This window comes from Zalophus californianus, chromosome 7 (genome assembly GCF_009762305.2).
Source record: "Zalophus californianus isolate mZalCal1 chromosome 7, mZalCal1.pri.v2, whole genome shotgun sequence".
Classification (NCBI taxonomy): domain Eukaryota; kingdom Metazoa; phylum Chordata; class Mammalia; order Carnivora; family Otariidae; genus Zalophus; species Zalophus californianus.
Genome location: NC_045601.1, coordinates 140561290 through 140705468, shown reverse-complemented (window position 1 = coordinate 140705468; position 144179 = coordinate 140561290). Strand labels below are relative to the sequence as shown.

Sequence of the window (144179 nt, the reverse complement as noted above, 5' to 3'; positions counted from 1 at the left end):
AAATGGTTTATATTCCTCGAAATATTCAAATGATCAATGGTTGGCCAGAAATCAAAAAGAGAAACCATGATAAAACGGATTATTGTTCTCTAGACTAAAACTAATTCAGTTAAATTGAAAAGAGATAAATAAAGTAGTTCACATTAAGTGTATAGTTTAATGACCAAAGAAAGAACTTGCCTGCTTGGATTTTCCCTAATCTGTCATGTTTATTACCTCAGCATTTTCACTGTGTACTTTATAAAATGCACAAGCCAGCCCATGTTAAAATAGCCTTCACAGGAGCGCCTGGGTGGTTCAGCCAGTTAAGTGGCCTACTCTTGATCTCAGAGTCATGAGTTCAAGCCCCACACTGGACTCCAACACTGGGCCCAGAGCCTACTTCAAAAACAAACAGCCTTCTCAGAGAAAACAAGAGAACCAAGTTATTAGGGAAATTATGAGTTATTTTTCCATCTATTGCTTTGTGGCAATTTGCCCGAGCTGGTTTTGTTTTGAGAAGGCTTAGATGATCCCTGAATCCTTTCAACATTTTGTTACGACTTTCCTCATTCTGAAGCCCCTTGTCAGACCAGTCATGCAGCTCATTTTGGCCAGTTCCTCTCCTTTGTCCCCACTCTCCTTTCGTTTCCAACCATATACTAAAACTGGGTTCCTGAAGAAGCTTGCTGGACGAAATCCACATTGTGCCCTGCCCGAAACCACCACAGCTGGGTGACATTTGAGTTAGCTCATCTAAAACACCTTAAATATGTACATTGAAAATAAATTTGTATAAATTACAAATTAATTCCTTAATGAGGCAATGGGAAATGGTTTATATTCCCTACGGGGCGCCTGGGTGCCTCAGTCCCTAAGCGTCTGCCTTCAGCTCAGGTCCTAATCCCGGGGTCCTGGGATCGAGTCCCGCGTCAGGCTCCCTGCTCAGGCGAGAGTCTGCTTCTCCCTCGCTCTCTTTCTCCCTCTACCCCTCCTCCCTGCTCATTCTCTCTCTCAAATAAATAAATAAATAAAATCTTAAAAGAAGAAAGCAAACAAAATTGCTTTTTCTCTTTCTCAGTTATCATTAAGTCAAAAGGAAAGGAATTGTTTGAAGTCAGCTTTCTTGCTCAGAAAAGCTCCTTAACTGATTCATCTGGACCACTAAAAGCCTAATGCTCCTGCACTCGTGCAATCCTATCCCAAACCCCCATGGGCTAAGATCTGAACAAGCATGAAGAGGAGGGTGGCACAGTCACATGACCTCATTCTCCATTCATTTACAAACTTGACTGATTTCTGCGTTTTTCCGGCTGGTCAGGATTTTGCAAATTGGGTCTCATAGGGTGGAACCTCAGAGTCCTTTTTGAAATCCAGAAGTTAATTCCAGAGTTGAAGGACACCAGGGACGCCCAATGGGCCTCTCTGTGCAGGTACCTGTGTAAGCTGTCTTAGTGGTCCTTCTAGGGGCAGGGACGGGCCTGGCCTTGCACTGAAAGATCCTGTTGATGGAGCATCAGCAAGAGACAGGACTGCTGACTCCCGGGTGATCCTCGGCAGGAACTTAAATCAAAGACTCCCATCCAGGGATCTTAAGGCAAAACCCTTAAAGCCCTCAACTGCATGCCCAAACGAAATCTTAAGGTACAGAGAAAGAAAAGATAAGGCAGCTTTGAGAAATGAGAGAAGTAAAAAGCTACCTGGGGCTATGAACTTGCTGCCATTCACCAGGAACAAATTAGAGGTAGACAGTAGGGTTTGGGGGAGAGAGGACCGTCTATCACAGACATTGTCTTCTGGGGACCAGAAATCAACTAAGATAAAAAAAAAAAAAAGTCTAGTCATGCCTTAGAGAAAGCAAATTGAAGCTAAATAATTGAATCAGCATTGTGTTTAAGCACACCACACTTGTCTTAACTGACTATACATATTCATGGTCTGTCTAAATATTTAGGACTGTTAGAAATCCACAGCTTTGCAACATGGGAGTACAACAGCATCTTCATAAGGCTGCAACAAAATATCATATTTAGGGGCTGAAACCTGGCTGGCAAAATAATTACACCACCCCCAAACACCTGAAAACATTTTTCCCCACCCCCTCCACACCCGCCAAAAACATTTTCAGTGAGTGCTATGCAATCCCTCACGCAGAGAGATAGGGCCTGTGAAAGCTCAGCTTACCCCAATAAGGGCTTCAGGAAAGGGCTCCAGCTGTTTCCAGAACAATAAACCATACAGGAGCAAATGAGAGAAGAGGGAAATACATACGAGGAAAAGATTAGAAGGGAAATAATTATTTTTTTAAAAGTCTAACGTCTGTGTCTTAGGATCACACAGGTCAGCATAACCTGGAGTGATTCCATTCTGCTGACCCTGTCCTTTCCCCAGGGCTCAGAGAATGTTCCTTTAGATCAGGCAGGACCTCAGGAGCTGGCAGGGACTGCGGGGCCCAGAGCTGACTCAGTGCGAGTAGGAAGGGTGAGGTTGCCGTGGCTTTCTGACCTAAGCACAATGACTCTGCGAGGGACTGTGCAGGTGGACTGCTCCCACCTGCCCTCGCCTTACTCCACGGAGAGGAGCTGCCCTTCGGGTGTACAAGTGGGAAAACATAAACCTTGAAACCAATGGAGCTACCTTCATTTTTTACATATACTACTGCATGAGGCCCACTAAATCTTAATAGACTGCAGTCTTCAGGTGAAATTCAAGACTGCTATATCAGGGTCACTGTTTTTTTTTTTTCTTTTTTAAGATTTATTTATTTATTTAAGAGAGAAAGAGAGAGCATGGTGGGGAGGGGCAGAGAGCAGAGCGAGAGGGAGAAGCAGACTTTCCGGGGAGCACGGAGCCCCACAGGGGTTCCATCCCAGGACCCTGAGACCATGACCTGAGCTGAAACCAAGAGTCAGACACTTAACTGACTGAACCACCCAGGAGCCCCTAAATCAGGGTCACTTTTAATAAAGTTCTCCAATACAGATACCCATGGGAATGCTAATATACTTAAAATTCTGCCTGTCCTTACAAGACAGCCATAGCCTTTAGACACCAGTTGGCACTCCTCTCCATTCGTCAAGAGCTAATTAAAAAAAATAATCTGAAATTGTTAAATAATTTAATAGGATTAAATCCACCCCAAACCCTGATTTTATTGGCCTGTCCATACTTTGTGTAGTAACAGGAGTTGCTCTAAATGAGATTGAAAGCTCTTTCTTTCCAACTGCAACCTGAAAAATACCACAACCTGCTTATTGCCCTCAAAGCTGTGTTTGTTTATTTAGTTGCTTTTAGAGAAGTTCTCACTTCATATGTGTAATTTTCGATGCCAAAGGATGCCAATGTCATCTGGAATAAGAGCCACTCTCTGGCTTTCAGAATCCTTTAGAATGACAGATTCCACAAGTCTCTAACACCACTGGTGTATAACTGATGACAACTCACCAGCTTCAGCAGACCAAAGCTGTGATTTCCTGTACAAAACATATTGAAACAGAGCCCTCTGTCATCACCTGCTATCCCTGGGACAGATCCTCACCCAGTGTACCTCCATGGGGATTCTCATTGTGCTGAACTCTGTAAGAAAATTCAGAAAATTCACCACCTCATTTTCAAGGTGTGAATATATCCTATCATTATCCATTAGTTATTGAGCACTAGCAGGGCACCTGGCACCTATTATGACAGAGGGCATTTTTATAGAAATTCTGGACATAACTAGAGCCACACACACCCCAAGGGAAAGAAAAGACTACAGGTGTCAACATGTGTTGAAAAAGTTATTAGAATTCTGCCTACAACCCATCACTTACCTACAGATAGGAAACAACCTCTCTAGGGCTACAAATGAGTTTTGCAGAAAAGAAAATTTCACTTAAAAAAAAAGATTGATTTATTTATTTGAGAGAGAGAGAAAGAGAGAAAGCACAAGTGGGGGGAGGGGCAGAGGGACAAGCAAACTCCCTGCTAAGCAGGGAGGCTGACCAGGGCTCCATCACAGGACCTTGAGATCATGACCTGAGCTGAAATCAAGAACTGGTCACAACCGACTGAGCCATCCAGGTGCCCCCAAAATTTCACTTTTATCCATAAAAAAGACTAAGAATCTTCTTTCTGCAAATTTGTACCTCCTATGAAATTAAGAGAACTACACTTAGAATGAAATCAGTAAAATGTGGGTAATATAACCCAATATACATAAGACATTTAATATCATGTTGTTTCTCCTAATTTTCAGATCAGTCAACAAAGGATGACTAGTAACAGCCAACTTCAGGATTTAGGGAGGATTTCGTGAGGACAAACGACCATTCTGACACCACCATACATTGAATACAACCCATTGCTTTCTTAATATCTCATTTTGCCATATTTCCTGACCCCAGCTCTTGATTAGATGCTTAGAAGAATTTTACAAATCTTTAAGCATTCTTACCTTTTGAAAGAAGTTTAATCCAATTAAACTTACTGGTAGATAAAAAAATGAATATACCTTCAAAATATAATCTGCACTGACATATCAATGTCAAAATATTTAACTAGTCTGTAATCAGTGTACACTATTGGTAAAATGGAATGGCATTCTTTTATCTATATTTCCATATAAGTATTGTATAAATGCATTAGAACACTGCAAGCCTCGTTAGTCAGAGACACCACAAGATTCACTGGAAAGAAGATGACAGATTCATATGTATTGGTATGTGTGTTGGCATACACCTTCTGAGAACACTCATTTTATTTATTTTTCTTTAAGTAAGCTCTAAGCCCAATGTGGGGCTCAAATCATGACTCTGAAGTCAAGAGTCATGTGATTTACTAACCAAGCCAGCATGGTGCCCCTGAGAATGTTCACTTTAAATTGTTTTTCTCTTTAAAAAAAAAAATTCTCTTTAAATTACTTGCTGCCATTTTCTCCATGGCTCACCTAAAAGTTAATTGAAGGGAAAATAGTGAGATATCAAAATAATACATAAAATAAGAGAGAGAGAACTATTCATAAATATTGATGAAATTCAAAGAAGCATATAAAACTAGTTTTCTGAATTCTACCCCAACAAAAAAAAATTGACAACATGGATGAAATATAAATTTTCCTAAATATAAAATTTACTCTATAAGTAATAAAATAGCCAACAGGGATGCCAGGGTGGCTCAGTCAGTTAGGTATCTGCCTTCAGCTCAGGTCATGATCTCAGGGTCTGAGGATGGAGCCCCACGTTGGGCTCCCTGCTTAGCGGGAAACCTGCTTCTCCCTCTTCCTGCCGCTCCCCCTGCTTGTGCTCTCTATCTCTCTCTTTCTGACAAGTAAATAAACAAATAAGTAAATAAAAATTAAATACATAAATTTATTTATTATAAAAATAAAAATAAAAATTAATTAATTAATTAATTAAAATAATAATAAAACAGCCAATAGTTCAAATGCAAATAAAGGAGGAATTGATCAAAGACCTAGTTTCTCCTCTTACAAAAGGCACCAGATCCAGACGGTATCACAGGGGAATTTTACAAACTCCTAAAAGCAGTTGAGTCTACTGCTACATGGCTTGTTCCATAGCACAAAAAAGGAAGAAAACATATTTATAACAAAAACATATATATAACAATATGACACATGTAAAAACATATATATGTGACATAAAAACATATATATAACAATCTTTATTGAAACCCAATAAAGATTACACAGAAAGGACTTTTCAGACCAGTCGTAATTGTGAACACAAGTCCTGAGTGAATGAGGGTACTAATTTCAGAGAGGCAAAGCAGATTTTAGGGGAATGTGTGATCTAGTTGGAAGGCAAGCCTCAAAAGAATGCCCAGAAGCTACAGTGAAAGTGTCCTCCTAAAATAAGAGTATCTCAAGTTCATTAATTACTAATAGATTGAATCTTCTGAGCAAGGACAAAGCAGCAGGAATTTCAAGAACTGTTTTTTCAAAATGCAGGTTGTAGATCACCTGCACAGCCTATAGATGGAGATTCAGGAAACTGACCCCAGACTTGCTGAATGAGAATCATTCAGTGTTGAAGCTCAGGAACTTGACTTTTAACAACTTTCTTTTAAAAAAAAAAAAAAAAAAGATTTTATTTATTTGTCAGAGAGAGAGAGCTTACACAAGCAGGGTGAGCAGAAGGCAGAGGGAGAAGCAGGCTCCCTGCTGAGCAAGGAGCCCAATGTGGGGCTCGATCCCAGGACCCTAGGATCATGACCTGAGCTGAAAGCAGACACTTAACGGACTGAGCCACCCAGGAGTCCCAGACTTTAAACAACTTTCAACTGATTCTTCTGACCACTAAATTTAACTACTTTAGTGTCCAAATAGTGGCTTTACTCATGCTTCCTACCATATTGAATAACATTATTTGCAACATTGACTTTATCAACTGAGGCATTAAAATTACCAATTAACCAAGAAACATTATTTTCCTTTGGCCAGGAATTGTTGGCCTATTTATCATTATGAATCCCTTCTAGTTATTTTGCAATGGTTACTTTTTTTTTTCATTTGTAAGTAATCTCCACATGCAATGTGGGCTCAAACTCAAAAACTCCTACAGTAATTACTTTTTAAGCAGAAGTTTGTATATATGAACTAAAATTGCTATTTTAACATGGTTATTTAGGAGAAACCACTTTCACTAGCCTCTTTCCTATTGATTCATCTTCAGTATGATATCATACCAACTAACTATTCATTCACTCATTCATTCAATAACAAGTATTTCTATACTGCCTATTATCTAATTTACCAAAACTAGGTGCTGTTTAAAATAATGCATTATTTTTCTGTGTACTTACACAAGGCCACTACTTTCAAGAACAGCATTTGTAGCCAACCTACCAACACACAGCAACAAACACAGGGAGTCAGACACAATGAGGGCACAGAGAAATATGTTCCAAACAAAAGAACAAGACAAAACCTGAGAAAAAGAATTAAATGAAATGGAGAAAATCAGTCTATCAGTCTATGTGATAAAGAGTTTAAAGCAATGGTTATAAAGACTCTCACCAGAATTAAGAGAAGAGTGAGTGAACTCAGTGAGAACCTCAACAAAGAGATAGAAAATATAAAAAGGAACGAATTAGAAGAATACAGTAACTGAAATGAAAAATATGCTACAGGAATCAACAGAAGCATCAAGGAACAACATGGAAATATCAAGTGTACTAATATTCACATTATTGAAGAAATAATAGTTGAAAGCTTCACTAACCTGGGGAAGGAAACATCTAAGTCCAAGAAGCTAGGAGAACCCCCAACCAGATGAACCCAAGGAGGTCCACACCAAGACACATAATTAAAATATCAAACATTAAAGAGAATATCTTAAAAGCAAAAGAGAAAGAAATGGTTATTTACAGAGGAAACCACATAAGGTTATCAGCTGGTGTTTTAGCAGAAACTTTGTAGGCCAGAAAGGAGTGGCATGATATATTCAAAGTGATGAAAAGGAAAAAAAAACTACAACCAAAAAATACTCTACCCAGCATGGTTATCATTCAGAAATGAAGGAAAGGTAAAGAGTTTCCCAGATAAAAGTTAAAGGAGTTCATCACCACCAAGCCAGCCTTACAAGGAAAGTAACAAGGATCAGTAACTTGTAAATCTAGTATGAAGGTTTAAAGGCAAAAGTAGTAAAATCAGTTGTATCCACAAAAATTGGTTAAGGAATACACAAGATAAAAAGATAAAAAATATGACATCATATAGGTAAATGTGGAGGGGTGAATAAAAACATAGTGCTTTTAGAATGTGTTTGAATGTAAGTGATCATCAACTTAATATAGACTGTTATTTACATAGGATGCTATTTATGAACCTCATGGTAACCACAAACCAAACACCTATAATAGACACACAAAAAATAAAGAAAAAAGAATCCAAGCATAACAGTAAAGAAAGTCATCAACCACAAGGGCAGAGAGAAGAAAAAGAAAGGAAGAGAGAAGCACTGCAAAACAACCAGAAAACAATTATCAAAAAAAGCCACAACAATAAACAATATGGAAATAAGCACATACTTATTAATAATTACTTTAAATGTAAGTAGACTAAATGCTCTAATCAAAAGACACAGGATGAATGCATTAACAATAACAACAACAAAACAACTAGGTCTGTCTCTCTGCTGCCTACAAGAGCCTCACTGCAGACCTAAAGCCATATAAACTGAAAGTGAAGTGATGGAAAAAAGATAATCCATGCAAATGGAAGAAAAATAATAGGGTAGCAATATTATATCAGACAAAAGAGACTTTAAAAAAAGACTGCAACAAAGAAGGGCACTACATAATGCTAAAAGGACCAATCCAATAAGAGGACATAACAACTATAAATATCTCCATCACTGAGAGAGGAGTATCTAAATATATAAAGCAAATGTTAACAGACCAAAGGAAAAAAATTGACAGTGATACAATAGTAAGGACTTGCCACTTACAACATGCCACTTTACATCAACAGATAGATCATCCAGACAGAAAATCAATAAGGAAACAGTGGCTTTGAATGACATATTGGACCAGATGGACTTAACAGATATACATAGAACATTCCACCTCAAACAGCAGAACATTTTTTTTCAAGTGCACATGGAACATTCTACAGGATAGTTCACATGTTAGGCCACAAAAAAAAAAAAACGTGTCAGTAAATTTAAGAAGACTGAAATTATAGCAAGCATCTTTTCTGACCACCATAGAATAAAACCAGAAATCAATTATAAGGGAAAAAATTGGAAAAAGAACACAAAAACATGGCAGCTAAACAACATGCTACTAAAAACCTCGGGTCAGTGAAGAAACAAAGCAGAAATTTAAAAAACAAAAACAAAAACCTGAAGACAAATGAAAACGGAAACACAATGGATCCAAATCTTTGGGAATGGCAAAAGCAGTTCTAAGAGGAAAGTTTATAGTAACACAGGCCTACCTCAAGAAACAAGAAAAATCTCAAATAAACTATCTAACTTCACACATAAGAAACTAGAAAAAGAACAAACAATGGCCAAAGTTAGTAAAATGAAGGAGAGGATAAAGATTGGAGCAGAAATAAATGAAATAGACTGAAAAGATCAATGAAACTAAGAGCTAATTCTTTGAAAGGATAAACAAAGTTAATATCTATCCTTCTCAAACTACTCCAAAAAATAGAAGGAATGCTTCCAAATTCATTCTACAAGGCCAGCATTACTGATACCAAAACCAAAGACAGCGCAAAAAAGAAAATTATAAAACAATATCCCTGATGAATACTGATGCAAAACTCCTCAATAAAATATTAACAAACCAAATTCAACAATACATTAGGAGCATCATTCAGCATAATCAAGTGGGATTTATTTTGGAGATTCAAGAATGGTTCAATATCCACAAATCAACCAATGTGATACAACACACTAATAAAATGAAGGATAAAAATCATATTATCATCTCAGGAGATACAGAAAAAGCATTTGATGAAATTCTACATCCATTCCTGATAAAAACTCAACAAAGTGGGTTTAGAGGGATAATACCTCAACATAATAAAGGCCATATATGACAAATGCACAGCTAACATCACACTCAATGGTGAAAACCTGAGAGCTTTCTCCCTAAGATCAGGAACAAGACAAGGATGTCCATTCTCACCATTGTTATTCAAGACAGTATTGGAAGCCCTAGCCACAACAATCAGATGAGAAGAAATAAAGGGCATCCAAACTGGAATAGAAGACGTTAAAACTGTCACTATTCACAGATGACCTGAGATTCTAAACAGAAAACCCTAAAAACCCCACCAGAAAACTATTAGAATAAATGAATTAGTAAGGTTGTAGGGTGTAAAATTCATATACAGAAATCTGCTGCATTTCTATACATTAATAGCAAAGTAGCAGGAAGAGAAATTAAGAAAACAACCACATTTATAAGTGCACCAGAAAGAATAATTTTGGGAATAAATTTCACCAAGGAGGTGAAAGGCCTATACTCTGAAAACCATAAGACACTGATGAAAGAAATTGAAGGCAACAGAAACAAATATACATCATGTGCATGGATTGGAAAAATATTAAGATGTCCATACTACCCAAAAGTAATGTACAGATTTAATGCAATCTCTATCAAAATACCAATAGTATTTTTCACAGAACTAGAATAATTCTAATATTTATACTGAACCACAAAAGACCCCAACAGTCAAAGCAAACTTGAGGAAGAATAAAGCTGGAGGTATCACAACCCCAAATTTCAAATTATACTATAACGTTATAGTCATCAAAACAGTATGGTACTGGCATAAAAATAGACACATAAATCAATAAAACAGAACAGAGAGTCCAGAAATAAACCCATGCTTACATGGTCAGTTAATCCATGACAAAAAAGTCAAGAATATGCAACAGGGAAAAGAAAATTTTTACAATGAATGATGTCAGAAAAACCATATAGCTACACACAGAGAAATGAAACTGGACCACTTTCTTAAACTGTATCCAAAAAATAAACTCAAAATGGATTAGGACCTGAATATAAGACCTGAAACCATAAAACTCTTGAAAGTAAACATAGGTGTAAACTGTCAGACATCTGCTTAGCAATATTTTTCTGGATCTCTCTCCTTAGGCAAGAGAAACAAAAGCAAAAATAAACTATTGGTACTACATCAAACTAAAAGCTTCTGCAAAATGAAGGAAACCATCAACAAAACAAAAAGTTTATCTACTGAATAGGAGAAGATATTTGTAGATAACATATCCAATACGGGTTAATATTCAAAATATATAAAGAATTCCTACAACTGAACACACACACACACACACACACATGCACACACACACACACACACAAATCTGATTAAAAAGTGAGCAGACAACCTGAATAAAAATTCTTCCGAAGAAGACATACAGTTGACCAACGGACATGTGAAAAGATGCTCAATGTCACTAATCATCAGGGAGATGCAAATGAAAACCACAATGAGATTATCAGTTCACACATGTCAGAACGACCAAAATCAAAAAGACAAGAAATAACAAGTGTTGGCAAGGATGTGGAGAAAAAGGAACCCTCATACACTGTTGTTTTGAAATGTTCATTGTTGCAGCCACTATGGAAAATAGTATGGAGGCTTCTCAATAAATTAGGATACACACACACACACACACGCACACGATGTAATATTACTCAGCCATAAAAACAAAATCTTTCCATTTGCAACGACATGGATGGACCTAGAGGGTAGTATTCTAAGTGAAATAAGTCACAGAAAGACAAATACCATATGCTTTAAGAAACAAAGGTCAACAAACAAAACAGACTCAGAAACATGGAGTACAAACTGGTGATTGCTAGAGGGGGAGGGGACATGGGGGAGGACGCGCAAAACAGGTGAAGGGAATTAAGAGGTACAAACTTCCAGTTAGAAAATAAATAAGTCCCTGGATAAAAAGTACAGCAGAGGGAATATAGTCAATAATATTGTAATAACTCTGTATGGTGGCAGATGTTAGCTACACTTATCAGGGTGTGTATTTTATAATGTATATAATTGCTGAATCGTTATGTTGTACACCTGAAACTAATATTCTATTGTATGTTGACTATACTTCAATTTCAAATTAAAAAAAAACTTCTGTACTGACCTCAGCGTGAATTATGGATGTTCTTTAAGGGTGTCTTTTGTTATTTCCTCACTCACAAACTTCCAAAATCGCCACCCGGTCATTTGATGTAGGACCAATATATCATAACTGTCACTAAATCATTCTGTTGGATTATTTAGAACACTAGCAGATTTTAATGACACAGTTAAGAGAGCATTTTTAAAAACAATACCTGGCTCTCAATTTCCTCCTATCTCTTGAATGCATTACCATTTCAAATGCAAAACTTTGTGCCATCAAACCGAATAAAAAATATTTACCTAAGTTAGAAAAAAAATAACACATATACAAACCAGATGTCCTCTGATTATGTTATCCTCATTCTTATCATGGAGTTATTGACAAGGACCTTGTTAATACTAAGTCTATCCATTCTTCAAGCTCCTGATAAAGCTTCGATGACTGCATGAAGGTTTCCCCATTAACTCAACATCCCCATATGCAATTTTACCCTGATTCGCTTTAACACTTCATTTAATTAATTTTTTATATTGTTTTCTCAGTGTTAAGAATTATCAAAAGCATCTTACAAAAGTACTATATATAGTAACACATACAGAATATTATAAAATATCATATGTATTATCTATTATATATGAATTTATACACCAATGTAAAATGTTCCAAATGGATTTGCACATTAATAATTGGGATGATACCCATCAAATGTCAACAGTGGTATATCTGAATCGTGTGATTCAAGGTATGTATGTGTTTTCTACATTTCTAATGTCCTAGAATAAATGTCTTTTTCTTATTGAAAGCAGCAGAATGTACTATTATTCTTTAAGTAGCTTCCACACCCAGCATGGAGCCCAATGCAGGGTTTGAACTCATGACCCTAAGATCAAGACCTGAGCTACTGAGATCAAGAGTCAGCTGCTTAATCAGCTGAACCACCCAAGTGCCCCCAGGATGTATTTTTTTTATTGAACATTGAATAATATATCTCTGATAATGTAATCTCCTGCTTGTGGGGAGGGTGCATATTATATATCCCCCCACAGTTCTGCAAATGCATGGATATGAACACAGAGGATACAAATAGGAGGAACATTGAATTGTATGTATTGGAACAGAACAGAAACAAATCATATTATTGTTGTCTACATTGATATAGGCCAAATAGTAACCTGATCAGGAAATCTACCATCTTAAGACATCAGGCCTGTGGTTTTCATCTGGGAGAACTGTCTGCTTTATCAGGGAGAGTTGTGAAATGTTTTAGGTCATGTTTTTATCGTCCAATGGTGGAGGCAAGGCATACATGACGTTTCATGGGTGCTAGTCAGGGATGTTAAAGACTGTGATTTTTAGCACACGTGCACACAAAGAATTGTCTCACTCAAAATGCCAGGAGTCCACTGTTAGGAAAGTTGGTCAGATTAAACATTTGTTTACTTACTACTTATAAAAAAATGAGGTGAATGAAAACTCAAGGCATTATGATTTCATATTAGATCATATGCCCCAGAGTGTGAAGCCTCAGTTCCTTGACACTCTTCCTACTGAGAGAGGTGTCCCTTGTGACAGCTCTGGCCAATGGAGTATGACAGAAGTGATGTGAGGCCAGTTTCTGGACTTAACCTTTAAGAAAACGGGTACTTCTGCCCTGCATTTTTAGAACCCAGCTACTAGGTGAGAAGACTACTATGAGACCATCTTGCCGGGAGGAGCCCAAACCACAGGGAGCAGCCTTAGAAAATGAGACGCCACATGGAGAAATAGAGACTGAGGAACATGAAGATGGCAGGCATGTGCATGAAGGCATCATGGAAGTAGATTCACCAACTCCAGGTGACCCCCTGTGCATGACAGATGACGAGCCCGGCTGAGTCCTGCTGAAACTTCTGACCCACACACAACTGTGCGCAAAATGAAATGATTGAAGCCACTAAAATGTCTCCTTAATTTATCTTGAATCCATCTCCTTTGCCTCCTGGAAATTCAAAATGGAGGATGTAATGCATTTTAATGTGTTTTTAGAGAACACGTAAACCATTCTCTCTGCAATAAACAAGTAGACCTCAAATCTCTAAATAGAATTCTGGCAACAACTTAAAGCATCGTTTTCAATTTTGCAAATGATCCTATTTTTGATGCAGCCAACAGTTATAATTATCTACCAAACTGTAGCTAGCTAAAATGGACATAAATCAGTCATTGTGCTGACTGGGACTCCATTATGACATTAGTTAATTTAATGAAACTTTATGACATAGAGTTAGTCATATACATGTGTTCACTACTGAACTGAAAACTCCTCAGGACAGGAACAATGTCTGCTGCATTTCTTTCTTTTTTTTTTTTTTTAAGATTTTATTTATTTATTTATTTGAGAAAGCAAGAATGAGAGAGAGAGAGAGAGAGAGAGAGCACATGAGAGGGGGGAGGGTCAGAGGGAGAAGCAGACTCCCCGCTGAGCAGGGAGCCCGATGCGGGACTTGATCCCAGGACTCCAGGATTATGACCTGAGCCGAAGGCAGTTGCTGAACCAACTGAGCCACCCAGGTGCCCTCTGCTGCATTTCTTGTATTCCACCAAAATACACCCTGCCCTGCATATGGGATGTGTTCAGCAAATGCTTGTGCATGATTATAATACAACCTACCATTAGAAATTAATTATTTTGGTTAAATTCAGCATCACCTCCCTTCAGTCTTCTATTTGGAAGCCCTAAAGTTCTTGACTTAATTTCTGGCTTGCCACAGAATCCTCACTCTTGAAAGATTTCCAGTGTGATCCAGTCAAACAACATTATTTCACAGATGAGGAAATTCACCAAGAGGTAAGTGACTTGCTCAAATTCATGCAGTTATTTAGTATATAATAAGGCCATTATAAACTTAAAATTACTTCTTTTAACAGATTGCTGGTGGAAGGACCAGGACAGCTGTAGGGTTTTGGAGCTCCTGAGATGTGGAAGGACTGAAGTGTAGGGAGCTGATGAAACAGGTAGTTGCAGAGATTTAGGAGAATCCAGTTACATCATAATTCATCTGGAACATGAACCAAGGTGAGCCAATATCACTCACAAACCCGAAGGGGGGAAAAATGCTAAAAGTCAGAAATGTGAAGGGGCTGCATGGTTATAAGAGGCAATAAAGATTTCTATTTTTAATTAGTTGTGTAGAGTAAAATCATAAAACCAGATACCTCTGCACTGAGACTCTTCATTAACAGCTGTTTCTTGTACTGTGAATTATTGCAAGATAATGTATGCAAGATGCTGGCTTGATATTTGCGCTTCCACTTCTCGAATGAACTTGACTGTCAGAAATGGAGAGAAAATCAGGATGGCAAAAGCTGTCAGCAGAGGAGGGAGAGCCAAGTCTCAAGCCATCTCATATTTCCATTGTGTGTTTTGTAGGAAAACAGATTAGGATCGTCTAAAAACTAACCAATGGAAAGTCCAGGTGTAGACGGTGGGTATGCTTACTTGAAAATTCTAAGAAAATCCAGCTTAGGTTTTATCTCCATGATGTCATAACCCCAGGATGAGAGGATACTTGAAGCCTCTTTCCCTCCATGCAGAATCCAAAATGGACTCAAAGAGCTGTCTATAAAAACACTGAACTATAGGGCTTAAGTACAACGAAGGGAAGTGTTATTTATTAATCTGTACTCCATGCTAATAAAAAAAAAAAAAACACAAAAAGAAACAGCTTGGCTCTACATGGAGCCTTAGGAAAGGTAAACTCTTCATGTCCTTAATCAAGGTATAAGCCCAAGGGCTTGGAGATCCCACTATGTAGAGTAAGTCCCAATGAATCTGCTTGTCAACTCACGGTATCCATCAACTTTTCTGAGCATATAACATGTACCAGACAGTGCAGAGCATGTGCATTCCCCTAATTCCCACCACAGCCCCCCAAGGCAGGTATTGCTACTACTTTAAACAGAAAGAATTTCATGCTTACAAAAGTCAAGTGTCTCTCTTGAGGTCACATAGCTTATTAGCGGCGAAGCCAAAATCCAGCGAGGTTTATTATGAATCGAGCATATGCCAATACTGCCCCCCATCAGTTCTATAAAGTGGATATTGTTATCCTTATTGTAACTATGAAGTAACCGAGACTCAGAAAGTAGATTACAAAACTCAAATGGACAGAGACAAGGGTAGCAGATTGCGGATCTTATCCAGGGCTAATGTTTTCCACCGCGGCCTCTTGTCCTCAATAGGTAGCTTATTCTCACTATTTTATCCTTTGCTTGAATGTGACTTGCACACTAATAATAATTTAAGAGCTGACCATTCAAACAATCTAGGATCCCCAGCTCCAGACGGTGTTTACTGACCACATTATCACGAGTGATAAAACACAAGGCGCTCCCAGGGGACTAGAAAGCGCTTCTACAGCATCCCTTCAGGATCAGTCAGACTAGGCTGGCTTGTGCCGCATAAACAACAACCATGGAGTCTTGGTAGTTTAACAGAACATGTGCAAGGCCTGGCAATGGGCCTAGGCCAACCTCCATGGCAGGTGTCCTCCATGCAATGACACAGGGATCCAAGCGGCTTTGATCTTGAGGCTCTTTGGTCTCAATGGGAGGTATTCACATTCTCCATGGCAGGGGAAGAAACTGACCCAAGACTCCCAAGGGCTTTCACTCTCTCCACCTGGATCAATGTGTATTCCTTCTTTTCACATGTCATTGACCAGAATCCATCATCTGCTATCCCCTCACGCAGAAAAATCTGGGAAGTGTCATTTGCTGTGTACCCAAGGAAGAGGGAAATAAAATGAAACTTGGCGAACACATAGCAGCCTCTCTGCCACATCAACCTGAAGAAGTGTGTCCAGAAGACACCAAAAAAAAAAAAAAAAAAAAAAGATAGCAAAAGGTTAGGAATTAGCAAGCAAGGCCATAGATTCAGAATTGAAATAAATTTTTCTGGATGGAGAGACATAAATCCTCACTCTATTTTATTAATTCAACTAAGAGGAGGAGGCAAGAGTTAGAAACTAGAGATACCAGAAAAAAGAAAAAAAACTGTTTGCATATGGTGATTAAATAAAAGAAAACTTACACATAAAAATGCAAAGTGTATTTTATTTAAATGGCAAAAGCAAAAGAAAGGTTTAGGACTGTCTTGCTCAAGGGCAAGCGTTTATGCATCATTTCTTTCACCGTACAATCCAATTTCCCAAATTCTATTCAGTGTCTCCTTTTTCGTAGCACTGAACAAGGTCCTACAGCAAGGCTGAAGAAATCCAGAGACAGTTCCACCCCTCTCAAAGAGGACGTTGTGACAGATGAGAAAAGCAGGCATGTCTGAAATAGGAGGACAAGGTCATTTGTGATGGACTCTTGAAGAGCACCACAAAAACATCAGGCCTTGAAAGCATCACTGGGGTCTCCCCAAAGAAATATACCACCTTTCTGGTGGTTTGTGTAGCTTCCAACACAAGATAGGTTTCTCCCAGCTGCCTGATGCCGTGGTCACTCATCCTTTCATGCTGGCTTGGAAGCCCACGTGCAATACTCCAGACAGAGCCGAATCATCCAGAATGAAGAAAGGCTTGTGGCTTGTCAGCCCCATTCATCCCGTCTGTCAGTTCTAGCAACCCACAGAACCTTGAAGATGAGCTGCTTTCGGCCTGTGTTAGCCCACCTTGCAAGTAAAAGTCCCAAGACTTGCCAGCGCCTGTCAGGGAAACTGTCTCTTCCTCACTTGGTCCTCACAAACATTCTTCCATGTAAAACATAAAGACGGTGTAAGACAGAAATGTACTGATTAATTTCAATAAGCCTTTCAGAAGTCATAGTCTGCTGAGCAAAGTGATTTTCAGCTGACTTTATCTTATTAGTGAGGACTCTGGGGAAATTTTGTGGGGTAAATCCTTTTCTGCATTACCCTGCAGAGGAAACAGTTTTCATCTTTAAAGCCCTGCAAACACACACACTTTTTTTTTTCCCCCAAAGCCTAAACCTGGCCTCAGAGGAAGTTCTACTTAGAGAAATCTCATTAATGCCAGTGGTCTGATTTGTCCAATTTTGTGATTCATTTATTTCTGCTAGTTTCTTCCTTAATGTTAAAAAAAAAGTAAAAAGAAAAAAGGGGGAAAATCCTATTTCCCACTTTCCCCCAAAATCAACATTTTCAGGACAAAAATAAAGTCTATTCTCCTGTGATTAATTACGGATCAAACCATGATGTTGTATTTTCTTTTTCATGAAACAGGAAGATACGAAAGTATAGGAAGATTTCTCCCTAAAGAAGTTGTTGAATCAGGGGCTTGGTAAATTAATTTTATCATTTTGGGGGAATTCTTGGTTACTAAAAGGTCCCATTTCTAAGTAATTTAGAAGTGGAACTTTTGGACTATTTTTTGTCCTTTGTTTTACTGGGGTGAAAGAAATGTAGGGGAGAAAGAGTCAAGTAGGCATTTTCTATGCACCCGATTTTGTACTTTTTCCTCCTTTCTGATGACAACCCAAATTCATCTAACTTTCAGGCCTTTGTGGTTAAAGAAAGAATACAGCTGGGAAGTCTGAGTACCATTGGCCCTTGAGCAACACAGGGGTTGGAGTGCCAACCCATGAAGTCAAAAAAACCACATTAACTTTTGACTCACCAAAAACAGAATAGCGTAGTGTTGACCAGAAGCCTTACTGATAACAAAGTTGGTTAGTGCATACTTTGCATACGTATTATACACTGCATTCTTACAATAAAGTAAGCTAGAGAAAAGAAATTATTTTTTTAATTTTTTATTTTTTAATTTTATTTTACTATGTTATGTTAGTCACTATACATTACATCATTAGTTTTTGATGTAGCGTTCCATGATTCATTGTTTGCTCCATGCAGTACGTGCCCTCCTTAATAGCCATCACCAGGCTAACCCATCCCCCCACCCCCCTCCCCTCTAGAACCCTCAGTTTGTCCATAGTTTCTCATGGTTCGCCTCCCCCTCCGATTCCCTCCCCCTTCATGAGAAAAGAAATTATTAAGTAAATCATAAGAAACAGAAAATACATTTACAATATACTGTACTGTATTTAGCCAAAAAAAAAAAAAAATTCTGCATATCCCTGCAGTTCAATCCCCTGTTAGACTCTATAATGCCTTTAGGTACTTTATTATATTCCTTATTAAATTCAAAAGAGAAACTTCCTCCAAAAAGTTTTGTAATCTTTACCATCTCTTCCTTATTATCTCAATTATCACTGTATGTTAGAGAGATTTTTAACAATGCCTAATTATATGATGACTGCATTAAAAAACATCATGCTTACCTCCAATTAACTCAGTTGGTGTTACATTCCCCCTGACGTCACTGCCATCAGGCCTTGTTTCAGATTTTCTGAATTAATACAGTGATATGATTATCCTTATACTTTCATCTATTTGTAATTCTCCACCTACCTAGACTTCAGAAAGAAAAAAGAGAAACTAATATATTGCTTGATTTTGTTGTTTAATAGTGACATGCCCATAGAAGGTATTACAATCATTGATCGCAAGGATCATTCTGGACTTTCCTTCTTTTAAACATATAAAGAAAAACCTCAGAGCGCCTGGGTGGCTCAGTGGATTAAGCATCCAACTCTTGACTCTTGATTTCAGCTCAGGTCACGATCTCAGGTCATGATCGAGCCCCCCTCAGGCTCCGCACTGGGCATGGAGCCTGCTTAAGATTCTCCCTCTCCCTCCTCACCCCTTCCACTTGCACTCTAAAAAAATAAAAAATAAAAAATAACTCACTCAAGATTCTTATCGCCACCCCTGGAGTTGTTTGGGCATGACTTTGTGTGGCTCTAGGACAAAATTTACATCTCAGTGCTGGCCCCAATTGGCTGCCCCAGTCAGGCTCCCACTCTTTGTGTCTACGTAACTTATAAGTGCAATTGCCTTGCCTTGAGTGTAACTAAGCCGGGGTTCTAGACCAAAGTCTATGCCTTGGGGCTTCAAAACACTTTTCTCCCACCCAGCCCCACCATGTCCTTTCCCATAGGAGCCCCAGTGCCTTTGACTGCACCAAGCAATCCCTGACAGAGACTAATAGTAGTCTACTGTCTCTGGCTGCAAACAGAAGGTTTGAGAAAGGCCCCTCTTAGGTCTGCATGGATACAGAAAGGGTTCTGAGGTTTCTCAGTTACACTTAGGTGTCATGTTCAGCTCAGCTGCCATGTTCCAAGTGTCAAGCTAAGATACGACAAAACATAGAGTCTTGACTCGATGCTATGTATGATCCAGTAAGGGCAAAATACATTTTCCAAGTAATCTCAGCACTGATGAAGTGTTGTGATAGAGGGGAAACCCTGGTGCTATGAGAATGAACACCTAATGAATGGGAAGGTACCTGGGGGTCCTTCCTGCAGATGATAAGGGAGACAAGTCTGGAAGGACAAGCGGGGGTTACATATACGGACTGCTGGAGAGAGTGCTCCAGGCAGAGGGGACAACAGTGCCTGAAGTAAGATGTGAAGTATGAAAGATACTGGTGCACATAACGTCATTCTATATTGCCAGTCTTTAGGGTAGGCAAAGTCAAGAGAGGAAAATTTTGCATGGTCTGCAAATATTTCATACTTACTCTTTATTCAGTAGGAATCCATGGAAGAATTTTGACAGAAGAATGAAATAATCAAGAAGAATCAACTGAGTTTGGTGTTGGAGAGATTGATTCAGCAACCAATTTTTAGAAGCCTACTATGTGTCAGGCACTCTAGGTATATATATATATAAACACGAGCTAGATCTGTTCATGCCTTTGCATCACTTCCAGTCTGACCACCATGAGCAAAAGGATGATGGAAAGAAGGAGCCGGAAATGAACACAAAGTTTCTGGCTTGGGCAGCTGGGTGAATAGTGGTGCTATTTACAGAAATTGGGCATAGAGGGAAGAAGGTAAAAATGAGTTGAGTTTGGAACATCTTTTCTTTAAAGTGCCTGCTGAGTGGCTAAGGATAAATGTACGACAGGGAGCTGGAGCTCAGACTGGAATGATCAACGTGGGCATCATCACTATCTAGGTATTTGATTAACCAAGGAATCGGCAAACCACAGCCAGGGGACCAAAGCCAGATCAGATCACAGCCTATTTTTGTATGGCCCTCAGCACTACTCCCTTGTGCTAACACTGTGAACCACAGAGGCTAAGGGGGCCCCTCTCAGTCCCAGTTCCTCCTGCTTACAGTGCCTGCCCCTTGACCAATGGCCACCCATCCCCCTCTGGCCACATCCCGTGTGTCCCGCACACTACTGCTGGCTCACCAGGTCCGGAGAAAGTCCCTAGCTGAAGGCAGGAACCCCAAATGCAAAGGGCAAACAGGACCACAGAGGGGCAAGTGTTGCCTCTTTTGTCACAAAACCTAAATCATTCACTATTTGGCCCTCAAAAAAAAAAAAAAAAAGTTTGCCAATCCCATGTTTAAACTGAACTGTCAACAAACATAATCTCAGCTGATTCAGAAGTTTTATTTTTTTTTTAAGATTTTATTTATTTACTTGAGGGAGAGAGAGAGGGAAGACACAATCAGGGGGAGTGTCAGAGGGAGAGGGAGAAGCAGGCTCCCGGCCGAGCAGGGAGCCCGATGCAGGGCTCGATCCCAGGACCCTGGGATCCTGACCTGAGCCAAAGGCAGACACTTAACTGACTGAGCCACCCAGGCGCCCCTATTCAGAAGTTTTAAACTGGAAATACTGACAACTGAACACATGCATTACATTCCACAGAAGTTCTTGACTCCCTCCTCTCCCTTTTAGTCTGGAGAAAGAAAAATAAAAGCTAATTTCTCAGCATGACCGAATCCCTTGAAGATACTGTAAGATAACCTGCTTTCAATTTCTCATACTTTGGGTTGAACTTCCCTTAGAAATTCATCAAGTGCTCATTGCTTTCCATTCAAGTGAGTTTTTAAATCCCCATGAACCTATCAATTCACTTGTGAAAGAAAGAAATTGAGGCACTGTGCCTTTGGCAACGAAACGACAATTTTAAAAAGTTAAAAACCAATTGGTTACGTCTCTGGTTATTTGGTTTCTACGATTCCAGACACCCAGTACAGCCAGTAAACTGTTTTGGACATCAGAAGAGCTAAGTCACAAAGACCAAGAAGTGAAAGAGTCTGAGAAGCTTGTGGGAGGGAATTAAATGCTATTAGAAGCAAACGGAACCTAATTTGACCATATAGGCAAGTGCGGTGGGGTCTTTTGAAAACATTTCCAAATACAGGAATCAAATTTGATCCTTAAGTCCTCCTTCTCTTTAGGATGCATGTTTATTCAAAGCACAGATGGGGAGGAAAATCAGAAAAAGACTTTGGTCGACCCACATAAAACAGCATATTTGAGTGTGGGCATGAAGAGAGAGGAGTTTGGGAAAGATTCTCATTTGTTTGATGTGTGAGATAGACTTGGGAAGTGGCAAGGCACTGGCTTTATGTAATCTCTCCTAAGGAGGGGTTTGGAAGGCTATTAGAAAAAGAGATCTCCCTTAGTAAGCACATACTTCTCTGCTCTCACATCTTTGGTATTTTCCGGTATAATAAAAGTGGGGGACTTCCAGGACCGGCGTTCCTGGGTTACTATGGACGGGAAGAACAGTTACAAATGCACATAAACTGCCATCGACAGGTGGAGCTTTTTTAGGGTTTGAACATTTTCAATACATTTTCTTTGGATGAGGTCATGCCCGTGTGTGTCTTATACACACTTCCAGGTGGTAAAGACCAAAATGGAAATCAGCAGAGCACACTGCATGGAGAACAGGTTTCTTGCTGACGGCACTGTGACCTCCCTACCTAATCCCAGAGGTCTCCCCAGTCTCACAAGAAAATGGTTTCTCAGGAGATGCCCGCGCATTGTCACTGCATGTCAGGAAAACCTGGCTATAAACAAGTACTTAAATCCGAGTGTAAGCTTTGATGGCTACTTAAAGTAAATTGAGATTTTGAACCCGATGAGGTGTGCCCCTTTGAAATGTTGGCATCAATCTGGAGCCCAACACAAATAAGAAACAACAGGGGGGAAGACTCTGGATGGGGAATCATAATGGAAAGGAACTGCCCGCTGGTTGGTAACATTTCCATATGGACACAAGCAGCAAGACCACAAAAGATCAAAGAGCAACCTGAAGAAGAAGGGAGTGTTCGGCCTCCTAACTGTGCATGTGTGTGAACACACGGCCTTCTGTAAGGATAATGGCAGAAATATGTTTTTGCAAGTGGGGTTCGGATATGCCAACTAATGGGGGTGCCTGGCTGAGCCTCAATATGCAAAAATCTACTCTTCTTTTGTAAAAGATGCTACTGATAGATCGTATCGCAAATTTGTAGTAACACCTAACAGATGTTGTTTTTAAAAACATTGTGAAATTTAATGGATTTCATTCTATTATTTATTTATTTATTTATTTGTCAGAAAGAGAAAGCACAAGCAGGAGCATGGGCAGGCAGAGGGAGAGGGAGAACCAGGCTGAGCAGGGAGCCTGATTCAGGACTCGATCCAAGGACCCTGGGATCAGGACCTGAGCCAAAGGCAGACATTTAACCAACTGTGCCACCCAAGGATCCCAATGGCTTTCATTCTAAAGCACAGAAAAGTGAATTAAGAAAACAGATTTTTTAAGGGAGACTGTGAAAAATGACCACTAAAAGTAGAACCAACATCCATGTTCACAAGAGGGACCTTCGCAGAGTTTCACAGGGGTGCAGATAAAACTTGAAGGGTGAACATCAAGTGCGAACAAGAATAGCCAGTGCTTGAGTTTCAATGTCTTTGCATCTAAATTTCACAAGATTCTCAGGAGAGAATTTCTTTCTGGTCAAGCCCTATCAACCCATCTTGTGGCCAAAGCTCAAGACAAAAGAATTTCGCCCACCCTCACACTGAGTCCAAGCAGAGGTGGGAATGAACTTATCATTATCCCAACCTTTAAGTATTAGTGCCAGATACAAGATTTGGTTTGTTTGTTTGTATTTTTTACTACTGTCTTTCACACGGAACAACTTTGTTCTTTAATAACTAGAGAATAGCTTTCTTTAGGCATTGTTAATTCGGGAAATCACTCATTTTCCTGTTCAAAGAGATTAGTGAGCCCCCTTTCAAGAACAGCCAGCCTCACTCTACCTTACTACATACACGCTGTCAGAATTGAAAAGTTCTTTTTTAAAAAAAAAAAAAAGATTTTATTTATTTATTTGTCAGAGAGAGAGAGAGAGAGCACAAGCAGGGGGTGCAAGAGAGGGAGAAGCAGACTGCCTGCTGAGCAGGGAGCCTGATATGGGACTTAATCCCAGGACCCTGAGCTCACGACCTGAGCTGAAGGCAGATGCCTAACCGACTGAGCCATCCAGGCATCCCTAGAATTGAAAAGTTCTAAACAAATGTCATATTTGGCAAGAACGAGGTGTTGTTAACCATTATTAACACATAAGAGAAAAGGTAACACGAGGAATAGGTGAAATTAGAAAATGCAGAAGCAGCATGGGTATATCCCCAAATATGTCACTGTTCATTATGGTCGTCCAAATCCCCATGTTTTCCGGTCATTCAATGACCTCCTTGGGAAAATAAATAGAACGAGCTTGGAAGGAGTCCTTTCTTGCATTTAGAAAACAAAATGACCAAGACACAACCTTCAACACCTTAATTACGCTATTAGATTTAATGTTGGCAATTACCTGGCGTTTGATAGTCTCAAGGTGCTTCGCCGCCTTCCATCAATCCATCTCCACAGTGCGGCTCCATTTCCAGATGAGCGCACTGAGGCACCTGGGTTGTGATTTGCCCTCCCACAGCCAAACCAGAAGTCCAGTCCAGAAAAGCCAAGTAAGTTCCAAAGCAGAACCACTGCTTGGGCCCTGGGCTCGGGATTTGTCCTTCATTCTACAGCTGGGCTCACTGGATTGGATTGTTTTTTAATGTGAGAGCACACAACACTGTATCACCAGATAAAGGCATTTTTCATAAATCACCTATTCATTATATTTTCCTTCTTGCTCTAACCACAAGCCAAACGTAAGTAAACACTTTCCCCTTTGCTATATTCCCTATCTTCCTGTTTTCCTGCCCCACTTGCCCTCATTTGGGGACTCAGTATTTGCTTTAAGAATAATCTTTCCTGGGGCACCTGGGTGGCTCATTCAGTTAAGCGTCTGCCTTTGGCTCAGGTCATGATCTCAGGGTCCTGGGATCAAGTCGCACGTTGGGCTCCCTGCTCAATGGGGAGCCTGCTTCTCCCTCTGCCCCTGTCCCCTCCCCCCTCTGGTCATGCTCTCCCTCTCTTTGAAATAAATAAATAAATAAAATCTTAAAAAAAAAAAGAATAATCTTTCCTTAGGGTTTGTAGACTGAATTTGGTTAAGAGTGTGGCTGTGTGGAGGGGGCAGGCAAGTGTGGTTAAGAATAGTATTAAATTCAAGAACTCCAGTTTAAGCAATTTTATACACCTTAAAAATGTCATTTAAATCACCAGTTCCATAGGAAGTTTTAAGAAAGAGAGAGAGGAATTGTGGGCTTTTCCACAGGCTTTTTTTCTGGCTCATCTTCCAGCTGCTATGCCGGGGAATCAAGGTGGGTGAGCTGCTTACACCAGGCCCTGGGCTGCTGCATCCAAGCTGCCAATATCCTCCTAGGGTCAGTGAGCAGACACAGAGCTCATTCCATTTGTAACCATGAGAAACAGCGGCCCCCGGGGGGAAATACGCACTCTCCAGATGCTCAGCCCTGTGTGGTGGTCTAGGTGAACCACAGTCGGGGACAGAGAAGGAAAGGGATGTGTCTTGACACTTTATGTCCTCAGAGATACGGGGATGTCATTTCCAGGCATAGTGCAAGGTCTTAAAACGGACCACTAATCTGATCCAGCCAGGGAGGTGGGATGCTTTTAAGAGCTTTCCATTAAGAGCATCTGAATTCTATTGCTAGGGCTTCCACAAAACTATCAAAAAAAAAAAAAAAGAAAAAGAAAAAGAAATGCTTTGATGTGTATCCCTTCCAAGTGCCATAGGAAATTCAGGGAACCCTCACCCAGCTCGTACCCCACCCCTCCTTCCTTGCTCGGTCCTCTGTCCGTGCTGGACGCCTTCCTGCCCATATGAACCACAGTTGCTGAAAAAGGGAAGCCAGAAGAAACAGCCAATAAAAGCAGAAACAGCTGTAACAATTTTGCACAGCATGATCTTGATTTCCTTGAGTTTTGTACTTTTGCCTCTTTTTGCTTGCTCCTTCTCTCTTTCTCTCTGCAGCTCCATTTTTCATAATGCAACACCTTCAGGGTTGGGGCCTGAAATGGAGCAAGAAATACTTTCTCTTTCTGCAAACCCCTGTATCGCGGAAATGAGGCCGGAGTCCATTTTGAATAACCAGCTCCCAAACACGCAGAGCCGAGGGGAGGCCGAAACAAGGGGAAGGCGTCGAGAATCGCCACCAAAGACAGATGCAGAGATATTTTTTTCCCCCCAAAAAACAGAAGTAATAGACCCAGCTCTCAAATTTGCTCCTCCTCAGGCTGCTGTTGTCAGCGGGTATCCCCGCTGTTAGTGGAGATCCCCCCCCACCCCCGGTTCCATTTCAGCTCTCTCTGTTTGTACTTGCCTCTCCAAATGAAAACATGTGCGGAAGTCTTCCCTGGACGGGTATTTACAGTAGCCGGATTTTACATCCATTTTCTCCAATGCAGCCGTGCAAAGGTAGCTTGTAAATGCACAGAGCTACTGGAGGAATGATATTAGTGGTTTCAGAAAAGAAAAAAAAAGGGGGGGACAGAACAACTCAGAGCACTGCGCAAATAGGAAAGGAAAGACTCCTAGCAGATTGTGATCAGTGACTTCTCGCCTGTCTGTGCAAGCCCATGAACCCTGGGAATGTTTTCCTTCCTCAGAATGCATGCACAATCAAAGACACGCTCCTTTGGTCCTCGCCCCAGCAGGTGCTGCACCCCAAACCCACGTTCCGGCGGAAATGCTTGTAGTGGGTGGCACTGACCTCTAAGGGTTATAAAAACCTCCTTTTTACTTTATTTTTGTAAGGGATTGGGTGGTATATGTTGTTTTGTTTCCTTCCAGCTGCGTCCTTTCTTTATCCAGGTTCTGGAACAAGCCCCAGTCTGAAGCTGGATCTGGGCTAAGCCGAATGGCGAACTGGTTGGAATAAGGGTCCTTTCATGGTGGCACGGCCCTGTTTTTCAGATGGTGTGAGGCCGATCTGTAGCTTGTTATTAATAATAGCACATGCGTGACACCACATCTTCAAAGGGCTGTGCAAACATTAATTCTTTTGTGATGTGAAAAAAGCAGACGGCAGTGTCTTTCTCAAGTGAATATCCCAGTCTTCTGGAGAGGGGAGAAAAAACATAGTTCCCGCTCGAGATGAATGAATCAAACCCTGGAGGTCTGGGATCTGGGTCCAATTGAGAAGCGCTTTGAAAAACAAAACAAAACAAAAAATCCGGAGTTTTATCTGAACTCGAGCATGTTCCAAATTCTACCCTCTTTCACACTCACATGGAAGTCTTTCGAAGACAAGCTGTGGTATCTTTGTTCCGGGAATAAACTAAACAGAATAAAAGGGAGAAAAACAGAGCAGGAGAAATGTGCGCTTTCCACAATGTTGAAATGTGATCTGAGGTCTCTACAAGAAAGAATTATTCTCACCAGTTTGGCAAAGCTTGTCCTTCAAGTTCACTTAATAAGTGATTTCTTGGTCAAAGTCACAATCTTCTGTTAAAAAGCGACAGTTAATATCCCATTTTGCAGAAACACAGAAAGAGAATCCAGAGGTCTCACCTTCTACTGTACTTCCCAAAAAGCTTTTTCCCACAGTATTCTAAAAATATAGCATTTGGGAAAAAACATATATATATATATATAGCATTTGGTACTTACAAAAGGATAAACATATATGTATATGTCACAAGTCACAAGGCATAATTATGAAGTGAAAAATAATAGAACCGCTACCTCATTTAGATACTAGAACATCACCAATGGCGGCTGAGTGTTTCTTCTTTCTACCCCTTGCCTTCCTGACAGTGCCATCAGGGTCCTGAATTCTGTGATGAGTGTCCCTGTGGCAGACTGACTGCATTAATACCCCCCCATTAATGTCCTCCTATGGCCTTGCCTTATAGCATCATCATCCCCTCCCATTTTAATGCTAGGCTTGGTAACATGACTTGTGTTTGCCAATAGGATGTAAGCAACGCATGTGCATATTCCTGTTTGCCCTTTGCAGGACTGTGTTTGCTTATTCTTCCCCTCTGGGCCTTGTCAAGAGAACGTCCAGACTAGCCAGCTGGATGGTGACCGACATGCAAAGCAGAGCTATGTCACACTAGGTCATGGCCATCCTAGAGCAGTCAATAGCCAAGCCAAGGGCACGTGCCAGCCCAGATTACCAGGACCACCAGCCAACCGCAGCTCCCACGGAAGCATAAGGAAGCCCAGCTAAGATCAGCCGAGCACTGGCAAGATCAGATGAGTGCAGCCAACGGCACGCTACATAAATATTACGTGTCTCTTTAAGTCACCGAGTTGTGTGGTGGTTGTGTGCAGTATTTTTTTTGGCAATAGATGATTTATACAATTCCCTTCCTCTTTTTAAAAAGCCACAGGTGCATACAGTGCTGAAAAGTATATTGCTCAGCCCTGTCATTTTATCTTTTTCGGTTTTTTACAATTTTACCACAACATATATTTTCCTTTGTGACTTGTGTTTTTTACATATCATTATGTTTCTTACTTTCATTTATGGAGTTTCATGGATAGTGATTTGTTCTCACATTGTTATTTAATTTTTGTGAACATAAATTGTCTTCTCCATTCTTCTGCGGATGGACACTGGATTTCCTATCGAAAGGCATTTAGATTGTTCTCAGTTTGGGTTATTATAAACAATAAACTCACTCATATATGTCTCCTAAAAGCTCATTTACGAGTTTCTCTAGGGCAAATATACCTAGGAGTACAATGGCAGGACTATGGGATATGAGAAGGTTCAAATTTTGAAGCTAATGTCAAATTATTTTCCAGACTGGTAGTAAGAACTTGTACCTCCAACAATATATATCTTCCAAGGTCCCCCACCCATCTGCATCAAACCAGGAGAAGCAGAAGAAACATACAGGAGCGCTTATGGGATGTTTTAATGACTGAGTCCTAGCAGTGACACATATCACCTCTGGTCACATGTCATTGGCTCAAACTCAAATGCATGACTATTTCAATGCAAGTGTCTCTAGGAAATGTAGTCCAGGAAGAGGAGGCAATGCGCTGACCACCTCGTCAGTCCCTGATATAGCTTCTAATCCTTCGAATACTAAAATATCTTTTATTAGGTAAGCACCCCACAGTCTATACAGCACATTCGTGTAAAGTTTCTTACTTTTATATGCTCACCAACTCTCTTGGGAAATTAGATCAATTATCATTACCCTCATTTTGTAAGTGAGGAAAGTAGGGCTCAAAGTGGTTAAATGACTTGCCCAAGGTCACAAAGTTAGTAATTTGCTAGAGACAGAGTATAATATCAACTCTTTTTCCCCAAAGTCTTGTCCCATTTCTAGTATAATTAACCTTTCTTTTCCCAAATATTCATTCATCCAACAACTGAAATTAATTTTTGTATAACTACTACATCACTACTGCACTCTGCGTCCTTCCAAAAATACAAAGAATGAACATCACAGGGATCCTGCCACTAAAATCCTACATTTTTGAGTTTTCTGGCTGTTACCAGCTGCTACCTACCTGCTGTCTCCATTTACTCACTTTTTACTCACAGCTCAGTCTCCTCACACTAAGCTCACCAATAATTTCCAGCTCATATGGTGGCTATAGTTCAGGCCTCATCTTATTTGAATTCTGTGAAACCATTCCAAATTGTGACCCTTCCCTCTTTGTACTGCTGTCTTCCTTTAATTCCCATGATCCCACATTGTCCTGATTTTCTTCCTGCCTCTCTGTTTAATAATTTAATGTTCTCTTATCCTCCGCTAATTGGTCTTCGCATATAGAGAATACCCTAACCCTGCCTGCCACAACCAGATCTTTCTTTAATGACCCAAATGAAACATCATCTTCTTGGTGGATTTGTACCTAATTCCCCAGGCAAACAGAAGTATCTACGATGTTCTGCAAAACTTGATTCTGAGCTCTTTCACAGCACTGACCACGTTCCACCTTATATTAATCGTCTAGTCGACTTGAGATATCAAGTTGTGCCAGTTGAACTGAATTCCTTTGAGGCTCAATCCTGGCGTATCTTATCTTCTCCTTCTATATTCTCATTTTTGGCCGAAGGGCTTTGTAAATGCTGTGCCCTCTACCTAGAAGACTTTCTCTTTTACCTGGTTAATTCCCAAATATCTTTCTCAGCAAAAGTCACTTCTTCCATGAAGCCTCCCCTGACCCTGACATGAGTTCAGGTCCCCTTGTTATGTATGTACTTTTCCCTTTTGGCACTTGTCACAATTGCAGTGTGACATTTAACTGTGAAATTCCTTTCATTTCTGTTTATTCTATTAAAGTCCCGAGATCACAATGTCCAGGTGTGTGTTCTTTACTGATGTACGTTCTTTACATACAATAGCCCATCCATAGATGTTTGTTGAGTGAAGTAATTTTATTCCTGCAGAGTAAAATCGCAATGAGTTTTTAGATGCTCTCTCACACATGACTCACAGTTGACTAAAATCAAGGTGTTCTTTCTTTCCCCACCCAAACTCTAGTGCCTTATTATTTGGTGGATCTCATGACAGGACTGTAAATACATCTGCTTTTAAACATCATCTTACAAGATTCAACCCACTGGATTTGCATTCTGTTATTCCGTGTACACCATCCTTCCCACTTTCTGTCCCCTATGTGATAATCAAGTTATTGACAAGGGCTGAATAGGACAAACTAGAGCCGAGGCTCTAAAATCTGCCTCTTGAAACTACTTCTTGGTAGACGACTGTGATACTTTACCAGAGAAGTTCAACTTGCCAGCCGTATTATCCTGACCATGGCTAATTTTTGAAGGAGGGTCTGTATATCAAATACCCTTACACTGCATATGAAAATCTAATCTTCTAAGGTCCAAAAGAAAGGGACTGCCTTGATAAATTTTTACCTAATTTCTCTAAACAAAAATACTCTCTTCTCCCTCTATGTATCCCAAATTTGTTCTTGCCATTTTAATTTCACTGACCATATTCTGACGTGTATTATTGCTAGTTGTTTGGACAGCGCTAAATCTATTTACATTCAGTTCCTTCAAGGCAACAAGTTTGCTGCATTGAAGTGACTATTTATTGAATAGCTCCACCATGCCAGACACTGGTATTTTAAATGCACCAACTTATTTCTCTTTGAGGTAAATATTAACGACGAGCACTTCAGAGATGAGGAAACTGAATCTCAGAGAAGTTGGTTTACTTTATATTCCTCATCTAGCTCAGGTCCTGGCTCACAGCATATATTAAATGAGTGATTGTCAAATTAAAGTATACAATGGATGTTGATGGCAATTGATATGGGGATTCCACCCTCCCAGAGACTATGATATTAATATCTTGCATGAGATGCCGACTGGACTACCTCTGAGCTGCTCTTCCAGATGAAATTTCCCTGATGCATTATTAATTCTTTCTTTCAAAGAGAGTATGCATTCTATATTGCTTCAGGCAAACAGAGACAGGACAGATGTGTTATTTGGAAAACCACTATTGCAGGAAACAAAAGTATGCAAATTATGCCTCCTCTGTACACTTCAAGACCCATTTTTAAACTGGTAAACTTCTTCAAGGTGACATACTGACACTTTGAAATAATTTCTCTCATTAGACTACACTGACTACAATTCAGGCTTTTTAATGGAAGACCGAGGAGATGAAAACCGTCTTCCCTAAGCGTAGAGTGATTGCCTCCACAGAGGGTTTTTTTTTTTTCTCAAACGAATCTAGACAAATACACAGTGAGATAGAGCAGATAATGAGAAGCGTGAGTGATTCCAACAGGGAACTTGCACAACAAATCTATATTTTTCTTTTTCAGAAAGCCACAAAAACTCAGCTTGGGGTCATGTTTTATATAGAGGTTTGCACAATCTTTGCAAAAGTACAGGATTTTTTTTTTAAAGATTTATTTATTTTAGAGAGAGAGAGAGAACACGAGCATAGGGAGCGGCAGAGAGGGAGGGAGAGCAAGTCTTAAGTGGACTCTGTGCTGAGTGCAGAGCCAGACGTGGGGCTTGATCTCACGACCCAGAGATCATGACCTGAGCCAAAATCAAGAGGCAGCTGCTTAACCAATTGAGCCAACCAGATGCCCTAAAAGTATAGGATTTTCTAATCGAATTTCCTTTTATAGGTAAGAAAATTTAGGTCTAGTGAAGATGAGTTTCCCAGATCAAAGGGCAGTTACCTTAGAACTCAGATTAGAGCCCAGTGTCTGGCCTTGGAGTCATGTTGCTGCATTTCTGCCACCCCATCCTGTTCTTGCAAATGGGTCCCCATGATACATAACTTACATGTAGGATTCCTGGGATGTGACCACCCAGACTTCTAGTGGCAGCTTATGCCCTCACTGGCCTGTGTGGAGTTTTTCTCTAGCCTAGCAATCTCCGTTCACTTGTCAAGACAAAGTTCCTTCCATGTAGTGGGCCCTAGTTTTACTGTCTGTGCATCCCATAGGGCTGGGCCAATACATTCTTCCCTCCGGTGAGTCTTGACTAGAAAGAATCTGTAACACAGCAGGCACAGGACACAGTAGGCAGGGCCTAACATGGACTTTATTTATTTTTTATTATGTTCAGTTAGCCAACATATAGTACCTCCTGAGTTTTGAGGTAGTGTTCAACGATCCATTAGTTGCACATAACACCCAGTGCTCATAACCACCCGTGCCCTCCTTAATACCCATCATCCCATCCCCCCACCCCCTCCCTTCTGTAACCCTCAGTTTGTTTCCCGGAGTCCAGAGTCTCTCATGGTTTGTCTCCCTCTCTGATTTCTTCCCATTCAGTTTTCCCTCCCTTCCCCTGTGGTCCTCCACGCTATTCCTTATGTTCAAGAATAAGTGAAACTTTCTCTGCTTGACTAATTTCACTTAGCATAATCCCCTCCAGTTCCATCCACGTCAATGCAAATGGTGAGTATTCATCCTTTCTGATGGCTGAGTAATATTCCATCGTATATACGAACCACATCTTCTTTATCCATTCATCTGTTGAAGGACATCTCGGCTCCTTCCACAGTTTCGCCATTGTGGACATTAGCATGGACTTTAGAATCTGATAGCATGGCTGTCAGTCCTACGTCCACTCATACTATCTACCTAAGTGCCACCTTTCTGAAGTCTTCTGAACTTCAGCTTCCTCATCTTTACAATGAGAGACATCATAGCTACTGTACATTGTTGGGATTGGGGACCAAGTGAGATAATGCATGAATTGTATTTATCACATGGAAGATGATGAGTAATTCATAGCAGTTTGCTAGTGCTGTCCTTAAACTGTGGCCACAAGTTTGCACTAGATTTTCTGAGTTGTCATTCTCATTGGCTGCTGTTATGAGAATATATCTTTCCCAGGGGCACCTGGGTGGCTCAGTTGGTTGGGCATCTGACTTTGATTTTGGCTCAGGGCATGATCTCGGTCGGGCTCGTGGAATCAAGCCCCGTGTCAGGCTCCATGCTCAGCATGGAGTTTGCTTGTCCCTCTCCCTCTGCCCCTACCCTCAGCTTGCACACACACTCTCTCTCAAATAAATAAAATCTTTAAAAAAGAGAGAGAGAGAATACGTCCTTTCCAGAACATGAAAAAAACAATCTACTGGGAGCATATTGGGAATAATATATTCCTGATAAATCATCTTCACACAAGCAGAATGACTGGAATAGACAAAGGATGTTAAGGGAAATAGAAAAGCATTCTTTCTATATGTTGTTTCTACCCCAGACATTCTGTTTTTCTTTTTTCTTTCACTCTACTAGTTCAGTAGGCTAGATCCAGCTCACTGTCAACAATAACCCTGAGATGATGCTTAGGAGTCTACACTCCTGTATTAGTCAGGGTCCTCCAAAGAAACAGAAGTCATAAGAGACTGACTTGTCCTAAGTAACCCAGTTCCTCATCCATACTGAGCACCCTATGGTGCTGATTGCAAGCCAAGGTGCAAGACAGCGGCATAATGACCAACAGCCACAGGCTGAGGTTGAGACTGATGGACTTCACAACAAGGCAGGAGGATTTGCAGGTTCTTTCTTGGTGATCAGTCAGACTAAGTAATTCTTCTCCCTATGTGTCCCTATTTGGAAAATAAGAATTAATTACTGAGGTCCAAAACAAATTATCACAGAATCCAAGTTAACTGACACAAAAACATCAAGCCTATGGGTACAAAGAAAATGTCCTTCCACAGGTGCAAAATTTAGAGGGAGGAGTCCACAAGACTCCACCCACTTTTTATTTTATTGAAGAGTGGATATACAATACTGTATTAGATTCAGGTGTACAACACAGAGATTCGATATTTATATACATGATGAAATGAACAAGACCACGCCCACTTCTGACCACTGCTGGGTTCCATCATTACCTAGAAGGCCTTCAGTTACACTTTGGCCTCAGTCTAACACTGAAAACTGTTATACTGATTGTTAGGATTATCACAGTTGAGAGATAGAGATTAAGATCAGCCAAGGGAAAGGGGATAGAGAGCAGAGTCGAGGAAAGTATGAAATGTGGAGCTTCTGGCTGTCCTCTCCCCAGGGAGTCAGGATCCACTTTACTTTCCCAGCACTGACGTGTGACAATATGCATAGAGTGTTTCCAAGCAGCAGAGCTCACTCCAGCCTCAGTGTCCAGAGATTTCACTGGGGCTCCATCACCTGGCATGACTGACTGCCCAGACAGTTGATCTCAGTCTCCAGCCCCTCCGGCTCATGCATGATGCAAATCCCACTGTAAATCACATTGTTGGTGTGGCCCAAAGCTTTCACTCCAAACTGCATTGTTACCATCTGGCTGGCCAAAGGCCTCCAGGTAAACAGAAGTGCTTTTCTCAATGTCAACTTTTAGACAACTTTTCTAAGACAACACATTCTAAGGGCTTAGAGATTACCTCTCAGGAAACAAGGTCAGAGGCCAAACTTCTCTCTGGGGAAGGCTGAGTTCTTTACTCCTTGGCTGGATAGCTGGTTTTGCCCGAGGAAGCTCCCCTGTTGTAACTTCACAAAAAGAAAATCTGTAAGTGTGCTTATCCATGAAACAAACGTTTCTTCAGCATTAACTTTGTCCTGGTCTTCTCTGAAATGCTTTCCCAACACTGTCTCCACTAATCCCCATTGCAGATCTCTGCGGTAGGGCACTATTTTAATGGCACTTTGGAGATGAAGGAACTGAGGGGTTGCCTCAAATTGCAGAGCTGGTGAGTGACGATGATGTAATAAACAGGAGGCCTGTGAGTCTAGAGGTATAATGAAGAGACTATAAGAGTTCACGCTAATCTTCACCATACTGCAAATATACCAACTTTTCCATGGGAAGTAGATCTCCACAGGCACATGCACAGCCAAGGAAGGTGAGGTCACTGAATGAAAACTGTCCAGAACTGCCATTCTATTCCACAACATATATGAATTCAGACTGCCACAAGAAGCGACTCCTCTTGCTATACATTTAACAGAAATAAATACAAGACAGAAGGACATGAAGACTTACCACGTGCTCATGGTGCCTTAATCAAAGGAGGCTTCGTTGACAACAGCGTTTTGAGTGTCTTTTTGTCTGGATCCCAGAGATCTGTAGACCCTGGGGCACTGCACAATGATAAGATTCTGGGTGAATGAAAGGCAGGCCTTTCTTCATAAAACAGGATAAGGGCAATTCTGAAAAGGGGAGGTGGGAAGCCCGGTGTTTGAGTCTTCCAATATACATGCCTTGTCAGAGAGAAAAGTGCTTTTTTCAAATTTGAGGCAACCCTCAGTTCCCTCATGCCTTCTCTTTTTAGAAAAGAGAACACAGGGATTTTGGGAGTCTGAAAATGTTTTCCCTTAAAACACTCCACATGAGCATGCCCCGTTCGAATCGTCACATACCCCAGGATGCCTTGGTTTGGTACCAATTCATCTGGATGATCCCATTTCATTAATTTTAAATTGGGGGGGTAAAGCTTCCATTAACTTACTGTGTCACCAATAGTGTCGATATTTCATAAATGAATTGGGAGTCCATACAGACTGAACGTACAAGGAATTTCATGTGAAATCCAGCTGGAGAGAGCCTGACCAGACACGGGGAGAGGGGAGTCTTCATTTTTCTGAGGAATGGTGATTGAAGGGATGTGGTCCCAATGGTGTGAGAAAGAGGTCCCGCCCCAACCCAGGACAGGGCAAACGGTGCAGTCCATCATTAGGTAGCATGATGGAGGAGTATTTCTAACCCACGGCCATCCTTCCATGACAGAGTGAGATCTCCAGGGTGGCCAGTGGTTCCCGAAAGATGGTGCCCATGACAGCAACTCAGATGGCACAGCTGTGGAGGAGGAATGCAGGCCAGTTCTAAGCAGCAAAAGGTGCTCTTGGTGGAAAAACATGGGTTAGCCCCCTCTTAGACCTGTTTCTGTCTGAGTGGAAAATTCCCAAAGAAGGAGGAAAGGAGCTCGAGCTCCTTCCGGAGAGCAAAATGGTGAGCATGAGCATTGGAAGGACTATGTGGGTCTGGAGCCAATTTGGGGACCGTTTTGTACCTCCACGTCCCTCCGGTGGGTGGTCTTGGAAACATCAGTTACAATGCTGATTTTAAAGAAATATGAAATACAGATGTTCTCCCATTTTACTGCCTGTAAATTTTATAAACAGGTAATTGTGAAATTTAATATGTAAGACTGCTTCACTCTGAGGATTATTTTATAATGATTAGAAACTAAATGATCTTTAAAGAACTTTGGCCAAAAATACTGTCAGTGACTCCTTGAACCTACACTCTACAAATACTCCAGCTTTCTGTTTTTAATAGAATTAGAAAGGCATCCAATCCACACCAGTATATTGAGTTGAAAAGTGAAAAGTTTAGTTAAGTACCCAGTCCTATAAAAACAAAGAAAAATATTCTAGGTTTGGGGGGCATTGGCTTTGGTTTCAGGCTGCCTTAGCCCACAAGACTGACAAAGCTCTTTGACTATTCGGTTTTGTGCCCCTATTGTCCCTACCACTTCATAGATCATAGTCCTTCGAATTTGGGACTTGTATGGTCCAATATGACAGGGAACCCCAGCATCAGCGGCTACCGCTCAAATAAAGTGGGAAAGAAAACCAAAAAGAGGGTTGACTCTCAACGCTTTCCTCAAAGGGAGAGGTGTATGTTTGGCTTTCTTGTTACTGGCACCTCTATTTAATACTTGGGCAAAGCACATTTCTAGTAACAATGGAAGGGCGCGGTGGAGGACGGTGGGAGCACAGACCTCGAGGTCACAGGTCAAGGCACTGGGAAGGGAGGGTAGATATGTTTCAGACTCTACTTGGGAGAATTTGTCTTTGTTTCCAATTCATGGCCTCCTTCAGTAATGACATAGCATAAATAGAAGACGGCGCTTTAAAAAAAATAAAGAAGTCAGGATGGTTTTGTTTCTGCAAATGCCTTGAACAAAGCATGTGTTTCTGTTTAATACTGGATAAGCTCCAATTGATGTCTAGATCCTTGTCAAAATGTTTACTTTTCTGTGGGATTTTTTTTTCCAGTGGGGCCTTATGAAGACATGGCTATAGCGCTGGGCTTCAAAGTTGCGGCCAGCCGCCCTTGAAAAACCATTGCTGTACCCACTTGCCCCAGCCCCGTTCAAATTAAATCTTACTTTAAAAAAAAAATCATTTTGGGCCTGAAAAAGATCAATCTCAGTACAAAATCAGAAGAAACTGATGAAGAGTTGAAGGAAATTCACCAAAGCAACTCCTGAGACAACAAATACTGAAAACATAAATGTTTGTTTTCACTGGGATACTCTGTGTGATTTTTTGGTGTCATGTAAAACAACAAAAATAGCTTGTTTTATTTTTAAGCAGTTGTGAACTACTGACTTGAGTATGCACAACCCCTACAGAGGGACGTTTGAGAATAAAAAATGTTACCCTATGCTCCCTTGGTTATTTTATTCAACGCCACAGGCCTGTAGAAGGTAAAATACATATGCCCTGAATTATAAATATGTCAAGACAATAAATGAATAAACCTGAACAGTTTTATCTTACATTTTCCCTAGAAAACCTAACCCTTAATAAAAGCCACATACTATGATGCAAATAGGAAACACACACACACACACACACACACACACACACACACACACACAAAGAGTCTGTAGATAACAGCTCTTTAGTTACAAAGATAAAAGAATTTTGTAAAAATAAGCAAAAACTAAAGCCTCTAAGAGTCACTGTAAAGGATCCAATTTCTCCCTTTCCAATCTTTAAAATCCTTTAGATCAATTTCTCTCAACTTCTGGGTAAAAGACCCACTTTTCCATTCCCCGGTGGAGTGCTGAAATTGGATCCCCAAGTTCGGGGCTTTGGTCTTGCCCCTCTCCTTCCTTTTGACTGGAGGTTTGTGAGTTAGTGTTTGATGTTTTAAAAACCATCCCCAAAGGTGGTGGCTTAAGACAACAATTGATTATTAATTCACGATGCTGAGGGTTGTCTGGCTGGTTCTACCCCCTTGGCTGTCTTGCCGGAGCTGGTGGAGCTGGGCTGACCTCATCCACACGTCTGAGGCCTCAGCCTCGCCTGGAGGAGGCCCACCCAGGCTGCACCTGGTGTCACAAAGATTCCCAGCAGGAAGAAAGGGAAAGAGCATTGCACAAGCACCCATCAAGCCTCTGTGCATACCCCGTTTGCTACTGTTCCACTGGCCAAAAACAATATGAGTCAGTGTGGTTAGAGCGGGTGTAGACGACATAAGGGAATAGAGATACAGGGACGTGTGAACAATGTCAGGAGCGTTACTATAACAATCTGTCACTCTAAGCTAGTCAATTCACCTGCCTGGGACTCATTTTCTTCACCCCTAACTGGAAAATGTAATAATTTGCATGACTTTGAAAGACTGTTTGGAAAAAATAAATAAATAAATAACTGTTTGGAGAATTAAATGAGAAAATATATATGGAAACGTTTGAAAAATGAAGAGAACCCTATAATTCAAAATATTATTTTGACAGAGAAATCTGTATTGTTCTAGGTAGTCCCTCTCACCCCACTAAGCATGTTTCTTAAGTTTTTACGTATGTCCCAACCACTTTTAAATAAATTCATCCCAATAAAGAATAACTTAAACTTTTTTTGTATTTTAAAACCAAATCAGTTCAACTTCTTTTTAAGATTTTATTTTTAAGTAATCTCTATACCCAATGTGGGGCTCAAACTCACAATGCCAAGATCAAGAGTCGCACGCTCTACTGAGTCAGTGAGGCTCCCCCAAAATCATTACTTTTTTTAACGTAATTTTTAAAACGTGGAATTCAGTCACCAGAGTTATCTTCAGCAGAAAAAAATCTGTCATCTAATTTAATGTTTACAAAACTAAGACTTTGTCTACACAATGCCAAAATATCTGGTCAATTTAACAAAGTTGGTTTTTATAAGGCAACTGGATGTTTCATCTACCTAACTCTAACGATTATGAATCTCTACTGCTCAACTGGACTGTTTTACTTCATTTTGGTTTTTTTTTTTTTAATACGGTGCTACAGCTGCCTGCATAAGAGCTTTCATTATTCTAGAATATGCCCTAAGATTAAAATGCCTTTTGCTGAGAAAAGAGACTTTTATCTGCCACACCCAGTGAATCTCTTCTACATTTAATCCCTCTAGCAAAATAAATGAATGATCCTTAGAACAAACAGTATTTTGAGTTACAACTGCCATAGAAAGGTGGGGTGTTTTCTCCTCCCTATCCCCTCCTATGTTTAAAGAATGTGAAATGAGAGCTTCCTGAATGAAGCATCGTAGTAGCATTCCATTAGCATCGTCACCTTAAATTAATGAGAAAGGAGCTGAACAGCAATGTTGATTACTCCCAAGTACAGTTTAGAACTCCAATTTCATAATTTGGTCCTCAAGTTCAAGGGAGAAATAAGAGGTTTGGCATGATCTTTATATATGTCATGAAATTTTAAGTTATTAATGCCCACTGTCTCCAGAAAGTTGACGCTTTATAGAAAAAGCTTTGTGTGGGGCACCTGGGTGGCTCAATAGGTTAAGCATCTGTCTTTGGCTCAGGTTATGATCTCAGGGTCCTGGGATTGAGCCCCACATCAGGCTCCCTGCTCAGCGGGGAGTCTGCTTCTCCTTCTACCTCTGCCCCTTCCCCTGGCTCATGCTCTCCCTCTCTCTCTCTAATAAATAAATAAAATTTTTAATAATAATAATAATAATAATATGACTGTTCATTAAGGGACAACTGGACCCCTTCTCACTTTAGCACCCAACACTAGCCAGTGCAGACAACTTCTTATCCCTTTTTGTTCTCTCTTCTTTTTTCCTTGGTCCCTGCTTGACCCATTTCTCTTCATCTTTTTTTTTTCCTATTTTATTTCCCGATGGTGTCATTCGCTGCCACAGGATTTCTTAGCAAACACATTGGTTTATCGTAAATTCGAGTCATGTTCTATGATGAAGAGTACATTGATATATGTACAGTGTTATGTTAGTTTCAGGTATTAATGCGGTGCTCATCACAACAGGTGCCCTCCTTAATCCCCATCACCTATTTCACCCGTCCCCCCACCCACCTCCCTTCTGGTGACTGTCAGAGTCTCTTTCTTGGTTTGTCTCTCTCTCTTCCCCCCCCCCTTTACTGGTTTGTTTCTTAAATTCCACACGTGAATGCAACCATATGGTATTTTTCTTTCTCTGACTGGCCTATTTAAAAGAAAACACTCTTGAAATATGATTATCCTATGGCTAGATAGCTCTTCACCTACAACTTTCTACCTTGATGGAAAGTTTTAGCTAGGAATTCGTTGAGCCTCACTTGTGGGTACGAAGTTTAATATTTAGGAAACATAAACACTCTTATGTCACATATATGGACTGAGTCAGTACATAGGAGTTATAATAAAGGTAAGCCCAGCACAGCGCAGTTACAAGGCCCCACATAACACCATACTTTAATTCGTTGATATTACCAGTATTTAATAGGTTATGCTTATATTTTTGAATCACCACAAGATTAGAAGTGCTAGCAACAATCAAATTTGGAGAGAAAAAAAAAGATTTAATTCTAATACAACTTTCGGCTTAAGTATAGTTCCTGGCATTCGAATTCTTTGAAAATGAGTAACACAGCTAATCAATAATTCATTCACAACCACATTATAAACTGAGAAGTATAATTCTTCTGGTTTAACTTTTTGATCCTACACAGTAAAATTAGATTACACTAGTTATAGTAAGAGACAGTGACCATTATATTTTTAAATCACAATCTCCTTCTAATCCCTAAGCTCGGCTTCATCTTCCATATCCAACCACCTCCAAGCAACCTATTTATGAGCCATAAGGACCTTGGGCTCCATCCTCAGACATGGCAATGGGGGTCTCTGCCCCAGACATAGCTGTAGAAAGCCCTGCACTGGCTCTCTTCCCCAGGACGAAAGAAATGTTCTTCCCCAGGTCCTTATGCCTTCATCCTTCAAGACCTGGAACCCTGGAATTTCCTGCATTGAGGGTCCTATACCCTCTTCCAAGGCCAGGGTAAGGAAGTTTGTCTTTAGGGCAGATGGGCAGCAGAGTGTTCAACCCTAGGCTCAAGGATTCACACATCTTCCCAGAAGGCCACCTGTAGGGGGAATAAACTTAAAGATAGGAAGATAGAAGGTGTGGGCCACAGGCTAGGCCTCCACTATTGCTTTCACCTGCCCCCTCCCCCCAAGAACATGGAGTGAACCTACAGAATTTATCACTTTTCCCAAACCTGCAATGCCCTTTTGGGATTGACATCTTTGCATATGCTCTTCTCCAAAATCTGGATTTCTCTCCCCTTGTCACTCCTGGAAAGGTCTCCAAAAGATCCAATTCTACTTCCTTTTTGATAATTCTTATAATTTCTCTGGACCAATTGGTTGTCTTCTCCTTTGGGTCACTATAGCCCGTTTTACTAATATTTAACATAGAAATTAACACATCTGACTACAATTATTTATTCACATATTTGCCTCCTCATGAAAAATTTGAGGCCAGCAAGACTTACATTCAAATGGTGATGTTTCACAAATATCTAATAAATATGTGTTGAATTAAATGCACTAAACACATCTTCTATTTATACGCTGGTTATCAAGCTCTTCTCATGCTAAAATTCTTCAGGCTATGTCTTAGTATCATATTACATTTTTATTAATGTAAAGGAATAGAATGGTAAATTGAAAAACAGTTATTTTCCAAATGTGGGTAATTCCAAAAATTCCATCTATAGAAACAAATGTTTGGTATATAACATAGTCCTCAATAAACACCGTTGCTTAGGAGCACCTCGGTGCTCAGTCAGTTAAGGGTCTGACTCTCGACTTCAGCTCAGGTCATGATCTCAGGGTCATGAGATTGAGCCCCACATCGACTCCGCCCTGGGCATGGAGCCTGCTTCAGATTCTCTCTCTCTCCCTCTCCCTCTGCCCCTTCCTTCCCACCCTCTCTCAAAAAAAAAAAAAAAAAAATTGTCGCTATACTTAGCATGGCTTCAAATGGAGAGAGAAGCCCACAATCAAAAATATAACCAAGGAAATGTATCCTATTCATATGTTGGATGCATCCATCAAATCAGCTGTTACTAAGTGCATTCGGGTCAAACTAGAATGTCCCATCCTAGACAAATAAATGCAAGTTGATATAGTTACTGTAACCTTCTCCTCTGCCATGCACAGAAATGGGAAACATTATCAGAGGAATCTCACAAGGATCAAGATAGTCGAGAAACTTGTCCAAGGTCACTAGGGGATTGAACCTATGACAGTCTTGGAGGCAGAAAGATTAAAATTTGGGAGTCATTGAAATATGCAGGTAGATGGGCAACTGGAGCCATAGGGGAAATGCTGGTGAGGAGCAGCTGCTCAGTTAGAAGGGCAGAATAACACTGAAGGGGCTGGACAAACAGAGGAGCTGGTGCAGGACATGAAGAAGGTGGCATCAGAAAAGTTGCAGAAGAAACAAGGGCAGGAATGTTCCAGAAACCAAAAGAGGGGAGAACTGCATGAAGGCAGCTCAACATTACCAGACCTTACACACACATCACACAGTTGACCACAAGGAGGTCCTGATGTGCACTTCGAAGGTCTCTCTCAAAAGTTCACCTCCAGACTAAAGCCATATTTGGCGAGCTGGTGAATGAATGGAACGTGATGATGAAGGATTAAAAGAAAGGAATCTTTCAGAAGGCACTGAAAGGAAAGGCAAACACAAGGCAGAAATTTGAAAGATAAGGAAGGTCCAAAGTTGTTCTTAACGGTGCATATTTTCACTGTCATGGAAGCAGAAAATAGTCAAATAAAGTAATTTTAAATATGGTATCGTTTTACTTGATAAAGTCATTGGCTTCCTAAATTTATACAGCAGAATCTCTGTTGTTCTAGACTCTTCATACTCAATGTTTGGTCAGCTCTGTTAGCATTTCCTGAGAGGTAGTTAAAACTACAAAATCTCAGACCCCACCCTGGAATCTGCCTTTTAACAAAAATTGCCAGTGATTTAAATGCATTTTAAAGTTTAAAAACCATGAAACCAGATTCTACTATCAATAACCCAAGAAATCTTATCCATTATGGTTTAAAATTATTTTAATTTACTCTGTATACACACCAGAGTCACACCTAATTTATTTGTAAATATCAGCATTGCTCTTTTTCAAATTCCATAATTAACTAGTTTCAAGTTATATTGTCTATCTCGAGTAATGAACATTTTACTCTTAAATTGGACTGCAATCACATCCATGTGTACAGACTGCATAGATTCACTTGGGTGTGGCCCTCCCTGTGGGTGCAGTGTTTTTTAGCCTTCTCTAATTCAAGCCATTATCCACTTTCCAAAGGCAAATGTTTTGTGGATTTCTCTCAATAATGATGCTTCTTTTCCTCAAACCTATCCCAGCTTGTCATAGACACATTGTAGCAGAATAAATAAAGGGCTTCATGGGGTTCGTTTTATATGGGATGTAGCTGAAGTCATAATAGCAGAGAAGGAGAAATAATCTAAGGACCAGGGAGAGCATGCCATAAAAGGAAATCACACACAGAAACAATCCCTGTCTGCATGATTCCAATATACACAAATTTCAGCTATCATGGTTTAGTGAAATACTACCAGTCTCCAACAACAGGGTTCAAATTTCAGTTACTGCAATATATCAAATGTTAGTAATCACTTGAAGTATAAACTTTGCTGATAGCTCTTCAGTCCGCAAATCTCTGTGTAAAAAATAGATGTGCACCCTATCCTGTGACCAACCATGGCACTTGTGTCAAAGTCTATTGGTGATTGATCACTATACATCTGTTATTCTGTGCACATACAGACAGAAAAGCATGTCGTTCCATTGCTCCCTTGTCTCCCAATGAAAATCCCACTTAACATTCTACCAAAAAAAAAAAAAAAAAAAAGGACATTCAAGAGGGAAATGGCCAACAAAGATGAAAGTAGAGCAAAGAAATGAAAAGCACAAACACTGGAAGTTAAATTGGAATCTTTCATGCACGGCTGACCATGGGAACGTTGACCCTGCTACCATGTGAGAGACTCTGGACATATGACCAATAAAAACATAGTGAAAGAGGACTTACCAACAAACACAAGGAAACTAGTTGTGATGAAAAGGATCGAGTTGTCCTAGAGGAAATGACATCTGTAAAACATAAATTTCACATTAAAAGAACGCTGAGGGATATTTCATGACATCGAAAGTACAAAGGATGAAATGTCAGAAGGTGATCCAAACTTAGAAAGAAGTATGGCAATTTGCCATGGCCAAGAAGATATTCATTCCGTAAGTTACATGATGAGAAGAAGGCAAGCATGGTTCAAACTACTCTTGACAAGTTTTTATAAAGGCACAAAGCACTTTAATTCTCCAAATTTCTGTTTCAAATTATAAAATACTAGCGTTTTTCTGCTTTTTTCATTTCCCTATACATTTATGACTGAAAGGGAGTTTTTAATGTTTTAGCAAGAAATTAGTAAAGGTCACTGATAAAACATAATTTTTCCTATTGCTTATTAAAATTGCTTTGTGCATTTTCAGTTTGCAAGGTCATTTTTGTAATCCCACACTACTGTGCGGAGGATTGTGAGTAGAGTTGACAGATAGATAGATTAGATAGATGAGAGGTAGAAGTAAAGACTACAGATAGAGATAGCTGGAGAGAAGAAAATGGTCAAAAGGAATTCGGACATAGGGTAACTCCTTGAACTATCTTTTGTTGAGGTGTTTAAGTGCCAACCAAGGTCAATAAAGAGAATTATGCTGGCATATATATATATATGTATATATATATGCCCTGGATATCCAATTATTATATTAACATGTATAAAACATAAAGATTTGGGAGCACTTGGCTGGCTCAGCTGATGGAGCATGTGACTCTATCTTGGGGTTGTGTGTTTAAGCCCCATGTTGGGTATAGAGATTGCTGGAAAATAAAATCTAAAGAAAAAAAACCAAAATCCACAAAAAACAAACCAAAACATAGAGATTTTGAGTATGGACTTACCTTTTAACTTGGAAATAGATTTACAAGGGACAATTCCATGAGAGTTCTTCCAGCAACTCTTTGTGTATAATGAGGGAGACTCCTTTGAAAGTGTTACTTCACTACACGTGATAAACCTAATCCTAATTTTATATACATTCTAGTGTTCTAAGGTAAATCATACTCAGATCCACAAGAGAAAACTTCTAGGAACAGAGTATCCCTATTTCACCTATAAAATTAAAAGCCTACATAAAAATATATAACCATTTTTATATAAATTTCCATTGAATCTATAATATTTTATATAAAGTAAGTAAAAATGAGGTTTGTCTTGTTGACTGTTCTTAATCTGTAAGGCACAAAGTGTTTAAATGCATAAGAACATGAAAATAAAGATATTACTTGGCTTTCAGAGATTATCAAATTATAATGTAAAATTATAATCTAATTATAATGTGAAAACCAATTCCTAAAAAAAGGTAGAAAACAATAATATATGTATGTTAAAGATGAAGGAATGCAATTAGTTTAACAATGAACAAAACTATCCTTTAACCACTAGTTACTTTCTTTTTTTTTTTTTTAAAGATTTTATTTGACAGAGAGAGAATGAGAGACAGAGAGCACGAGAGGGAAGAGGGTCAGAGGGAGAAGCAGACTCCCCGCTGAGCGGGGAGCCCGATGCGGGACTCGATCCCAGGACTCCAGGATCGTGACCTGAGCCGAAGGCAGTCGCCCAACCAACTGAGCCACCCAGGCGCCCCAACCACTAGTTACTTTCTTAAAAAAGATTTTATTTATTTGAAAGGGAGAGAGAGAGAGCACACGTGTGCTCACGTACAAGTTGGGGAGGGGCAGAGGGAAAGGGACAAGTAGGCTCCCACTGAGCAGGGAGCCCAACATGGGGCTCTATCCCAGGACCCCAGGATCATGAACTGAGCAGAAGGCAGATGCTTCACCAACTGAGCCACCCAGGTGCCTCATTAGTGACTTTTCCATATAGAATTCATACTTGTTTTGCAGGGTTTCTCAACTGCTGAGAAACTGGCAGTTTCTCAATGGCTTTTTGTTCCATAAGATAAGAGTTGCTATTGGAAAGCATCTAGGTGGGCCATAGGACTAGTTCTCACCAGTTGATTTATGAGAGAAAATTGATTTTATCACTTTTAGGTCAAGGTGGTGAAGAGGCCAGTGCAACTTAACCCTTTAGGCAGCTGGAAGCAGGACTTCAAGGATTCGGAGCATAGCTGAATCACAAGATGGAAGAGCCTAGATCTTCATCACAAAGAGAAAAGCTGCCGGACAACTGGGAACACCCATATTAGCATATAAATGAACAAGAAATATTTATCACTCTCTTACACCATACACAAAAATAAATTCAAAATGGATTGAAGACCTAAATGTGAAACCCAAACCTGTAAAAATCCTAGAAGAGAACGCAGGCAGTAATCTCTCTGACACTGGCTGTAAAAACTTTTTTCTCGATGTGTCTCCTGAGGCAAGGGAAACAAAAGCAAAAATACACTACTGGGACTACATCAAAATAAAAAGCTTCTGCACAGTGGAGAAAACAATCAACAAAACTAGAAAGCAACCTACAAAATGGGAGAAGATATTTGCAAATGACATATCAGATAAAGGGTTAGTATCAAAAATATATAAAGAACTTACACAAATCAACACTCCCAAAAAGACAAATAATTCAATTTAAAAATGGGCAGAAGACATGAACAGACATTTCTCCAAAGAAGGCATACAGATGGCCAACAGAAACATTAAAAGATGTCACTAATCATCAGGGAAATGCAAATCAAAACACCTCATACCTGTCAGAATGGCTAAAATCCACAACACAAGAAACAAGTGTTGGTGAGGATGTGGAGAAAAAGGAATCCTCATGCACTGTTGATAGGAATGCAAACAGGTACAGCCACTGTGCAAAAGAGTATGGAGGTTCCTCAGAAAGTTAAAAATAGAGCTATCCTATGACCAGCAATTGCACTACTGGGTATTTACTCAAAGAATACAAAACAACTAATTCAAAGGGATGCATGCATTATTTACAAGAGCCAAGATATGGAAGCAGCCCAAGGGTCCGCTGATTGATGAATGGATAAAGAAGAAGTGGTATACATATACAGTGGAATATAATTCAGCCCCCCCGCCAAAGAATGAAATCTTGCCATTTGCAATGACATGGATGGAGCCAGAGGGTATAATGCTAACCAAAGCCAGTCCAAGAAAGACAAATACCACATGATTTCACTCATATGTGGCATTTAAGAAACAAACAAACAAACAAAAAATGTGCAAAGCAAAAAAGAGAGAGGGAGACTAATCAAGAAACTGACTCTTGACTACAGAGAACAAACTGATGGTTACCAGAGGGGAGAAGGGTGGGGGGATGAAATAGGTGATGGGGATTAAGGAGGGTACTTGTGAGGCGCACCGGGTGATGTATAGAAATGCTGAATCACTATAATCTAACCCTGAAACTAAGATAACATTGTATGTTAACTAACTGGAATTAAAAATTAAAAAGCCAAAAAAAAAAAAACAAAAAAAACACTCATCATAACTGAAATGGTGGGGTTTGTTTATTACTATGTCTAATAATATCTATTTAAGGATATTGTTTCTTAGGTGCCATAACCACACACTTTCTAACCCAGTGCTCTATAATAAAATGTTCTACAATGATGGACATATTTCTGCGCTGTCCAATATGGCATCCACAAAACACCTGTGGACATTAAAGGAATAAACTGTTATTTATTTAACTTTAATTAAGCTTAAATGTTAATAACCACGTGTGACTAATGACTACTGTAATGGGAAGCTCTGTCCTCATCTTTAGTAATACCATTCCAACTTTCAACAGGATATGATACAGCTTTCACATACCTTCCTATCTACTAATAGTCTGTGTTCCGGAATCTTGAAAAGTTGACAAAAGTAAAGGTAAATTTTGGTTAATTATATTTGTTTTTCTAAAGAGAAAGAGGATAATTAACAACTATCTACATCTATTATCTCCAAAACATATTTTATTTCTCCTTCAGAAGCACATTTGAATGTTTACTGTTGATTAACACCTGGGGCAGAGGGTGGGGGGTTTTTCAGAAAAGCCTAGAGAATCATATTCTCAGTTACAAAGGGTCAACTGCTGCCTGTTGGATAAATATTGCAACCTATACTCTCTTCCTTGTCCCTCATTTTGTCAATAAAATTTCTCAAGCCACCAAGTTATCCAGAGCTACAATGACATGGATTCTTATGTCAATTAACATAAGGGAAATATGAATATGAGGGTTCATAGAAATGCATATGGCCAAAGTCATAACCATTTGGAGTACCTGTATGATCCTGAGGTATAAACTTGGGGTACCTCCACTCCCTACAAACCCCTCACAGTGAACCTGTTGTTGATCATGGTGTAATCCATGTAATTCACTCTTCTCCCCTGTTTGCTTTACCACCACACGCTTCACTCCCGCCCATGGCCCAAAGTCCAGTGCAATGGAAAGCATCATTTGCACCTGGCCTGAGAGCTAGGGCATGAAACACTTTCTGCACTCTGGAAAAGACAGTAAGTATAGAGAGAAAACTGGAGTAAAGCAAATCAAACTTTCTCTAGAGACACAATATAAAATATCAGTTTTTGAATCAAAGGGCAAGGCAATGAGTGAATTCTGTTGATTTTAATGCTTCCCAATTGTTTACTATTTTTCTCTTGGCAATTTCAGATGTTTAAAAAGAGCATTTATTTTGAAAAATTAGTATTTATCACTGTTTATAAAGATACAGAACAAACAAATCTAACCAAGATCTTATCCAAAAAGGGGGGGAAAAAAAACAGATGAGGCCCTTGTCAATTTTTAATCGGCAAAGCAAAGAGCATCACACTAATAAAACTTAATTAAATCATTAAATATTTAAAATGAATTTCTAACTCTAGCTTATGGAATGAATTCCCTTTTATGTATTTGAAACCCTATTATAAAGTCTATACATAAAGCAAAATCAAATGCAATACCAAACAATTTAATGTATTCATCCCAATCAAAAATTCCATTTCATTTATCCTTCCAAAATCTAAATCACCTCAGAACACTACATCACCATTTATATTTCCCTCACATCAGGAAACAGATAACAAAACCCTGTTACAAATATATCGCCCACGAAGTGGCTGTACCTTACAAAATATAACTCATTCATTTTACATGTTTCATTTCATTTCAATAATAATGTATAATAACATTGCCCAATTTTCAACAAATGTCAAGTTCCTGGTAGAAGACATATATTTTTTTTACTAACTTCATTTTTTTTATATCACTCACGACCAACCACCTATACGTGTGTGTCTTCAATGTCCTTCAGACAAGCATTTCATACAGTGAGGAGTAGGTATATGCCTTTGTAACAGACAGAATTGGATTCATGATTACTTTCTTTGGTAAAGATGCACTGTAGCAGTTAATTATTATGTAGATTTGAATACATCTATCAGGTAACCACATCTCTTATAGAATACTATACATATAGTAAAAGCTTAGCATAATAATGCTAGGCTACCAATACCATAAATACCTATAAATACACAAACACATTAGAAAAGTCACAAGTGCCCCCCTGGCCAAGCAAGAGTGGAAGAGTGCCAACTCATTTGTTGGCACATACACCGAGATTCACATTAAGGTGGCTTTAGCAGGAAGCAGGAACTATACCCCTTGCTAGACCCGGAACGTTGATAAGTATGGTGATCGTTTCTCCCTCTGAAACTTTCAGGCTCCCTCTGAATGACAGAAATGCTTCAGACCCCTAAGTATGGCAGCAGAAACCCAAGCCGTCGACTTCCAAGCCATGGGCCTCCCTTCTCTTTGATCTGCGCACCCGTGATCTCTCAGCATCCCATCTGTAGCCCAAATACAAACTGCACTCAATTTTTTTCTGCCTCTCCCTTACAATCATCCAAATCTGCCAATTCTATCAAAATGTCTTTGAACTTCACACTGTCTCCCTTTCATGACTTCCTGAGTCCAGCCTCCATGACCCTCCAGGCTTGCCCTGCAAGGGGCCTCCTGGTCTCTCCCTGGGCTTTCCTTTTGTGCATTGCACTATGTTTAAAACCACTTAAGAGCTTACTTGAATCCTATCTTTTCGCAATCTCCTCAATAGTTCGTGGGTTCTCATGCAGAGAAAGCAATGGAAATCTTTGTGAGGAAGGGGATTGTCTAAGGGCATAGAAGTCTGTTTCAGGGAAATAATCCCACAAACGCACCACTTAAAGCAGCTGCTTCACCTTAAAATGAACAATTAAATTACAAAAAAAAAAAAAAAGAAAAGAAAAGAAAAACCAACCCTATGCACAGTTTTGTTCTCTTTTTTCTTATTCTTGGCAGACATGGTAGTTATAACTAAGGCAAGGGTAGTTTAAGATTTCAGATTTACAACCGAAACTTCATAGTCTATAGCTAATATGTTAGACTGTGCTTTCCTAACAGGTATATTAGGAAAAAATATCTTTTGCTTTCATATTTTTCCTAAAAATTTCTCTCATTCCACAACTCCTTCAAAGTTCACCATTACCATTCTTTAAGGATACAAACTAAATCCGTGAACCTGTCACGTAAGTCCTTTACAATCTGACCCAACAGTATTTGACACACCCCAACCACAGACCCCATGCTGCAGGCAAAATGGACTGTTATGAACGTTCAGCTCTCAGCTGCTGTGTGAACAAGCTGACACACTCCCAACCATGTTTTCGACCTGCCATTCTACGAATTCTAAAACTGCTCAGTTATTCAGGCATTTGTCAGATTTCACTTCTAGGAAATAAGGAGATGTGCTTAAGGCCCTGGGATTATATTTTAAAACCAAACAGATCTACAGAAGAAAGACGCATTGTCAGATGAATAGGAAAAAAAAAAAAAAAAGCCAAGAGGGAAAGTTATGAAATGATGAAACATTCAAGCGTGTCATTTCAAAACTTTAAGGCGACTTTGTATCCTCCAGTTTTATAAAAGGAAAACATTGATTTGAAATGTACATTATTATCTGTTTGCCTCTTAAACATCTGTATTGAGTTTTACAAAGAAATAATGGCCTTAGTATCTGCTACAAATGATACTTTAGATTTTTTCTTATTTTCTTAAATCATTCTTCTTTTGTCTCTAGTAAGGAAATTTTACTATGGTAAAGAAAACATTATAACTTATAAACATGATAGAAGTTTATTGTCCAAGGTTAACCATTTCAACAAATAACCATTATGTTTATTGTCTAAGGATACCATTTCAAAAAGCATATTCTCTCAATGTATATAGATAAGGAGTTTAAAAAAAGTCTGTACGCTCTTCTTTGGTCTTTTAATCGAGCAAATTGAAACAAACTATTGAAGTGTTTTCCAGAAATATGTTTTTTCAATAAAAACCCTTTTGTGCTACTTCCTGATATTATAACATGGAAGATGGGCCTTTAGCTGTCTCAGTCATGCATGGCTTTCTACATATTTCAATGAGAATCCAACAAGCTGCTTACCTCTCAAGGGAAAAAAAACCAAACCAAAACAAAACAAAAAAAACTTCTATCCCAATATGGCTGAAGGGGAAGGGAATGAGTTTGACTGGTTTATTGGCGAACAATGTTAAAAATATTTAAGTACTTAAAATGAAGCATTCTAAAGAAAAAGGGGGATATACATCACTTTGTATTTGTTATTATTCTGTTTTCTAGAAAACAAATTTGGGAATCTGAGTCAGTGATAAAATTATTTTTATAATTCAATATAGAGTTAAAAATAACTAATTTAGCTGAAAACTATGGAAACTTACTGTATATTTGTCAGACTTAATGATATTTCATTAAGTATGCTACTCAACTAAAAAGAAGGACATCTGGGTGGCTCAGTCAGTTAAGAATGCAGCTCCTGTTTTGGTTCAGGTCACGATCTCGGGGTCATGGAGTCAAGCCCCAAGTTGGGCTCCATACTCAGCACAGAACCTGCTTGGGATTCTCTCTTTCTCCCTCTCCTTCCCCCTCTTCACCCGTGCTCACGCTCTCTCCTCAAATAAATAAATGAATAAATAAATAAATAAATAAATAAATAAATAAATAAAATCGTAAAAATAAACTGAAAAGAATATTAGATATGGAGTCAGATGTATCAGGCTTTTCATCCATGCTGCCCTGCCCAGCTCCAGGTAAGAAATTTCAACCTCCTTGCACCCCAATTTCTTCACATACAAAATATATTTGTATCAGCTTCAGTATATTACACTTATGTTTTTTCCACATTAGACAGTAAACTCAAGAATTAAGACTATGTCTGATGCATTTTTCTCATCCCCACAGGGCATAGCAAAATTCTTAACACTGCTGCGATCTCAGAAGTAGTACAGAAGAGTGGAGGATTGAAATTATACGTCGCACTTATAATTCCCCAGAAATGAAAATCAGAAAAGAGTGAAGAATTCCAAAAAGTCTGTGAAACACTGAGGCAAACAAACTTGGGTTTCTTTTCTGGAGAAGTCATCAGAACATTACCTGTGTAAATGTACATGCAGATCGTCCCAGAGGACGCTACAAGCGGTGACCAAAATCCCTCTTAACCAAAGTGATCAGCACCAGTAGTTTCTTGACAAATGGCAAAGTCCTTCAAACACAACAATCCTAACCCCCAAAGAAGAACTAAATGCTTCCCTTCATACATGGCCTTGGCCTCTACCTTGAATATACCTGTGAGTGAAATTTCTGACACAATTCCTTTTCCCCCAAAGGCCAGATCTATTACACTTTACCTATGATTTCTAGATTTCATTTCTTTAATGTAAAATCATATAAAGACAATAGAAAAGAAATCTATGGAGTCCTAAGGTATAATTGTTTTAATTGCTTCCACTTGATAGATTATTCCTCATTTTGATGGTGAATGTTTTTAAGCTCAAGGGTCTTACCAAAGTCTTCCATTTTTATTTTTATTGAAACAGCTCTCTTATCAAACTCACACATCACTGATTTACATAGCATTTCATGATGTTATATAATTATAGTAGCAAGCACCATGGGCGTTAACCAGTATGAGGACACAAACAACATGGTCTCTTGGGGAGCATAAACTCACCTGCAGGGAGCTGTGATGGCCTGCAGAGGGCCCTCTTGAGTGACCATTCTGCAAACAGGGGGCACCAATACACGTTTTAGAAGAGAACAGGAGGGGGGGCGTCTGCGTGGTGCCTGGGTGGCTCAGTTGGTTAAGTGACAGCCTTCGGCTCCTGGAGTCCCTGGATCGAGTCCCACATGGGGCTCCCTGCTCGGGAGGGAGTCTGCTTCTCCCTCTGACCCTGCCCCTTCTCATGTGCTTGCTCTCTCTCATTCTCTCTCTTTCAAATAAATAAATAAAACCTTAAAAAAAAAAAAAAACTTAGAAGAGAACAGGAGGTATCCCAACAGTGGGAGAGTTAATTAAGTGGGGGTCATTTATGGGGATGTCCCTGTGGCACTGTGCACGAAAGACACTGCAAAGGACCTTGGTTTTAAAAGGATCCTAAAGCAGCCCCTTCCAAATCTAAAATCATTGGTGATCACCAAGATATTCTGTAAGATTTTCTTTTTTTTAAGATTTTTTTGTTTTATTTATTTGAGAGAGAGCACAAGCAGGGCTTGGGGCAAAGGGAGAGGGAGAAGCAAACTCCCCACTGAGCAGGGAGCCCGACGTGGGGCTCAATCCCAGGACCCTGGGATCATGACCTGAGCTGAAGGCAGACGCTTAACTGACTGAAATACCCAGGCGCTCCCTGTAAAGCTTTTTTCTTGTCATATGTCCTGTTGTCTCAAGACTATAGAGCCTGTTATGGTAGAAAATATGCTTTCTACTTATTTGTATCCCATGGAGTGAATACATCAATGTTGTGTCAAGGAAAGGTGTTTACAGTATATATTGAAACATAATAAATTAATGTATTACAGCATTAGTGATGCCCAAAATGTCTTCCCTATAAGATGATCCTGGCCACAGTCTGTTATTTGCTTACTGTCACCCAAAGGCTGACCTCAGGTACCCCAAATTCATTTCGCTTTTTACCAGTTAAGGTGCAATGGAATGGTTTGGGAAAGTTCAAGGTATTGTTGTCCCACTTGCCATTAAATGTAAGCTGACCATTAAGATTTAGTCAAACTGGTGGCTGTGATTTGGTAAAGGGCCCACTCTGATCTGTAGCCCAAAGCATTTAGGCAGGAATGGATGACTTACAGATAAAGCATCTGATGTGGGTTCAAAATAAATTTGCGGGGGGCACAGCAAGATGGCAGAGGAGTAGGAGACCTGGATTTCATCTGGTCTCAGGAATTCAGCTGAATAGGGATCAAACCATTCTGAACACCTATGAAAACAGAAGATCGAAGAAGAGAGTAGCAACAACTCTCTGAAAAGAGACGGGACCACTTACTGGAAGGTAGGACGTGCAGAGAAGTGAATCTGAGGCGATATTCGGGAGGATAGACGGCGGGGGAGGGGGACTCCGTCGGCCGCTTCTGGCAAGTGCTAGAGCCGCAGACCACAAAATCGGACCTTTTAGAAGTCGGATCCGCTGAGGGACGTCGCTCCAGTGGCTAAGCGGGGGGGGTGGAACCCTCGCACGACAGTGTGGCCTCGGGACACTCGGGTCACAAAAAAACCAGGGGTGCCTGAGTGCAGCAGAGGTCCCAGGTATTGGAGCGGGGAAGCCAGCTGCAGAGACGGAGCCGAGTCGCAGGCTCTCAGCTCAGGGTGGCCATAAACTGTGATCCGCGGCCCAGTCGGGCCACTGCGCCTCCAGCAGGAACCCAACAAGCAGCAGATCCGGGGAGACTCCCCTCCCTCCCCCGGGAGGAGCGGCGCGGGAGCGCACCGCAGGGATCTGCTGGGTTTGGAGACTCCACACGGGGTCAGGTGCCAGAGATAGAAACGCTCGGTCACAGGCCGGGTGAGCACGGAGTGCGGCCGGAGACCGGGGACACGGGAGTGACTGCTTTTCTCTGGGGGCGCACTGAGGAGCGGGGCTCGAGTTCTCAGCTCCTCCGGGTGGAGATTGGGAGGCCACCATTTTCACCCTGGTCCTTCAAAGCTGTACCAGAGCTTGCAGGGAACAAAAGCTCCTGAGAGCAAACCTGAGCAGCTTGCTTAGCCCAGACCGACAAGGACGGGGCAATTCCGCCTCCGGCAAAGACATTTGGGAATCACGGCAACAGGCCCCTCCCCCAGAAGATCAGCACGAACAGCCAGCAAGCCAAGACCAAGTTTACCGATCAAGGACAACGGGAGAACTCCAGCGCTAGGGGAATACTGCACATAGAATTCATGGCTTTTTTTTACCATGATTCATTAGTTTTTCAAAGTTAATTTTTTAACTTTTTTTTAATTTTTCTTTTTCCCTTTTTCAACACTCAATCCCTTTTTTAAAAAAATTTTTTTATTTTTCATTTTTAGAGTCATATTTTATCCCTTCATAGTAGTTACCCTTATTTTTGGCATATATATATAAGTTGTTCTCTCTTTAAAATTTTGAGATACAGTTTCTTCTAACAGATCAAAATATACCCTAAATCACTAGTGTATGGCTTTGTTCTAGTCTCCTGCGTGATCACATTCTCTACCTTTTTTTTTCTTTTTTTTTTTAAATCTTCTTTCTTTTTTCAAACAACTTCTTATCAATTCCTTTTATAAAATCTTTTATAATTTTCATCTTTACAGTCATCTTCCATCCCTTCATTGTATCAACCCTTATTTTTGTACATATATAAGTCTTTCTTCATTTAAAATTTTAGGAGGCACTTTTTTCTAACAGACCAAAATACGCCCAAAATCTAGTGTGTGGCACTGATCTATGCACTAGCCTGATCATATTTGATCATATTCTGTTTTTTTTTTGTATTGTTCTGTTTTCGTTTTTATCTTTTTCTTTCCTTTTTTTTTTTTTCCTCCCCTGGTTTGAGGTCTTTTCTGATTTGTATAGAGTATATTTGCTGGGGACATTGTTAACCTGTTAGCATTTTGTTCTCTCATTCATCTATTCTCCTCTGGACAAAATGACAAGACGAAAGAAATCACCTCAGCAAAAAGAACAAGAGGTAGTACCGTCAGCCAGGGACCTACTCAATACGGACATTAGTACGATGTCGGACCTAGAGATCAGAATGATAACTTTAAAGATACTAGATGGGCTTGAAAAAGCAGGGAAGTTATTAGAGAAACCCTTTCTGGAGAAAGAAAAGAACTAAAATCTAACCAAGTTGAAATCAAAAAGGCTATTGATGAGGTACAATCAAAAATGGGGGCACTAACTGCTAGGATAAATGAGGGAGAAGAGAGAATCAGCGATATAGAAGACCAAATGATGGAAAATAAAGAGGCTGAGAAGAAGAGAGAGAAACAACTACAGGATCACGAGGGCAGAATTCGAGAGATAACCGATACGATAAGACGAAACAACATTAGAAAAATTGGGATCCCAGAAGAAGAAGAAAGAGAGAGAGGGGCAGAAGGTATATTGGAGCAAATAATAGCAGAGAACTTCCCTAATGTGAGGAAGGAAACAGGCATCAAAATCCAGGAGGCACAGAGAACCCCTCTCAAAATCAATAAAAATAGGTCAACGCCCCGACATCTAATAGTAAAACTTATGAGTCTCAGAGACAAAGAGAAAATCCTGAAAGCAGCTCGGGAGAAGAGATATGTAACCTACAATGATAGAAACATTAGACTGGCAACAGACCTATCCACAGAGACCTGGCAGGCCAGAAAGGACTGGCATGATATCTTCAGAGCACTAAACGAGAAAAATATGCAGCCAAGAATACTATATCCAGCTAGGCTCTCATTGAAAATTGAAGGAGAGATAAAAAGCTTCCAGGACAAACAAAAACTAAAGGAATTTGCAAACACGAAACCAGCCCAACAAGAAATACTGAAAGGGGTCCTCTAAGCAAAGAGAGAGCCTAAAAGCAGCACAGATCAGAAAGGAACACAGACAATATACAGTAACAGTCACCTTACAGGCAATACAGTGGCACTAAATTCATACCTTTCAATAGTTACCCTGAATGTAAATGGGCTCAATGCCCCAATCAAAAGACACAGGCTATCAGATTGGATTAAAAAACAAGACCCATCAATATGATGTCTGCAAGAGACTCATTTTAGACCCAAAAACACCCCCACATTGAAAGTGAGGGGGTGGAAAACCATTTACCATGCTAATGGACACCAAAAGAAAGCTGGGGTGGCAATCCTTATATCAGACAAACTAGATTTTAAAACAAAGACTGTAATAAGAGATGAAGAAGGACACTATATCCTACTTAAAGGGTCTATCCAACAAGAAGATCTAACAATTGTAAATATCTATGCCCCGAACATGGGAGCAGCCAATTATATAAGGCAATTAATAACAAAAGCAAAGAAACACATTGACGACAATACAATAATAGTGGGGGACTTTAACACCCCCCTGACTGAAATGGACAGATCATCTAAGCAAAAGATCAACAAGGAAATAAACACTTTAAATGAAACACTGGACCAAATGGACTTCACAGACATATTCAGAACATTCCATCCCAAAGCAATGGAATACACATTCTTCTCTAGTGCCCATGGAACATTCTCCAGAATTGATCACATCCTAGGTCACAAATCAGGTCTCAACCGGTACCAAAAGATTGGGATTATTCCCTGCATATTTTCAGACCACAATGCTTTGAAACTAGAACTCAATCACAAGAGGAAAGTCGGAAAGAACTCAAATACACGGAGGCTAAAGAGCATCTTACTAAAGAATGAATGGGTCAACCAGGAAATTAAAGAAGAGTTAAAAAAATTCATGGAAACCAATGAAAATGAAAACACAACTGTTCAAAATCTTTGGGATACAGCAAAGGCAGTCCTGAGAGGAAAGTATCTAGCAATACAAGCCTTTCTCAAGAAACAAGAAAGGTCTCAAATACACAACCTAACCCTACACCTAAAGGAGCTGGAGAAAGAACAGCAAATAAAGTCTAAACCCAGCAGGAGAAGAGAAATAATAAAGATCAGAGCAGAAATCAATGAAATAGAAACCAAAAGAACAGTAGAACAGATCAACAAAACTAGGAGCTGGTTCTTTGAAAGAATTAACAAGATTGATAAACCCCTGGCCAGACTGATCAAAAAGAAAAGAGAAATGACCCAAATCAACAAAATCATGAATGAAAGAGGAGAGATCACAACCAACACCAAAGAAATACAAACAATTATAAGAACATATTATGAGCAACTCTATGCCAGCAAATTAGATAATCTGGAAGAAATGGGTGCATTCCTAGAGATGTATCAACTACCAAAATTGAAGCAGGAAGAAATAGAAAACCTGAACAGACCTATAACCACTAAGGAAATTGAAGCAGTGATCAAAAATCTCCTAACAAACAAAAGCCCAGGGCCAGATGGCTTCCCAGGGGAATTCTATCAGACATTTAAAGAAGAATTAATACCTATTCTCCTGAAACTGTTCCAAAAAATAGAAATGGAAGGAAAACTTCCAAACTCGTTTTATGAGGCCAGCATTACCTTGATCCCAAGACCAGACAAAGACCCCATCAAAAAGGAGAATTACAGACCAATATCCTTGATGAACATGGATGCAAAAATTCTCACCAAAATCCTAGCCAGTAGGATCCAACAGTACATTAAAAGGATTATTCACCATGACCAAGTGAGATTTCTCCCTGGGCTGCAAGGTTGGTTCAACATCCGCAAATCAATCAACGTGATACAATACATTAACAAAAGAAAGAACAAGAATCATATGATCCTCTCAATAGATGCAGAAAAAGCATTTGACAAAGTACAGCATCCTTTCTTGATCAAAACTCTTCAGAGTATAGGGATAGAGGATACATACCTCAATATCATAAAAGCCATCTATGAAAAACCTACAGCGAATATCATTCTCAACGGGGAAAAGCTGAGAGCTTTTCCCCTAAGGTCAGGAACGTGGCAGGGATGTCCACTATCACCACTGCTATTCAACATAGTATTAGAAGTCCTAGCCACAGCAATCAGACAACAAAAAGAAATCAAAGGCATCCAAACCGGCAAAGAGGAAGTCAAACTCTCACTCTTTGCAGATGATATGATACTGTATGTGGAAAACCCAAAAGACTCCACCCCAAAACTGCTAGAACTCATACAGGAATTCAGTAAAGTAGCAGGATACAAAATCAATGCACAGAAATCAGTGGCATTCCTATACACCAACAACAAGACAGAAGAGACACAAATCAAGGAGTCAATCCCATTTACAACTGCACCCAAAACCATAAGATACCTAGGAATAAATTTAACCAAAGAGGCAAAGGATCTGTACTCAGAAAACTATAAAATACTCATGAAAGAAATTGAAGAAGACACAAAGAAATGGAAAAACGTTCCATGCTCATGGATTGGAAGAACAAACATTGTGAAGATGTCAATGCTACCTAGAGCAATCTACACATTCAATGCAATCCCCATCAAAATACCATCCACTTTTTTCAAAGAAATGGAACAAATAATCCTAAAATTTGTATGGAACCAGAAGAGACCCCGAATAGCCAGAGGAATATTGAAAAAGAAAAGCAAAGCTGGCGGCATCATAATTCCGGACTTCCAGCTCTATTACAAAGCTGTCATCATCAAGACAGTATGGTAGTGGCACAAAAACAGACACATAGATCAGTGGAACAGAATAGAGAGCCCAGAAATGGACCCTCAACTCTATGGTCAACTAATCTTTGACAAAGCAGGAAAGAATGTCCAGTGGAAAAAAGACAGTCTCTTCAACAAATGGTGTTGGGAAAATTGGACAGCCACACGAAGAAGAATGAAACTGGATCATTTCCTTACACCACACACAAAAATAGACTCCAAATGGTTGAAAGACCTAAATGTGAGACAGGAGTCCATCAAAATCCTAAAGGAGAACACAGGCAGCAACCTCTTCGACCTCAGCCACAGCAACTTCTTCCTAGAAACATCGCCAAAGGCAAGGGAAGCCAGGCCAAAAATGAACTATTGGGATCTCATCAAGATAAAATCTTTTGCACAGCAAAAGAAACAGTCCACAAAACCAAAGACAACCGACAGAATGGGAGAAAATATTTGCAAATGACATATCAGATAAAGGGCTAGTATCCAAAATCTATAAAGAACTTATCAAACTCAACACCCAAAGAACAAATAATCCAATCAAGAAACGGGCAGATGACATGAAGAGACAATTTTCCAAAGAAGACATCCAAATGGCCAACAGACACATGAAAAAGTGCTCAACATCGCTCGGCATCAGGGAAATCCAAATCAAAACCTCAATGAGATACCACCTCACACCAGTCAGAATGGTGAAAATTAACACGTCAGGAAATGATAGATGTTAGCGGGGATGCGGAGAAAGGGGAACCCTCCTACACTGTTGGGGGGAATGCAAGCTGGTGCAGCCACTCTGGAAAACAGTATGGAGGTTCCTCAAAAAGTTGAAAATAGAGCTACCGTACGATCCAGCAATTGCACTACTGGGTATTTACCACAAAGATACAAATGTAGGGATCCGAAGGGGTACGTGCACCCCGATGTTTATAGCTGTAATGTCCACAATAGCCAAACTGTGGAAAGAGCCAAGAGATCCATCGACAGGTGAATGGATAAAGAAGAAGTGGTATATATACACAATGGAATATTATGCAGCCATCAAAAGGAATGAGATCTTGCCATTTGCAACGATGTGGATGGAACTGGAGGGTGTTATGCTGAGTGAAATAAGTCAATCAGAGAAAGACAGGTATCCTATGACCTCACTGATATGAGGAATTCTTAATCTCAGGAAACAAACTGAGGGTTGCTGGATTAGTGGGGGGTGGGAGGGATGGGGTGGCTGGGTGACAGACATTGGGAAGGGTATGTGCTATGGTGAGCTCTGTGGATTGTGCAAGACTGTTGAATCACAGATCTGTACTTCTGAAACAAATAATGCAACATATGTTAAGAAAAAAGAAAAAGAAGTAAATAGCAGGAGGGGAAGAATCAAGGGGAGTAAGTCGGAGGGGGAGACGAACCATGAGAGACGATGAACTCTGAAAAACAAACTGAGGGTTCTAGAGGGGAGAAGGGTGGGGGGATGGGTTAGCCTGGTGATAGGTATTAAAGAGGGCACATTCTGCGTGGAGCACTGGGTGTTATGCACAAACAATGAATCATGGAAAACTGTATCAAAAACTAATGATGTAATGTATGGTGATTAACATAACAATAAAAAATAATAAATTTGCAACCCAAGAGGCATTTACAGAGCCAAGGCAGAAAGTATGCTATCTAATTAAGATCTAAAGAATGACCAGGAATCTAGTGGTGACTTTTCTTGCCACTCCAGCCCAAGCATTTCTGACGTTCTGTTTCTAATGGCGGTAGTAAGCAGTAAGGAGTTGCCCCTGATATAGTAGCATGTAAGCTCCTCATTTCTTAGTAACTTTTTAAAAGATTTTATTTACTTATTTGACAGAGAGACAGAGAGAGAGTGCAAGCAGGGGGAGTAGCAGGCAGAGGGAGAGGGAGAAGCAGACTCCCCACTGAGCAGGGAGCTCGATGTGGGGCTAGATCCCAGGACCCAGAGATCATGACCTGAGCCAAAGGCAGATGCTTAACTGAATGAGCCACCCAGGTGCTCCAAGCTCCTCATTTCTAAATCCATGGGAGAGTATATTGAGAGCAGTCATCTATAGTGGGTGTCATAAAAGAAGATGAGAAATGAACTTTATTGCTCCAATGATCCCTTTCGCTGTCAGCTCACACATCCACCTTGTCCTTCTGCCCCTTCTTCATTGTCAGATTTCCACAAGTACCAGATCTGGTTCAAAAACAAAGTCGTCAATTGCAGGTGGCACTTATTTGATATTGCTAGGAGTAAAATAATTTTTTCCACCAAACAAATTAAGAATGTCAAGAATCTGCTGGTGGTAGATACACAGTTGGGAGTTTGTTTCGGGCAACTGGGATTCACGACTTAGAATTTCCACCTTGCCTCACCAAAAAATAGCTTCATTTTTTGAGAAATGACTTGTGAAACATACCAAGAGTCTCTGTAAAGAGCATCACATACAGCATTTTTATTTATTTGAAAACAAACAGAACTCTTGAGAGCTTAGTGAAAATGTCACTTCCAGTGTTTTTTCCCCTAAAGAATATTCCTTTTAGCACTAAAATTGCAAAAGACATAAATTAGTAAAGGAAACAAATATTACAAAGTTATTTTGTCTTAGAGAATCTCATAGAGTATCTCAAAAGGTCAGTATTTCATTGCTAATACTCAAAACCAAATTCACCTTTCAGCTGACCTACAACAGAAAATTTTCTTCTATATTCATGAGTCGTTTGAAACATTGCTGTATTTCCAAATGCCTACTTCTGAAGTCACCACCTAAGAAATTATTTCATGGAAGCCAAGGAGACATTGAAGACAGCTCTAAGCTCCTGCAACCAGACTGGTCCAGTTTATAAGCACACAAAGAGAAGCGTCATGGTTGGGTTGACTATTCCTAACTCTCCAACAACAAAGCAACCTCAAAGATTGCTAATGTTACTATTACACAGCAGACACCAACATGCTACACCACAGCTGTAAATTACTTTGGAAAATTAATTAATTTGGGAACCAGGGAAACATCCATGGAAAGTTACAAAATGGATGCAGGTAACAGGAAAAGAATACATTCCAAAAATAATTCAAGTTGTACTGCAAAGTGAAGGTCTCCACAGCTACTGTTTTTTAAACTTTCACCAATAAAAAAGCAGGGTTCATTGGATTCCAGACAGCCTCTCTGTCCCCAAATCTCCTTTCAGAGAGAACTGGCACCAGTTAGAAGAAGGTAACTGCCAGGCGGCAAGTACCAAATATCAATTACTCCTTAAAATTTAAAACCAACTTAAATGCCTACTCCCCGCCACTAACCAGCAATAGCCGTGTTTCTGTATCTTCAGTTATTCTCATCTTTTTTAAGATGCCTGAAAAAATAAGGTTGGAAAGAGGAAGGAAGGGAGGTTTCTACATCCTCCTGAATCGTTCGTTTCAGGCAATCTGTAAGCTTTGTAAATTGCTAATAACTGAGAGGTGTTTATAAATTTCAGTAGAAAGAAGCTAACCAAAGCCAGGGCCAACATTTGCACTTCTATTACTCAACACCGGTTGGACTAGGAATTAAACTTCACAGATCAAGTAACTACTGACAAACGTAAACCAGCTTCACCTTCCACATGCCAAGTGCTTGCCAACAGATTAATTTCTCCTCTTTCTTTTATTAACATAAACAAACATGGTTACACAGCAGCAACTCATCTGTCTCTCTGTGGTATTGCATAGGCAAAAGTAAATACCCAAGCAATATTGTGATTTAAAAGCATTCTTTCAGAGAAAACTTCACTTCGGAAAGACTATGAGACAATTAAAAAAATTAAAAGCCGTTTATGATCATTTTCACAGGAGGGTTATATATTATGAAACTGTTGCAAAACATGCAGATAATATCACTAAACAGTTTCCAAAATACCATCGTCTATAATAATCTATCATTTTCAAAAATGCTACTTTAAAGTAAATATTCTGTTGTCGCCAAGAACTTAGAACCTTTCAATATTTAAAACTAGAGCTATCAGTTCAAGGAACTGATGAAGTCTGGACAGAAAAGGGAGAGGTGGGGCACAAGTGAAGCCAGGGAAAGGTCCAGCCTGGGAGACCCAAGGACAGTGACACAGGAACGTGGACCTTATTCTAAAGGACAAAGGGAGGCCATCCGGGGGTTGAAGGAGTGGAGACATAATTAGCTTTGTATTTTTCAAGTGAGGTCTAGCTGTATAGCAGAACCTATATTGAAAGTGGCAGAAGTGGATCCAGGGATGTTAATTAGGGGACTATTGATTATCCAGGAGAGAAATGGAACAATTTGTGATAGGAGGTCAGGAAAGAAACGGGTAAATCCAAAAGAGATTTAGGATTAAAGAATGGTTAAAATGTATAACAAATTATACATTTGGAAAGGAAAGCAAGAGAGAAAGAGATTCTCCATCTATAAACTAAGGATTTTAATCCCTGCCATGCATTGTTGTGTGGATAAAAAACAGATATGCAACACATATATCACCCATCTCCCACACTGCCTTGTTCACAACAGAAACTCAAAAACATGAAAATGCTAATTTTTAGGATGAAACCAAATTTTATTCACTTCTCACAATCGATGCAAGTTGGATTCGCCCCCCAACCCCGGGCCAAATCCTGCATCTTTGAGCAGCCCCCCACCCTACCCCCGCTGCATGCAAAGACTGCAGCCCACCAATGCAATCGAAGTGATGTGGCAGGTGTGTCACGCTCTTTGGCCTCCATGAAGAAATAGCCTATAGCAAGTCGTCCAGATGATGAATCGTCTACCTTTACATGTTGGCAGGTACTCCTTGGACAGCCAATAAAACCAACCTACCCTATGAAAACAGACCTCAGCCAGAAGTTAAGATTTCCAATTTAAATTCCAGGGGCAATCGAGGCCATGAGTTTGCATTCTTTTTCCAGAAGTCTATTTTACTGCTATGGGTTAAAACGTCAAGGTGAAACCCTTTGGATTGAAAAAACTCTTATGCCACAGTCCCCAAGGCAAGAGTTCTGGAGGGCGGTACAACTGTACTTCGAGCCATGCACAAGGTGCCTGTGGATTGCATGGGCACCCCTGCCGCTCACCACAGGTTGACCTCGGGGGAGGGCGGGGCACAGCAGACCGATCCCAACATGGGAGGAGCCTGTCCTGTTTCTGGAACCAGACACAGACCATCATTACCACCGAGGAGAAGCATGGCCTTTCTATACCACGTGTTGACATGTATACATTTATACTTCATATTTATAAGGATGCAGTCCTTATAACACACAACAGGCATTTTCAAAATGCATAGAACCTGCATACCATTACACAAAATTACTATTTTCTCTGAGTCATCTACTGGGCCTTACAGTGGAGCCGTATCTTACTTAGCAATTAAATCAGTGGGGAAAAGAATTTCAGAGAAAGTTACTCCTGAACATTCTTTAGATCGCCCACAAAGAACGATATATGTGGTTTAGTACATACTTTACTGTCTTGCAATAAACCTCGCCCCAGTCAGCTTTTGTTTCAACATCGAAACAAATTGCTGTTTCTTCAGTTAAGAAACCAGATGAAACACCAGGTCTGCCTGGAGTGGCTATATTGTAAACATTTATTTTTTGTCTGTTTTGTTGTTGTTGTTGTTGTTGTTGTTTTTATCAAGGACATGTAATTGAGTACGATAACGCCCTCTAAGTCTGCTACATACAAAAGAAAATTACTTTTTTATCCATTTTCCGAACTGACAGATCAAGTCCCACTCTAATTACTGACTGAAAGGAACGTTTAAGAAAATGTGAACAAAGGCATTATCTACTTTAACTAGTACATTAACCCTTTTGGCCCCACCTCATTACACACAACGCAATGGCACTGACCATTTGTGTTCTTAACGAACTGGAGTGGTAAATGTGCAGAAGAAAAAGAAACGAGATTTGTTTTCCTCTTTTCTTGCACATATGTGTACATAAATCCAAGTCAGTCCCAAAGTTGCCTTATTCTTTCATCGATACTCATTTCATTTTAGAACCAGAAGACAAACTGAAGATCCTTCTATTTGCCCATCCAGATCCACTCTCCACTGCCCTCCCCCTGCTCTCCACATCCAAGGACCACAACAGCAGGCCCCTGTCCGTTCCTGTTGAGGTCAGCAAATGGGAAACCCTGGTAGGAGACAGATGAAAGGTAGGAGAATGGGGCCGGTGAGCTTATCCATCCCCCTGGCGCTCCCTGTTAAGTTTGCTCCAGATACAAATCACTGCTTCTTCTCTGCAAGAGTCTCTCTGTTCAGTTTCCAGGTACGCTCCCCGCTCTCATCTCTTTGGATCTATACTACCCATCCAATACTACCTAATTTCCATACTTTTATAAACCAGCACTCCTTGAAATATTCGGATCTCCTTGTGCCACCTGCTTTCTGTTTGAATTCTAAATAATACAATTTAGTTTGACAGATGAAAACCCTAAATCCGAGAAGTTAGGTGGCAGACACAAAGTAATACAATTAATTAGACAGTCCATGAATGACAGAGTGGGAATACACTAGAACACTCAGTTTCCAGGAACAGAAACTTCTCTGAAACTAACTAAAGGAACACAAAAGTGGCGATGTTCATTGGATCACAGAGCTGGAGGTTCCACGGAACAGACCTGGAGCATGGGTGGACACGGGAGCTTGACCAGGAATGTGTCCCTGCACTTTGTACCTTGGCTTTTCTCCATGTTGACTTCATTCTCAGGCAGGCCATCCCCACAGGAGAGAAAACAACTACTGGAAGCCATAAGATGACTCCTCCCAGTGTTTCCAGCAAAATTCCCCTAGGTGATGGCAGCTAAACTAGCCCATTACACCCACGGACTGATCCTAGTGAATTATGCTTGGTCAAATGAACGCAGCTAGCCATTGCCAGAATAGGATATCAGGGCCGGCCCCACTCAAAAAGCAGGAACTCAGGTGAGGAATAGATTTCAGGAAGGAAGGAAAGGAAGGAAAGGAAAGGAAGGAAAGGAAGAAAGAAAGGAAGGAAGGAAGGAAGGAAGGAAGGAAGGAAGGAAGGAAGGAAGGAAGGAAGGAAGAAAGGAAGGAAGGAAGGGGAGAGAGAGAGAGAGAGAGAGAGAGAGAGAGAGAGAAAGAAAGAAAGAAAGAAAGAAAGAAAGAAAGAAAGAAAGAAAGAAAGAAAGAAAGAAAGAAAGAAAAGAAAGAAAGAAAAGCTTTTCCCAGAAGTAGGAGTAGAAGAAATAATGCACAGGCAGAACCAACAGATAGATTTCTGGTATACAGGAGCAAGAAGAGAATCAGATATTTTGAAACCCATTCAGTTTATATTTAACTATCACACATACTTCAACCAAATAATGCTGACCTAACCCGAACCTTATTTCAGGGAAACAAAAGAAAATGATCAAACTGTAAAAATCAATGACTGACATCCACATGACACTTACAAGTTACAGAGCATTTTCACGTACGTGATTCTCGCTTAATTCAGTTATTCCAGGTTAGGAATTCCAGATTCCTTGCCTATAGCATTCTTCAAGGTCAGATGAATGTTTGTGAATTTTGAGAATCCAAAGATTATTTTTAAATGTTTCAATTGTGTTCACATGTTGTTAAGAAACTACAGTGTAAACATTTGAGAAAAGCTCATGGTTGTCAGTTTTATTGTGCTAAGAATTGCTGTGGAAATTCGTCCAGAGACCCATCAAGATATATTTCTGGGCCAAAGGCCAAAGTTCCAGGATTGGTCATGTCTTCTTTTCTGCAATCTGCATTTTACCCAGGACCCAGGGGTCACACGAATACTAAAAATATAGCTTCCCCACCCCCTTTGAAAACAACTTGACCAAGACTTTTACCATAATATTGCAGAAATGGATGGATATGTGTGCTTACTTACCCAGAAATGTGTGGTTAGTATAAAAATCTTAAACAAATGATCGAGAGGTCAAGGCCAGTAAACTCTTGTGATGGTTTTGAAGTAAACTGTGGGTTTGCTCTGCTGAAATTTAGTGGTCAGAAAACACATGAAGATCTCGTGATGAAGCATTTAATAAAACAGCAAATAGTAACAAACTTTGGATCTCACTAAATTTAGTGACAATTAGAACTTGATTCATAAGGTTGAGAAGAAAAACCAAATATTCTAACATGAAAGATGGAACAGAACTTGTTTTGCCCTTTCTTGATAAAAATAAAAAGTATTTATCAGCTATAAAAAAGAATGAAATCTTGCCATTTGCAATGATATGACAGGGATGGAGCTAGAGAGTATAATGCTACGGGAAATACAAAGACAAATACCTTGTGATTTCACTATGTGGCATTTAAGAAACAAAACAAGCAGGCTAAGGGAAAAAGAGAGAGAGAGAGAGAGAGGCAAACCAAGAAATAGACTATAGAGAACAAACTGATGGTCACCAGAGGGGAGGTGGGTGGGGGATGGGGGAAATAGGTGACGGGGGTAAGGGGTGCACTTGCTATGAGCACTGGGTATTGTATGGAAGTGTTGAATCACTGTATCATACACCTGAAATTAATATTATTATTTTTAAAAACATTTATCTATTTACTTGAGAGAGACAGAGATAGTGAGAGAGAGCACGAGTGGGAAGAAGGAGGAGAAGCAGACTCCCGCTGAGCAGGGAGCCTCAGTTGGGACTCAATCCCAGGATCCTGGGATCGTGACCTGAGTCAAAGGCAGGTGCTTAACTGACTGAGCCACCCAGGAGCCCCTTAAACCAATATTACATGGTATGTTAACTATGCTGGAATGAATGAATGAATGAGAGGAAGGGAGGAAGGAAGGAAGGAAGAGAGACAGAGAAACAGGAAGGGAGGAAGGAAGGGAAGTGGGGGAGAGAGAGAAAGAAAGAAGGAAGGAAGGAAGGGAGGGAGGGAAAGGAAAGAAAGGGAAAGAAAGAAGGAAAGAAAAGAAAAAGAAAACTAACAAACATTAAGGTATTGCAAAGGTTATTATCTATACACATATATGTATGTATATATATAAAAGTTTATATATAACTGTATACATTTATACAAAACTGTATATAGGTATCTTTCAGAGATTTTTCTAAACCTCTGAGTAAGACAGCAGTTGGATATTGAGGGGTCCAACTACAATTGAGAGTCCCATCATGTGATGTTTTAAAAAGTGTCTAAAAAGCGTCACTTAAAAAATGACGGCAACCATTGATCAAAGCCAACTGGCAGACTCAAGGTCAGTAATCCCCAGGACAGAGTTTATCTGGAGCAGCTAGTTAGAAAAACCCAAGTTGATAGCATCTGTCAAAACTCAAAAATATTTTTGTAGCACTTGACATGAGAGTCAAGTGAAAATACCTGCTCTCTGGAGGAACAGTCAGAGAACGCAGGATATATAGGCTCTGAGAACCAAGAAAAGAGGAGCGAGTGAAAACTGATTCTGAAATCCTGAGCTTCTATCATGTTTTCACTCAACAATGCCTCGGGAGCCCTCTTCTTTCCTACCCATCGCTGAATGGAAAGAAAGCAGCCCAAGACTGCCTTCTACCCCAGTTACTAAGCAGTGTAAGAAAGAACAATTTCCAAGCATGCAATTTCATTCTGTAAGGAGTTGGCAGTCCTACTTTAGTCTATAAGGTGCAACTGAGGAATTATCTAAAAATAAATATAAAGGAAACTGATAGAAGTCTTTGATGCCTTTTTTGGAGTTTAAGTTGAAATGAAATGCAGTACTAGGAACCAAGATTTGGTCACAAATGAGTCAGGTCCAGAATCAATGGAGACAAATCTCTGAGTGTACCAACATCTGGCCAATTTGGAATCTCCCCATTTTCTAAACAAATGACTGTGAAGCATCACTTAAAGCCCACAATTCAAACAGTTTTCATCGCAAGCTGTCACATGAACTTTGACATGTTAACACTGTGCTGGAAAAGGTTGCTAACAAGTAGACTTAATCACAGACTCAGAAGCAAAATAAGGGCTCTTGCTACGGAAGGAACGCTGCTGGTTCGCCTGACCCTTGATACGATGTCCAGCAGGCTCAGGCAAAGTTACGAAACAGATCAGTTTCACAATTCAATCCCCGGGTCTCCTGCTGTGAGCTGTACATCCTCGACATGGTTCAGTGACAGTCCACCATCACCATTTCAGGAAAGAATACAGAGGGAAAAGGCAGAGTTGGTGGGAGAATTGATTTTATACAATGCTTCCATCACACTATGGTTAATACTTACTTTCTAGCAAATCAGATAACGTATGCCTTACACAGGTGTCAAATAAGTAATGAAAGAATGCATTAAACAGTTTCCATGCTAAACTATAACCACACACCTAGGACTACGTATCTAACGTTATCCGCAAGCCAGTTCAACATGTAAAAATATCGGTCCTATCCCCCGAAGAGTACATAAAGACATAAAGATTATTAAAGATAATCATATAATTAAAAATATAATTATGCCATACTTAGGAGAGAGAGCCATACAAAGGGTCAACAAATACTGTAACAACCGTGGAAAGATAAACAGCCAATGCAAACCAATTTGCTGGGTGTAAAAGAATCTCAAGGGTTAAGCCACATTATCTCTGTGTTTCTCATTTATATTCTCCCCTAAAATGTTAGTCCTCCAATAAAGTGTAGAAAATTTGCATTCCAAAAGCATGGGGTGGAAGAAAGTCTGCCACTCTTGTAACCTAAGTGTACAAGATTATCACAGGTGCAGGCAATTAGTAAGCAGATTGCCCTACGCCCAGAGTCCTTGGGGACCCGTCAAAAAGCAGTAAAGAGACATTTGAGATCTCAGCTCGGTTACAAATAGAATGAAGCAGAGAAAGCTTATCCACCCTGTTCTCATCTTCTCCATTTTCTTTTGAAATTGAGAATGCACATTAGGAGTCACTTTGAAGTTAGGGCTGCCTGAATATGATATTATTGATTTCCATAGCATGTTTTTGCTCTGCAATGCGGATGTGCATTTTTCAAACATATTAAGCAAGGCTTTGATCTGATGTGTTGCACCAGAACACCGTCTAGAGGCTGAAAACTATTTCTATATAAGGGTTTGCTCTGCTGAGGGTGGGGGAGACTGCCCTAGCTTGAAAGAGGTTGGAAATATCCCATCTGAAAGCTCTTTTCAGTTCTCCGCAGCCTAAACATTTTACTCAGAGGGGTCAAAGGTCACCAACTGTCAAAACAAAACCAAAATTACACAGTGCTCCTGCAAGGAAGCTGAGCAGAGTGGAAACTCAGAGTTCACCCACTGGGTTCCTTAAGGCAGCATGTAGCAAACAGTAAAAACGCCCTGAAAAAGGAACAGGTATATTCTTCCAAATCCTACTGATTTTCACAAGTCATTCAACAGATTTAGAAGATGAGACTCTTAGGTATCAATGCAGAGACTGCATTGAACTATTCTAGAAGGAGGAGTGGGGGGCCAGTCCTGACTTTGAACTGTCAGAGCAACCGGTCTGCAAGTTCCTAAGCACCAGATGGTTTCATAACCCTGAAGGTTCATAAATCTTTCTTTAAAGTGTCCAATTTCAAAAAGAGTCTGTTTTCTTTGTGGGATCGGCGAGTGGGGGAAATTTTTGCCATTGGGGATCTGACCCACAAAACCCTAATAGTCTTTTAAGCTTTCTTGCTCTACAGGCTGGAGACAACCAAAGACAAGCAAGAAGCTCAGAGCAGGATGCCATCTGCTAGCCAACTTCCTGTGAAGAGAAGACCGACCTGAGCTTAGATTTCTCAACCCTGACTGTCTCATCACGGCTTAAGGACATTCTGTAAGCTTAAACCTGACAATTCTGACTTTTTTTAATGCAACACAAAATTTCCAGCTTTTAAATCCTATTTGGCAGCACTTAGGAAAAAAAAAAATGGAGAAATGACTTCTCAAAGGTCTTCCTGAGTGGAGGTAACTTCAACTTTTTGGGAGCCAACTTTATCCCCACACTCTTAATACACAGATGTGTTTGAGCTCCCCTCTTTCCACTCCCTACCCAGTGGGAGACAGGCAAGAAAAGTACAGAGAACTGGAGGGAAAGAGGAGAAGACCAAAGAGCATGGTACATGATGTGGATAACTAGCTCGTTTCATTTATAAAGGTCAGGGTGTGCACCCGGTGCATGGAAGTACATTTCTGCACCAAGCTGATCACGGTGGGATTCAGCGTCCATCTAACCAACCAATATGAGTCTGCAAAAATTAGCGGTGTTGATTTTGAAATGGAAATTAGTCACCCAGAAAAGGGAAACTGTTCTAGGCACCAATCTCATACAGCTCAGCAACTGAAATCCACTACCATTACTTTATGCTATGCTTGGGTGTCCATCTCCTATTCTGTCTGGGCTTTCATTTCATATAAGTGTATCTTCATCCTCCTCCAGATTTCTTCCTTCCTTAGTTCAGTGCAACTCATCTCCGGTTTAGCACAATGTTTGTGGAAGGACCAAATAGAAGAGAGCATGAATATGAAATGCATAATAAACTACAAAGCTTTATAATAATCTCAATTATGAGTAACTCATACCCTAAAATATACAAAAGATAGAGTGAAAAGTAAGACTTATGAAGAATGTTAAATGCTTAGGATTGCTTAACTTACAGAAAATTAGGTCCAGGACATCTGGGTGGCCCAGTGAGTTAAGCTTCTGACTCTTGATTTCGGCTCAGGTCATGATCTCAGGATTGTGAGACTGAGCCCCATATCAGGCTCCATGCTAGGCATGGAACCTGCTTAAGATTCTCTCTCTCCCTCTCCCTCTGACCCTCCCCCCACTCATGCCTGTTCTCTCTCAAAAAAAATAAAATTAGGTCCAAAGCCATTTAATAACCACATTCAAGTATATTAAGAATTATCATTAGGTTAAGGAGGTCTTCAAACTTTGTGTAAAACCAGGAAAAAAACGGGTGTCTTCGAGTGTCAAGGTATATGTAATAAAAAAGTCCAACAGTCTGGATTGTTGAGTCCTGGAGTAGATGAATCATTAAAGGAGACTGTGGTCTGACTTCCCCGGAATTATGTAAGAAGAAGAGTGGTCACCATCTGATGTGGTTCATACTTTGTAACCAAGCAAAAGGAATGAGAGAGATTAGGTCATCCCAATCATATTTTCCAACTCCAAAATGGTCAAAGTATATTTTAAAAACTACCTTATGCAAAGTCCCTATAACTTCAGTATAACATATACACATTTAAAAAATAAAATCTATTAATTTGAAAATCAGCTTAAAATTCCATGATGCTGACAAATCATAAAAAATATTTTTAAGATAAAATATGTACCATACAACAAATGCAAACTTTACAACAGCCCTTTTAGTTGGCACTTCTGCTAACAAGACACTCCAAGGGGTTCAAAATTAAATCACAGATGTGGTAATAGCAACACTAGAGCAAGTTTCTCTGTTTTTATTTGTATCACCACAAAGCCTTAAGAACCTGAGTTGTCCAAAAAATATCAATTTTTTAAAGGATTTTTTTTTATGTAAACTCTACATCCAACGTGGGGCTCAACCTTACAACCCTGAGATCAAGAGTGGCATGCTCTTCTGACTTCAAGGTTTTATGGTATGATATTTTCACTTCTCTTGTGGTTATTCAATTTTACACTAAAAAAAAGGAAAAAAGAATTACGATAATAAATAAAGAAGTCTACATTTTAGATCTTTGGTGTAGTGGAAAGTGGGATCCTAACTTTCAGTTCCAAGCCCATAGCTTTATTGTATGGGATGTGTGTGTGTGGGGGGGGCAAACATACACATGCATACAAATTCCACTGCTGCTCAGCCTGAAAAATTTCACACACTGGCTATCTAGTCCTGACAGGAGGAGTCCAGATGGGAGAACGAAATCCCTCCCTTAGCATGACCTCAACTCCTCTTAATCTCCTCAAGAACACAGGTGAGAGATGGGGTGGCTTTTATTCCCACACCAGCTGTTTCAAATGATAGGGAACTTTGGCACGTCTGGGGAGCAGACACCCCTTTACACCAATGACCATTTTTAGGAAGGTTGTCTTGTTGATTGGTCCCAAAAGAGATGGCACCTACAAAAATATTAGAAGGACAAAAAACAGGGTCCTTCTCAAACCGAAGCAGGCTGCGCAGGGACTTTCCATCCAGCCTCTACTACTTCTATATTAACCCTTTGGCTTAAATCGTACTTAAACTACCCCAGTAAGTTCTCAAGTCCACTTCCCAGAAGATGCTGCCAAGAACAAGTTTCCTCCTACACAGACCCCAACTCAAATAGATCAAATGTCACAAGCAGTGAATAGTAAGAAGAGTAAGAGGTTTTTCTTTTTTTAATTGAGGCATAATCCACAAATAAAATGGTAAGATGTAAAAAGAAAATAAAAAATAAATAAAATTGTCAAATGTTTAAATTGTATGGATTGATTCTCCTTTCCATCGAGCTGATGAATACATTCAACACCTCATACCTTTGCCCTTTTGTTTGTTGACATTTAAGTCCAGTTCTCTTAGATTTCAATTACACAATACAATCTGAGCAGTTATAGTCACCATGTCATACATGAGATCGTCAGACCTTATTCATCCTAGAATGGAAAGTTTGCAACCTTCTACCAACCTCTTCCTATTCCTTACCTCACCCTCCCCAGTCCTTGGCAATCACACAAAGAAAATGTGTGTGTGTGTGTGTGTGTGTGTGTGTGTACACACTTTCTTCACCTATTCCTGCAATCACAGACACTTAGGTTGTTTCCATACCTAGGCTATTGTGAATAGTGCTGCAATAAACATGGACGTACAGATATCCCTTTGAGATAATGGTTCGTTTCCTTTAGATTTATCCACAGAAGTGGGATTACTTGATCATATAATAGTTCTATTTTAAATTTCTAGAGACACCTCCACAGTGGTTTTCCATAATAGTTGCACCAATTTACATTCCCACCAACAGTAGGCCAGAGCTCCCTTTTATCCACATCCTCCTCAACACTTTTTATTTCTTATCTTTTTGATAGTAGCTATTTTAGAGGGTGTGAAGTGATACCTCATTGTAGTTTTGATTTGCATTTCCCTCATGATTAATGATTTTTTTTATATAACTGTTTTTTATATAACAGCCATTAGTATGTCTTCTTTGGGAAAAAAATGTCTATTCGGGAAAACTGCAGTATATAAAATATATACACAAAAGTCAGTTGTCTATCTATACACCAACAATAAGCTATCAGAAAGAGAAATAAAGAAAATTATCCCATTTTCAATACCTTCAAAATGAATAAAATACGAATAAGTTTAATAAAGAAGGTGAAAGATCTCTACACTGAAAATTATAAGACATTGTGTAAGAAATTGAAAACAAAAACACAAATAAGAGGAAAGATATTCCATGCTCATGAATTGGAAGAATAGTGTTAAAATGTCCATACTACCCAAAGTGAGCTACAGATTCAATGCAATCCCTATCAAAATTCCAATGGCATTTTGCACACATACAAAAAAATATTTGAAATTCATATAGAACCACAAAGACACCAAATGGCCAAAGTAATCTTTTTTTTTCTTAAAGATTTTATTTATTTATTTGCTAGAGAGAGAGCACACGAGAGAGACAGCACACACAAGCAGGGAAGCAACAGACAGAGGGGGAAGCAGGCTCCTCGCTAAGCAAGGAGCCTGATGTGGAACTTGATTCCAGGACCCTGGGATCATGACCTGAGCCAAAGGCAGATGCTTAACCAAATGAGCCACCCAGGTGTCCCTGCCAAAGTAATCCTGAGAAAGAAAAACAAAGTTGGAGGCATAATACTTCCTGATTTCAAACTATACTTCAAAAATATAGTAATCAAAACAGTATGGTGGCATTAAAAAAGACACAGAGATCAATGGAATAGAATAGAGAACCCAGAAATAAACACACAATATTTATGAGCAATTAATTTATGACAAAAGAGCCAAGACTATCCAATGGGGAAAGGACTATCTCTACAATAAATGGTGCTGGGAAAACTGGATAGCACATGAAAAAGAATGAAACTGAACCCCCATCAATTTAAGACCTGAAACCATAACGCTTCTAGAAGAAAACATAAGAGGTAATTTTCTTGACTTTGGTCTTGGAGACGGTGGTCTCCTTGACATTGGTCCTGCCAGATTTTTTTGGATTTGACACCAAAAGCAAAGGCAACAAAAACCAAAACAAACAAGTGGGAGCACATCAAACTAAAAAAGCAAAACAAAGGAAACCAAAGGAAATCATCAACAAAATGAAGAGGCAACCTATGAATGAGAGAAAATATTTGCATAAGGGGTTAATATCTAAAATATATAAGGAACTCATATAACTTAATAGCAAAAAAAAATTTTTTTTTCAAATGGGCAAAGAAAGAGTAAGAGTTTTGACAAATCTCCAGATTAGATTCCAGATGATAGGCATGGCAAGCTTTTCCTACCAGAGTAACAAAGGCCTTCCATGTCTCCTGGGCATTACTTTTTTTTCAGTTCCACCCATGTGTTCTGTGATGGCAGTCCACAGCGTACATCCTGCCCTCAGGAGTAATCACCCCAAAGTGAGCTGTAACATGGGCCCCAGAATAGCCCCAGTGGGTAACAGCTAATACTCACATATTTATTAATGAAGAATATGAAAAGCAAGGTAATGCTTGCAGTTTAGCAACCCATTGTTCTCTAAATTTTATTTCAAAATTGAATGACATAGTAGGAAAAATGAGCTAGGGGACCTCAATAATATATGGTTAGAAAATCATGAAAAAAATGGCAGCCTTAATGAATTACATGGTTTGGGAGAGATTTATTATGACTGTTGTACTTTTATCTTTTTTAATTCTCTGGCACATGAGGTTAATGATATGCTATGAAGATTAATACCAACATAGAGGCACATGGTAATGAAATCATAACAAATGGAGAAAGACAAAGACAGAATATATGAGGCAGGAAGTGGAATTTCAGAAAGTCAGCAGTGGGATCCAAATGAAGGACAGCTTGCCTAGAGACAAAGCAAAGTTCTCAAAGTTGCTTGAGAAGCTGAGAACAAGCCTGAAGGGAGGAGACCAGCTTAAGTTGTATACCAGAAGAAAATTTAATTTCATAAAAATATGATGAAGCAAAAGCCAAACTTAAAACCAATAAGAGAAACTGAGTAGTGTGTACGTAGATATGAAAATTTAGGAGTGGAGGTAGGTCTGAGATCAAATACACAAATCAGCAGCAGGAAAGCCAAAACACAAAAGAGCATGAAAAATAAATCATCATGGCACTCAGGTGTCTACCAAAAGAACAAGAGACACAATTTGGGGAGCCAAAATTCAAAAGCTTGTGCAAATGGCTGAAACCAGAGGATGCGTAGGCATGGGATTTGGTGGATAAGAAAATGGAAGAGACTCCAGCACCAAAAGCAAAGACTCTGAGGCAGGGTTCACATCTGTGCACTTCTGGGAACTAGCCCAGTTGTAATGCTTCGACACCCGAACACCTAAAAGTGAATGTAGGTAGAGAATAAGTCTTGCTATGATACTGAGTTGAAGACAATAGTATTTGTCAGTTTATTTTTCTCATTAAACTGTAAAGATAATGTGTATTTATCCAATGATTATTGAGGTCTTCAGGTCAGAGTCTAGATGACCTATTGAAAACTTATTTAGTGATTTCTACATACTTGGATAGGTTTTCTGGTCATAAAAGAACATCTTAACAGAACAAAATCATGCATTTGTTCACCTACCAATGAATGATTGATCACACAAGGACTTAGGATATTCTGCTATACTTACTGCTAAACATAAAATCTACTTTAGATAAGCCCCAAACTGCTATATAGCAACTAAATGTGTATTTATATTTATGTACAACACATGTAAATATCACAGAAATACATGTACACAAATATATCTATAATATATGAGCTACTATTCTCCTTTGTTTGCCACAATAAGCTCTTAGTATGTTGAGAGATACAGTCATATATTTCTCTAACTCATTCCTTCTTTTTGAGGGCCATTTCTTTTTTTTTAATCACCCAATTATAAATAACAATTTTGTTCTTAGAGACCATGGCCATTTCAATTGACTAAGAGCAGAGAAAACCTAATAAGTGCTGATATCTTATCCTTAATTTAATTACCACTCTTCTGATAAATTGGAAAAACAATCATGTTCAGATCTCATTCAGGATGATAAAAATCTCTCTCATTCATCGGTCTTTGCCCAGGCTAAATTCTTTCTCACTTCAGTCTTGAATTCTACTTATTTACAAAAGTCACTAGCTCATTATTCTTCTACCCTTAAATCAGCTTCTCAATATACTTTTTCCAGTTCCAGGGGCAAAAAAGGTATCAAAGTTTATTAAAACTTGATGACAACATGAAAGTTAGAGCAGAACTGACTGGAGCAGATTTTGCAGGCATATTTTTTAGTTCCCTTCTCAGAAACATTTTTATGATGAAATATTAAAAATGAAGATATTTAAAACGAATAAAATACTTCAGATAAAAAGGACATTTGCCTATCCTCTGATATTCTTTTTTATAAAAAGGAAAAAACATTTTTTAAAATTCAATTGAAATCATTTTTTATCCAAGTGCAGCAACATTACTCTATATAAAATAGATCATGGTTTATCTTATAACTATGGGAATGTTTATATTTTTCAGTGTGGGATATCAAAAGAGTTGTGGTTTGTTGGATTTCGGAGGAAGATTTAATATCCTTAAATTTGCATATACTTGAATCTCCTACTGTACTTTCCTTCTGCTGGTGACTATAAACTCTGGGGCAAGAAAATAGAAAGAAAGAAGAGAGAGGGAAAGAGAGAAGGAGAGATGAGGGGGGGAGGGAAGGAGGGAGGGAGGAAAGAAAGGAGAGACAGAGGGCGGGGGAGAGACACAGACAGACAGACGGACAGACAGAACATAAACAAGTGAGCAGGAGAGAGAGAAAGGAAGAAGAGCCAGAAAGGGAGAAAGAGGAAGGAAGGAAGGAAGGAAGGAAGGAAGGAAGGAAGGAAGGAAGGAAGGAAGGAAGGAAGGAAGGGAGGGAGGGAGGGAGGGAGGGAGGGAGGAAGGCAGGGAGGAAGGGAGGGAGGGAGGGAGGGAGGGAGGGAGGGAGGAAGGCAGGGAGGGAGGGAGGGAGGGAGGGAGAGAGGGAGGGAGGGAGAGAGGGAGGGAGGAAGGGAGGGAGGGAGGGAGGGAGGGAGGAAGGGAGGGAGGGAGGGAGGGAGGGAGGAAGGGAGGGAGGGAGGGAGCGAACAAAGGGAAGGAAGCAAAAACATACTTGAACATACTAAAGAACACCAGATGCAGGACATTTCTAGAGGACAGGCAATATTCAAAAGGGAAGGACAAGAGTAATTCTCCTGTATTATATGGCTTTCAACTTGAGGGAAGACTGTAATAAAGTTTCTTTGGGTGGCTAAAACTCTGTTGGAAATCTTAGAACTATTCTGGGCAACTGACGCCACTTGAAAGTGAGTAGATAATTTCAGAAAGGAAAGACCCAGTGAAGAGGAGACCCAAATTCTGTGTATAAAGCCTGTACAAATTTCTGGCTGACCTCTAGCAAACTTCAAGCAGCACAGGTAAGAATTAAAGAACTGAACTAAGGTTTAAACTGCCATCCAAGAAATGCAGATTGAAGTTTGATTCTTGTTAAATTAACTGCTAGTTAAAACAAGCAAACAAGCAAAATGCAATACTCGCCAATCCACTATATTGAAATCCAAACACAATATATGATTTACAATGAGTGCAATAAAAAATTGACAGGAGCAAATGAAGAAAAAGGACAATGTCACGTATTTTCAAAAGAAAAGTCGATTAGCAGAGTTCAATCTTGAGATGACTGAGGTGTTTGAGCAAACAAGAATTTTAGAACAATTATTATATCTAAAATCAATAATATGAAGCTAAATATGACCAAAATGAATGAAAAGAATCTCAACAGAGAAAAAGAATTAAAAAGAAACAAACGAAACATTCCAGAAAAGTACAGTATCTTTTTTGACAGTCAGTAAACTTGAAGGTAGAATAATAAAAATTATCTAATGTGAAGAACAAGGGGGAAAAAAGAAAAATAAACAGAGCCTAAGGGACCTATGGGACAATTTTAAGAAGTCCAATTTATATCTAATTGGTGTCTCAGAGGGAGAAGAGAATATGGGGTAAAAATATTTGAATACTAGCCAAAAAGTTTTTAAGTTGGTGAAAATAATAAATGTACAGATATAAGAATTTCAGTGACACCCAAGCAGTGGGTGTCAAAGATTATCATGTCTAAGCATATCATAGTCAAACTATTTGAAACCAAAAATAGAAAAATCCCTGAAAGCAACAAGAAGAAACAACATATTAAACACAGGAGAACAATGATTAGTTAACATGTGACTTCTCATCTAAAATTATAAATGCTAGCAGACATCGGAATGCCATATTTAAAGGATTAAAAAATACGACTAAAATTTCTATCGGACAAAGCTATTACTCAAAAGTAAAGGCAAAAAAAGGACATTTTAGGTTTTAAAAATGAGAAAATTTTCATACGTAAACTTGTACTATAAGAAGTGTTAAAAAATCTTTAGTCTAACAAGAAATGATACAAGAGGTAAATCTGTATTTCTGGGAAGCAATGGAAAACACCAGAAATGGCATATTTCTGGACAAATAGATAATACTATTTCCTCTCTTAATGTCTATGTAATATGTTTAATGCAAAAAATGTAACATTGTTTTGTGAGTTGTATCATGTATGGATATATAACACACAGGACAATAATAGCATAAAGAATGGGGAGGGGAGTAAATGGACCTATATAATTGTAAGGTTTCTATATTTTATGTGGAATGAAACCCTGATGCTAACTAGCCTGTGAAATGTTATGAATGAACACTGTAATTGCTAGAGGAACTAGAAAAAAATTTATTAGAATCTGAATGCCATAATAATTCATTTTCAAGACAGTAACTGTCACTTCAATCAAATCTAAGGATGTAAATACATTTAGGCCCAATAAAATAATCATTGGCTTTACACTCTTAGTAAAATACATTTTATGTTGTTTCTTTCCAATATATTTAGTGTTTTTCATAATTGTGTTGTATGCAGAAATTATAATAGTTCAAGGGGATCTGTAAAGCACTGATTTAGTCACAGCAGTAACAAATTCTTAATTTCATTTTGATTACTAAGAGAATTTTCTATCAATATTTCCCATAAAGGCATGTGTGCAAATATTTATCACACAATTGTTTATAGTGAGGGGGGAGTAGATGTTATTTGGAAGAGTGGACAAGTAAAATGTGAATACATTCAATGAAGCATCGAAAGGAGTTAGAAATGACAGACTACATGTACACATAGCAACCTGAATGCATCTTATAAATATAACAATGAAAACAATGAACAAGACAAAGATTAGAATGAAATCTCTAAGACCATACCTTTGAGAGAGATTAGAAATGTATTCTCACTCAACAACAATACACATCTTACAGGAACTCATACAAAGTAATTCCTATAAACATATTAGAATGATCGGTTGTGGGGAAAGGAAAGGAAAGAGTGTAGAAGGGGATAAGAAGAGATAGACGATATAGACAGATAGAAGATAAATGAAAAAATAATGGGAGTAGCTACGCATTGAACAATAGCGATAATGTCCCCTGAAATAAATTACTCTACATTTTACCTAACTAAGGCCCATTCAAAAAAAAAAAAAAAAAAAAGGCAGGAAGAAAAAGGAACTGAATTTTCTGAACATTGCTTTTTGTTCTTTTTCCTTCCTTGCTTTCCAGCTCTGGATATTTAAGATTCACTCCCACACTAGTTTTATAACTTAAATCGATGACAGGTTTTATGAAAGGTCCATCAAAATTTGCTGTGGTAACTCTCTGCAGTCAGAATTGAGAACATTAAGCAGCATAGTTGCAGTGACCTGAGCATAGAGTCAGGTTTCAACACTTACCCATTTTTTCTTGTCTTTGTCTTAATGATCTAGGCCAGTAGTTAACAAACTATAGCTTGCAGACCAAATGTAGCCAAACAAGCTGTTTTTGAACACCTCATGAGCTAAGAATGTTATTTGTATCTTAAAATGGGTATATGAGCATCTATGTTATAGCCTTCATTTTGCCTCTTGGCTAGCCAAGCCTAAAACATTTACTCTCTGTCTCTAAGAAAAAGTTTTCTGACCTCTAACTTAGAGTCTAGAAAAAAATAATTATTTCTAATATTCTCTCCTTTGTAAGACTTGTGTCCCAGCTTAGAAGAAATAGTTTTAGAAACAGTTTTTTGGGCCAGAGGAGGAATCTGCCACTGATTGACAAACCCTGAACTAGAATATGGGGAAACGTGTTCCTGGTTGAGTAAAAAAAGATTAAATGGTAGACATCAAAGTTCATTTGCAGAATAATGTGGGGAATGACCATAATAGCTGCACTAGAGTACAATGATTATTACAGCCTATGTTTCCCAAGATGTACATGATAGAATCTTCCATGCTACATGCTTTGCTTACAATGGTATGTTGATGCTTCTCCCACTGATAGATGCATCAATTCTGTCACCTTCATTTGAGCATGCCAGTGACCATGAAGGAAATGATGCTATGTAACTTCCAAGGTTTGGGCTGGTTGATCTTGGAACCCAGCCTCCATGCTGTGAGGAAGCCCAGACCACCCGGAGAGGCCATGAGTAGGGATTCAGCTGGACAACCCCAGATGAATCAACATCAACCACATCAACTACATCAACTAATTACCAGACATCTAACTGAGGAAGCCCTTGAGATGCCTTTGGCCCCAGCTACTACTTGGATGCAACCTGCATGAAAGACCCAGAGGAAGAATCCTGAGAGATATTAATAAATTGATTATTTTTAAAGCCACTAAAATTTGTGGTAATTTTTTTGCAGCAATAAATAATCAGAACAACTACTTATAGTCTCTTTTACTGAAGATTCAAAGATTATTCTTAACATTATTTAACTTATCATTAAGTTGAGTACCATACAGAGAGGCCACTGACCCACATGAGTTATTTGATGTGATTTCATGATACCTTAGCATGATACCTTAACTGAAGTCTGGCCATTGCTGACTTATAGAGCTTTATGAGCAGAATCAGGAATTTCCCGGACCGTGATATATCATATTCATCAAATTTGGTTATCTGTCACAATCATGTAGGATAGCCCCAGCAAGCCAGAAATGGACTCAATAATAATTTGAAACTCCTTTTTCTTACTCAATGATTTATGCATGAGTCTATATAACTTTCTAATAAACAATAACATACAATTTGTTCCAAGAAATAAGCATATGTCTTCATCCAAAGTCCTGGAGTTTACTCCCACATAACCCTTTCTGAAAAGAGAAGGCTTAAGATAGAAACTTGAAATTTGGGGCTGCAAGGAAAGCAGACAGCTTTAATGTCATCTTTTATGAACTGTGTGCTAAAATGTATCAGTTGGGAGGGAGAATATATATAATAAAGTCTTTCATAATACTATAAAACAACATTTTTGGTTTTATGTTTGGGATGATAAAGTTTCCTTTGCTTGGAATGACATTGAAGTAAACTACAAGAAAAGACTTTTGAGATTTTTTTCCGACAAGGACAAACCCATGACATTTTCACAAAGCCTTTGGTCTTAACCTTGGAAATCTGTCTGCTTAGGATAAAGGCAGAGAAAATGAGCAGGAAAGCTCTAAAGGTGGGCTGCTATTATTAAATGCAAATATATTCATTAAGGAATTGGCCAAACAGGAAGGTATATTCCACTTTTAATGAATTTTTTAAACACACAAATATTCTGCAGGTGTGCGTTCATAATTTAATTAACCTTTGAAGGAAGCATTTGTTATCAGTGTAAATGGGCTGGGGTGATAAAATGCTATCAGACCTAAGTTTTCACCTCTTATTTTATATACGTTATAAAAAAATTTTAAATGCATCAAAAGCGGACTTCTTTCCACTTTCATATCTTTGACCTTCCTGCAGTCACTGAAAGCCCCAATGGCATCATTTTTATGGGATTCTTAACTTATGTCATATTGCTAGAAATAACATATATAGTAGAAATAATACATGTAATTTTAAAAAACATTTTCTAAAAACATTAAGAAATGGATGAGAACTTAAAACATATTTTGCATGTAAATGTATCTTGTGATATACAGTGACACTGTGACAATTATCTAAACAATTTAGAACAGACACATTTACACATCTACTGCCCCCCTCCCCAGCAAAAACTGAGTAAAAGTGACTTATAAAATTTTTAAGGTTAAAACATTCTAGTAACAATAAAATCTACCCATCACTGTCCATGTTATAGGATTCTGACCCCAACACTAAAAAATGGTTATATTCTTCTAATCATCATTTGAGAAGTAAAAATTAATGATTTCACTAACAGTTGCTTCATCTACAAAGCTTAGCAAACAATTTGACTGTTTTTAACTAATTTGCTCGCATGTAATCAAAATTTTTTAAGTTCTCACCAAAAGTAAAGTACAGATCTACACAAACAAATGCAAAGAATACTTGTTGAGATTGCTTGAAACACTAATGGGAAAAAAAAAGCTTTGTGTCTTGACATCTGAGTTTAAAGTTCTCTTTAAACTGAATCCTATCGATACTGCTTCATTTTTAATACTTCATTTATATAAACAAGAGTTTGGAAGATAGAGTTCTTTCACAGACTTATCTTCAAAACATACTCCCAAATGATAAAATATGTGTTTCTATGTACTTGATGGGACCTTAATGGGAAAGCTTTCTATAAACCAAACACAAAAACATTCTCACAATTTCATAGCTGTTTCCCATATACACATCCATGATTTTCATTCATATAAGTGGACATTATTTTCAGGCACAGCTGAAAGTAAAGTCTCTCTCTTATTCTGCAGTTATTAACAGAAACTTGCAGCTTATATTCACTCTCTCTATGAAATTAATGTCCCTTTCTGGGAGAAACACCTTATGTCTCATCTATTAAGTTCATTGTATAAGGTAGGGGTACAAATGGCCTGTAGGAAAGAGGACCCTTAAATGCCACATCACCTATAATGGTAATAATAATATTGCTTCTCTGAAGTGGTCGACAGATAACCTTTTATCTTTTTTTAATCTACAAGAATTTTTTGACTTTCATTCTACTAATGATGTAGAAGTGACAAGTGAAAAAGTTAAATGAAGATTTTATGACTCATGCAAGACTCCTATTAGTAAAAGAATTCTTTGAGACCAAAATGGCAGATAAACCAAAGACCAATTTGAAGTAAAAATAATAGAAATAAAATTAATGGCTCTTCATTCCTTATCTATATAACTCATTAAGAAATATTTTAACAAATGCACTGTTGTCTTTTTTTTAACGTGATTAAGAATCACACTCAAATTCTATCTGACAGTGTCAGTGTTTCCTTAAAGGATTCAAAGTGGTTAAAACATTCCATTTCTCTCTCCTCTCTCTTTGGGAACCCAATTACCTTGGCATTTTTCCTTGAAGTAATGTGTTTCTCAATGTGTCTTCAAGGTAGGTCATATCTGCATCTCCTCAGCAAAACTTACTACCATCAGCTGTACAATAAGTTTGGTGGGCACAAGTATGAATGTGGAAAGCAAGAAGAAATCTGACCAGCGTGGGCGAGCAGGAGACCTGGAGCTCCAGTACCAGCTCTGTCAATAATTAAATATGCTTAATGCATTCTCTTCACCTGTGCAATGAGCAGTTGGGTTAGATGTACTCTCTAGTGCCTCTGATCTCAAAAACTATGGTTTCGACAGATGAGAGATTGTTCAGAAGGTGCCCTTCAGGACGATTAATCTTCCTGATGGATAAACAGATTGAAACTGAAATGGACCAGGCAGGAGAAAATGGAGAAGCTAGTAAAAGTATCCAGGTCAAGATAACCTGGGAAGAGGAGAAAAGAAAAATTTTTGGAAGTTAAGGAGGCAGAATAATTGCAACCTAGGAACGAAGGGAGTATGAGTCAAAGGAGACAAGAGAAAAGCAAATAAACACAACTCTGGGAGGTTAAGTGTGGGTGATGGAGAAGACAGTTTAAGAGAAAAGCTGAATAGTTACAGATTTTTAAAAAAATTATTCAGTATATGTTGGCTGAAGACATATAGGTTGAAATGTGTAGCAGGTAAATGGCATCTCAGAGGACAAGGCAGGGGAGAAAGATGGAGTTGGGGTCATCTTCATGGATGTGACGGGTAGTCATGGCACGGAATGGGGCAGTCAGTGGGAAATGACAGGCGGAACGCCCCAGAAACAGCACAGCTAAGGACTCGGGAAGTTATTTTGATTCAACAATGAAATAGTCATTGGAGACTATTAAGAGAAAACAGAACAAAACAAACTGAACTCCTTATATATTCTTCTTCCCATGTATTCTATTTTTTTTTTAGAAAATTGTTACATTTTCATTATGGCCAAGTATAACGTCATTTATTGGAGAGGTTTCATAGTTGTTTAAAATACACACGCACATGTGATCTCCTACTTTTGTGAATTGGTTAATTTCCCCTCACATTTTCTTACCATATGCTTTATGTTTGGGATCCTATATTAAATGCATGAAGACTGTTAATAGCCTCATCTCCATTGCAGACTGTATATAGCATCACAAAGGATGGTCTTTTAACATTTTTGCCTTAACTTTAAACCTGCCTAGTAGTAATGTTGTCACCCCAGCAATTTTAAGTGATTTACCTGATGTGCTTTCTCTATACTTCCCCCTTACCTTCTCTTAGCCACTTCGTTTTAGGTCAGGGTTTCTCAACATTGGAGCTACTGACATCTTAGATGGTACAGTATTTGGTTTTGATGGCTGTGCTGAGTGTTGTGGAATATTTAGCAGCACTTCTGGACTCCACTGAGTTGATGCCAGGATCGCCCCACCTTCAGTTCTGACAATCAAAACTGTCTCCAGACATTGGCAAATGTGTGCCAGCTCACAACTCCTCACCCTTCGAAAATAACTTTTAGGTATATCACTTGTATCAGCATCAAATTGGCATTTGCCACCTTTAAAGAAACTAAGTCATTTTTTCTTTTAATAAATAACTTGTCCCATCATATTTTTGATGTTTGATCTTATTCTGACCTTTAATTGTGTGTGTGTGTGTGTGTGTGTGTGTGTGTGTGTCTGCTCACGTTCCCTATGCTTCCTATCTTTTGTTAAATGGAATGTCTTTTATTTTGTGTACGTGTGTGTGTGCCTGCTTATGTGTAATATTTCCTTTTTCTGAGTTAGAAGGCTTATAATCTGTTTTCCATATTTTTAGTGGTTATAATAACTTTGCATCATCTGTTGATTCCCTTCCTTTTTTAGAACACTAGCTTGATTTTATCTATTGATTCCCCACTCCGAGCCATGAATAAAATAACATGCTCATCTGTCCTCCTACCTTGGACACCAGGTGTAATTTTGCTAGTTTTTTTAAGTTACTTTTTGCTCATTTTATTAGAATTAGGAAGAGTCAGAGTTCTGTGATCTCCTTATCTCAGAAGTCCTCATAATCACTGTGTATCTTTACTTTCCCCCTGTAATTTAAAAATGCATATATACATACTTCTATATATACATATACATATATATACACACATACACACACTAACATCTACCTATATAGAGAATATAAACATATATAGAGTATAAAATATGTGTGTGTGTGTGTGTGTGCGTTTAGAGCATTTGCTCAATAGAACATTCCATCGATTATTATTTATATTTCAACCCCAAATGATAGAGTTTTGTTAAATAAATGTCACTTTAGTTACTCCCTGAGTATCAAAGCATATATTATGCTGGTAATACATTTTGCATTTCGTGAATAAATTTAAAAAAAAGAGGGACATGTCCCAGGGAAGCTATTTTAGGCAAATTCCAGTAGAAAAATGTATTGTAGGATGATGGGTGTATAGACTAGAACTGAAGTATATTATTCCTTGTGAAGAACTTGCCCTACTTCTTAGCCTGAATCCTTTCAATATGCTGAAAAGGATGAACCATGGAGGAAGGCAGAGATGACAGCTTTCGGGATACGTATGGCCCCATGAGCTGTGACACTATCGCAAGATTCTCTTCGGATCAGTACCGATTGGCTGCCCTGATTCCATGTGCCCTGACTCCTCCTGACAGCCCCAGTCCCCCCACAAGGACCCTGCCAGTCTCACCACAATTGAACAATTAAAGACTCAATACCTGTCCGGGAGTACAGGCACCCTCAGGGACCCTGGTCTGTTACTTTGGCGTTCTGTTCTGTTTGGTGGTGCCCATGCTAATTATAAAATTTAAAATTATCCCTGGAAAAAGCAATAGCTCAGGGTCCCACTTCCTATTAGACGATGACTCCATAAGTGTGTCCGTATCTATATATAGACATATATCTCCCTGAAAGTGGGCATGCTTCAAATCCACTTTCCGTTCGACAAGACACACAAACATACACACACACACGCACGCACATACACAATACTGGAGTATGAAGACTCTTTTATAAGAAAAGTTATCATCTGCCCCACTTCACATTAGCCCACAGCCAATATTTGATGCTTTTACTTGAAAAAATATCATCTTAAAGAGTGAATCTGCGAAGTTCCCAGACACATCATCCTTAGATCTGGCATTGTCCTATATCACGTTGTTCAGAACAAATATGTGACAAGAAACTCATAGGATGAGCTAACGCTGAGAACTCAGAGAATTAGAGCAGAGGACATGAATATTGTATCAGTGGAAAGAAATTACAGGACAAATTTCTAAATGTTTCCATTATGGCTTTCTTATTTAAGGAGCAAATGCTCCCAAGACTGCTAACAGATTAAGAACTTGGGTTCTGGAGTTACTTAAGGAAGCCGATGACCTGCAAAGCCCTGGCAGAGATAAGTATTAAAGACAGACACTTAGGGGAAAATATACATTGTAATATGCATGAAGTTGACATACACATAACGAAATCATTACTTTTGTTTATCCTGAAAACAGTGCAGTTCAAGAAAGGACCATTGTGATTGATTCTTTTTCCAGTGTGCCCTTCATGTTTTCTGTTATTTTATATCGAAAACAACATATAACCTCTCTGATCTTTTAGTCCAGGTTTTGGAAGATGGCTGGTTGGGAATTCTTAAATCCATTAACAATACACCTTTCATCATTTGCAATTTTCACTTTATTCAAGGCAACTCATGACTAATATAAATTGAAATATCACTGTGATCCTCTTATCTGATGATTTTTAAACTTCTTAATTTCTTTTACTTTTTAATATTCCCCATATCTTGCAGTAGACACCTTTCAAGCTTTGTGAAATAGTTTTCATATTTTTGCAACATAAATGAGAAAAGAAAACATAGTATTATTCCAAATTTAAAAACAAAAGAAAATTCAAGGAAACTGCAAGCTCCATCCTAATTAGTAAGAAAAGAAACCTGATGTTACTTAATGTTAAAAATTGGAATCATTTAGAAGAGATGACAAAATTGTTCATTAGTTTCAGGTACTAAAAATTTCAGGGCAACTTGAACATCATTTCACCTATTTATTCAGCTACTCGACAGAAATCAGTCATCAGGTCCCAGTTTATCCTAAGGCCCCAAATGGCAAACAAATGAAGTTTTGTAATAAAAACAGACACGTCTATTCTCAATGAATGTCTTTATTGCTCTAAATTAAGGGCAGGGTTTGGTAAAGAGATCTTTAAAAGAGCCACGTACAAAAATTAAGGTGAAAGCTAGGTGACGTAAATAGCAGGAAAAAAAATAGGACAACTCTGACTTTTTGCATAAAATATGCCTTTTGCCTTATTTAGGTATTGCAACATCCCATTAACAGGAAACGGGGCGGAGGGGGGGGTGTGGTGAGGCAGCATGCTACAGAGAAACATGCCCCTCTTTGGAGTCAAATAAATCAACTGGACTCCCAGAATAAACACAGCTCAGGTGTTCTTAGATTGCTTTTTTCCTGGCTATCTAAAAAGTCACAGTGCCTTCAAATTTTAACATTATGTTGTCAGTTCTTACGGCAGATTTCCCTACTCTTAAGTTTCTAGAAGAAGAGGGGAATGGAGGGCAGCATTAATTTCTCAGCCACGGGGCACTGCTCTCTTAATAATTCAGACTTTCACTGTCCAGGGGGGGAAAAATGGATACTTTATAGGGTCAATGAAATCCTGACCCAGCTTCAGACTGAGAGAGCCTATACATCACCACACTTGATGCATAGGATGCAAAATCTAGTACTGCTTACACTAAGGCAATTAGGTAGATGGTTTTTAAGAGAAGTTACTCTTCGTTAAGATTTCTACGTCTCCATAAGAGCACTTGGAAAATCACTGAGGCACAACTGTGACAGCATCAACTATGGAGAAAGTAAATGCCATGGAAAGGAATTATTTTAAAAATTACCTCACCTGTTGATTTACTAGGAGAGGCATATGTCGACACTGAAGCTAAAGGTCACGGGCTGCTTTAGATGCAAGGACTCAAAAATTAGAGAAAGTCGTCAACAACCCAGTTCTTATTCATTAAAATCATTTCATTTAGGAAATCTCTAAGAGGCGGATGGAACTTTTGAGCCCATGAAAGATTAATTTTTGTCACCTTGGCCCTGGAGGGGTGATGGGTCATAGAAATAAAATGATCATAAATTAGTGAAGTCTGTCCACTCTATCCTAAGAGAAAGTGCAAATTATTGCCTAGAATTTTGTTTTACTACATCATATTCCAAGGGGTGTGTGTGTGTGTTCGTCCTTGAAAACCACTATGTCGCTTGCCCAGAATAAAGTTCCTAAGGCCAGGGGTGATTTCTTGTCCATGCCCAACTGTGTTTGTTAAATGATTCATTTCCAAGTTTTCTTTACATCCCTCCTGATTCCCTGGGAAGCAATAATCCTGCCAGCATCTAATTTGACTAATTACTTCAATATTCTTGACACTGAATCTCTCCAGGCCTCTGTTCTTTAATCTGTAAACGGGGGATGCTAATCTAAATTCACATAAATGTTAAAGTCAAAGAAATGAACAGAGGAAAATACCCATTTTAAAACAAAGTACCATACATACAGGTCATTTAAAAAGGGCAAAAGAGAATGTGTAAAAGCAAGAAAAAGATGAGAGCAAACACAACAAGAGCATAACAGGGGATCGAATGTCTTACTTTCTCCTTATTCTATATTTCCTGATAATTTCCTGTGTCAGTTTTGAAATCTTGACTTCACCTGGCAATTCTGAACTGGGGGAAAAAAAGAATACCCATCGCTAATATATGAGACACCTAAATGAAATATAATGCTATATTCAAGACCCTGCAGAGAAACAAAGGTAAATTTGAAAGCAAATGACTTCTGTAGTGGTACGGGTCCTTTCACCCAAAATAGTCTCCAGATCTCACCTTCATCATTTCTCTCATTTCCTTTTGGTCTAATTAATCAAAATCCTTCCTAGAATGTTCATTTCTGGCCAGTATGTCTTCCTGAATATGAATAAGAAATAAAAGACCATTTGATGTTTGAAATTATGGGGGTAATCTCAATGACGGAGATAGATGACTGGCAAAAGGGAAGGGACTGCCTCATTAAATATATTCATGAAGATGTCAAAGGCTTATAAAGCCAATATCTGGGAGAGAAAGCTGTTGGGCTACCAGACCTTCTCTGGCGACGTGTGTTTCTCGAAAGCATCACCACCATGGACAACAAAGGGTGGTCGCTGAAAGGTACGTGCAACAACTCACGGATTTGTCGAATTATCAACACTCTTGAGGGGGGTGGCACTAATTTGAAACTTTAGCTAATATTCTCTGAGCAAGAGGTTTCAGGTTTCCAGAGTTTAGAAGAGCTATCTAGTCATTGCTCTGGGAAGCAATTGTACAAGGGCACAACAGAACACTCGTTCTCAAATGGAGATCCTCCTTCTTCCAGAGACATTTGGCTAATGTCTGAGATGTTTTTGGTTGTCTTAATTCAAAATGGGGGTGCTCCTGTTATCTAGTGGGCAAAACTCAGAGATGCTGCTAAACGTACCACAATGCACAGGACAGCTCCCAGAACAAGGAATGAACCAACTCAAAATGCCAATAATGTCAAAGTTGAGAAACCCTGGCCTGGAATAAGATGACAAATGTCTATAGGTCCAATTTATCACAACTGCAGAAGGTAGACACTAACATTTTCTGGTTCCCAGGACTCTGACGTGAGTCAGCCTGGGGAAACTTTCAACTCTGAAGTCATAATATACAGACAATGATAGTAGAATGGTCTCTTATAATACTTTGTCAACTAGATCTAAGCCAAATGACATTTCAAAGAGAAAAACAGCCTGTAATAATTAACCATCTTTACTTTCTTGGTTGACATTTGCAAGAAAAAGAAATTAGCAACAACCGTAAAATTCATTTTATAAAATGAAGAACAAAAACATTTATTTTATCTCCTCTTAGACTGTGAGAATCCTTCAGATGATAAATGTACAGATAAATGTATTCAGAGTTAAATAATATCTATGAAGTTATGAATTTCCTAGAACTAATATTCCAATTTCTCAACCTACAGTGCCCTTTTTTAAACACCTGTAGATAAAATATCCATTCAGCTAAATTACATGACTTTAAAGTACCTAAAATAAACTTTTTGGAAATATCATGTTTTTGAAAAAAGTTAAAAGTCTGTTATACGACTCACCTCACAACATTTCCATCTTTCATTTTGCAGCTAAAAGGTTATGAGTTACAGTCTCTATTAACAAAAAATCTTAGCTATTTTTAGGTATTTAGGTTTAGGAAGTTTTTCACACATAAATCTTTAGCACTTGCCTCATGTCATCCTAGACATTTCCAATTACATTCATTGAAGTTTCCATAGGAGCTTGGTTTTCTGATAAATATAATTCTTCAGGTCAGATATTCTTCTGGAGCAGGTTCATTGATGCTAATAAGTGATTTTAATAGACTGTCCCTTTCCTTTTGGAAGTGTAAATGATTGATATGTCAGAGGTCCACATCTGCCCATCTGTTGAGCTATCACAATGATAACTAAATCATCTCTGATAATTGTGATTTTAAAAGAGGGTGTTTTGTAAATGGAACAGAAGAAAGGGATCACATCAACTTCCTAGGGCCACTGTGAGCATGCATTAAAGGCAAAATACTGTTCTTTCCAAGTAATGGCAATGACACTCCAAGCACTGAGTCTTCAAGGCCGCTCCTGTGGCTCATGTGACCTGGATGCAGCCTGGGAGCCCACAGGTGTGCGTGACATCACACGACACAGTCAGAGTGATGATGCTGGTGTCCAGCCTCCTCCGCCTGCTAATAATAGGACTGGAGGAAAATCACTTAACCTCCCTAAGCCTTCTGCTTCATCAGTGTAATTTGATGATAATAATGAAGGCCACAGTCCTCACAAGGTTACTGGGAAACACAAATTTAAAAAAAAATGCAAAGCCTTTGGCAGGGTGTCAAGAAATCACATAGGGTTATTAAGGTGAGTTAGCAGATCTAGGCCATAGTATCGTTTTGTGTTAGATTCTCTTCATACTCCATATTAGCCACTGTCAATCATATTTATTGAAAGTAAAACAAACAGGTCTACTGTGCTGTGCTTGCCACTTCAGGGTCTAAAAATGCAGGTAGTAGTCAATACAGAGTTAAAAAATCACAGTCTCACAGAGAGCCTGGCTGCTGGAAATCTGCAGAAACTCCCAAGATGTTAAACTAACTTAGAAGAATGACTTAAACACCCTGGCTCAGAGTTCATTTAAGCTCCAAATGTTTGCAAAGTACAGAAGCTCTCCTGGGAGCAATACCAAAATGCAGGGAGTAACCCGCTTCTCCAACTGTGTATCTGTGCAAATAGAATTACATATCTAAGTTGACACGGCGGGAGGTGTTGGCTCTTTCCCACCCCGGCTATCATGGTACCAAATCCTGTGGAGGGCAGGGTGGGGTTGGGGGAAGAGAAGGCTCCCCTGGCAGAATTACTTCTGATAACCTCCGCTGAACAGATCAGAGTGGCTGGTGTTTCTATTTGAGCAGGGTCGCTCCTGCCCCTGCTGCTGCTGGTGTCAGAACTCCTCCTGGGCCAGAGCGTGGACTCCCTGCCCATCTGTCCCACCGGGGCTGTCAACTGCCAGGTGTCCCTCCGAGACCTGTTTGACCGCGCGGTCATCCTGTCTCACTACATCCATAACCTCTCCTCCGAGATGTTCAACGAATTTGTAAGTACCGCCCTTCTTGCTTCTTCCCAGAAGGAAGCTTCCTGTGAATGAGGGGGCTATCCCACACTTGAGCCAAGAAAGATGCCGGAGCCAAATCTGAAATAACACACTTTTTAGGTAAAAAAAAAAAAAAAAAAAAAAAAGCCATTGGCTCATAAAAAGGGGAGAGCAAGAAGAAAGGGACAGTGTCATGAAACCTCAAAGATTCTCAAAGAGTATAATGACTCTTTAAAATTTTCCTTTAATTCGTTTTCTTTAAAAAAAAAAAATTCCAGCAAATTTTAAGCACCTGTATTAGCCGGCTGGGGCTGCCATAGCAGAATTCCATAGGTTGGGTGGCTTCAACAGAAATGTATTTTCGGACAGATCTGGAGGCTGGAAGTCTGAGATCAGGGCGCCAGCATGGTTAGGTTCTGACAAGGGCACACATCTCCCCATCTTGCCTTTTCCCTGTCCTCATGGTGGTAGAGGGTGGGGGTGGGGGGATTCTCTGGTGTCTCTTCTTGTAAGGACACTAATCCTATTGGATCAGGGCTCCACTCTTATGACCTCATTTAACCTTACGTACCTCCACAAAGCCCCTATCTTCAAATATAATGCACTGGGGGTTAGGACTTCAACATAGCCATTTTGGGAAAACACAACCAATCACTCCATAACAACACCTGGCATAAAGCACTTGTGTGTGGAGCTTGAGTAATTGGAAGCATGCTGAGTTCTTGTCCTTGTGGGGGGGTGGTACATGTCTCCTGAGGCATTCGTCATCTAGCATCCCAGATACCTAATAAATGAGAATCACACTGCCTGGGATGGAGATAATCGAAGAAAGTTAAACTAAGCTGAATCCATGTCAGGAAAACAAACAATAATAGCTCTTCTGAAACCCAAAAATGCTATAAATTATTGTCCTAAGATGTCCAGTATATAGATTTAGAACTAGAATTGAAGGGTTGGTTTAGAACTGGAAACAATATTCTCCTTCTGATTATGGTACTTTGAAAGTTGTAGCTTAACTCTTTCAGGTCAACCAGTGTATGAGAGGTTCAATAAACCAAAGGGTCACCTTAAGGGATGTGGCTCGATGTTTGTAACAAGCACATATTCCACAGTGCTCTGTACTCATCGGTTTTTTCCTCCATCCCCCTCTTCTGACTGCCATTCTTGTGTCTTTCACATCTTCCCGGTAATCTCCTTAGATTTTCACAGCTTTTGGTAGAGATTAGCTTTACGTCAAGGCCTTAGCTAGTTGGTGTTGGGGTGTGTGTGTGTGTGTGTGTGTGTGTGTGTGTGTGTGTATTTTAATTCTGAGTCCACTGATTAATATTTCCTAAAATTTTATACCCGTTTTTTTGACTTACCATCTTGTAACAATCAACAAAACCGTATTATGCATCTATGATGAACATGGTAAAGTACAGGTGTGTGGATTCAGATGTTAGTCAAAGAAAAGTTATAATTTTATAATGCCTATTAGGGGAGCATATAGACTTGGACTCCCCATTAAGAAAATATTAAATGGCAAAATATTGGTATATATGCACTAGGATATTGGTTCAAATACTAAAGAAAGAGGATAGTTAACAAAATATTTAATGTTTCTTTTTTGGGGGTATTGTTAGTGTTTGCTTTCTAAGTAGTAACTTGTGGAAAGGGTAAAATTAAACAAGGGAATCACAAAGAAGGGAAGAGGTTGGGATTTGGAAAAGTAAGATTTTAAAAAAGAATGCATTGATAGAGAAAACAAAATAAAAGGCAGGGAAAGGGTGCCTTTCTCAATTCTTTAGTTTCAGTTTTTCATGTAATTCTCATTTAAAAAAAACAGATTACAAATCTATCAAGTGTGTTAATATTCTAGTAATGGGCTCATTTAACCAGTGCTCAAACAACTCTAACTAATTAAATTTGCTTGCTTGCTTTCAGGATAAAAGGTACGCCCAGGGCCGGGGGTTCATTACCAAGGCCATCAACAGCTGTCACACTTCCTCCCTCTCTACCCCTGAAGACAAGGAGCAAGCCCAGCAGATCCACGTGAGTCTTCTATCCAGGTTTCTCACCAACACCACTGAGGTGTCATCATGAAGTACTGTGTTAGGTAATGCTAGTTGCATGCACAAAGAAATATGGAGGAAGAACAAGTAATCAGAGAGAAATGACCGCATGTAACTGATGAAGCATCAGTAAAACTAAATGAGAACTAAAGATTGTAGCAGCAAAATAAATCTCTAAGTTGTTCATGCAAACAACATTATTTTAATCAATGCCTTGGACCCAGATTTGCATATATTATACCATGTGAAAGCCTGAACTGAATTAGACTTCCATGGATAAAATAGAAGGTTTGCAAAATTCATGGATGGGTAAGACATGCATGCAACTTTGTATTTATCACATGATACCCTTGGCTCCTCCATTGGCCACATTCAACATTACTAAGCACTGTGCCTGGTGAGCCATCTCTTCCAGACTTCGAAGGCTCTCCTTCTGATGCTACTTCTACTTCTCTGACACCTGACTCTCTCTTCATTCTTCCCTGACTCCTCCATCACCTGTCACTTCTGAATTATAAGTCTCTCCCCAAATAAGGTCCTGTAAAATATTATGTTTTGCTTCTCATGGCTACATGATTGCTTCTGTTCTGATGACCACAAAGTCTGCATGGGAAGCCCCAATCATTTATCCCTTTTCTTTATCATAATAATCTCTCCTTTCTGATTCCCTGCCACAAACACCATCTTAACATGACTTAAAATAAGCATCTTCACATATATCCCCCCCATAAATGCAATCTGCTTTCTCTTTACAACTTTGTTAATGGGTACCAGCATTCTTTCTGTCTGTTAAGCTCATTAATAGTACTGATAATGATGATGATAAAATGAAAGGAAAGGGTGAAGAAGGATGAGGAGGAGTTAAAATGTATTAAGAGCCACTCCCTGGCCAGACACTTCACCAAGCGATGTACATGTATTACTGTAGTTAATCCTCACAGAAAAATCCTAGGACACCAGGCACTGCTATTACACTTGCTGAGATGAGGAAGCTGAAGCTTGCAGAGGCTGTGGAATCTGGAGTCATGACGGGGTGGTAAGCCGTGGGTCTGGGCTTCATCCAATTCCAAGGCCTCACCCTTACTTGTTATGCTCCAACTAGCCCAACTAGATGGCCATCTGCGGCTTATACCTCCTTCACTTCATATTGCAGGACATGTTTCCATCGCCACATCTGTTAGATTCTTCTCCACTCATCACTTCCTTTACCCTAGACTAGTTCACAGACCTCAGGAAAGCAAGCCTTTTAAATCAGAGACAAGCAGCTCCTAAGAGTTTCATGTACGATCCTGACCGTGAGAATATAGGGGGCAAACCTCCCTTGTAAATTCCTCTGATGCTGTTCCTACCACTGTCATGGTGCCATTTTATTCACCTGAACAGCTCAACAGAAGAGACTTCTCTGGTCACAGCAAGGGGTGGGGGCTGGGACAGATTGAGGAGAGCATATTCATGAGTGCCATGCCTTCTTCACTGGCTCTTTGTTCTAATTTCATAAAATAAAAACTACAAATCATAAGTGAATCCATTAAAGAAGGATTTGACTCATTAATATGAATGTGTCCTTGGATGAACATGATGTGGGCCCTTTGTCAGTGGCACTCATGGAATCTGTCTTTCCTGGGTCAGGTATCGGAGGCACATACTGAGTGCCAACAAAACTCTTTTTGGACAAGCAAAGCTGTCAAATATTAAAAAAAAAAAAAAAATCTCACTGAGGGGTGGATGGTAGAACTTCCAAGGAGAACAAAATTCCTCATGCTATAAACTAGAATTCTCATTAGATGAAGTAGTTATTCAAATAAGCCAGATTATTTTTTTTTATTTTAGCAAAGTTTAGGCCAATACCTTAAACTTCTTTATTTTTACAACTTTAACCACCTACAAAAAATTTTACGTACATATAGGAATAACAAAGAGATCATTTGGGTCAGCCTCTCAGCACAAAAACTCACAAGTAACTAAACCCACTGTGTTATGCTTTCTTTAAATTTTATTTATTTATTTGAAAGAGAGTACACACTGGGGGAGGAGCAGAGGGAGAGGGAGAAGCAGACTCCCCACTGAGCAGGGAGCCTGATGTGGAGTATAATCCCAGGACCCTAAGATCATGACCTGAGCTGAAGGCAGATGCTTAACCCACTGAGCCACCCAGGTGCCCCCTTTGTTATGCTTTTTTTAATGCAATTGTTTTATATGGTCACTTAGCATGAAGACCTTCTGAACCTGATACTCAGAGTGCTGCGCTCCTGGAATGACCCCCTGTATCATCTAGTCACAGAAGTGCGGGGTATGCAAGAAGCCCCAGATTCGATTCTGTCTAGAGCCATAGAGATTGAGGAACAAAACAGAAGACTTCTAGAGGGTATGGAGAAGATAGTTGGCCAGGTGAGCATCCTCCTGATGCTTCTTTCTTTTCTTCATTGATGAAAGAGGTGACCTCCATGGTGAGAAGCAAATTCCGAAATACCTCGCTTTGCAAGAACAAAATTTAGGTATTTCCTATCCTAGGTTGCTATTAAATAAAGCCAGATTCTAGTAATTAATACTGGTAGATCCTATTGTAAGTGAATCTTAGGATGTGATAGATGACAGGTGCAGCCTTCCCTACAGAGCACACAAATCCACCAAAGGCTTGCCCCTTCCTGGGGACTGAGGTTTATAATATTTTCAAGGAAAAGAAAACTGGAGAGTGGAATCTGCAAGATAAACATTTTTCTCAAAGTATCCCAGGACACCTGCTACTGAAATTCTGCTCGTGGTTTTTTTTCTTTTCTCCCCACACCAAAGGATGACAGTGGGAAGGGAGAAAAGAGAAAATCAAAATCAGATGAGATGGTATTTTTTGCCGCTACCCCAGCCCCATCTCTGCTGGACATATTTGTCAGAGAGAGAAGAGATTGTCAGAGATTGAAAAGATGAGGTCAGATTTCAGTGGGTCACAAAAGAAGGGAGTGTATCTTTTTTGAAATTCTTTATTTTGTCATTTGCAGAAAGTGGTCTCATCCTAAATTTTATGTTTTCTTTTGGGAGAAGGCTTCCAAAATCAACATTCATAACATTACATCTAATCTCCCCAAATAATGTCATATTTAGATTGAGTTAATACTTACAATATAGATCTCTAATCAGATGGGATAATTTCAGCACGAGTGAAGTAACATCCAAACAGCCGCATGAAGTTCTCAGAAATAATGTGTCATCTAAAGAAAAAGATAGAATTGTAAGAGTAATAGGATTTTATACTTCCCTTACCCTGTCCAAGGTACATGTTATCATGTGTCCTTTTTGTCACTTTCATGGGAGAAGAATATATCCAACACAGATACAAAGCACATTTCCACTTGAGACATGAAATAACACCCAGACTTTCAAGTTATTTTCTTCATTACTGTCAGCTTACTTTCTGAGGTCGCTAATTTGTTCTAGAATACTTCATTTAGTTCTTTTTTTTTTACCACTTATTTATTCTTATTATCATTGTCCCTTGTACAGTAAACTTCATCTTAGGGCCCAGGCACCAAAATTAAACATAAAGCAAGGCAACGAATACACACACTACAAACACACACACTTTAAATTCCAATAGGAAATCCCAAGTTTAAAAAAATATTCTTACTCTGTAGGAGACAGTTCAACAGATCAGGGTCTACAATTACCCCACATTTGTACCCAGTAGCTCTCAAAGCAGCTGATGTGCCTACTCCCCAAGCTGCCTACTGGGTCTCTCAGTTCTCTGGAGATTCCCAGCTTGCAAAGGCTGGGGGGTGGGGGACAGAGGTCAGGGTACCCCTCCCTCACATTCCTCAGTGTCTTTTTGTTTTCACTGTCATGCTTCCCAGCCTACCACCCACCCCTCAGTGAAGGGTCACTGCTAGCACCCCCCCTCTTTCTCATATGCATGATCCTCGGCATCTCCCACCCCAGAGATTTCAAAACAAAGCCCCTATTGCTCATAGACATTTGGGGGTTAACAGTCCTGGGTAGATTATGAAAGTCTCCTGACTCTTTCAGCAGATCTTTGTGATAGATGTCACTAGATGAGCTGCAGGTGCAATCATCATTTCTGAGGTCTTTCGTACATACACTACATGGAGAAGAGAATCAGTTTGAAGCAGGAAACAGATAAATGTAATTGTGCTGAGCTATCAGAAGAAATACGGTACAAAGAACACATCAGAGACAAGGTTCAGGACATGAAATAGATCCCTCTAGTACGAGAACTGAGACTAGCTCCTCCATTGTCCCTTGGTCACATTCACATATATATACACATATGGCCCATAAATACATATACATTTGACACAACTATATTGCAACTGACTCTCTCTCAATCTCTAGCAACTTGTGGTTCTCTATTTAGTCCGATGCACACATACTTCATCTGTGATCACCTACATGTTAGAACGCTTACACCTGAATCCTGCTTCTACTTTTTAGACCATTAATAGATTTCTGATGTCCTGGCTCAATAGTCCATGCCTCTATCTAGAGAGCTTTACATTCATGCCTCCTGCCCAAATCTTAATTTGACAATTAGAAGGAACAAGGATAAGCAAATACTGACAATACTAAGTCACTGTCTTTTTGGTGCTTAGGTTCATCCTGGAGTCAAAGAAAATGAGGTCTACTCCGTATGGTCAGGACTTCCGTCCCTGCAGATGGCTGATGAAGACACTCGCCTTTTTGCTTTTTATAACCTGCTCCACTGCCTACGCAGGGATTCACATAAGATTGACAATTATCTCAAGCTCCTGAAGTGCCGAATCGTCTACGACAGCAACTGCTAAGCCCGCATCCGTGCCATCTATTTCTGGGAAGGTTCTTAATGATCCGTCCCATAGCAAGCTCCTCTTAGCTTTATAGCTTTTTAATGCATGCTTGGGTGTAATGGGTCTCATCTTAAAAAATAAAAACTGACTCCTTGGAGATGTCAAAACCAAAAAGGGCAATTTTTCAACGTTTCTCTTCATTTCTTAGAAAATCAAAAGAGAATCCATCACTACCATTGAGAAGTTCCTATTAAAATTTGTCACAAATAGCAGAAACTAGCATTACAAATAAGACCATTAACAGCTTCCTTTAGAATCACTGTAAATTATTATGGGTCACGGTATTAGAATCCAAGAATTAGGTAACTATACATCATGCTGGTCATGCTACCAAGAAGAGTGAACTCTTAGGATTCTTGATGAGAGTCAGCCACACACTGTCAGCTAACTCTCACCGTATTCCAACGGACAATGTGAGCACTCTGAGGCTGTGATGCACCCACGTAGCATGAGGTTTACTGAGCCATCTGCAACTCCGTAGGCTACTGTCTCAGTCCATTCGGGCTGCTATAACAAACCACCACAGACTTAGAAACAACAGAAATTTCATTCCACAGCATAGCCAGGTGAGGGCTCCCCCTCTTCCAGGTCACAGACCTCCTGCTGTGTCCCCGAGTGTTGGAAGGAGCCAGGGAGCTCTGGGGGGGGGGGGTCTCTTTTATTAGAGTACTAATCCCATCATGAGGGCTCTACCCTCATAACTTAATCACCTGCCAAAGGCCCCGCCTATTAATACTATTGCCTTCTAGTGTTTAGGATTTCAACATATGAAATTATGACCAGGGCAGATTCAAATATGAAATGGTGTTATCCTTCTCCAGTGACTGTGGCCCTGAACTCATCTTGTTGGCATCATCATGGATGCATCCCATAGGTTCTAGTCACTCTGGGTCTCATAAGTCCATTCAAGTCTCAACTCCATTTCATATTCAGCCTCTTTAATGTTTTCCTCTGACTTTTTGTGGCTCATGGGACCTACCAGAGGAAGGAGAGGTGGTCAATTTCTGCAAGGTTTCTTCCCCTCCCACTTCTGGATCTCCATCTCTCTTTGCTAAGTTAGAATGGGAGACAGGATGAGGCGAGATGGGCAAGTTCTGACATCACTGACTTATGTGGTACTGCCATGGCCTTCTCATCATTAACAGAAGCTAACCTTGAATTCCCTCGAGTGGCAGGTGTCTCTCTTGTGGGGCACCCTTGTGCTTTTCCAGGGCATTCACAAGTGGGGACACCCCCACTGTCTAGTTTCTTTAGCAGGGGAAATACTCTGGCTTGATTCTTTATCTACCCCACAGCTGTGCCACCTGCAGTGTTCTCCCCAGCTGTTGCTCCCCTCACCCTGCCTGCACCCTACTGGAGAAAATTGGCTCAGGGTCATCTGTCTACTAGGGAACCCACAGCAAACTCATGCATCATAACCACTCCAAACAACCGAGGGGCCATTATATTGTTTTGCTTTTTATCCCATACTGGGATCTCCTGACAATCTTCTTCTCTTCCTGTTCACATAGACACAGAGTGGATCAGAAAGTTGGATTCATAAACACACATGAATCTGAGGGATGACATGTGGTTTTCCCCTTCTTTTAGAACCCGTGAATAATTATCTCTGTCTATAATTGTCTTAGAGAGCTGGCCTTGCAAACACTCCCTGCTGGGCCACTGAATCATAACACCCTCCTCATATACTTAGTCTCCTGCTGGAGAAAGGTACCTGGATTAGGGTAGCTCAGATTGTCCAACTGCTGCTAAATAACCCAGGATTAGGGCCCATCTCTGCTAGCTCTCCTTAGAAGGTGGTGGGATTGCCAGGCTGTTTCTGCAGCAGCTTTAGGGCTTTGGCAGGAATTCCTAGACAACAGACAATAGGAAATACTCCATCCAACATCCTGAAAGAGAGGAAATAAAAAGTTGGAGCAGGTGGAGGATGAAGAGTGAAGAGTGAGGGGAAGGAGGGGAAATGTGATTAGAAGACTTGAGTTGTGAAGGATGATATGATATTAGTACTGTATTTGGTGAAGACATAAATTTATTGCTTTAATTTTATACCCTAAGAGCAAATATTATCTCGTATTCTCCTTATACTCCACTTCCCTCTTCTCTCTTTTCTGAAATTCTCCTTTGTATTAGAGTATTCTCTGCCCTTACTGATTAACTTGCAATGGCTCTAGAGATGAGCAGAACTTGGCACATCTTCTGATCAGAACTCATAGCAATTTCCCTCCGCCAGGTGAAGAAGGCTTTCCCAACATAAAGGAGCATGTCTAATGAAACCAATCTCTTCCAAGGACAATATTTTTTTTGTTCGAGTCCTGTTTCTGTCTCTAGCTGTGATGACCCAAACCTTTCAGAACACAACAGAATAGCCTGTCCCAAACCAATATTGAACCTCTCTTTTCTACTGTATGCATATAAAATGTCAGCTTTCTCATATTTTAGCTTTCTTTTAAAAGGCAGGGGAGTATGAGAAAAACCTGTATGTACTTCCTTTCTCAGTCATTTTTTTTTTTTTTGCTGAAAACATCTAATTCTATTGTGTTACCCACTTAACTTCTTTTTCTTCAGTTTCCTGATATTTCCAACAGAGAGGATGGTATTTAGAAGTGGTGAAATTTGGCAATAAATGGACAATGCAATTGTAAGAAACATAAGTTCACCACTAGCCCACAGATTTCTTCATGTATTCTTCTCTTATAAAGTTTATTCCCAGCACAAATTCAAGACTTCAGATAAATAACTGAGGTGGTGATATTAAAAGGCTTCTCTCAGCTTGACCATGACATATAAACTGAATACTGTAGTTTTCAGACAAGATTGAGCAGAGCCATGGGTGTTCTGTAGAGTCAGCAAGGGGCAGGCAGAAAGGGGATATTTGGGAAGAATATAACAATCACCTCCTGCCAACCAGAGTGAGTCTATTTTTTTTCTTCTTTTACAGATTTCCATGTAAGATTACATTTGAGGGAACAGGCCTTGCTATAGGAAGAACAATACCAGTGGTTACAAAACAGAAACAAACAAACAAAAATCCTTGAAATGCACTGATCTGAGAGATGAGTCAATCACATGTCCTGAGCACTATAAGGACTAAAAGAGGTTTAAAAAATCTCTATCACCCAGAAGTTTGCTTTCAAGTGTGGAGAGAGTGACATCAACATGCAAATTACTATACTATATGGTAGAGAAGTCAGTACAGCAAGTGATGTTAACCAAAATACTGCAGTGAATTAAAGGAAAGTGGGAAGACGTCTGGATGTAAGAACAAGAGAGTTTTCCAGACTGATGGTTTCATCATGGAGTTCTGAAGGTTTGATGGGATACTAATAGGCACAAATAGGAAGACGGCACATCTGTCAATTCATTTAAAATCATTTCATGATGTCATTATTTCCTGCATTCTGAGCTGTTAATACAAAAGGAACTGAGCTGTTAATATGTAAAGCATTATAAGGTCTCAGTAAATAATCAAGTTTGATCAAAACACAAGAAATGTTTACTTGTTTAACAGACACTTTTTAATAGCTCTCATTATTATGCTCACATGATATGCTGTACACATTACTGTAGGGTACCAAGGGGAAAGCATTCAGGGATCATTTATGCACTGTGGAGGATCATATACGTCAATTTGGAAAGTTTGTGCTTATTCCACAAGGCAACAGGAAACCAGGAAATTTTAGTTCCAGAGAGCAATATGTCCAGAATGGGAAAATAGAAACAGTTATCTGGTTTGGGGGGTTGTGGGAGTATGGGACTGGCAGAGCAAAGAAGCAGGTCCAGAAACAAGTTGGAATAGTATTATGACACTCTAAAAGAAAATCAAAGAGGGCTCTGCCAAGCGAAAAGAAGCAAAATACATGAGAGGTGTAGGTACAGAAATAGGGTTTGACTATACTGAAGAAATGAGGGAGACGTTAAGAGTCAAAAAGGCATCCAAGCACATGAGACTGGATGAGTAAATAAAGGATGGGAAAGTCAGAGAGAAGAGAGGAGATCAATTAAGGTTTTATCCAAATGCATCTGAACTTAATTTTCCTGTATTTCATCGACTTTGTACCAGAAACCATCAAAAATTGTAGGTTACTTTAGCAAATCACAGAAATGAGTACACTCAAGAGCCACGGCTAGACTACATCAAATGCCAGAACCAAAGTATTTATACCACCCAGTAATAAGTGCTAAGTCACTGCTCTCTCTCAACACTAACATAAGACATACATTGTAAAGCACAGTGGATAAGTAAGAATAAAATGAAAACAATCCATTTCTTTACAGAGCCAGGCCTACACAAAACCTAAACAAATGTCATGACCACCTCCCCCAAATTTGTCCACTCTCTCCAAGAGTTTTTCATTCTGTTCTTTTGAATCCACTCCTGTTTTCTATCCCTTCATTGTCTTACTCCCAGCAGATGGTCAGTTAATCATGAATCAAATAATTAAAAAGTGTCCACGCCTAAGATATTCGTATTTAAAGACTCTTAAAACCAAAAAGCCTGTAATCCCCTGAAAATATAACTCTAATAGTGAGTTGACTGCTCCCCAGCATCTTTCCAAAATGCCCAGGAGGCATCCAGACATGACTCTGCCACCCAGAAAGCTTCTGCAATAACTATAATCTATTTGGACAGAAAAGATAGGAAAGAAAAATGGAGCAATGAACAGCATTTAGAAATCAATTCATGAATAAATGGAAAAGATAACATAGGTTTTAAAACAGGTCCACACTTGCATGCCATACCAACATGACAGGAGCCAGGCAAGCCTCAGTGATGGCTCTATATGAATTAGCTACAAGAAGTCCTACTCAACTCAACTGTTCAATCACGATTCCTTGATTCTAACACTCAGAGCCACTCGTCCCACTTAATTGCACTCACGAAAAGGGAATATGCTTATTGCATATTTGAAAGTTGCTAAGAGAGTAAATCATAAGAGTTCTCATCACACACACACAAAAATTTCTGTAACTAGGTATGATGAAGGCTATTAACTAGACCTATTACAGTGATCACTTCATAATACATACAGATATTGAATCGTTATGCTGTACACCTGAAGCTAATATAATTGTTACATGTCAATTATACCTCCATAAAAAACAAATAAAAGTAAAATTTTTAAAGCAATAGACATATTTTCAATAAAGAAATTGTTTTCTTTTTTAAATGTTGTATTCTAACTAGCATATTGGATCTCAAACCTCAACCTCCGAATGTAGTTTATGTTTACGCAGAGAAAAAGAAAAGTGTCCTCACCTTGCAACATTAACTGCAGAACAGTTTAGCTACAATAGCTAATAAAAACCACTAATCCCTAAAAGTTGTAAGTAAGTCCCCTACTCTGCTATGGGTCACTTAACGAACATTTGATGATTACCCAGGCACTGTGGTAGGTGTCTGGTTCATATCACTGAGCAAAGCAGGCAGACACTTTCCCTCTATCTGAGGCAGGACACAATAGACATGAATATGAGGGCATTATAGTACGTTTAGCAGGTAACCTATGCTATGGACAAAGAAATAGCAAAGCAGGGTAAGGAACTTAGGAAGTACCGCTGAAGAAAGAGAAGTGATTTTTAAAGACAGGTGAGAACCACTAGGAAGAGCAAAAGCTGACTTTCCTGTGAAATCATGCAAACAAAGCGTTCTCTCACACCTCAGATCCAAGTTCTGTCCTGGGTGGTCAGATTTCCTTCTCTCCTGCATGACTTCAAAAATGTTTCTTTCTCTGAGGCTCTAAGCCTGATGTGTAATCTTCAAACTCATGCAAACATGAGTATTTTACACATTCTGCCTTTCTTTATTCAAACTGAAAGATTTGAGGGTAAACTCCCCCAGACTGAGTACATTTTCATGCAGCCAATTTGAAAATTTTTCTGTTTCCTGAGTCACTAATCTCCAAACTATTTTCACGATACAGTCAAGCACCCTATCAGGGCCCCAAATCATATAATTTAAAAATTTTCTGCATCTATTGCTATTCTAATACATTATGGTATTTAAAAATAGGCATAAAATATAAATTAAAGGACAATGAGATAAAAATAAATAGAAATGCTGATATTGTCTTCCCCAGGAGATGAGGACACTCACTTTTAAGACCACAGGACTAATAGATTCTGTATGCACACTATAATTATACTACAGTTTAACCATCATAATAAAATAATTCTTTTACATGCAATTTAAATCAAAGCACTCAGAGTGCCACAAGGGGCTGGGAATAACATTACATGTGAATATCTCTCTTCATATGCATATATAAAATTTTGTAAGCTCAATTAAGTAATCACCATTAGCCCCTTTTATTATTCCATCAATTCATCCAGTGCTAAATAATAATCCAAATTTTACAATACAATTCTTTTCTATAAGGATCTAAATCTCAAGGGATGCCAAAAGCAGACCAATGGCCTACAAGAAAAAACAAAACATAGTATGTTTATCATTACACATATCTACCTGTATAGAGAAGTAATGAAGAAATACAAGACTTAAAATTGGATGAAATAGAAAGTGTACTCACTCAGAGATGGATGTGCAATTCATCTAGAACACTTACTCAACTTCCTACAGCTTCCAAAGAAAGAGCGCTCCACTTCCATTTCCTTCTGCCTGCTATGAAGTTTTCCATTCTCCTCCATAACTGCCTTCATTAAAAAGTCTCCCCTAAGACATTATAAAACTATAAAACAGAACCTGGATTTCTGAACAAGACAAGATAGCATAGATCTATTTGTGCCCACTCTTTGTCCTGTAAGTAACAAGAGGCCACTAAAGGAGATTGCAAATAGTTGGTAAGAAGACGGGGAACTGGTTTGGGACCTGAATACTGGAGGAGCAACATAGCAGCACCCAATGAAGAAGGTGACCCATGCTCAGCACTTCCTGACCCCCAACCAGCATCAGAAGACAGCTGGGGGGAGGGCCATTCCTCCCCTAGATGGAACCCAAATGAATACCAGATGAGCTAGGCCAGAGCTGCAAGGGGGATAGATTGGAAGAAGCACTTTCCTTCTGGCAGAGACTCTGAGGCTACCACACAGCACAAACAAGAGACACCACACAAGCAGTCTGATTCTGGAAGTCTCTTTGTCCCCATGGTCCTGCAACTCTCCTCCAGAGGGCACCTATAGGAATTCCACCACAAGAAGCAGCCCAGCCTGGGAACACTCTCTGCCCCCCTCAGAGGAAAAGATCCTGTCAGACAAGCACCTGGCCAGAGTAGCCTCTGCAAGCCTGAAACTCCTCTCCACACTGGGGACACCAGAGTAGGTGGGGAGGACCACCAGAAGAGACCTAAGCACATAGGCAGCAGGACCTTTGTCTCTAAAAGCCTAAAATTCCCATCCTCTGTCCAGAGATATTGGAGCCTCTGGGAGGCCCTTCATGTGGATCATGCTATAGTAAGTTCTGACTCAGGAAGCCTTTTTATTCCCAGAGGCTCTGTGGGGTTTTTCTTGTCTTACTTCAAGACAACCAATGGTCCAGACTGGGGGAACCCATTTTGCTTCCTCAGACAGCACCATCTGGGGCCAGTGGGAACCCAGGAAGCATCAGATAAGTCAAACAGACTAAAATAACATGACAAAGGCTTTGAAATTTAACTCAGTGGAAACACAGCCCACAAAGTAGACCTGCAACTGCATGCTAAATATAAACAGGTTCACTTTCTGCTAAAATAAATGACTGTAAAAAGATCTTAAAGTCCTCTAACATAAGATAAAAATGTCCAAGCAACAAATGAAAATGACTTGTCATGCCAAGAACCAAGACAATAAAACCTTGCATGACTAAAGACAACCAAACAATGTCAACACTGGAATTAATCAGATATGATTATCTGACAGAGGTTTTAAATCAGCCATCATAAAAAGACTTCAAGATAAATTACAAATTTATCAGGAACATATAAAAAAACTTATCAAAGAAGTAGAAGTTACAAAAATAACCAAATGGAAATTGTATACATGTATACATGAAAGATACAAAACGGGAAAAAAAGTCACAGAGTAGAAATGACAAACGATAAGAATCAGTGAACTTAAGGACAACTCAATGGAATTCATGTAATCTGGACAACAGAGAGAAAATTAACTGAAAAAGAAATGAAAAGAGCCCTAGGGACCTGCAGGATATCAGTAAGAAATCTAACATTCATCTCAACGTATTCAGAAAAAAGGTAGAAACAGAATGGAGCTGAAAGACTAATCAATGAAATAATGGCTGAAAGCTTCCTACATGTGGAAAGCAACACAAACCTGCAGATTCATAATGCTCAGCATCTCAAAAAGGATAAACCCAGAAAAATCCACACCAACACACACCATAATTAAATTTCAGGAAATGAAGGACAAAGAAAAAATCTAGAAAGTAACCAAGGAGAAATGATGCATTACCTATAGGGAAACACCAAGCCACATGTTAGTGGATTTCTCTAATAACACTATGAAGGATATGAGGAAATAAGCCATACACATAGAAAGAATTATCACAAATTCTATATTTGGTTAAACTATCCTTCAGGAATGAAGAGAAAATAAAAGCATTCATAGATGAAGAAGAAAATTAAAAGAATATGTCCTAGCAGATCTACTCTTAAAGACTGGCTAAAGAAATTCTACAAGTAGAAAGGAAGTAATAAAAGAATCTTGGAGCATCAGGATAAAAGAAAGAAAGATAAAAAGAATTGAGTATGTACAACAGACCAACCTTGACTTCATGAGTTTTATATATCATATTTATTGATTGAAATGAAAATGATAATACCATTTGATATTCATGAGAATGGTATTTAAAAGTGGGGAAGAACATAAATGGAAATAAGGTTTCTACACTTCACTAAGATAATACTAATAGGCTGTGATAAGTCATTCATTCATAGATAGATAGATAGATAGATAGACAGACAGACAGATGGACCAGAAAACAAAGACACTCAAAAGCACTAGAAATTAATATGTAATCTTAAAAAATGCCCAAGTAACATAGAAAGTTAAGAGAAAGATAAACAAGAACCAGAAGAACTAAAGAAAGCAAATAAGAAAATGGCAGACTTAAGCATTGACATATCATTAATTACCTGAAATATACATGGCCTAAATAGGCCAATCTAAAGACAAAGACTGGCAGAGTGAATTAAAAAAATGAGACACTATTATGTTGAATCAAAGAAACTCATTTCAAATGTAATGCCACAAATATGTTGAAAGTAAAAGGATAAAAAATTGATATACCATGCAAACATTAATTTAAAAAGGAAGGAGTGACTATATAAATATCTGATAAAATAGACTTCAAAGTGAAGAAAAGTCCTAGGGACAAAGAAAAACATACAGACATTACATAAGGAAAAAGGACCAATCCAGCAGCAAAACATAATAATCCCAAATATGTACACACCAAATAACAAAGTCTAAAAAATACATGAAGCAGAAACTGATAAAACAGAAAGGAGAAATGAATATATCCACAATTATCGTTTCAGACTCCAACACCTCCTTCTCAGAAACTGATAGAACTATGAGACAGAAAATCAGCAAGGCTATAGAAGATATGAACAACACAATCAAACAGGACCTAAATGACACATTTAGGACACTCAACAATAACAAAATAAATGTTTTTTCCAAGGGCCCATGGAACATTAAGATAGACCATATCTTGAGCCATAAAACAAAGTATTATGTTTTGTTAAAAGTATTGAAATCATAGATTGTGTTCCCTAACTAAAATGCAAAAAAACCCCAAAAAACAAAAACCAAAAAAATAAAGACAAAAAGAAAATCTCTAAACATGTGTGAATTAAACAACACATTTCTAAATGATCCATAAGTCAAAAAGGAAATTTTAATAAAATTTTAAAAATAGAAAGAACTTAATAAAAATGAAAGCACAACATATCACAATATGTGAAATGTAGCTAAAGCAGTGATGAGAGGGAAATTTATAGCACTAATGTTTACATTAGAAATAAGGAGGGGTGCCTGGCTGGCTCAGTCTGTAGAGATGCAACTCTTGATGTTGTGGTTGTGAGTTCAAGCCATGTATTGGGTGTAGAGATTACTTAAAAATAAAAATAAAAAATCTTAAAAAAAAGGAAAAAGAAGGAAATATCTGCCTTAAACTAGAAAAAGAAGAGTAAAGTAAATCTAACACACAAGCAAAAGGAAGGAAATAATAAAAATAACAGTAGAAAGCATTGAAATCAAAAACAGTAAAACAACAGGAAAAAAAATCAATGAAACAAAAAGGTGGTTCCTTGAAAAAAAATCAATAAAATAGATAAATTTTAGCAAGATTGAAAAAAAAAGATCACAAATCACCAATATTGGAACAAAACAGAAGAGATATCACTACAGATCCTACAGTTATTTATAAAAGAGAATACTACAAATAATTTTATAATCATGGAGTTGACAACACAGAATTATCAGTTTCCTAAAACTCACAAATTACCACAACTCAACCAAGAATTAGATCATCTGAATAGTCATATAACGTTTAATGATACTGAAATTGTTATATAAAAGCCCCCGAGAAAGAAATCTTTAGTTCAGATGGGTTTTTTTTAAGATTTTATTCATTTATTTGTCTGAGAGCGAGAGCAAACACAAGCAGGGGGGAGCAGCAGGCAGAGGGGGAACAGGTTCCCTTCTGAGCAAGGAGCCCGATGTGGGACTCTACCCCAGGACCCCGGGATCACGACCTGAGCTGAAGGCAGACGCTTAACTCACTGAGCCACCCAGGCATTCCAGCTCAGATGGTTTTAAAGGAACAAACAAAGAAGATCAATTTTATATCACCTCTTTAAGAAAATAGAAAAGAAAAAATCTTCCCAACTCCTTGCCCTATACCAAAAACAAAGGCAGTACAAAAGAAACAAAAAAAGGAAACAGGGGCCCCTGGGTGGTTCAGCTGGTTAAGCATCTGTCTTTGGCTCAGGTCATGGTCCTGGGAGGGATCCTGCTTCTCCCTCTCCCTGTACTCTCCTCCCCACTCATGCTCTCTCTCACTATCTCTGTCTGAAAGAAAGAAAGGAAGGAAGGAAGGAAGGAAGGAAGGAAGGAAGGAAGGAAGGAAGGAAGGAAGGAAGGAAGGAAGGAAGGAAGAAAAGGAAACAACAGATCAATATCATTCATAAATTTAGATTTAAAATTCCTCACTCTCACACACATAAATCAGCAAAATGGATCTAACAATGTATAAAAACAGATCTTGAACTATTTCTGGTCCCCTCCGAGGTCTGGTTGCAGTCCCTATCTCTTAAAAGAGTGTGCATAAGTCAGCAATACAGTCAGTTTGGGTCCTAATAAGATTATCACAACAGCAATGTGGTGACAAATATCCAAGTCTGTGTCAAATCGTAAATTGACTTTTCCATTAAAGTTAATCTTGCTAATAGTCATTCTAAATGTCTATTAAAAATACATACAACTACTTATTATAGGATGAAGACAATATTTCTACAGCATCAAATAATGGATGTACTTGATATTCTCTCTTTGCCTCTCCAGACCACACTTGATTCTTTTCTATCATGTTATGAACCTTTGTAGGCCAACCTGGCCAGACTGCATTTCTCTGTCTCCCTTGGCCTCTGTCTGCTACTTGAGTTGGCCAATGATAGACACTAGCAAGACATCAGTCAGTGGAGAAAGAGAGAAGTATCTCTCTCTCTGACTCCCTTCCTGCTGGAAAGATTTCGTCACTGAAGCCCAGAGCTGCAGTCAGAGGCTACCTGCAAAACTCTACAGATTCCAAAGTCCACTCTCTCCCTTTGTTCCTGCAGCCTTAAAGTGTCAGTTTCCCTGTTTCTGCCTGTCCTAAAGATTTCTGTCATTGCTTTCAGGTGAACCTCAACTCTTGACTGCAACTTCCAACTAGCTCCTTAAACTCTAACCAGCTCATTAAGTTCCCCTTACTGTCCCCATCTGAGTGCACCATCTTATTTCCTGAAAATGATACTGACACCTACAGAGCTGCTAGATTAAGACAGTCCTTCAGTGATCTATCACTAAAGTGCCTAAGGTAGGAGGGTGACATGTTTTCTTTCCTGACTCTAAGATCATAAATACAGAAACATCCACAGGTGCCACAAGATCAGGTAAAATTACTGTTAAAAAAAAATTAACTATTCAATACAGAAATCTTTTGCACTGCTATACACTAATAATGAAGTAGTAGAAAGAGAAATTTAAAAATCTCCCATTTACAATTACACCAAAAAGAATAAAATACCTAGGAAGAAAGTTAACCAAGGAGGTAAAAGACCTGTACTCTGAAAACTATAAAACACTGATGAAAGAAATTGAAAATGACACAAACAAATGGAGAGATAATCCATGTTCATGGATTGGAAGAATTAATATTGTTAAAATGTCCATACTACCCAAAGGAATCTACAGATTTAATGCAATCCCTATCAAAATGCCAACACCATTTTTCACAGAACTAGAATAATCCTAAAATTTGTATGGAACCACAAAAGATTCTAAGTAAGCAAAACAATCTTGAGAAAGAACAAAGCTGGAGGCATCACAATCACAGATTTCAAGCCATACTCCAAAGCTGCAGTAATCAAAACAGTATGGTATTGGCACAAAAACAGACACATAGATCAATAGAACAGAGTAGAGAGCCGAGAAATGAACCCACACTTATATGGTCAATTAATCTATGACAAACTAGGCAAGAATATACAATGGGGAAGAATCAGTCTCTTCAACAAATGATTCTGGGAAAACTGGACAGCTACATGCTAAACTGGACTGTTTTCTTATGCCACACACAAAATAAACTCAAAATGGATTAAAAATGTAAATGTGAGAACTGAAACCATAAAAATCTTAAAAAAAAAAAACATAGGCAGTAATTTATTTGACATTGGCTGCAGAATCATTTTTCTAGATATTTTTCCTAAGGCAAGGGAAACAAAAGCAAAATTAAACTAGTGGGACCACACCAAAATAAAAAGCTTTTGCCCAGTGAAGGAAACCAACAACAAAATAAAAAGGCAACCTACTGAATGGGATAAGATATTTGCAAAGGATGCATCCAATAAGTGGTTAATATCCAAAATATATAAAGAACTTACACAATTCAAAAACAACAACAAAAAACCCAAACAATCTAATTAGAAAATGGGCAGAGGACCCTAAAACACATTTTTCCAAAGAAGACATACAGTCAACAGACAGCTCGAAATCAACTAATCAGCAGGGAAATGCAAATCAAAACCGCAATGCCATCACCTTACACCTGTCAGAAAGGCTAGAATCAGAAATGACAAGAAATAACAAGTGTTGTCAAGGATGTGGAGAAAACACAACCTTGTGTACAGTTGTGGGAATGCAAACTGGTGCAGCCATTGTGGAAAACAGTGTGGAAATTCTTCAAACATTTAAAAATAGAATTACCATATGATCTACTAATTCTACTATTGGATATTTACCCAAAGGAAATGAAAACACTAATTAGAAAAGATATATACACCCCTATGTTTACTGCAACATTATCTACAACAGCCAAGATATGGAAGCAACTCACGTGTCCATCAATAGATGAAAGGATTAAGGTGTGTGTGTGTGTGTGTGTGTGTGTGTGTAATAGATTACTTAGCCATATAAAATAATGAGATCTTGCCATTTGCAATAACGTGGATGGATATAGTGGGTACACTGCTAAGTGAAGTAAGTCAGAGAAAGATAAATACCATATGACTTCACTCATATGTAGAATTTAAGAAACAAAAACAAAGAAAAAAAGAAAGATACAAACAAAACACCACAGACTCTTAAATATAGAGAACTGGTGGTTCCAGAAGGGAGGTGGCTGGGGGGGGATGGGTGAAATAGATAAAGGGGATTAAGAGCACACTTATCATGATGGGCACTGAGCAATGTACAGGATTGTTGAATCATTATATTGTATACCTGAGACTAATATAACACTGTATATTAATTATACTTCAATTAAATATTATATATATTTTTAAATAAAAAACATAAAGAGGTCCTTCTTAAATGATTGTATATAGCATTGTGTATGGATAGGGTGATTAAATACTGAAAATGTGTCAGATCCCCAAAAGTAAATTCAATTCACTTCCAATAAAAAAAAATGCCAGAACTTGAGGGGTGAGCAAACGGCTAAGACAAATTTTTAAATAAAAAACGAAATGAAAAAAAACAAAAACAAAAAACTATTCAGATACTTTTTCTTTACTTTTTATATAATTTTGTAGGTATTTCAACCAATAGTCTTGACATAAAAAGATGTTTCATATCCTAATAATTACCCAGTGGGATTCAACAGATATCTAGAAAATGAAGGAATCTTGAAAATCAACTAGACAGTCCTCCCATTTTAGAGTTGTCTAAATAAATCCAAGAATGATTATGTCATTTATCTAAACTCATAAAATTAGATGACAAAAGTAGAAATAGAAACTAAATTTTCTAATTTCAATCCAATGGAATTTCTCATAAACCATGCTATCTCTTGAAAACTCTACTTTTCAAGGAAGCACAGTTTTGAACACATACTGCTGCAAATCTAGCTTTTTCTCCTAAATCTATGTGTCCTTATATTTTTATACATACTGTAAGTGTATATTGGATACGCTTCAGAGGTAACATTTTTTTTAAAGATTTTATTTATTTATTCATTTGAGAGAAAGAGAGAGAGAGAGAGAGAAACAGCATGAGAGGGGAGAGGGTCAGAGGGAGAAGAAGGCTCCCCGCTGAGCTGGCAGCCTGATGTGGGGCTCGATCCCAGGACTCCGGGATCATGACCTGAGCCGAAGGCAGTCGCTTAACCAACTGAGCCACCCAGGTGCCCCCAGAGGTAACATTTTGATGAACAAATGTCATACCCTAAGCAGCCTGGAAACAAGAATTCACTTGTAGATATTGATAAAGGTCATGGCTACGAGGGGCCCAGCAAACAGCATTTTTTGGAAATTACCAAAATAAAAACTGAATAATTCAGTTATTTCTAATAAGTCTCATTAACGTGTTGGTTGTGTTCCTTTGCATTAATTATCAAATAAATTCTTCTACACAACAATTAAGTTTCCATAGATCCCTAAATGTCCGTGTTTCTGACAACCAGACTCTTCATGGCTTATACAATTATCATCAAAACTCCTCCAGACAGGCTCATATGTCATCCACAAACTCAGCCAAATATCACATACCATATGTCAATATTTCTGCTTATATGTCCTAAATGTATTTTTAAACAATTTTTGTTTGGAAGCTAACATGACTATCATTTAGGAAATCTCTCCTTTCCTTTGGGCTTTATGCCTGTGTTTATAGATGTCCTTCCATAATTGAACATAGAGGGGGAAAATGTACTTTTTATGGTAGTCATTTTTTTCTCTTTTCCCCCCATTTATTCAGCTGAGAACAGGAAATGAAAAAATGTGAGCAATGGAGTTGAACAAACTATAAACTACATCTATTTCTGGCAGGCAGCAACCTATCTACGGTCTTCACAGCGATGGGGGACACACTCACTGCTTCTGTTTGCCTTTTGCTTAGGCCAGGATTTCATGTAGTATATTTCTCTAACGTGACAGCAAAGTGCACAAAGACAATATAGAGAATAAAGCAGATGCCAACAGCAGGGTGAAACCAAACTAATCGGATAATATTGCTATAATTTTTCAGCCTTTATTTTTTTCTTACAGGGCTAAGCTTGCTCTGAGTGAAATCTATAGATTTTCAAATCCTATTGACCATCCCAAAGTGAGAAACCACAATATTCCATGAACACGGGGGGACCCGTCAGCCTAGCTCTGACTGAACAGAGGGTATTGTTAGGGAGCAAAAGGAGGCAACTCTGAGGAAATAACGTGATGGGCCCCTAGAAACAGGTATTTGAATGAAAGTTAAAAGAAATCTTTCTGACGGTGTGGAATACTGTTGGGCATCCTGAAAACTCAAATATCCATACTCTGTACTCAATTATCAACTTTGGTATTATTCCAATAAGATAGAAAAACAGAGAATAAGGGACATATAACTTTTACTGGAGGGAAAAAACCATGAAGGCCTAAAAAGAAGAGTGTCTTGAGGGGGTAAGGGTACAGAAAGGAAAACAACAGGGTGCAAAAGGGCTATTTCACCAGTTTCCCAAGATGGACTGGATCTGGTTCTGAGCCCAGAGAAAAAGAAAAATGCACCTGCTCTGTTTACTCCTTCTAAACCAAACTGGCCAAAATTCAGGGGAACACGGGTAAGTGCAACCTTTCAGCTCTGAGAACAAAGAAAGAAACTTCTTTGAACCAGCATTTGAACTTAACTACCATGTTAAACACTGCTTCTATGGCAAAGGAGTTCAAAATGGCTTACAAGTGAACTTCTGGAACAAAACTTTCCCAGGTAAGAGATTTCCTATAAAGAGGCAAAGGAAAAAAAAAAAAAAAAAAAAAAGATTATCCCAGGAACCAATTTTGATAGGTCTAGGAAAACCTATAAAGTCTGTAGAAAGAGACAAGTTAAAATTTAAAATTTCTCTGAGCCACCAAATCATACATCTTGGGTAAAATAATTTTAGTCCTAGATAGTGATGCATTAGCAAAGTCTTTATGCCATATATTAACTTAAACCCTATCATTCAATGAATACCATCCATGTGTGTGACTGCATTTGAATTTATGAAACCTGATCCTTTGTTTATCAGTAGGTAGTGAGGCCAGAGAACTGAGGTTTGAAAAATAAATTGTTTAAGTGAGTAAATCATTTAAAGTGTGATTAGCTCTTTCAATTTTAGCAATAACCTCCTTATCCATCATAATGACAATCAAATCACTGACCACCTGAGTTCCCTATTTTAAAGTATCTTTGGGATTGCCCTGAAATTACCTTCTTTTACTTAGTTGTCAATTTATTCAAGGGTTTATTATCTGCTTCCCCTGACAAGAGTGTAAATTCCATGAGGGGCAGGGCCTTGAAATCATTTACCACTATATCTCCAGTACTTAGAATAGTACAAGACATGGAGGAGTTGTTAAGGGAATGAATGAATCATAAAATAAAATGATTTTCCTATACCCATCTTATTAAAAAAGTATAAATGCTAAAGCTACTAAGGGGATATTTGAACCTGTGGTTAATCTGTAAGGATAATCTCAATTCTAATTACTTTCAACTATCAACTTAATCATTAGCCAGTAAACTTACTACCAATATGATAACCATCGCCATCTTTACAAAAGCATTCAGGTTCAATAATGCTATTCTAAATATCATCTTAGAAGGTAAATATTAAGGAAATTAATTCCAAACCATTAGGTTAACTACAGGCCAACACCATCCAACAGTAGAAAGCTCTTGGCTTGAGACTCAAGAAACTAAAATTCTAGTCTAAACATTTACTTACTACTTGTGGGAACTTGTGTAGGCCATTTGACCTCTCTGAGCTAAAGCCTCGTCTGTAATACGTCAAGATTGGATGTGATTGCCAAGACCTTTGCTAGCTTTGAAAGCCTATAAGGGCAATAAATTGAAATTATTTGCTAGAGGAAAACTGTACTGTGCATATATATACATACTAATAACAGAGAATACATAGAGGTTTTACTAAGGGCCAGACATTCTTCCAAGCACTTAACGTCGACTGACACACAAAATATTCACAAACAAGCCTATGAGCTAGCTTCTGTCCTCTTCATTTGAAAGAAAGAGAAACTGAGGCCAAGACAGGTTAGATCACTTTCTCAAGGTTCAGACAGATACGTATGCACAGCTAAGGACATCAAGCAATCTGCCCTCTGCCTGCTACCACCCTCCCGTCTACCTCTTCTGACATCTTTGCACTCAAGCCCCTGGACTTCTCTCTGAGGACACAAACTTGTTGTGTCTCAGATCCTTGGCACTAGGTGCTCTCTTTGCTTGGAGGGTTCTTTCCATAGCCGGTTCCTTTTCTTATTTGGGTCTTATAGCAAAGCTCATTGGCCCGCCCTGATCCCTCTAACCAAAGTCATCATGACACATAACCATTTCTTTTCTTCCCCATATCTACAACCATCTAAAATTATCTCATTGCTTATTAATTCATTCATTGAGTATCTTCTCCTGAAGGTAGACTATAAATTCCACAAGTGCAGGGATTTTGATTTGTCATCACTGTATCTCCAGTACCTAGAATAACAGTGAGAACAAAGTAGTTATACTAATTAACTACAGGAAAAAATGGATGAGGAAATGAATGATAAGCTAATAAAAATGACTCTCCTATATTCATCCTACTTACTCAAAAGTATGAATGCTAAAGCTACTCCCAGGATACAGTGAATCTCTGCTATGCCATTTAAGTAAGATTTTCAGACAAAGGAGAATTGAGTTTACTGACAATATTTAGTTCCCGCATTTCTCAGAATTTCTGCTTTACTGTCAACTCCTATCAAAATAATTATGTAAACATCTCATTTTTTTATTGAGTGTGTTCATTTCAGAGAGGAGTTCAGATCTTTTACTAAATCGCCCAAGAAACTGAGTGACAATATGAGTCATCAAAAACATTAAGCCCACAGAATCTAACACTTCCAAGAAACCTTAAATTTTATATTAAAGTTTCTATGCATAAAGAGCACAGCACAAGTAATGTGCAGAGACAGAAGCAACAGCAACCAGGTTTCATGTCCTCTCTGGGAAAGGTGGTAAAATATTTTCTCAGTATAGAAAAAGGGGAAGGTGAGCAAGTCTTGAGCATGGTCTGCTTTTGGGGGTGGCTTAAAGAACACAGGAAGAGTGCACCTGGGTGGCTCAGTCGGTTAAGTGTCTGCCTTCGGCTCAGGTCATGGTCCCAGGGTCCTGGGATCAAGCCCTGCATCAGGCTCCCTGCTCAGTGGGGAGCCTGCTTCTCCCTCTGCCCCTCCCCCTGCTCATGCTTTCTCTCTCTTTCTCTATCAGATAAATAAATAACATCTTTAAAAAAAAAAAAAAGAACATGGGGAGCCCTAGACTGGAAGGGCATGCAATAAGGAAAGGTCAAAGCTTTCACTGTCCTCAAATTCTCATGCTCACTTCCATCAATTTTTTAAGGTAGCTTTAACAATCCATATGAAATACTAAGACAAGATAAAAACAAAGACGATTTAAAAAATGGCACCAAGGGAAAATGACAACAGAAGAAATTCCCTGAGGCCAGGACTGAAGTGACTACACAAGCTGCCTGCAGAGCAGGACCCCTGGACCCTTGCTAGATCACATATTGACCCTACCTTTTCCAGCATCCAGTGATAGGAGGGCCTTGGGGGACAGAACCAGGAAGTCCAGGATTCAGATGTAGATATATCAGGTGCATTCTTCATAGCACGGATGGGCAGTGTGGCCCAGGGTAAGCACTGCTTTCAAATCTAAGAGAATGTCCTCCCGTGGGTCCTCATAAAGAGGACACTGAGTGATATGAAAGGAATCCAACAGCATCCTTACACTAGATGCAGCAACATGTTTCATAAGACTGTTTCATATAAAATTACTCACTGTAGGCTGAGGCATTGTACTAAAGGGGCAATTCAATCAAAACTATGATTTGAGTGGCTAACAGCAGTAAACGATCAATTAACGCACTTCTGGCTGGACCACATATGCTTCCCGTGGGGTGTGTCTACGTGTGAGTGTATGTGTGCAGGTACTCACATGTTTGTAAATATCTTTTGTTCATGGGAACGCAAGCTGATGCAGTCACTCTGGAAAACAGTATGGAGGTTCTTCAAAAAGTTGAATATAGAGCTACTCTAAGACCCAGCAATTGCACTACTGGGTATTTACCCCAAAGATACAAATGTAGTGATCCAAAGGGGCATATGCACCCCAATGTTTATAGCAGCAATGTACACAATAGCCAAACTATGGAAAAAACCTAGATGTCCATCGACAGATTAATGGATAAAGATGTGGTATATATATACAATGGAATATTATGCAGCCAACAAAAAAATGAAATCTTGCCATTTGCAATGACGTGGATGGAACTAGAGGGTATTATGCTAAGCAAAATAAGTCAATCAGAGAAAGACAAGTATCATATGATCTCACTGATATGAGGAATCTGAGAAACAAGGCAGAGGATTATAGGGGAAGGGAGGGAAAAATGAAACAAGACGAAACCAGAGAGGGAGACAAACCATAAGAGACTCTTAATCTCAGGAAACAAACTGAGGGTTGCTGGAGCGGAGGGGGGTGGAAGGGATGGGGTGGCTGGGTGATGGACATTGGGGAGGGTAAGTACTATGGTGAGCGCTGTGAATTGTGTAAGACTGATGAATCACAGACTTGTACCCCTGAAACAAATAATACATTATATGTTAATAAAAAAATAATAATAAAATAAAATAAATAAATATTTTTTGTTCAAGTGAGCTTTCCACAGAACTGGAGCAGCAGGGACCATAAGGTAGCATTCCCTAAGAGTTACCTGGAATGCAGGTATCTTGCATTGTGCCTCAGCTTGGAACAATAGGTCTAAATTGGGATGGACTATCATTCTTGTAGGAAAGTTGAGGTGTCGACCCAACAGTACATACAGTGAATAGAGAGCCTCTCAGTCCCCAAGGGAAAAGTCAAGAAGTTGCTCGGAATACAATTTTGAAAATACAGATGAAGGGACCAACAGCTCCCCAAAGTTCACCAGCAGGAGGTACATGGTTGAAACAAATGAACCTGAAAATTATATACACAGGCAAACCAATTATGCATGTCTTTTGGCATTTTTTTCTTTTAAGTCTCAGGAAAGCACCTCCAAAATGGTTCATCTCGAATAACAGATCATTCTCTGTACAGTACAGGAGAATTGATTGTAAAATATATACCTAGAGAACTAAATAAGTTCATGTACTGCATGTGATCAAAAATTGTAAGGGGCACCTGGCTGGCTCACTCAGTAGAGCATGCAACTCTTGATCTCAGGGTTTTGAATTTGAGCCCCATGTTGGGTGTAGAGATTACTTAAAAATAAACTATTTTTAAAAATATAAGCCAGTTGTATGATATGGATAGTTTTCAAAAAATGATGACTTTTGTTTTAGAGTGGGTACACCTGAGCCCCTCTACTTGGCAAGAAATGATGTGGCCAGGGGTGCCTAGGTGGCTCAGTCAGTTAAGCATCTGCCTTCAGCTCAGGTAATGAGCCCTGCCATCGGGCTCCCTGTTCAGCAGGGAGTCTGCTTCTCCCTCTGTCTCTCCCCTGCTCATGCTTGTGCATTCTCTCTCTCAAATAAGTAAATAAAATCTTAAAAAAAAAAAAAAATGATGTGGCCAGATGTGTATTCAAGGCACTGCTGGCTCATGGTACTTATACCATGCACTTCCAAAGAAAATAAGTGTACCTCTCTATTCTCTGCTTTGTTGTAATACTCTATGAAAACATAATATGCAGTTTAATATTTAATATTAATGTTTAATTTCTGTACTCATATATAAATCCACATATAATATACTAATGTAAATATATTATAGTAATTAAATATTTAATATATAATTTTTCAAAACAGACCCCCTAAACTCTTCTGTAGGAATCTCACAGAGGACACAGTTCTTTATATTATTCTCTTAATGAGGAACCTGGCAAAAAAATTCCTTTCTGGGATTAGTACACAAAATAATTGTACCTCTTGAACAACTGGTCTATTTTTAAACATAAACTTGGTGAACTATGGAACTGTCCAGGTTACAATTTTTCAGTTAATTGTTAAAAAGTTTAGTGCTGACTTTTTGGTCTATTTGTAGCATGTGTGTAGGTTTTTATAATATGCATATAATATTTTTGTCATTGTTTATCATTTAAAGTTTAAATTGTTTTTAATTTAGTTTACTTTGAGTGATGTTTTGCTATATTTTCTTGGTGTGTTTTAAGTCTGCTTTAAATCTACAATAGTGGAATAGACTTGCTTGCCTGTTTTCTCTTTATATACAATAGGGGGTTAAGTAGTCTGCTTTATTAAAAAAAAAAAAAAAAAAACAACAACAAAACAACAGGGGGCTCCTGGCTGGCTCAGCTGGAGGAACATGCAACTCTTGATCTCCGGGTCATGAGTTCAAGCCCTATACTGGGTATAGAGATTACTTAAATAAAACTTAAAAAAAAAAAAAACCACAAAATCTGGTGTACTTTTTAAATCAGATAACTAATAATCTAATCAGTGGAAGATCTGGAAGGCAAGAAAATCAGTATATTGTGGATTTACATTTATATTACTTTGAAACAGAACTGAAGACAGCATAAGTCCCAAATTCCCATAAATTTTAAAAATAAAATTAAATTGATTTCCCTCAATGTGTTGGCTTTTTTGGTATGTGTTGGGGGAGGGATTGTTTATTGTTGTTTTACCTAAAACTATCAGAGAAAGTCTAAATTTTAGTACACACAGAACATAACTAAGCATTCTAATCATGTTATAGAACTTGAATACTTTGTGAAAGTATTTACTCTTAATATCTTAATTTTTTTGTCTTATGTCATACAAAAATCATTTTCTCCAATTACTATATCCCAAAATTACCCTCAATAAATTTATCGTAATATTACTGTATGTTTTGGCAGCCATTAGAACAGAATGAATTTAACAGGGATATGAATATGGTGATATTTTTTAAGTCTTCCAATATTTGGTAACTCAGTTCTCTAATTTATTCACACTTGGAATGTAAGTATTTAATAGGAACAGGTCAAATAAAAATATTCAAAGAACTTCCTGAAACTTCCATCTCAAAATTTCTAGTATAGCAATTTTTTGTTTACTATAACATCAATTTTGTATTTTTAATGCTTTTATAGCAAATAGTTGATAACATTAATGATTTTGTCTAGATAGTACCTTCAATATCACTTTAAGATATATTTAACTTCCATCCAAAGTTTTTCTTTACTGTCAAATACAGTTTTCATACATGTTGAAGGCCATATGTAGATATGTAGACATTTCCACTTCAGAAAATGACTTAAGAAAGAAGAAAATTGGGGCACCTGGGTGGCTCAGTCATTAAGCATCTGCCTTTGGCTCGGGTCATGATCCCAGGATCCTGGGATCAAGCCCCACATCGGGCTCTCTGCTCAGCGGGGAGTCTGCTTCTCCCTCTCCCACTCCCCCTGCTTGTGTTCCCTCTCTCGCTGTGTCTCTCTCTGTCAAATAAATAAATAAAATCTTAAAAAAAAAAAAAAAAGAAAGAAGAACATCTTTTGTGTGGAGCTGTTCTCCAAATTCAAAAAGCAAAATAGGGGTGCCCGGGAAGCTCAGTCAGTTAAGCATCCAACTCTTGATTTCGGTTCAGGTCATGATCTCAGGGTCGTGAGATTGAGCCCCACATGGGGCTCCACACTCAATGTGGAGTTTGCTTAAGATTCTCTCTGTCCCTTTCCCTCAGCCCCTCCCCAATTCACTCACACACACACTCTCTCTCTCTCTCTCTCTAATAAATAAATAAAGTCTTTAAAAAAAGGGGGGGCAAAATAAACAACCAAAGGCCTACAAGGCTAAGAGACAGAGTGGCAGGCACATGTGGATTCAACAGTTTTCTTTAATGAATGCTATGTTAGGGGTGCTTGGGTGGCTCAGCTGGTGAAGCACCTGCCTTCGGCTCAGGTCATGATCCCAGGGTCCTGGGATCAAGCCCCACGTCGGGCTCCCTGCTCAGTGGGGGAGCCTGCTTCTCCCTCTCTCTCCCCTACTAGTGCACTTGCTCTCTCTCTTGCTCTAATAAATAAATAAAATCTTTTAAAAAAATGAACGCCATGGGTCGCCTGGGTGGCTCAGTCATTAAGCGTCTGCCGTCGGCTCGAGTCATGATCCCGGGGTCCTGGGATCGAGCCCCACATCGGGCTCCGTGCTCGGCAGGAAGCCTGCTTCTCCCTCTCTCACTCTCCCTGCTTGTGTTCCATCTCTCGCTGTGTCTCCCTCTGTCAAAATAAATAAATAAAATCTTCAAAAAAAAAAAAAAAATGAACATCATGTTGTTTGAACCTATTGAATTATCCAGAGTCTGGACATATTGCTGGACAATCACTACCCAAACAACATGGAAAAGGTGGAAATAGGGGAGCAAAAGGAAGCAAATGTGAACAAAATGAAATTGAGGGAGAAGATTGACCTGTTAAAACAAATATGCTGTAACTCCTAAGAAGCAACTGCAGAGCTTTTGTACGTGATGCCTTCCAATGGTGAAGAGGTGGCACAGAAATATTTTCTTCATTAGTAAAACCAAGCTTTAAGCAGCCAACGAGAGTATTCTTTTGCATTTTTTATGGTGACAAGAATAGTCAGGGTGGGAGTTTAAGATTATGAGACTAATTCCGCAACTAATTCACATGTAAAGAACAGTGTCATTGTCTTACAGTCACATTTCACTGAGGACATGAAAACCCAAACTGGGGCCTAGTTTCCAACACTCGCACTAAAGTTTTGTTTTTCCGATTGTTTGTTTCTTTGTTCTAAATCCTTGGGGTGCCTGCTGGCTCAGTCAGTAGAGTGTGTGAGTCTTGGTCTCAGGGTTATGAGTTCGAGCCCCACTTTGGGTGTAGAGATTACTTAAAAATAAAGTCTTTAAAAATAATTAAATAAATAAATCCTACCCTGGTACAAGAACAATATGTTAAAAAAAAAAATCAAGACTTTATTGGGCAGCCCTATATAATTGGAAAATATAGACTGTATTTGGTCTTTGTGGTTCCAATAATCAGGAAAATGAACCTATGCAAGTACATTCATCAGGCTTCAGAAAGCGAACTTAGCAACTGACATATAAAGATATACCTTGAGCATGACCTGAGATCCTGGCACTCTCAGTATACAGCTTAAAAGCACTTTATAAATGAAAAGTATTATATTTTACTGCAATCAACATGAGCAAAATCAGTAAGGTGAGGAAATAAAGGATTTGTTCCAGTGCCACTAATATAAATTCCAGTATAAATAGTAAATGAATTTTTCTGTCACCTGAAAAATTATGTACCTCTGCCTAGTACCTGAACAAATTACTTCAAAATAGTTGGATATAGTACACGTTTTATTGACCTTTAGTGAAAAGCTAGCAGCAATCTCAGAACCAACTCCGAAATTAAGAATGAAAGATAAAAATGTATATTGAAAAGAATCTTCTTTCAAATGAGAGTAAAAATGAAAAACTCCAGCTTTGGTTTGGTTTCTACCAACTGAATCTCCATTGTTCCAATTATTTCTGTAGTTCCAAATCTACAACTAGATAGTTTTCCAAACTCACAAAAACATCCTTAATCTTTTTAGTTCTCTCTCATTTCCCTGGACTCCAGGAGATTCAAGAAAACAACTATAGAGATGGAAAAGATGTTTGTTGTCTTAGCTTTGTCCATAGAGAAAGGATAGTTGAGGCCTAGAAGACAGATACACCCCAAAGAAGGAGGAAAAGAGCAGATGTTCTGGAAATAGGAGTAACAGAACATGCACATTTAGAAAAGTGGGAAAAAAGAGTAGCGAGACAAGGAGCAGTCCAGGGGAGAGAAGACAACCCAGAATCAATGTCACAAGAGCCGACTGTCTTGAGAAGCAGGGAATGGTCAAAAATGTTGAAATCTACAGAGATGCTATGGAGAATGGACACTGAGCAAAGGCCACTGTATACGGTTAAAACAATATATTAATAATATTCTAGAACAGTCTCAGTGAAAACATAATGAATTTAGATCATAAGGATATGAAGGAGACACGTAGATGTAAAAGTTGACTATTCATCCTAGAATCGTGGTAGTAAAGCAAGTACGGTAGTCCCCTCTCCCCCATATGTTCCAAGACCCCCGGTGGATGCCTGAAACTGCAGAGAGTACCCAACCCTACAGACACTGTTTCTCCTCTACATACATACCTATGGATCAAGTTTCATTTATAAATTAGGGCAAGTAACAGTGATAACTAATAAAATAGAACAATTATAACATTATGCTGTAATAAAAGTTAAGTGAATTGCTATCTCTCTCTCTCTCTCAAAATATCATATTGTACTGCACTCTTTCCTTGGGATGATGTTGAGATGATAAAATGCCTACGTGAGGAGATGAAATGAGGTGAACGGTATAGGCACCGTGACCTAGAATATGGTGCTATTGACCTTCTGACAGTAAGTCATAGGGGGAGGCTCATCTGCTTCCAGATCATGGTTGACCACCAGTAACTGAAATTGCAGAAAGCAAATTTGTGGGTAATGGGGGACTAGTGCAAAATGCTGGGGCAGAAGCTACACTCAGATGAAAACAGATCATCGTAAGACACGATTCACATCCCTCTTCAGTTTGGGACGCATTTATCTTTGCCCTAGATTTATCAGCTATTTATTTATTCCCTGACTTTTCATTTCATGACTATTCTAAATATAGCAATCTGTGTTATTTAAAAATATGCACTGGGACTTATCACCTAGATATAGTATGAAGTACCAGATAGTGACACATTTTGAAAGAGCCCTTGAGCTGCTTTTATTTAAAGGTAATTCAATGACTGTGACTCTCAAATAGTAAATACATAGCACAGGTACATGCTAGTTCAATTTTCTTCACAATTATATGATACTTTTTAAACTATTATGCTTTGCACTCTGTTTTTAAAATTTCACTCAAGAGTTACATATTATTCTACTGGATTACCATAATAAATTCAAAATGAAATTGAGAAAAATACACTACAAATAAAATCCAAAGGATATTAAAATTCTATTTAAAAGGCACTGTGCAACACCACATATTACATCCCTTTCTCCTGCACTCAGAAATAAAATTAATGAGGAGCGCCTGGGTGGTTCAGTCAGTTGAGCGTCTGCCTTCAGCTCAGGTCATGATCCCAGGGTCCTGGGATTGAGCCCCACATCGGGCTCCCTGCTCAGCAGGGAGTTTGCTTCTCCCTCTCCCTTTGCCCCAAGCCCTGCTTGTGCTCTCTCTCTCTCTCTCTCTGTCATATAAACAAATAAAATCTTAAAAAAAAAAAGAAAATTAATGAGAAATAGTCCCCAGATATCTCTACCAACCCCTCCTGTGTGCCTATTATGTAAACCCACGGCTTCTCATTTCTCCTTGTAGGAATTTTAACTATACAAGAGTCTAAAATTTGGGTGAGTGGCCCCTCAGTGACTTCTAAAAATTTCAGTCACATTATTGCTATAATAAGTGTACATCGATATATAATACCATAAGACAAATATATTTTATTCCATATTTTATTGTTATAGGGGGTAGGGAAAGGAGAGTGACATGGTGGCTAGGTAGAAGGAGGCACTGAGAAAGGTAAACTATCAGTTGTTACAGGGAAAGGTAAATTATAGTTGCCCATGACATTTGTCGCTAATTATAACAATCATCTTCCTAGACAACAGGAGGATAATGATACTCAATCAAGAGCAAGTACTCACAATTTCCTCTCCAAGCTCCAAGCTCTAGCGGTTTCAGCTCCTCTGTCCTCCTCCAAGTGGGAACAGGATCGTTCTTTCTTGAATTTGTTCTAAACCATCCTTTAACCCTTTTTTCTAGCCCATGATCAAAGAGCTCTTTGTCTTGGCATTGAGCAATCTGATTGAAAAAACTGACAAAGGAAGAGAGAAAAGAAGGAATCTATTCAAACTAGGAAGATACATATGAAGAATAAAAGCAAATTATAGACATCTAAAAACAATACATTGCCATAAATAAAATATGATGAAAGCACAGTTAGGAGTTGACTTATGCTGTGTTGAATAATTCTCAAGGCATAATATACAAGAGAATTTCTAATCTTTGTCTTGAGCTTAAAATATGTCTGAAGCTACGCACTTCAATGCTAACCCTTAAATAAAAAACACACCTGAAAACATAATTACTGAAGACTAGACAAATACTACTCTAAATAACATTGTCCCCAATTTTCCACTACAATTTTCATGTACTTTTATATGTGTGTGAAGTATGTACTCAAAATATATATATATACTCAATTCTCACACACTTTCTATAATAAGGGCAATTTTTGAAGCATATAAGCAAATATAAGTTAACCAGACACTTTTATAAAGCTTGAAATACCACATTGTATAATGCCCTAACTGTATAAACCAGGGAAAAGCTCCATGCTCAGATTTTGGGTTGATAAAATAGAGTTATCACAGACCTCAACCACATCAAGAAATATACAGTAAATGCTGACCAGAGGTTCTCATTGTGCCGTGAGGATAGATCAAGGTGAAGTAAGTTTAAATTGCAGTAGGTGCAATTTTGAGTAAACAAGAAGCAATCTTTGATATGTCAGAAAAATCTACAAAGGGTGGTAATGGATTTAGCTTGATCTGTGAATGAAAGAAACAGCCACTCATTACTGTCACTGCTATCATATTCACCATGGCCAACCCTGGCACCATCATCATCGTATTTATATTCAAAATCCCTATGTAGTCCCTAATATCATAAACAATTATCATATACTGGGTAATTCAATTGCTAGGACATGTCCAAATAAAACAATGTTCGAGGCAGGGACAGATCCAGTTTGTGTGGGACTCGAAGTTTATATATTCTAGGGGGTCCCACTTTAAGAGAAAAATACAAAATTGTGGATACAAAATTAGGCATAAACATAAATATTTGGAATGAAAAAAATCAACTGCCACAGACTTCAGAATGTAAAAGCTGACAAATACCACAAACATTATAAACTCTAGGAAAACACATTTTTACGAGTAACCTGTCAGACCAACACTGCGATAAGCTTTGCCTACATTTTCTGGCCTCAACTTCTTTGATTCCCTCTTCTGTAAAGATGCTAGAGAGCTAATTTAGCCTCTACTTGAACACGGTTAGTAACATTTTCTTTTCTTCTTTTTTTTTTAATATTTATTTATTTGACAGAGAGAGAGAGACAGCGAGAGAGGGAACACAAGCAGGGGGAGTGGGAGAGGGAGAAGCAGGCTTCCCGTGGAGCAGGGAGCCTGATGTGGGGCTTGATCCCAGGACCCTGGGATCATGACCTGAGTCGAAGGTAGATGCTTTATGACTGAGCCACCCAGGAGCCCCCATTTTATTTTCTTCTTACTAATATTTTAGAAATGACTCTTTTTGCTTTTTGATTCATTATTGGTAATTTACTTTTTTTATTTTTGCATTATAAGTACCTTAAAGTTTTGTTGATAACTTGGGAAAACTTCTGTCAGGTCTTTGTATACATGAGCATAGAATTTAGAACAATTTTGTGCAGACAAGGTCCTGGGTCTATAGATTTATATACTGTAAACCATATTTTTCCTCCAATGGCCACACAGGTCCATGCTCAATGCCATAGCATATGTTCCCATGACTTTGATATTTCCCATCGAGAAGCAAGTGACAACAGTAGGCAGCAGAAGTAATCCCAGAAGTCATTCCTAAAGCAAGATGACCAGCACTGATTTAATGATACTTGAAAGCAACTATGAGTCACATAAACAAATACCAATGAACGCAAACTAAACATATCCCTGGCTCAGCTTCTCTTTCTGTGATCCCTAAAAATATCATTTGACATTAAGAAATGTTTGGGGCTAATAAATATATTTATTATGTTGATTGTATATTAGGAGCATATAAATGCATATGTCAAAATGTATTAAATTATATACTTGAAATACACTCACTTTATTGTATGTCAGTTACAAATTAGTTTTTTTTAAAGATTTTATTTATTTATTTCAGAGAGAGAGAGAGAGAGAGTGCAAGCATGAGTGGGGGGAGGAGCAGAGGGAGAAGCAGACTCCCAATGAGCAGGGAGCCCAATGCTGGGCTGGATCCCATGTCCCTGGGATCATGATCTGAGCCAAAGGCAGATGCTTAACCAACTGAGCCACCCAGGTACCCCAAATCTGTTTTTACAAGCAATGTATCAGTCCAAAGCTAATCAGGGTACAGAAAACACACAGTCGCTTGAACAGAGAAGTTTTGATATAAAGAAAAATTAACGATTGAGCGTTGTGAGTTCTTCTCCCAGTAGCCCTGCAGGGTCCCTGTATTCTATATGAATGCATAGCATGGTATGACTAATCTAAGAGTCTTTCATAAATAAAGTTGGCATAACTCTGAAAAAAGAATAATTAACTATAATGAAGGACAACGATAAAGACGTAAGGAAAATTTTTAAAAAATATAAGTTTGAGGGAGAATATTTAAGGAGGAACAAACTTGGAAGTGGTGCCCTCCTCAAGGCTGAATGAAGACCATATTGGAAAAGTTGGTCTTACCGCCCACGGCATGGCAGAGAAGTTAGCTGGACTGCCTAAACCAGAGATAGTTCGTGGGTGTTAAGCAGTAGGAATGAATGAGTGAATGAATGAATGAATGAATGACCAACCTCTCCCAGTTGCAGGTGAAACAATGCTGGTGAATGAGAGCACAAAAGGAGTCAACGATGAAAAGGGGAACCCTATTACACTGTTGGTGGGAGTGCAAGCTGGTACGGCCACTCTGGAAAATGGTATGGAAGTTTCTCAAGACATTACAAATAGAGCTACCCTACAACCCAGCAATTGCACTACCAGGTATTCACCCCAAAGATACAGACGTAGTGAAAAGAAGGGCCACGTACACCCCAATGTTCATAGCAGCAATGTCCACAATAGCCAACCTGTGGAAGGAGCCAAGATGTCCTTCAACAGATGAATGGATAAAGAAGATGTGGTTCACATATACAATGGGATATTACTCAGCCATCAGAAAGGATGAATACCCACCATTCGCATCGACGTGGATGGAACTGGAGGGGATTAGGCTAAGTGAAATAAGTCAAGCAGAGAAAGACAATTATCATATGGTTTCACTCATATGTGGAACATAAGGAATAGAGTGGAGGACCACAGGGGAAGGGAGGGAAAACTGAATGAGACGAAATCAGAGGAGACAAACCATGAGAGACTCTGGACTCCGGGAAACAAACTGAGAGTTACAGAAGGGAGGGGTTGGGGGGGTGGGATGATGGGTATTAAGGAGGGCACATGTGGTGATGAGCACTGGGTGTTATGTGCAACTAATGGATCGTTGAACACTGCATCAAAAATTCAGGATGTAGTACATGTTTGCTAATTTAACATAATTTAAAAAATTACATAAATAAATAAAGGAGTCAAGAATGAAGCTCCAGTGGCACAATCGGTTGGTGCGCAGCACTTACACAAAAGGAGTCAAATGGTTGGGGGTCACACTCACTGAGGGGGTGCTGTGCAGCAAGAGGGGTGCAGTGTCTTGTCAGGAGGACTGTGGAGAATGCCCCTAGAGGATACGAACGGGAAGAGGCTGGTGGGGTGCTGTGCAGAGGGGGTTGGAGGGGTGGAGCCCTGTTGACCAAAAGGCCTGAGTGACAGCTGGAGAACATGGCGTCCACGTCAGCAGGACCACAGTGAGGGCAGTGGCCAGGGCAGTGAGCTTTCCGAGGAACTGAGCCCTCCGTGTGTGTCGCCAGGGCCGTGAGATGCTGACAACCACGTAGCAGGGGCAAAGGGACAACACAGCACAGACTGGAACGGTCGAGTCTGCAATCGTGAAAGAGCTGAAATGTTACCAGATCTACAAGCTAACAAGTTAGCCTGCCACAGAGGTCTGTGTGTGTGTAGGTGTATGTATACAGAAATATGTGGGGGGTGTGCATGTGAGCGTGTGAGGCCTCTTGTTCGGGGAGTAGACCTTTTATATCCAGAGCAGTGGGTGTCCCTTCCTCATGATTCAAGTCTTCCATACAGCGACTTGGTGGAGCATCACATGCTCTATTTCCACATGTGCAGAAATCTTTCCAAATGAAAATGCAGGATGATGTAGTACAATACATGTACCCTGTGCGTAAAAATGAACCTTGCACCACAGGAGAGGAACTCTAAAATTATGAAACTCAAAGCATATAGAGTGGCTGGCACACCAGCCATCCTCCCCTTTAGAGAGACCTTTGCTCCAGAATATAAACAAATCCTCTCTGGAGATCCCCAACTCTCCCCTCTATATAACCACCTGGAATATAAACAAATGTAAACAAAATGGCTCTGGGGAGATAAATCGCTATCTCTCCCCGGATATCTCTATCTTTATAGTTCTATTCAATCACCCTTTAACTCAGGTGCTTTAACTTTGCTCAAAAGCCCTCACTGCAAAAATGTGAAAATATACACAGAGCATTGACTCCCAACAGGAACCAGGAAGAAAATTCACTCCTCTATAGTGTCCCCCAGTGACTTCTTTTGACAAAGCTTATCATCACGCTTGCTGCAAAGGAGAAAAGTTTAAAGCTCCATTCTCACAGAGCAGGTAAAGAAGAGTTGATTTTGAGCTGAGAGGTAATAAATTGATAACTGGAACACCTAATAAAAATATTATAAACTTTATGCCTGTAAGTTTGAGAACTAGATGAAATGAATAAATTCCTTAAAAGACACAAACTACTAAAGGTCACACAAGAGGACACAGTCTGTATAGCACTGTATCAATTAAGAAATTTAATTTGTAATTTAAATCTTCCCACAAAGAAAATTCCATATCTAATGGCTTTATAGGCCAGTTCTTTCAAAACTGAAGGGAGAAAGAAATACTTTCCAACTCATTCTGTGATAACAGCATTATACTGAATCCAAAATCAAATGCATTACAGGAAAAGATAACTATAGACCAGTATCCCCCATGAATACAGATGCAACAAGTTTTTAACATTTTAGTAAATCAAATCCAGCCATGTGTGTGTAAGATAGATAGACAGACAGAGATATATATGTATATTTTAAAGATAATGCATCAGAACTAAGTGGAGTTTAACCCAGAACACCAGTCTGGTTTAACATGAAAAATCAATGTCATTCACCGTATTAACTGATAAAGACATATACATACAATTTCAATAGATGCAGAAAAAATCATATGGCAAAACCCAAATCCATTCCCGGTTTAAAACAAACAAACAAACAAACAAAAAACACAACTTTCAGGAAAGTCGCACCAGAAGGAAACTTCTTCAACATGATAATAGACAGCCACAAAAAATGTACAGCTAACATATTTAATGTTAAGTATTGAGTGCTTTTCCCCTAAAATCTGAACAAAGAAATGGCATCTGCTTTCACTACATCAACTCATCATTTTACTGGAGTTTAAGCCAGTGTAATAAGATAAGAAAAAAGAAATAAAAGTCATCCAGATTGAGAAGGAAGTTAAACTACCATTAATCCCAAATGACAAGATCATCTATGTAGAAAATCCTGTGAAATCTACCCCCAACAATCTACAACTAAAAATTGGGTTTAACAAGGTCATGAGATCCAAGATCAACACACACACACAAAAAATCTACTGTAATTTTATAGACTGTTAATAAATATTCAAAAGTTGGAATTGAAAGAAGTAATACCATTTAGACAAGTGTCAAAAACAGGAAATATTTAAATATAAATATGACAAAGATATGCAAGACCTGTACACTGAGAAATATAGAACTTTGCAGAGAGAAAGTAAAGAACACCTAAATAAATGGAGAGATGCAATGAGGTCACAGATCAGAAAACTCAATAAAATCAGGTTACCAAGTCTCCTCAAATTGATGTAGAGATTCAGTGTACTCCCAATAAAAATCTCAGCAGGCTTTCTTGTAGGAATTGACAAAGAGACTCTAAGATTTCTATGAAAATTCAGAAGATCTAAAATATCCAAAGCTACTTTGGAAAAAAAAAACAAATTCAGAGGATTTATACTGTCTAATTTCAAGACCTATTATAAAACTATAGAAATCAAGACAATGTGGAATTAGCATACAGAGAGATAACCATATCAATGAAACAGTAGTTTATTTCAGAGAGAAACCCACACACATGTGGTCAAATGCTTTTTAACAAAGTTTTAAGGGAGAGAAAGTACAATATTGTAACAAATAGTGCTGGGATAATCAGATATTTACATTGCAAAGAATAAAAAATAACTTTGAGCCATTCATAAATACCACATTCAAGTTTGCAGAGGAATTACAATGGGAAACATTTTGCGGTGGTGTTATGATTAATAATTTGGTTTTGGTGAGGGACTATCTGTATATCCATATATCAAAACATAGCAAATCGTATACTTAAAATATGTGCAGTTTGTTGAATATCAATTATACTCCAATAAAAGCTCATACATTTATCTATGCTTAACAATTAAATGTTTTTTTAATACATGCGTTCACATATACGAGTGCATATCAGATATACTTAACAGAGACTTGTATTCATAAAACAGAACTGCTATTGTCATCATTGTTGCTTCTAATCGCAAGTTTATACTAACACTTTAAAAAAAGATGAAATACTTCCACATGTACAAATAGTGTTCCAAGTGAAAAAGCGCTGTTTGGTGAAATCAAGAAGAGATTTTGTGTGCTTGGGCCTACTTTCCATATCGCTTGGCTTCATTTAGTTGGAGAGAATAACAGAGCTGACTGGCCACCAAAGAAATGCTATCATCACCACAGATACCTCCACAGTTGTTCTCACTGAGGATCAGCTAGGACCTTGACCCCAGTTTCAGAAATGTAAACTCCCATAATTTGATCTACGAAACAGTAGAATAAATCAGACCCCCAACAGTAAGGGATTTTATTTACTCCTTTTAAAAGATTTTATTTATGAGCAGGGGGAGGGAGAGGGAGAGGCAGACTCCCAACTGAGTAGGGAGCCTGATGCAGGGCTCAATCCCAGGACCCTGAGATCATGACCTGAGTCGAAGGCACATACTTAACTGACTCAGCTACCCAGGTGCCCCAACTGTAAGGGATTTTAGATAGCATCTAATCAAACCCTTTATACTCTAAGTGAAGAAACTGAGGTCAAGAGAGATGAAATGACCCGTCCAAGTCCTGGTAATGGCAGAGTCAAATCTAGGATCCCAGGATTCTTATGACCAAATCCTGTGCCTTTTTCTTACCACCCCAGCATCATCCTTTGAGATCTTTTCCCCCAAAATACCCATTAATCATATCCATATAAAAAAGCACCTCTTTACATTTTGCTTTATTTAAGTACATTTTTGTTTAATCATAATGAAAAATATCCCTGCAATCTTTTCTATTGTCAAACCCATCTGCAGACTCCAGATTTGACCTTTTGGAAAATTAGCTATTTAATTTATACACACTCGGGACAATGTCCCCTGATTTGGCTCCTATCTCCTTCTAACTCATTTTTCATTATCCACGGCAAAGACAATAGTCTCTGTCCTTCATCTAGAATAACTGTTTTGAAACCCTCTTTTAAAATAAAAGCACCAGGTTGTTTCTATAACAATAGACTCTTTAAGTATAAGAAAATATGCAAAATCCCAGGGACCTCTTAATCATATTAGTACAATCCAGGTAGAATTAAATTAATTTTATATTTAAATATTCCTTTTTTTCTTTCTGATTTCAAAAGCATTTTATGTTCACTAAAGAAACTGTAGAAAACAGAGAAAAGCTTTAGAAAGATAAAAATTACCCATAAATTGATCAACTAGCTATAGCCACTTTTAATACTTGGCATTTACTCAATTGTTTAAGTAGATAGGTACACATATAACCAAAGGTATTTAACTAAAAAGCTATAGATATAAGTCCTATCACATATAAATTTTGTACCTTTTTTCAATTTACATATAATCCTTTTCCCACCACTAAAATTACTTGTAATACTATTAAGAAATGCACATTGTTCAACCACGTTGCTATGTTTATTATTTAATCTTTCTCTCATTGCTGGACCTATATGTACTTTTCAAGCTTAAGTGAGGCAAATTATGTGCATGCCAATCTTTATTAGCATTTCTGATTTTTTTTCATAGGATATATTTCTGGACATTTTTTGAAGGTTCAAAATTTCCCAATAATACATGATCATATAAGCTAATTCAAGCCTACATAAAGTTCTTCTTTATTTTTAATTTTTTTTTTATAAAGTTCTTCTTTGAAAGGAATGTGTGCCAAGTGCACTTGGAAAGTAAGAATGGAATGCATATAAAATGTCTTTTCCATGCATAAGTAGCTAGCAGGAATAGCAGCTAATTTTAAACATTTTGCTTTATTTCCCTTTATAGTAATAGTGGAATAATATTTGCACACAGATTCCCAGTATCTGGACATTATGGTGGATTTGAAAGTGAAAAACTGTCATTGCCTAAAAGACTAGTTCCTAGAAGATCTATTTAAGATAAATTTTTAATAAAGGCATCAGCACATGGTGTCACCATGGTGATAAAAGGAAGCTGGGAATACCATCTGATGGAATATAGGTTGAATAAAAAATAGGTTGGTGATACAGTAGAAGAGGCTCGGCCAAAGAAAGGATCAGAAGCAAAAGCACAGGGTGTCTCTAACGAAGGGGGAAAAAATCAAGAATCACAGGGGTATTCATTTCCAATTAAATCATGTAAACGCCACATTTAGTTTTCTCTCGCAGTTTGTGGCTAGTTATTAAACCTCGGGCTAGCTAAGCAGTCCACAGTTCATCTTCCTGGCCATCAGTGAGCAAATCTCAAAAACAAGAGACAAAATGATCTTTCCCAAGGACGCTTCTTACAGTGTACCGCGTGGCTTTGTTGTTGCAAACGCTAATTCTATCAGGGCCCAGGGATGGAAATGAGTGAGCCTGCTTCTTCACCTCAAGCTGCTGGCTACACTCAGACATTCTCAAGGTATAATCAGACCACTGCCTAAGAAGATAGAACAAAAGAGGGCTCTAAAGAAAAATAATGATTCTTTCCCCCTGCTCATTCCTGGGGCTGACAATCTGTGGGGATGTTGTTTGGGCATAATTAGCTGGAGAAAATGTTCATTATGGTTTTGTTTTGTTTTGTCTCCCCTTCAAAGGAGAGGCAGAATAGAAAGATGGCAAGAACGTGGGCCTGACTGCTGTGTCTTTCACTTTACAGAAATCTGTGATTGGGACAAGGTGCTTAAAATTTTTCCAAGTCTCAGCTTCTTCGTGTCAAATGAGGTTAATGCCTCACAGAGCTATCGTCAGGATTAAAGCACTAATAGAGCACTTAGTACATAATGAACACCTGAGAAATTATAGTATGCATTATTATTAGTGTTCTGTATGGATGAGCTTGGGAGATACGAAAATATTTCCAAAGTATCATTAATTTATAATCATATGGTACAAAGGAGATCAAAATCTAAGACGGTATGATAGTTACTAGGGAGAAAAATTTTTAGTCAATGCTCTTTTATTTTTCTTAAATATTTCAATTGTGCTTGCCTGAAATACATTGGCCAACATATACATCAACTTGCAGACTGAGGATTCTGCCACAATTACTTTTCAGCCCTTGGAATTGTGTTCTCTCAGCCTAAGAAAGAAATATGCCCAAATTTCTGTTTAAAATGATGCACTAAATCAGTACTTCCCACACATTAATGTTCATATGAAGTCACCTGGGGATCTTGCTAAAACACAGATTTGGAATCAATGGGTCCAGGGTGGGTCTTGAGATTCTGCATCTCTAACAAGTTCATAGGTGATGCTGATGGGCTGGCCTACACACCACACACTGGGGCAAGGGACTAAACCAGTGGCTCTCCGCTGGGAGTGATTTGGAGCCCCCAGGGGCCATTTGGTAATGCCTGGAGACATTTTTCGTTGTTACAACTAGGGGAGGTACTGCTGCTGTCTCATGGGCAGAGGCCAGGGATGCTGTTGGACATTCTACAAGGCCCAGGACAGTCCCAACCACAAAGAATTATTATCATCCAAAATGCCAATATTGCCCAAAACATCAGTAGTGCCAAGGCTGAAAAACTCTGGACTAAACAAACCTATGGATCTTCTCCACTTAATGTAAACATATTGTCATGAGGAATAAAATATATTGTGTTTTATTCATACCTAGGTTTAGAAGTCAGAGGAAGAAAGGAAGGAAGGAAGGAAGGAAGGGGGATGGAGGGAGGGAGGAAGAAACGTTGGTGGAGGTGGGGGTGGGGTTGGAAACATTAAAAATATGTGTTCAAACCTAAATAATGAACCACAATGGGAGCCACAGATCCCACCGTGGGTCACCCCAACCTGATAGACCCTTCGGGGTTGGGGCTACAGTTCTGGCACGTGGATGATGTGGAGGCAGAGATCCCGGGCATAAATGAGGAGCAGGCAGGCATGAGGTCCACAATGCTAGCTGCCCTGAGTAGATGGACACAGACAGCTGCCTGGACAGAACAGGAACCCAGTGCCTGCTGATCACAGGTGTGGGGTCTAGGTTCCCCCACCTGCAGAGACAAAGGACAAAGCCCATGAAAATGACTCTACAATCTAGGCAGAAGAACACTCTCTCGGATTACCATTTCTAAACTAATACTCTCCTCCACTGGCATCTGACAAATTATTATTTCACAAACTAAGTTTTGAATGATAGAATGAAATCTACCAACATGTTTAACAATAATTTTTTTCCCTGAATTTTCTTCTAGATTCATCAAGGAATTTATTTTTAAAAGTTGCCTTGAAGATTTCACAAAGATATTTTCATTAGCAAAATCGCAATCAACACCAGCTGTATTAAGAATTTAATTGACCCACTTGGGCAATCATTCATGTAACAAAATAATTTATCTTAGGGCAAGAGAAAGATAAAAGACAGAGGTTGGAGTTTAAACAGGAGACAAATCAGAATTACAGAGAGGGTTTATCACTTCTAAATGGTATAGCTAACATTTCTTGGAAAGAAAAAATGAGCTACTATTCTGAATGCAAAACTGATCTCAGTGGAAACCTGAATGCCACCTTACACTGGGGGGGAACATTTATCTGATATCATGGGACCTCCAGTCGACCGCCATACCACCCTGAATGTGCCCAGTCTTGACTGATATCCTGGCACTTCCAAGGCATCCAAACAGGGCAGTCTAAAATCTGGATAACAAGCTCCCTGTCTCAGTTTCTCCAGCAGAAATATAAGGTACATCTCCTGTGTTTGATGTTTGGTGTCATCAGAGGAATAAAAATGAACTTGTCCACATACATCCTGGTAGATCATGGACACTATCACACTTGAATTTGGAGGAAGCTATACTTTTTGGTTTTTCACACAAGATCAAAATATTTTTAGAACAGCCTCAGACAAAAAGGAGAGTATCAGCGTAATTCAGAAATCTGGAGAGTAACAACATTGTGTGTGTGCGCACACATGTGTGTGTGAGTTTGAAGTTTGAAGTTTGAAGACTGTATCTATATAGATTAACTTCAGTAAGGTCCGGAAAATATAAAAATGTTATCTCCTTTATATACTCTGACCTTTCTCCAATTTCCAAGCCAGTTAATCAGTATTATTAAGCACATATTACATTGCATAATAGGACCCGGTCTGTAACCAAATGCTATGATGGAAAAAGGCCTAAATTCCTTTTAAATGACACAGAATGAAGGTCCTGGGAGTGAATCATCCGTGCTTTTTTTTTTCCTTTTATTCTAATCTACTGAGAGAAAGGGAGTGAAGAGACCTCAGAGAAGCTGTGCCTTCTTCACTTTATCTTATGTTGCGTAATGGGAATGTAGAAATAGCCTCATTTGAAAATGTTTTATGGGCTTACCCCATTGGTTAATAACAGGTGTGGGCGGTCTCTGAAATTTATCCAAACTTCCTAACTGAGGAAAGGAAGAGAGCGCTATGCTAATTAAAGTGAAATGTGTCTCCCTTGTCACATAACACTGATTTTTCCTTGAAATGGTCAACTTCAAGTCCAAGGAAGCCCCCAACAGAAACAGAATCCCTTCCTTAAAGAGGGAGATTCTTCCGCGCCCTAGTAAATCTGTCTTTATATCCACGGGTCCACCCTAGCTCTCCCATAATTAAATCAAGAGACTTAGGGGTCAGTCTAACTGCTATCTCCAAATCCTAAATGAATTCTTTGAGTGGTCTTTGTAGGAGAATGTGGGGCTTTTTAAAAGAAACGCTTACAGGGAGGTGGCCGCACCTTATTTACAAGCTGGGCGCAAAAGCGGGTTTAGAGCTGTGTGTCAACACCGACCATTGTTCCCATTTGGGTACAATTTTCATTATATTTTTTAAGAATGTAAAATAAAGTGAGTTGGAACATGCAATTCTAATTCCTTTCGGGGCTTATCACTCTTCAAACATTCAATAGCCACCCTTAATACCATTACCTCTGGGACAACATTTGAGCAGGGGCCCCGCAATCTAACAACAAGAGACTGCGAGAGCAGGATTGTGGTTTAAAAGCCTGGTTAAAGATTAACACAAACAGTAATAAGAAGGTTCTTTAGGAAAGAATCAGGACAGCTGCAGCTGAATCCCAGCTACCTGCTGAGGGTTGCTAGGCAACATGGGCCTACCACTGCCCCAAGGGTGTTTTACTTTACAATTAGGATTTTTGAAGGGGAAGAGGGGGAGGGGGGGGTGATTCCTAGTGCAACTGATGTAGAGCCATATATAGATACGCGTTGTTGTGTTATTTTTTTTAATAGGAAAATGGTGTCACTCAGTTCGTTCAAAGGTAGAATACTCACGATAAAAGCAGATTTCTTTTTTTGTATGTAACTGACAAAAATCTAGCAATAACATGGAGTTTTAAAAGTGACATTTTGACTCTAAGGGAGGAATTATTTGCAATTTGTTTTGAACAGAAGCTTAGTTCATGTCAGATGTGAACCTCCAGACAATCATTAGTTTAAACTGCCTGCTATGTGTTTAAAAATTTCAGTCAATTTAGAGCTGATCTGAATTGCAAATGTGATGATAATAAGCCATTAGGGAACTGCCTATCTTTTTTTTTTCCCTTGCACTTACAACCCTGTGCTTTAAGAAGCTCTAACTACACTGAAATATGAAAATATCATTTTAATCATGCGCATTGTCGACAAACATAGAAAGGCCAGAGACTCAGAAGTGGGAAAGTGGCATTCAGAGGCTGGAAACAAGAAACTGGACAAGAAAGAAGAAACAGATAACCTTTACTTTAAATCATATACAGTAGTAAGATTTTCCAAAAAAACAAATATTCCATTTCGTTGGTAATGCAACACGCATCTCCGAGCCCAACATCTGGATAAAATTTATTGTCTTTGGATTTTGAAATTAGAGAACGTTAGCCCAAACCTTTTATGAGGTCACTTGGGAAATCAAGAGAAGAGCTTCTATGGTCAGATTTCAGCTTGCAGTATAAATAATGAGTTTTTAAGGGTGCTTATCAATAAAAATTCTTCTTTAAATAGCCTATTTCGGTTTTCTAAAACATTATGGCTTTCAGTTGTCTCAAAACCATCAATATCGAGAGGTATTTTATTCTCCCAAAGATGTTCCGGTTCAGAGACTTACACATTAGCACAAAAATTAGATAATGAAAAATTTCAGTCAATCCTTGGATCTATCCATGGGCAGCTATATATTTCATTGACCAGAGGAGCATGGAATTGAGGGGGGGGGGGGAAGAAGTGAGCTCCCCATATTTTCAGTGCATAATTTTCTTCATTCTTAGATGTCTGTTTATTAAATCATCTGATTTCCAAGCAAAGAAGATCATTGCAAAGAAAAGGCTGATAACTGATCAACCAGCCATATGAAATCATTTAGCATAACTCTGTTAGCCTTTTATACAACACCCACTTCTACCCCTTTGAATTCACTAAAATTTGGCACTTGGCTTTGTTTCAACTGTATGAATAGGACCCCAGAAGTTTCATCTCTATCACTTGCCAAAATGTTTGGGAAATATGGAAACTTATGAGTAATGCATTCATGACATGTTTTCTCTCAACAAGTTAAATATTTGCTATGATAAAGTGTAACATCATTGGTAAATATAGCACAAAACGATAGAATTTGATACCCAGGGGGAAGATCTTGGTTAGAATTTAACCCCAGTGGGCCTTCATCATCCAGAAGGGCAGGGCTCTGGCCAATCCCAATGTTTGTTTATATCCTTGAGAATGAAAGATAAGAGCAGGAACTCTGGGAGGTCAGGTATATTGGGGAAAGGGGAACATTTCAAGTGTCAGCTTTTAGGCCCTATCTGGACTCTACAAAAACAAAAATTTTTTAAAAGAAAAAAATTTTCAAAAGTAACAGCCTTTCTTTTCCATACAGCATCACTTCACTTGATTTTAAATGATAACTCTGAATGATCATTCAATCATTCGCATAGGGAGAGGCTTCAGCTCTGTCTCAGCCAGAAATGTGAAGTGGAAATGGAGCCAATCATGCATACAAATTAAGAAGGTGAACCCAAGTCAGAGAAGGGATTCTCCTCAGCCACATGCATCTTGTCCTTATTCAGTCCCCCACTCCCTCACTCGACCAATATTTATTGAGCCTCCTTGGTGGGCAAAGAATTGCTCTGGGCATGACAGTATAAGGATGAATTAGACGATGGGTCCTGCCCACCTGGAATTTGTCAAGAGAAACAAAGCCTTCCCATGAATAAACATGATAAAAGATGGAGGTGAAAAATGTCAAAAGGCAAGATGTGGGGAGGTAGGCATTGGTGGGCCGATTTCGGGGCAGTGTTTATAACCATGGCTGCAGAATCAGACAGACTCAAGGTGCAACTGTTCTCTGCATTTGACAGAGATTGAGCAAATTTCAGTCTTCTATGCAAAGCTGTTTTAAATCTCCTCTACTCTCTGAAACCTCTAACTCACCACGCTTCCCCTCCCTTGCAGTAAATGACCTCAATTCCCATCCTGCAGAGAAAATGGAATCCATCAGCTGGAAACCCACTCAGCTTCCTGCCACCAGCCTACACACCCAACAGCATCCAAACCCATCACACTCCCTCTTCCCTCCCACAGGCTCGTGGTCCCATGTATTGTGAAAGGCCAATGCAACCATCTCTGCTTTAGATCCCATCAACTTGCCACCTTTCTCCGCAGAGCCTCTATTGATTACTTCCCTGATCCTCTCCTGCAACTTCAAATGCTCCTCTTTGCTGCCTAATACCCATTGGCATTTAAAAGTATACAAGTGTCTACTCTCTTAACAACAACAAAAAACTCCCCCCAAAAACTCTTTCTCTTTCTATAGATTCTGTACTCTTTGCTCTGTCTTCTCTGATCACCCCTTGTCACGTATACTTATTTCAATTAAGTCAATTAAAAGTAAATAAAATTTAACACTCCATTCCTCGGAGGCACTAGCCACAATTCAAGTGACTCATAATGAC

General features: G+C 39.0%; 1 protein-coding gene and 1 long non-coding RNA gene across 4 annotated transcripts; one reads left to right on the top strand and one right to left on the bottom strand.

The window, feature by feature from the left end:
- Positions 1 to 33276: 33276 nt before the first annotated feature.
- LOC113927679 lies at positions 33277 to 128613 on the bottom strand. Of its 2 annotated transcripts, XR_003521712.1 has the most exons (7): positions 128449 to 128613; positions 102785 to 102959; positions 99352 to 99441; positions 44400 to 44461; positions 35297 to 35394; positions 34698 to 34803; positions 33277 to 33881 (listed from the first exon to the last, which is right to left on the bottom strand). It is a non-coding gene; the product is annotated as an uncharacterized LOC113927679 (long non-coding RNA). The 2 variants fall into 2 exon arrangements; XR_003521713.1 differs by lacking the exon at positions 102785 to 102959.
- On the top strand, positions 91626 to 101178 carry PRL (prolactin). 2 transcript variants are annotated; one of them, XM_027603694.1, is made up of 5 exons: positions 91626 to 91692; positions 94009 to 94190; positions 96111 to 96218; positions 98447 to 98626; positions 100837 to 101178. In XM_027603694.1, the coding sequence occupies exons 1-5, from the start codon at positions 91665 to 91667 to the stop codon at positions 101026 to 101028; spliced, it is 690 nt and encodes a 229-aa protein (XP_027459495.1). In that variant the 5' UTR covers positions 91626 to 91664; the 3' UTR covers positions 101029 to 101178. The 2 variants fall into 2 exon arrangements, with proteins under 2 accessions (XP_027459495.1, XP_027459494.1); XM_027603693.1 differs by having other exon boundaries at positions 91665 to 91692; positions 94006 to 94190; positions 100837 to 101177.
- Positions 128614 to 144179: the final 15566 nt, after the last annotated feature.

Excerpts from the sequence above, each read along its gene's own strand:
- PRL (XM_027603693.1), top strand. The coding sequence starts at position 91,665 with ATGGACAACAAAGGGTGGTCGCTGAAAG. Across the intron at positions 94,191-96,110 it reads CCGAGATGTTCAACGAATTT|GATAAAAGGTACGCCCAGGG; the intron begins GTAAGTACCGCC and ends GCTTGCTTTCAG. Across the intron at positions 98,627-100,836 it reads TGGAGAAGATAGTTGGCCAG|GTTCATCCTGGAGTCAAAGA; the intron begins GTGAGCATCCTC and ends TTTGGTGCTTAG.